The 137,431-nt window shown below is 40.4% G+C and overlaps 1 protein-coding gene and 1 pseudogene across 1 annotated transcript; both read right to left on the bottom strand.

The window, feature by feature from the left end:
* Nucleotides 1-24,198: 24,198 nt before the first annotated feature.
* Nucleotides 24,199-26,719, bottom strand: LOC132538906 (6-pyruvoyl tetrahydrobiopterin synthase-like; annotated as a pseudogene).
* A 4,194-nt stretch (nucleotides 26,720-30,913) lies between these two features.
* On the bottom strand, nucleotides 30,914-101,203 carry EGLN1 (egl-9 family hypoxia inducible factor 1). The gene is made up of 5 exons (XM_007538362.3): nucleotides 99,904-101,203; nucleotides 43,218-43,337; nucleotides 39,737-39,873; nucleotides 34,045-34,112; nucleotides 30,914-32,671 (listed from the first exon to the last, which is right to left on the bottom strand). The coding sequence occupies exons 1-5, from the start codon at nucleotides 100,942-100,944 to the stop codon at nucleotides 32,610-32,612; spliced, it is 1,428 nt and encodes a 475-aa protein (XP_007538424.2). The 5' UTR covers nucleotides 100,945-101,203; the 3' UTR covers nucleotides 30,914-32,609.
* Nucleotides 101,204-137,431: the final 36,228 nt, after the last annotated feature.

Genomic DNA, 137,431 nt, shown 5'->3' with positions numbered 1-137,431 from the left:
GGACTCCACTATATTAAGGCATTTCCCATCTATTCCCATTTTTTGTAGTGTATTGAATATGAATGGGTGTTGGATTTAAACATTTTTTCCCTTTTGTTGCCCTTGTTCTTTTATTGTTGTAGTTATTGTTGTTGTTATTGATGGGGTCATTGTTATATAGGACAGAGAGAAATGGAGAGAGAAGGGGAAGACAGAGAAAGAGACACCTGCAGACCTGCTTCAGTGCCTGTGAAGCGACTCCCCTGCAGGTGGGGAACTGGGGGCTAGAACCAGGATTCTTTTTTTTTTCCTCCAGGGTTATTTCTGGGTTCGTGCCTGCACCATGAATCCACCGCTCCTGGAGGCCATTTTTTTCCCTTTTGTTGCTCTTATTGTTGTAGCCTCTTTGTGGTTATTATTATTGCCATTGTTGGTGTTGTTCGTTGTTGGATAGGACAGAGAGAAATGGAGAGAGGAGGGGAAGAAAGGGGGAGAGAAAGATAGACACCTGCAGACCTGCTTCACCACCTGTGAAGCGACCCCCCTCCAGGTGGGGAGCCAGGGGCTCGAACCAGGATCCTTACGCCGGTCCTTGCACTTTGTGCCACATGCGCTTAATCCACTGCGCCACTACCCGACCCCCTGGAACCAGAATTCTTTTTTTTTTTTTTTAATGTTCTACCCTTTTTATTCATTTTTTTTTTTTTTAATTTTTTATTTAAGAAAGGATTAGTGAACAAAAGCATAAGGTAGGAGGGGTACAACTCCACACAATTCCCAACACCCAATCCCCATAACCCACCCCCTCCCATGATAGCTTTCCCATTCTCTATCCCTCTGGGAGCATGGACCCAGGGTCGTTGAGGGTTGCAGAAGGTAGAAGGTCTGGCTTCTGTAATTGCTTCCCCGCTGAACATGGGCGTTGACTGGTCGGTCCATACCCCCAGTCTGCCTCTCTCTTTCCCTAGTAGGGTGTGACTCTGGGGAAGCTGAGCTCCAGGGCACATTGGTGGGGTCTTCAATCCAGGGAAGCCTAGCCAGCATCCTGGTGGCATCTGGAACCTGGTGATTGAAAAGAGAGTTAACATATGAAGCCAAACAATTTGTTGAGCAATCATGGATCCCAAGCTTGGAATAGTGGAGAGGAAGTGTTAGGGAGGTACTCACTGTAAACTCTAGTGTAGTCCTGCTTTCAGGTATATATTTTGCAGTAGTTTATGGATACGTGTGCACATAAGCTCTCTCTCACAGAAACTGGTGTATATCTAGGTTATGGGACTTTGTTAGAAAGTGAACTACCTGAGATGAAATTAGAGTGTACTATTAAAGGAAAGGTCTCACCCGAGTAATGAAGCTGAAGGGTTGTCATTCCACACGTGAAGTCTCTGGATACATTCTGAGGTGAAGCATGTTGAGGTAGCAATCGTTGCTTTGGTTAGGTTGTGATCGGCAGATGCAATGTTATTTGGTTTGGATTGGGAGATGCATACGGGAAAGTGGGCCCTATGCAAGGGTGGAACCAGAATTCTTATGCCCGTCTTCACACTTTGCGCTACGTGCACTTAACCCGCTGTGCTACCACCTGACTCCCAAGGGTGTTGGATTTTTTTCAAACATTTTCTCTTCATCTACTGAAATAATCATGTGCTTTGTTGTTGGATAGGACAGAGAGAAATGGAGAGAGGAGGGGAAGACAGAGAGAGAGGGGAGAGAAAGATAGACACCTGCAGACCTGCTTCACCGCCTGTGAGGTGACTCCCCTGCAGGTGGGGAGCTGGGGGCTCGAACCGGGATTCTTACACCGGTCCCTGCGCATTGCATCACGTGCGCTTAACCCACTGCGCCACCGCCTGGCCCCCGGGAAGATTCTTAATAACTGTTTCAATTTCTTTGTGGTTTGGTGCATTTAGGTTATGTAGTTCTTCCTGGTTCAATTTTGGAAGGCTATATGTTTCTAGGAATTCTTCCATTTCTTTCAGATTCTCTAGCTTAGTGACATACAGTTCTTCGAAAAAGTTTTACATGATTGTGGATTTCTGTTGTGTCCATTGTGATATCTCTATTGTTTACAATTCTATTTGTATGAATCTTCTCCCCCTCCCCTTTTTTAAAATTGAGTCTGACTAGGGGTTTGTCAATTTTGTTTAATTTTTCAAAGAACCAACATTTGGCTTCATTGTTCTTTTGTATGGTTCTATTATTTTTTATATTGTTTATTTCTGCTCTAATTTTAGTGATTTCCATCTGTCTGGTTCCTTTATTCCTTTGATTTTCTTCCTCTAAGTCCTTAAGGTGTGCAGTAAGGTCGTTTATTTGAGCTTTTTATTGTTCTCTAATGTGTGCTTGTATGACTATGAGTTTCCCTCTCAGTACTGCTTTAGCTGTGTCCCAAATATTTTGATAGCTTGTATCTTCATTTTCATTTGTTTCCAGGAACATTTGAATTTTTTTTTTTTGCTTGAGTGCCTCTTTGACCCCCGGTTATTAAGCAGCATGTTGTTGAGTTTCCAAATTATGTGACTTCCAGTAATTTTCTGATTTTTTTTTCTTTTACCAAAGCACTGCTCAGCTCTGTCTTATGATGCTACAGGGGATTGAACCTTGGACTTTGGAGCCTCAAGCATGAGAGTCTCTTTGCATAACCATTATACTATCTACCTCTGCATAAGATACTTTTTAAAAATGTATTCACACAATATAATGAGTGAGAAAGAGAGACATAGAGAGAACTAGAACATCATTCTGGCACATGGGATGCTGGGGACTGAACCCAGGACCTCATGCTCCTAAGTTCAGTGCCCAGCTCTCACTGCACCACCTCCCTAAATATTTATTTATTTATTCCCTTTTGTTGCCTTTGTTGTTTTATTGTTGTCATCATTGTTGGATAGGAAAGAGAGAAATGGAGAGAGGAGGGGAAGACAGAGGGGGAGAGAAAGACAGACACCTGCAGACCTGCTTCACCGCCTGTGAAGTGACTCCCCTGCAGGTGGGGAACTGGGTGCTCAAACCTGGATCCTTATGCTGGTCCTTGTGCTTTGCGCCACCTGCACTTAACAGGCTGCGCTACCACCCGACTCCCGTAATTTTCTGTTTGTTGTTGAATGTTAGCTTTACTCCACTATGGTCTGAGAAGATACTTGGGATGATTTCAATGTTCTTAAATTTGTTGATACTGTCCTTGTGGCCTAACATGTGGCCTATCCTTGAGGATGTGCTGCGTGGATTTAAAAAGAATATGTATTTCAGTTTTTTTGGGTGAAGAACTCTGAAAATGTTCAGTAGGTCTAGTCTGTTCATCTCTTCATTTAATTCTGTTTCTTTGTTGATTCTCTGCTTAGTTGATCTAAGTGTGAGAGTGGGGTACTGAAGTCCCCCACTATTATTGTATTACTATTGATGTATTTTTGTAGTTCTTTCAGTAGTTGTTTGATGTATTTAGATGGGCCCTCATTGGGTGCATAGATATTAATAATTGTTAAATCTTCTTAGTTGATTATCCTCTAATAACTATGTAATGACCTTGCTTATCTTCTACTACTTTATTTAATTTAAAGTCTATTGTGTCAGAGATGAGAATGGCTATTCCTGCTTTTGTGGTCCATTAGCCTGCATGATAGTTTTCCGTCCTTTCACTTTGAGCCTGTGTTTGTCTTGTCAGGTCAGATGGGATTCTTGGAAACAGCATATGGTTGGGATGTGTTTTCTGATCAATCCTCCCACTCTGTGTCTTTTAATGGGTGAATTTAAGCTATTGACATTTATTGATATTATGGATTTAATGTATTGCAGTACCATTATTCAAGTTTTTTATTTGCCCTAATATATGGCAAGTATTATGGTGATGTTGTTTATAAGAGGTTCCTTTAGAACCTCTTTCAGAGAAGGCTTGGTGATTGTTGCTTCCTTTGATCCCTCCATCTAGTTTGAATGAAAGTCTAGCAGGATATATTATCCTTGGTTGAAACCCTTTTTCACTGAGGGCTCAGTAGATATCTTACCATTCTCTTCTGGCTTTTAGAGTTTGAGTGGAAAAGTCTGCTGATAGTCTTATGGGTTTTCCCCTGTATGTAACTTTTTGATTTTCTCTTGCAGCCTTTAGGATCCTTTATCCTTGCTTCTTTTCTTTGTAACTATGATGTGTGTTGGTGTCTTCAGGTCTGGGTTGATTCTGTTTAGGACTCCCTGGGCCTCTTGAATCTTAATGTCCTTTTGTCATTTAGGTCTGGGAAATTTTCTTCTATTATTTCCTCTTGTATGTTTACTTCCCCCTCCTCTCTCTCTTTTTTTTAAATTTTTTATTTAAGAAAGGACTAATGAACAAAAACATAAGGTAGGAGGGTTACAACTCCACACAATTCCCACCACCCAATCTCCATAACCCACCCCCTCCCATGATAGCTTTTCCATTCTCTAGCCCTCTGGGAGCATGGACCCAGGGTCGTTGAGGGTTGCAGAAGGTAGAAGGTCTGGCTTCTGTAATTGCTTCCCCGCTGAACATGGGCATTGACTGGTCGGTCCATACTCCCAGTCTGCCTCTCTCTTTCCCTAGTAAGTCTCTGGGGAAGCTGAGCTCCAGGACACATTGGTAGGGTCTTCAATCCAGGGAAGCCTGGCCAGCATCCTGGTGGCATCTGGAACCTGGTGGTTGAAAAGAGATTTAACATATGAAGCCAAACAATTTGTTGTGCAATCATGGATCCCAAGCTTGGAATAGTGGAGAGGAAGTGTTAGGGAGGTACTTACTGCAAACTCTAATGTACTTCTGCTTTCAGGTATATATTTTGCAGTAGTTTATGGGTACGTGTGAACATAAGCTCTTTCTCACAGAAACTGGTGTATATCTAGGTTATGGGACTTTGTTAGAAAGTGAACTACCTGAGATGAAATTAGAGTGTACTATTAAAGGAAAGGTCTCACCCGAGTAATGAAGCTGAAGGGTTGTCATTCCACACGTGAAGTCTCTGGACACAGTCTGAGGTGAAGCATGTTGTGGTGGCAATCGTTAACATTGGTTAGGCTGTGATCGGCGGATGCAATATTATTTGGTTTGGATTGGGAGATGCATACGGGAAAGTGGGCCCTATCCAAGGGTTCCAGGACTGGGGGAAGTAGGGGCTCTACAGTGGAGATGTGAGGTTCCTGCTGTCTTAGAGTTCCAAAAGACAATCGATAGTTAATGTTATCATCACATTATTTGGTAATTGGGTTAACTTTGAAAAGTCCTTTTGTTAGGGTTTGCTGTACAGTATCCAGTATCTTGTATATAGCTGTGCTATTGGATGCTTCTAATCTACTTGGTCTAGGCTTTTGAGAGAGTCCGCATATCAAATACGCAGCCTATATATTAAAAAGATTCAGTTTGTGTTTTGAGAAACTTTGAGACATACAATTGATTTTCCCCCTCTCATATTAATTAACTACTGATTTATATGTCTACAATTTGCTAGGAGTGTACATAAACACCATTCCCACCACCAAAGGTCTGTGACCCATCCCTCCCGCCCACTCCCACCCCCCACTGGCCCAGGAAGCGGCATGTCTACCCCTCACCACAGGGTTTTTACTTTGGTGCCCTACTTACAATTTGATCAGGTCCTGCTTTTAGTTTCCCTTTCAGATCTTCTTACTCAACTTCTGTTGATGAGTGGGATCATCCCATACTCATCTTTATCTTTCTGACTTAGTTCACTTAACATAATCCCTTCTAGCTCTGTCCAAGATGGGTCAGAGAAGGTGGGTTCATTGTTCTTGATAGCTGCATATTCCATTGTGTATATATACCACAGCTTTCTCATCCACTCATCTGTTGTTGGGCACCTGGGTTGCTTCCAGGTTTTAGCTATTATGAATTGTGCTGCTATGAACATAGGAGTACACACCTCTTTTTGGTTGGGTGTTATGGAGTCCTTGGGGTATAAGCCCAGGAGAAGAATTACTGGATCATACGGAAGGTCCATGTCTAGCCTTCTGAGAGTTTTCCAGACTGCTCTCCACAGAGGCTGTACCAATTTACATTCCCACCAGCAATGTAAAAGGGTTCCTCTGTCCCCACAACCTCTCCAGCATTTGTTGCTGCTGTCCTTTTTGATGTATGCTATTCTTACAGGAGTGAGGTGGTATATTAGTGTTGTCTTAATTTGTATTTCTCTGACAATCAGTGACCTAGAACAGTTTTTCATATGTTTGTTAACCTTTTGGATCTCCTCTGAGGTGAATGTTTTGTTCATATCCTCTGCCTATTTTTGGATGGGGTCATTTGCTTTTTTGGTGCTAGGTTTGCTGAGCTCTTAATATATTTTGGTGATTAGTTTCTTGTCTGATGTCTGGCATGTGAAGATCTTCTCCCATTCTGTGAGGGGTCTCTCTGTTTCTTTAATAGTTTCTTTGGATGTGTAGAAGCTTTTCAATTTGATGTAGTCCCATTGGTTTGTTTCTGCTTTAGTCTTCCTTGCGATTGGGTTTGATTCATCAAAGATGTCCTTGAGGTGTAGGTGGAAAAGTGTTTTACCAATGTTTTCCTCTAAGTATTTGATTGTTTCTGGTCTGACATCTAGGTCTTTAATCCATTTGGAGTTGATTTTTGTTTCTGGTGAGATAAAATGGTTCAATTTCATTCTTCTGCATGTTTCAGCCCAGTTTTCCCAGAACCATTTATTGAAGAGAGCCTCCATTTTCCATTTAATCCTTTGGGCCCCCTTATCAAAGATTAGATGCCCATAGTTGTTGGGATTTACTTCTGGGCTTTCAATTCTGTTCCACTGGTCTGTGTGCCTATTTTTGTTCCAGTACCATGCTGTTTTGATGATGATGGCTTTATAATATAGTTTAAGGTCTGGGAGTGTGATGCCTCCATTTCTGTTTCTTTTCCTTAAGATGGTTTTGGCAATTCTAGGTGTTTTCAGGTTCCAGATAAATGATTGTAGTGTTTGTTCTATTCTCTTAAAGAAGCTTGGTGGAACTTTGATGGGTATTGCATTAAATTTGTATATGGCTCTGGGGAGAATATTCATTTTGATGATATTTATTCTTCCAATCCATGAGCATGGGATATCTTTCCATTTCTTGGTATCAGTTTCTATTTCCTTGAGTAGTGACTCATAGTTTTCAGCATACAAGTCTTTCACTTCTTTGGTCAACTTTATTCCTAGGTATTTGATTGATTTTGCTGAAACAGTAAATGGGAGTGATTTCTGGATGTCTTCTTCTTCAGATTTAGTGTTTGCATAAAGAAATGCCACTGATTTTTGTACATTGATTTTGTAGCCTGATACCTTGCTATATTGCCTAATAAGTTCCAGTAATTTTCTGCTGGATTCTTTAGGTCTTTCTATGTATACTATCATAACATCTGCAAATAGTGAGAGCTTGACTTCTTCCCTTCCAATCTGTATTCCTTTGATTTCTTTCTCTTGCCTGATTGCTATGGCAAGAACTTCCAATACTATGTTGAAGAGTAACGGTGACAGTGGACAGCCCTGTCTAGTCCCTGATCTGAGGGGGAATGCTTTCAGCTTCTGTCCATTGAGTATGATGTTGGCTGTAGGTTTGCTATATAGACTCCACTATCTTGAGGAATTTGCCATCTATTCCCATTTTTTGTAGAGTTTTGAGCATGAACGGGTGTTGGATTTTGTCAAAGGCTTTCTCTGCATCTATTGAGATAATCATGTGGTTTTTGGCTTTGCTTTTATTGATGTGGTGAATGACATTGATTGACTTACGGATGTTGAACCAGCCTTGCATTCCTGGGATGAATCCCACTTGGTCATGATGAACAATCTTTTTGATGTGTTGCTGTATCTGGTTGGCCAAGATCTTGTTTAATATTTTGGCATCTATGTTCATCAGAGATATTGGTCTGTAATTTTCCTTTTTTGTTCTGTCCCTATCAGCTTTTGGTATCAGGGTGATGTTGGCTTCATAAAAGGTGGAAGGGGGTATTCCTGTTTCTTCAATATTATGGAATAGCTTAAGAAGTATGGGTATTAACTGTTTCCTGAAAGTTTTGTAGAATTCGTTTGTGAAGCCATCTGGTCCAGGACTTTTGTTGTTGGGGAGATTCTTAATAACGGTTTCAATTTCTTTGTCTGTGATTGGTGCATTTAGATTTTGTAGTTCTTCTTGGTTCAGTTTTGGAAGTGCATAGGTTTCTAGGAATTGTTCCATTTCTTCCAGATTCTCTAGCTTGGTGGCATATAGTTCTTTATAGAAGTTTCGCAGGATTCTCTGGATTTCTGTGGTGTCAGTTGTGATATCTCCTGCATTGTTTACAATTCTATTAATTTGAGTCTTCTCTCTTTTTTGTTTGGTGAGTCTGGCTAGGGGTTTGTCAATTTTGTTTAATATTTCAAAGAACCAGTATTTGGCTTCATTGATCTTTTGTATGGTTCTTTTGTTTTCTATGTTGTTTATTTCTTCTCAAACTTTAGTGATTTCTGACCTTCTGGTTGCTTTAGGGTTCCTTTGTTCCTCTTCCTCTAAGTCCTTGAGGTGTGCAGTAAAGTCATTCATTTGAGCTTCTTCTTGGTGTTTAATATGTGATTGTATGGCTATAAGTTTCCCTCTCAGTACTGCTTTAGTTGTGTCCCAAATATTTTGATAGGTTGTGTCTTCATTTTCATTAGTTTCCAGGAACATTTGCATTTCCTGTTTGAGTGAGTCTCTGACCCAGTGGTTCTTAAGGAGTATGTTGTTTAGTTTCCAAATTCTGTGTCTTTTAATAATTTTCCGTTTGTTGTTAAATGTTAATTTTACTCCACTGTGGTCTGAGAAGATACTTGGGATGATTTCAATGCTCTCTAATTTATTGATGCTGTCTTTGTGGCCTAACATGTGGTCTATCCTTGAGTATGTGTTATGTGGATTTGAAAAGAAGGTGTTTTTTGGGGTGGAGGAGTCTGAAAATGTCCTAGAGGTCTAGTCTCTTCATTCAATTCTCTTGTATCTTTATTGGTTCTCTGCTTTGTTGTTCTGTCTAAGTGTGAGAGTGGGGTATTGAAGTCTCCCACTATTATTGTATTACTATTGATGTATTTTTGAAATTCTTTCAGTAGGTGTTTAATGTATTTAGATGGTCCCTCAGGTGCATAGATGTTAATAATTGTTAAGTCTTCTTGGCTGATTGATCCTCTAATCATTATGCAATGTCCTTGCCTATCTTTTATTACTTTATTTAATTTAAAATCTATCGTGTCTGAGATGAGAATGGCTGTTCCTGCCCTTTTTTGTGGTCCGTTAGCCTGTATGATAGTTTTCCATCCTTTCACTTTAAGTCTGTGTTTATCTTGTTGTGACAGATGGGATTCTTGCAAGCAGCATATGGTTGGGTTATGTTTTCTGATCCATCCCCCCACCCTGTGCCTTTTGATGGGTGAGTTTAAGCCATTGACATTTATTGATATTATGGATTTAATGTATTGTAGTGCCATTGTTCTAAAAAAATTTGTTTGCTCTGATATATTGCAAGTATTATAGTGATGTTCTTGTTTATAAGAGGTCTTTTAGAACCTCTTTCAGGGCCAGCTTGGTGATGGTTGCCTCGTTTAACTGTTGTTTATCTAAGAATGTTTTGATCCCTCCATCTAGTTGAATGAAAGTCTAGCAGGGTATATTATCCTTGGTTGAAACCCTTTTTCATTCAGGGCTTGATAGATATCTTGCTACTCCCTTCTGGCTTTTAGAGTTTGAGTGGAGAAGTCTGCAGATAATCTTATGGGTTTTCCCTTGTATGTGACTTTTTGTTTCTCTCTTGCAGCCTTTAGGATCCTTTCTTTATCCTTACTTCTTCTCATTGTGACTATGATGTGTCTTGCTGTCTTCAGGTCTGGGTTGATTCTGTTTGGTACTCTCTGGGCCTCTTGAACCTTGATATCCTTTCTGTTATTCAGGTCTGGGAAGTTTTATTGTATTATTTCCTCTAGAATGTTTGCTTCCCCTTCCTCTCTTTCTTCCTCTGGCAGGCCAATTATATGAATGTTACTTCTTTTGAGATCATCCCATATGTCTCTTGTTGTTTTCAGTGTCTCTCAATCTCTTTTTAAGCTTTCACCTCTTTCTTAGTTTTTTCTAACTCATCCTCTGTCTGACTAATTCTGTTTTCTGCTTCTGTTAGTCTGCTTTCCCTTGCTTCAGCTTCTTTCTTCATTGCAGATATTTCAGCTCTAATTGCCTCAAGATAATCAGTATTTTCCTTGGGGGTCTCAACTGTTGTTTCCCTAATACTGCCATTCCTTTCCTCCAATGTTGTTTTCATTTCTCTGATTAATAAGTTTATTATTGCTTGCATACTTTTCTTATCTATGGTTACTTCTGGCTGATTTGTAGTTTCTTCTGGGCTCCTGTCTTCATTCATTGGAGTAGCAGTTTTATTTGTTTTTGATCTACCCATTTTTTTATTTATGTGTTTCTTTTTTTTTTATGCTCTGTTGTTCCTCAGTTGTTGTGTCTTGAGTACAAGTAACACTGTACTAAATACCTTTATGACAATTGCACTCATCAACCTCTGGATTTACAGTAGCAACTGAAGTATTGATGTAGTTTAATCATTACCAGTTAGACAAACAATTTCTCCAGTAGGTGAAAAAATAGTAACCAAATCCCAGTGAAGAAAGAGAAAAGAAAGAGAGGATAGCAAGATTAGACAGTTATGCAAATCTACTATCCACTGTATATTCTAGGGGTAACAAGAGGGGAAAGGGAACTAGAGCAGAGATACACACATAGAGAGTCCACTCTGAGTCAGATATCTTCCCCAAAATAATTTACAAATTCAGAAAGGCAAAGAAGGAGGAAGAAGTGTATGACAAGATTAAAAAAAATGAGAGAGACAAGAGAGAGAAAAGGGAGAAGATAAGAAAAAGAGTTGTAATTAAAGAGCAGTGCAAGGAAATTCCCAAATGTGTATCAGTGAATTCAAAAAAGCACCCTGTTTGGTGGTGTGAGGTATCCTGCTAGGAGCTGGTCCCTAGGGACTGCTTATGGGGGGGGGGTGGAAGGAGGTATCTTGAAAATTAAAAGGAAGAAAAAAGAATTTTTTTCCCCTATTCTAATTCTTAACCCAAATTAAGTTATAGTCACCTCCTTGGTGTCACCGCTATGGCCCCTTATTGGGTGGCCTGCTAAAGGCAGAAAATCCTACTGTTTCCAGGGGATGTGTTCGGAGCTCTGTGGCTAGCAGCTTCTCAGTCCACCATCTTCCGGGAACCCCCCCCCTCCAGACTTTTTTAAAGGATTTCTCGAAAATGAAAACTAGCTCCAAGTCCTTTGATCCAATGAGAGCTATACTTAAGAAGTCTTTGGATCCGCCCTCAGGGTCGCGGTGGTCCCTGGAGACTCCCAAGAGAAAGCCCCCGAGCTATAGTGCTCCCTTTGGGTCCTCTGCCGGCCACCCAGCAGTGCTCTGCAACCGGCGGAGGAGCCACCTTCCCGGGCGGAGAACAATGCCTGGTGCACCCACCTTGCCCCCTGCCACCTGGGAAATCTGGAGCAGACCGCCTGCTAGTCCGTGCCACCTTTACTCTGATTCTTCACCCAAATTAAATTATAGTCACCTCTTTTGTGTCACCACTAGGACCCCTTCCTTATTGACTGACCTGCTAAAGGCAGAAAATCCTACCCTTTCCAGAAGATGTGATCAGAGCACACGCTGCTAGCAGCCTCTCAGTCCGCCATATTCCTGGAACTCCCTCCCCCTCCTCTCTTTCTTCCTCTGGTAGACCAATTATGTGAATGTTACTTCTTTTGAGATCATCCGATATGTCTCTGTTGTTGTTTTCAGTGTCTCTCAATCTCTTTTTTAGCTCTTTTACTTCTTAGTTTTCTATAGTTCATCCTCTGTCTGGCTGATTCTGTTTTCTGCTTCTGTTAATCTGCTTTCCCTTCCCTCAGCTTCCTTCTTCAATTCAGTTATAGCATTAGCTTGTTCTGCAAATTGGCCTTTTAGCTCAGCTTTCAGTTCTCTAATTACCTTGAGGTATCTAGTATTTTTCTTGAGGGTCTCATCTCGTTTCCCTATTTCTGATAGCCCTTTCCTCCATAGTTGTCTTCATTTCTTTATTAGGTTTACTATTGCTTGAATACTTTTTTTTTTTTATCTATGGTTACTTCTGACTGATTTAGTTTCTTCTGAGCTCCTGTCCTGATTCATTGTGGTAGCAGTTTTATTTGTTCTTGATTTGACCATTTTTTAATATTTATTTTCCCTTTTGTTGCACTTGTTTTTCACTATTGTTGTATTGTTGTTATTGATGTTGTCATTGTTAGATAGGAGAGAGAGAAATGGAGAGAGGAGGGGAAGACAGAGAGGGGGAAGAGAAAGACATCTGCAAACCTGCTTCACCGCTTATGAAGCAACTCCCCTGCAAGTGGGGAGCTGGAGGCTTGAACCGGGATCCTTAAGCCTGTCCTTATGCTTTGTACCACATGCGCTTAACCTGCTGCACTACCGCCCGACACCCAATTTAACCATTGTTTTTATTGATGTAGTTTGTATTTTTCTGTTGTGTCATTCTTCAGTTGTGTTTTGAGTACCAGCCACTCTAAAGTTTTTTCACAAATGCAGTCACAAACCTCAGAAATTACAACAATAGCAACTGAAGCAAGGATTGATGCAGTTTAACCAATACCAGTTAGCCAAACAATACCTCCAGTCCAAGAAAAAAAAACTAAACCAAAAGAAAAAGAGAAAGGAAAAAAGGCAGATAAAGATGAGACAATTTTGATAATCTACTATAAATTCCAGGGATAGCAAGAGGAGAAATGAAAGTAGAAAAGAGATACACACACACACACACACACACACACACACACACACACACACGCACATCACTCCAAGTCAGGTTTATTCCACAAAATAATTCGCAAATGAGTGTCAGTGAATTTAGACAGCAAAAGAAGGAAGAAGAAGGGGAAAAAAGCAGTGAAAGGAAAGAGATTTATTATTTTTTTTTAATTAGCTAGGAGGAGAGAAAAAAGAGGGTTGAGGGAAGAGGGAGAAACAAGTTCCTCCGACAATGGATAGGACACCCAGTCACCTATCAATGGAAAAAGCAACAACAGTTAATTTTGGCCAACCTGAAGAGGAGGGAAAAGGGACACACATATATAATAGTAGTAATAAAATACAGTAAAAAAAAAAACCCTAACAGTCAGTCTGCAGCTTGGACTGCTGCAGATTGGCTGCACACAGCCTGATCCTCTTTCTAAACCAAGTAAAGACAATCAATTATAAGAAGTATCAAACAAAAACAAACAAAAACTCCAGCTAGTCTTTCCCAGGCAGTGCTGAGGCCCTGATTGGTCAGGTATTCTGTCACTCAAATAAGAGTTCCATCCCCCTTCAAAAAGAAAAGGAAAAGAAATAGGCTTGGAATGACACACTGCTGAGCCAGGAATCTTGGTAAAGAAAATATCTCCACAGGAAGCCTACTAGGAGCTTCTGGCCAGCCCTTGGGGGCTGATTCTGGGGAGAGGAAGGGTTAGTTCAGAAATAGTCAAGCCACTCGGCTTCCCCAGAGACCCACCCTAATAGGGAAAGAGAGAGGCAGACTGGGAGACTGGGAGTATGGACCAACCAGTCAATGCCCATGTTCAGTGGGGAAGCAATTACAGAAGCCAGACCTTCCACCTTCTGCAACCCACAATGACCTTGGGTCCATACTCCCAGAGGGATAAAGAATGGGAAAGCTGGGCTTTGGCCAGTAGCACAGTGGGTTAAGCGCACGTGGCACAAAGCGTGAGGACCGGTGTTAAGGATCCCCACCTGCAGGGGAGTCGCTTCACAAGCGGTGAAACAGGTCTGCAGGTGTCTTTCTCTCCCCCTCTGTCTTCCCCTCCTCTCTCCATTTCTCTCTGTCCTATCCAATAGCGATGACATCAATAAAAACAACAATAATAACTACAATAAAACAACAAGGGCAACAAAAGGAAATAAATATTATTTGAAAAAAAGAATGGGAAAGCTATCAGGATATAATCTGGTGGTGGAAACTGTAAGGAGTTGTACCCCTCCTATCCTATGGTTTTGTTAATGTTTCCTTTTTTAAATAAATAAATAAATAAATAATAAAAAGAAATAGTCAAGCCAAAGATTTTCCTTTCTTTGTCCTTTTGGCCTCTGTTTGCCAGCCTAAGAGTGGGTTATAGGACTCTTTTTTGGTGTTACCCTGACCCCACCTTATTCTCCCTTTCACAGATGGCTCAGATATCCTATTCGCTCCAGAGAATCCCAGGTTGTAAGCTGCTTCTTTTTGGAGCTCACACCAGTTATTGTCTCCAAGTCACCATCTTGGCTCCACCCCCCACTTATACTTTCATAGAAGATAACTTCAATTCAATTTAACAAATTGTGTAATTTTTGAGCCAAATGAAATAAAGAAGGCAGAATTTTTTTTTTTACCTTTGGCTACCAGTTATCACTCCCAGTGGCCTTTCCCCCTTTTTTATATTTATAGGAGAGAAATTGAAAGAAAGGGAAGGAGGGAGGGAGGGAGGGACAGAGGGAGAGAGAGAGAGAAGCCTGCAGCACTGTTTTATTGCTTATGATGACTGCAGGCTTGAACCCAAGTCCTTGCATGTGGTAATGTGTGCGCTCAACTGGGCAAGCGACTGCCTGGCCCATTTAGGTCTTAAAAGATTTTTAGCCTGGTTGGGCAGTGAGATAAAAGTAGGTTAATTTCAATATAGTAAATTCTGTCAGGAGTTTCTGCTATGGGCCATGGGAACTAAAGAACAGTGCAGGTGCTTTAGGGGATATTCTTGGAGATGAAGAAATTTAGGTGAGGGGGCTGGGTAGATCCCATAATGGTTATGCAAAATACTTTTATGCCTGAGCCTCTTAAATTGCAGGTTCAATCCCCAACACCACCATAAGCAAGAACCTGCAGTTTTCTAGTGTTCTGGGGGCACCACTGTTCCCTCTCTTTCAGAAAAAAAAAAAAAGCAAAGATGTGAAAGAGATCCAATGCAGTGGAGGCCAGGCTTGAATCTGGATTTTGTACACGGCAAAGCAATGCATTATTCAAGTGAACTATTTAGCTGGGCCCCATATTACTACCTTCTGAGAATACTTGAACCATAAGAATTGTTATGGAAGGGATCCTGTGGTAGTGCAGAGGGTTAAGCTCACATGGTGCCAAGTGCAAGGACCATCGTAAGGATACTGGTTCGATCCCCGGCTCCCCACCCGCAGGGGGGGGGGGTCACTTCACAGATGCTGAAACATGTCTGCAGGTGTCTATCTTTCCCTCTCTCTGTCTCCCTTCCTCTCTCAATTTCTCTCTGTCCTATCTAACAACAGCAATGACAACAACAATAGTAATGACAACAACAAGGGCAACAAAATGGGAAAAATGGCCTAAAGGAGCAGTGGATTGATTCATAGTGCAGGCACTGAGCCCCAGCAATAACCCTGGAGGCAAAAAAAAATTGGTATGGAGCAGGGGTAGATAGCACAATGGTTATGCAAAGAGACACTCATGCCTGAGGTTCCTGAGTCCCTGGTTCAATCCCTCACATCACCATAAACAAGAGATGATCTGTGCTCTGCTAAAACACACAAAGAACAGGGGAGTCAGGCAGTAGCACAGCAGGTTAAGCGCAGGTGGCGCAAAGCGTAAGAACTTGCCTAAGAATCCCGGTTTGAGTTGGGCAGTAGTGCAGCGGGTTAAGCGCACGTGGCGCAAAGCGCAAGGACTGGCGTAAGGATCCCGGTTCAAGCCCCCGGCTACCCACCTGTAGGGGAGTCCCTTCACAGGTGGTGAAGCTGGTCTGCAGGTGTCTGTCTTTCTCTCCCCCTCTGTCTTCCCCTCCTCTCGATTTCTCTCTGTCCTATCCAACAACAACAACATCAATAATAACTACAATAAAAAAATCAAGGGCAACAAAAGGGAATAAATATATTTAAAAAATAAATAAATAAATAAATAAAAAATAAATAAAAGAATCCCGGTTCGAGCCCCCGGCTCCCCACCTGCAGGGGAGTTGCTTCACAGGCGGTGAAGCAGGTCTGCAGGTGTCTATCTTTCTCACTCCCTCTCTGTCTTCCTCTCCTCTCTCCATTTCTCTCTGTCCTGTCCAACAACAATAACATCAATAACAACTATAACAGTAAGACAACAAGGGCAACAAAAGGATAAATAAATAAATAAATAAATAAAAGAACTACTTAAAAAATAGAAAAGAAAGAACAGAATTGGAGTCATCACACTCTCTGATCTCAAATTGTATTATAGGGCCATTGTAATAAAAAACTAAATGTAATAAATGTAAGAAAATGTAATAAAAAATGCTTGGTACTAGAACATGAATAGACACACTGACCAGTGGAACAGAATTGAGAGCCCAGAAGTAAGCCACCCCAACCTACAGACATCTTTGACAAAGGTACTCAGACTATTAAATGGGGAAAGATGAGTCTATTCAACAAATGTTGGAAAAAATTGGTTGAAACAAGCAGAAGAATGAAACTGAAACACTATATTTCACCAAACACAAAAGTAAATTCTAAGTAGATCAAGGACTTGGACATTAGACCAGAAACTATCAGATACTTAGAGGAAAATATTGGCAGAACTCCTTTCCACATAAATTTTAAAGACATCTTTAATGAAACAAATCCAATTACAAAGAAGACTAAGGCAAGTATAAACCTATGGGACTACATCAAACTAAAAAGCTTCTTCACAGCAAAAGAAACCACTACCCAAACCAAAAGACCCCTCACAGAACGGGTGAAGATCTTTATATGCCATACATCAGACAAGAGGCTAATCACGAAAATATATAAAGAGCTTGCCAAACTCAACAACAAGACAACAAATAACCCCATCCAAAAATGGGGAGGACATGGACAGAATATTTACCACAGAAGAGATCCAAAAGGCTGAGAAACACATGAAAAAATGCTCCAAGTCTTAGATTGTCAGAGAAATGCAAATAAAGACAACAATGAGATACAACTTCACTCCTGTGAGAATGTAATACATCAGAAAAGGTAGCAGCAACAAATGCTGGAGAGATTGTGGGGTCAAAGGAACCCTCCTGCCTGCTGGTGGGAATATCAATTTGTCCAACCTCTGTGGAAAGCAGTCTGGAAAACTCTTGGAAGGCTAGAAATGGACCTACCCTATGATCCTGTAATTCCTGTCTTGGGGATATATCCTAAGGAACCCAACACACCCATCCAAAAATATTTGTGTATACCTATATTCTTAGCAGCACAATTTGTAATAGCCAAAACCAGGAAGCAACCCAGGTGTTGAACAACAGATGAGTGGCTGAACAAGGTGTGGCATATATACACAATGGAATACTATTCAGCTATTAAAAATAGTGATTTCACTATCTTTAGCCCATCTTGGATGGAGCTTGAAGAAATAATGTTAAGTTAAATAATTCAGAAACAGAAGGATGAATATGGGATGATCTCACTCTCAGGCAGAAGTTGAAAAACAAGATCAGAAGAGAAAACACAAGTAGAACCTGAAATGTAGTTGGTGTATTGCACCAAAGTAAAAGACTCTGGAGTGTGTGTGGGGGAGACTACAGACCCTGGAAAAGGATGACACAGGACCTAGTGGGGGTTGTACTGTTGTGTGGAAAACAGAAATGTTATGCATGTACAAACTATTATATTTACTGTCGACTGTAAAGCATTAATCCCCCAATAAAGGAATTTTTTAAAAAAGGCTAAACTGACTCAAAATGATAAAATAATTCAGATTTAATCCATAATACTGGAAAGTCTAAGAACCTCAGAGGACTGTCTTTCATATAAGGGAGAGTTAAGAGCACAGATCTTGAGGCTGAGCGATGGAGCACTGGATAGAGTGCACATATTACTTTGCACAAGGACTAGGGTTCAAGCCCTTCTGGAGGGCAGAAAGCTTCATAATAGTGTAATTCAGCAGATGTCTCTCTTTCTCTCTCCCTTTCTATCAATCCTTTCCTTCTCAGTTTCTCTCTGCCTCTATAAATAAATAAATGGAAAAATGTCCATCAATAGCAACAGATTTGCCATGCAGGAACTAAGCCCCAACAATAACTCTAATGGCAACCACACACACACACACACACACACACACACACACACACACACACACACACACACACACACACACAGTTATGGAGCCAGGAGGTGGTACACCCTGTACAGCACACATTACCATGTGTGGGGACCTGCCTTCAAACCCCTGGTCCCCACCTGTATGGGGAAGCTTCATGAGTAGTAGATCAAGCTGCAGGTGTTCCTCTCTGTTTCTATTATTAAAAAAAGGGGGGTTCTGGTGGTAGTGCAGCGGGTTAAGTGCAGGCAGCACAAAGTGCAGGGACCTGGAGAAGTATCCCGTTTGAGCCCCCGGCTTCCCACCTGCAGGGAAGTCACTTCACAGGTGGTGAAGCTGGTCTGCAGGTGTCTTTCTCTTCCCTTCTCTGACTTCCCCTCCTCTTTCCATTTCTCTCTGTGCTATCCAACAACAATGACAACAATAATAACTACAACAATAAAAAACAAGGGCAACAAAAGGAAAATAAATAAATATAAAAAAGTTTTTTTAAAAAGGAAATTACCAATGGTTGCGAAGTTCTACAAGCACAAAGCCCCAGTGATAATCCTGTGTGTATGGGGTGGGGTGGGGTGGAGAGGAAATGTTACAAACCTGAGTCAATAGGATACAAAGAATTAATTTTAGGCTTTCCTTTTTTTTAAAAAAAAAAATCTTTATATTTTTTTTACCCTTTTGTTGCCCTTGCCATTTATTGTCATTATTGTTGTATTGCTGTCATTGTTTTAGATATGACAGAGAGAAATCGAGAGAGGAGAGCAAGACAGAGAAGGAGTGAGAAAGATAGACACCTGCAGATCTGCTTCACTGCCTGTGAAGCCTCCCCTGCAGGCGGGGAGCCGGGAGCTTGAACTGTGATCCTGATACTGGTCTGTGCGCTTTCTGCTATGTGAGCTTAATCCGCTGCCCCACTGCCCAGTTCCCAGGCTTTCCTTTTCTAAAAGCAAAGCTTTTTCTCTCACTTAAAAAAAAATTAATTAATTTATAAAACAGAAACACAAGACCATAGGATAAGAGGGGTACAATTCCCATCAGGAGAACTCCGTATCCCCTTCCCTCCCCTGATAGCTCTCCTATTCTTTAACCCTCCGGCAGTATGGACCCAAGGTCATTATGGGGTGCAGAAGGTGGAAGGTCTGGGTTCTGTAATTGCTTCCCTACTGAATGTGGACGTTGACAGGTCGATCCATACTCCTAGCCTATCTCTTTCCCTAGTGGGGTAGAGCTCTGGGGAAGCGGGGCTCCAGGAAATATTAATGGGGTTGTCTGTCCAGGGAAATCTGGTGTGCATCATGTTAGCATCTGGAACCTGGTGGCTGAAAAAAGAGTTAACATATAGAGCCAAACAAATTGTTCACTAATCATGAACCTAAAGTTTTGTGAGTGGTTAAGCATTGTTGCAGATGTCTTGTCTCCCTCTCTGTCACCCCTACCCTCTTGATTTCTGACTGTCTTTAATTAATAGAAATTGTAAAAAAAATTTTAAAGTATGAGGTTTTGAATTCAATGCTACTCTAGCCTCTCTCTTGTGTAGCTCATAAGATAAAAACCTTTTTAAGAAGTGAGAGAAATGCAACCATGACATAATGAGGTAAGGGTTGGACTTGAACCTGGATCAAACACATGACCAAGTATCCCACTATTAATGTGAGCTATTTTGCTGCACCATCTTTATCTCACACCTCTTTATCTCAAGCTTCCAAGAGACATCTCTCCCAGGGATACTACCTTCCTCGGTCAGCTTAAATCTTTCAAATGTTATTATTTATCTTCCTTACCCATCTTTTCTCTGTGGAGCCAGTGTCTTGTAGATATGTGATTCCCCCATTCCTAAGCTTATTTTTTTCATCCAACAGAGATGTTACAGCACCAAAAGTTCCTCCAGTGCCTTGGTACTCACATATAGAGCTGAGGTTTGCAACTGGGCCATGGGCAAAGTACACTATCTGAACTATCTTTGGGCCTCAAACAAACATCTTGTTCTTAATTTTTCAAATGGTCAATGCATTGGTGTATTTTAAAAAAAAACATTTTTAAGATTTATTTATGAGATAGGAGGAGGGAGAGAAAGAACCAGATTATCACTCTGGTACATGTGCTGCCAGGGAGTAAACTCACGACCTCATGCTTGAGAGTCTAATGCTATATCCACTGTGCCACCAATGTATCACTGGGTCTCAGTGCTTGCATGATGAATCCACTGCTCCTAGTAGCCTTTTCTTTTCTCTCTCTTTTTTTATTTATAAAAGGGAAGCACTGGGGGTCGGGCGGTGGCGCAGTGGGTTAAGCGCATGTGGCGCAAAGCGCAGGGACCGGCGTAAGGATCCTGGTTCGAGCCCCCGGCTCCCCACCTGCAGGGGAGTTGCTTCACAGGCGGTGAAGCAGGTCTGCAGGTGTCTATCTTTCTCCCCTTCTCTGTCTTCCCCTCCTCTCTCCATTTCTCTCTGTCCTATCCAACAACGAATTGCGTCAACAAGGGCAATAATAATAACCACAACGAAGCTACAACAAGGGCAACAAAAGGGGGGAAAATGGCCTCCAGGAGCGGTGGATTCATGGTGCAGGCACCGAGCCCAGCAATAACCCTGGAGGGGGGAAAAAAAAGGGTTTATAGTCAACATATAGCTCCACTTCCCCAGAGCCCCACTCTACTAGGGAAAGAGAGAGGCAGGCTGGGAATATGCATAGACCTGCCAACACCCATGTTCAGCAGGGAGGCAATTACAGAAGCCAGACCTTCCACCTTCTGCATCCCACAATGACCTTGGGTCCATATTCCTAGAGGGTTAAAGAATAGGAAAGCTATCAGAGGCGGGGATAGGATATGGAAATCTGGTGGTGGGAATTGTGTGGAACAGAAAGCTGGATCAGGGAAGAGAGTAGCTCCCTAATATGGGGAAGGGGTATAAATATTGTTGACTATAAACCCCATCGATTTGATTTGGTCTGGGGCCCATATTCAGCTTAGGAGCCTATGTGACCTCTGTATCCCTGTAGATCTGAGCTCACATTCTGTGGTCATGAGTAGGAATGTTCCAAGCTGCCCCAATTTTGGAACCCATCTTTCTCAGGTGGAATATAGAGTATGTTGTCCAGCCTCCATTTGGAGAATGGAACATTCTCTACCGTTGTTGATCCAAGTTGAGAGCAAGGTCCTATGGGGGTCCACAAAGGGGTCTATTGTGCTGTTCCTGGTAGAGGTGACTTGAAATAACTTTAAAGGAGTTATCAATTAGTAAGACATAATAGTCTCAGAAATTTTATCATCTATATACTTTTTCATAGAAAGTACTGGAGGATCTGCTCCATCAGAATGAGGAAATAAACCAGTAAAGAGGAAGTTATGAGATACAGAGCAGATGATCTAACAGAGTGGTGAAGGGACTTTCCAGAATAATAGTGAAATATCTCAGGAAGACAGCTGTGTACAATGCACAGAGGGGAACCCTTTTAGGTAACTGCAGGTTAGAAGCCACTGGGAAATATGAAAAGTCTAAGACATCAAGGAAAAAGTAAACTGAGGAAGAAAACTGTTTACTCTGTGTTTCAGCTTTGAAAATCACAAGTAATCATTACAAGTGCTATAACTACAGCCTGGCAGGTGAGAAGTGAGCATGGGGTTTTGAGTTGTTTTTTTTTTTTGAAGTCACCTGCATTTTATTTTATTTATTTTTTTAAAATTTTTTGTTATTTATTTATTTAAGAAAGGATAAATTAACAAAACCATAGGGTAGGAGGGGTACAACTCCACACAATTCCCACCACCCAATCTCCATATCCCACCCCCTCCCCTGATAGCTTCCCCACTCTCTATCCCTCTGGAAGCATGGACCCAGGGTCATTGTGGGTAGTAGAAGGTGGAAGGTCTGGCTTCTGTAATTGCTTCCCCGCTTCTTCTTCTTCTAGCGTTTGCCCGCTGAACATGGGCGTTGACTGCTTGGTCCATACTCCCAGTCTGCCTCTCTCTTTCCCTAGTAGGGTGGGTCTCTGGGGAAGCGGAGCTCCAGGACACACTGGTGGGGTCTTCAGTCCAGGGAAGCCTGGCCGGCATCCTGATGACATCTGGAATCTGGTGACTGAAAAGAGAGTTAACATACAAAGCCAAACAAATTGTTGAGCAATCATGGACCCAAAGCTTGGAATAGTGGAGAGGAAGTGTTAGGGGGATACTCACTGCAAACTCTAATGTACTTCTGCTTTCAGGTATATATTTTGCAGTAGTTTACGGATACGTGTGAACATATGCTCTCTCTCACAGAAACTGGTGTATATCTAGGTTTTGGGACTTTGTTAGAAAGTAAACCACCTGAGATGGAATTAGAGTATACTATGAAAGGAAAGGTCTTACCCGAGTAATGAAGCTGAAGGGTTGTCATTCCACACGTTAAGTCTCTGGACACAGTCTGAAGTGAAGCAGGTTGAGGTGGCAATTGTTGTGTTGATTAGATTGCGATTGGCAGATGCAATATTATTTGATATGGATTGGGAGAGGCATGTGGGAAAGTGGGCCCTATCCAAAGGTTTCAGGACTGGGGGAAGTAGAGGCTCTATAGTGGAGATGTGAGGTTCCTGCTGTCTTAGGGTTCAAAAAGACAATCGATAGTTAATGTTATCATCACATTTTTTGGTAATTGGGTTAACTTTGAAAAGTCCTTTTGTTATGGTTTGCTGTACAGTACCCAGTATCTTGTATATAGCTGTGCTATTGGTTGCTTCTGATCTACTTGGTCTAGGCTTTTGAGAGAGTCCGCATATCAAATACACAGCCTATATATTAAAAAGACTCAGTCTGTGTTTTAAAAAACTTCGAGACATACAATTAATTTTCCCCCTCATATTAATTAACTAGTGATTTATATGACTACATTTTACTAGGAGTGTACATAAACACCATTCCCACCACCAAGACTGTGACCCATCCCTCCCACCCACTCCCACCCCCCACTGGCCCAGGAAGCTGCATGTCTACCCCTCACCACAGGGTTTTTACTTTGGTGCCCTACTTACAGTTTGGTCAGGTCCTGCTTTTAGTTTCCCTTTCAGATCTTCTTACTCAACTTCTGTTGATGAGTGGGATCATCCCATACTCATCTTTATCTTTCTGACTTAGCTCACTTAACATAATTCCTTCTAGCTCTGTCCAAGATGGGTCAGAGAAGGTGGGTTCATTGTTCTTGATAGCTGCATAGTATTCCATTGTGTATATATACCACAGCTTTCTCAGCCACTCATCTGTTGTTGGGCACCTGGGTTGCTTCCAGGTTTTAGCTATTATGAATTGTGCTGCTATGAACATAGGAGTACACACCTCTTTTTGGTTGGGTGTTATGGAGTCCTTGGGGTATCAGCCCAGGAGAGGAATTACTGGATCATATGGAAGGTCCATGTCTAGCCTTCTGAGAGTTTTCCAGACTGCTCTCCACAGAGGCTGGACCAATTTACATTCCCACCAGCAATGCAAAAGGGTTCCTCTGTCCCCACAACCTCTCCAGCATTTGTTGCTGCTGTCCTTTTTGATGTATGCCATTCTTACAGGAGTGAGGTGGTATCTTAGTGTTGTCTTAATTTGCATTTCTCTGATAATCAGTGACCTAGAGCAGTTTTTCATACGTTTGTTAGCCTTTTGGATTTCCTCTGAGGTGAATGTTTTGTTCATATCCTCTGCCCATTTTTGGATGGGGTCATTTGCTTTTTTGGTGGTAAGTTTGTTGAGCTTGCATTTTATTTTTTATAAGACTCACACTGTGAGGTCTTATAAACATTTCTGACATTTATATTATACCAGGAACAATAAATACTAAAAATTATCATTGGAAAAACAACATAAATAGGATTTCTCTTACTTCAAATAATTTCATAAATCTCTTAGATGAAAAATGAGATGAGATCTTTAATCTATAGATAAAAGGCTTTCTATGATACTCTGGACACATTACAAACTTGATTTTGAAACAGGAAAGAATTTGTCATTGACTCACAATGACTTCAATAAGCAAGGCCCTCCAGAACAAAACATGAAGGTACAACAATGATGGGAGGACTTCTTAAAAATCCAAGAGGTTAAACACTTTCAAATGTGGAAAGAAACTACCTTCCTGTAGTATTAACCATTATTATTATTATTATTAATATTATTATTATCACTATGAGTGTATATATTATTAATCCCTAAAGGAACTATTCTCCTTTATAGGTTACAATGTTATTGTTAGTTTCATATACTTTTACTTTATAAAGAACTCCCACAGGAAGGAATTTCTGAAGATTTTCCCAGATAAATACAGCAATGTTTTCTGCCATGCTTACAACTTCTGCAAAATATGGCATGTCCAGATCCAGATTCTTATGGTCAAGTGGCTTCATAATTGCCTCCTCCATGCACTCTTTGAGGTCAGTCAAATTCATAACCATTCCTGTTCCAGGATCAATCTTGCCATGTACTGTTACCACAACTTTATAATTGTGCCCATGGCCATTTGGATTGTTGCATTTCCTAGTTTCAAATTTTCTTCATCACTCAGAAATTTGCTGTGGAGCTGGTGGCTCACACTGAAGGAGACGAGGTGGGACACCCGCGCACAGTGGTGCCCCGGGTCCGATGTGCTCATGCCCCTCCTGCAAGGCCATTCGCCCGGCCCTGCCTGGGGGCTGATGGACCAGGGTTTTGAGTTTTATTCCTAGCATTATATGGGCCACAGTGATTCTTCTTTCATTAATGAATAATAAATTAAATTAAAAAACATGGAAAAGGACTACGCTCTAAAGTACAGTTACAGTAAAATTACATAAGGAAATTAGAAGATGTGTAAGTGTGCTTGCATATGTGTGGTAGAGATGGTGGAGGAGGATTGGAAAGAAACTCCTGCTCTTATTTCCCATATGGGAAAATTAGTAATGTTTTAACACTGAAAAATCAAGGTGCAGTGATGTTATTTAGAACTGGACAGGACTGGCGGAATAGCTCACTTGGATAGTACATTACTTTGCCATGTACTATCCTTTGCCTGGCTACACTGAAAAAGGCTTTGGTGGTGTGGTCTCTTCCTTGCTCTAAAAATGAACAAAACAAACACAGGACAAGTACCCAAAAACTTGAGAGGTGAAATTTATTCTTACAGGAAGAATATGAGGGACTATTATTTTCCTCAGTTGACTTATGCACATATGCAAAACTTTGCTCAAAAAAATCAAGTGTTTCCTTTCGCTACCACTACCATCACCAAAACTACAATATACATGGAAAAACCAGCATAGAAACAAACTTGAAGTTCAGCTAAACTAACAACAGAAGCCAAAAATTCAGGCAATAAAGATAACACATTCACATCATAAATAAAAGATTACTTCGTATCACAGTCCACACTACGAAGTCAGTCATAGGCCAATGCAGTCACACACCTTACTGTAATCTCAGCACTATAGTCCACCTAGCCCAGTTGGTTGCTTTTGCTGCTGCTGCATGCCCCAGCAGGACTTCTGTTACTATTGTCCACTTACATCTCCCCATTCCCACTGGCACTGCCACCTCCACTGCAGCCAGACCTTTGGTGCCTACCCACATCTATTACAACACTGTGTCCACAGCTTTGACAGCAAGAGAACAAAAAGAAACAACAGCTATAAAATGTGAGAATTGCAGACAGTTCAAAGTAGCTGTTGCAGTACTCAGTACTCACAGCAAGTCCTTGGGTGTAGGGGAATGACAGAGAAGCAGACTGAAAAGAGTCTTCCCACTAGTTTGTGATACAACTGTTAATTTCAAACTTCTGCTTTGGCAGAACCTTGGCAATATAGCATTAGCCAGGTACTTGTGACTGTGACAAAGTTCCACTTCAGTTATTCAAACCACCATAAGCCAGAGCTGAGCAGTGCTCCGGGGTGTCTCCCTCTCCCCTTAAAATAATTAAAAATTATTATTTTTTGAAATATAATATTTTTAATTGATTTAGCTTTTGTTTACAATATAAAAATGTGGGTGATTTGATGTCTTTTTAAATTTTATTTATAAAAAGGAAACACTAACAAACCATAGGATAAGAGGGGTACAACTTCACACAGTTCCCACCACCAGAACTCCATATCCTGTCCCCTCCCTTGATAGCTTTTCTATTCCTTAACCCTCTGGGAGTATGGACCCAAGGTCATTGTAGGATGCAGAAGGTGGAAGGTCTGGCTTCTGTAATTGCTTTCCCACTGAACATGGGTATTGACAGGTTGATGCATACTCCCAGCTTGCCTCTCTCTTTCCAGGCCCTTTGGAATATAACTAAAATATACCTACTAGCTATCTACAAAGTGGAGACCCCTCCCCCAACTCTTCATCTGCACTATTCCAGCCTTTAGGTTCATGATTAGTCAACAATTTGTTTGGCTTTATATGTTAACTCTCTTTTCAGCTACCAGGTTCCAGATCCCAGAATGATGCTAACCAGACTTCCCTGGACAGACAACCCCACTAACATTTCCTGGAGCTCCAATTCCCCAAAATATTTTATTTTAATGAGAGATACAGAGGCACAGTGAGAAAGACCAGAGCACTGCTCAGCTCTGGTTTATGATGGTGTTAAGGACTGAAGCTGATAGCATAGAGCCTTAGGCACCGAGGTCTTCTGCATTACCATTATGCTGTCTCCCCAGCCCTTAAAATAATTAAAAAAAATTTTTTTAAATATTTATTTTCCCTTTTGCTGCCTTTTTTTTTTTTTTTTTATTGCTGTTGTAGTTACTGATGTCGTCACTGTTAGATAGGACAGAGAGAAATGCAGAGGAGGGGAAGACGGGGGGGATAGAAAGACCTGCAGACCTGCTTCACCGCTTATGAAGCAACTCCCCTGCAGGTGGGGAGCTGGGCGCTCGAACTGGGATCCTTACGTGGTCCCGCTGCGCTACTGACTGACTCCCAATAATTTTTTATATTTATTTATTTATTCCCTTTTGTTGCCCTTGTTTTATTGTTGCAGTTATTATTGTTGACAGACTGACAGGGATACAAAGGGTACACAGGCTCCTGTGCTAAATATTGATATGGGCCCTAGGTCAGATGGAAGGAGTTTATAGTTAATGGTATTTATATAGTTTCCTCATATTTGGGAAATACTCTCTGCCCTGACTCAGATTTCTAGTCCTATTTCTCAACTCTGACATCATCTTCCCAGACAATACTTTTAACCCACTTGCATGTTAGCTATCAGCATAAATTACTAAAGTCATGGGCCCCTTGGAATATACCTAAAATAGACTCCTTAGCTTTTTCCCACACCAAACCCCCACATCTCATCTGCTCATATTCTTCCCTATAGGTTCCTGATTATTTAATAATTTGTCCTGCTTTATATCTAAATGCTTTTCAGCCACCAAACTGCAGATACTACCATGACACCATCCTGACTTCTCTGGCCAGGTGACCTCACCAGTGTGTCCTGGAACCTCACCTCCCCAGAGTCCTACCCCACCAGGGAAAGACAGAAACAGGCTGGGGTTATGGATTGACCTCCCAATGTCCATAACCAGCAAAGAAGTATTACAGAAGCCAGACCTTCCACCTACTGCATCCTGAAAGAATTTTGGTCCATATTCCAAGAGGGATAAAGAATAGGGAAGGGGGCTGGGTGGTGGCGCACCTGGTTGAGTGCACATGTTGCAATGCTCAAGGACATGGGTTCGAGTCCCTGGTCCCCACCTGCAGGGAGAAAGCTCTGCAAGTGGTGATGCAGTGCTGCAGGTGTCTCTCTGTCTCTTTCCCTCTCTGTCTCCCCTTTCCTCTCAACTCCTGGCTATCTCTATTCAATAAATAAAGAAAATTTAAAAAATTAAGAATAGGGAAGCTTCCAAAAGAGGGGATGAGATAAGGAACCCTGATGGAATTGTACTCCTCTTATTCTACAATCTTTTAAATCATTATTAAACCACTTTAAAAGAAAAGAATAGTGAACTTTCCAATGGAGGGGGATGGGTTATAGAACTCTGGTGGTGGAAATTATATGGAATTGTACCCCTCTTATCCTACAACCTTGTTAATCATTATTAAATCACTAATATTAATAAAAATAGCTGAGAATTCCCCCAAATTAAAGGAGATAGACCCCAGATCCTGGAAACTTGAAGAACTTCACACAAAATGAATCTAGACCTAACTTTACCATCATAATTAAAATGGCAAAGATCAAAGGCTTGAAGAAGACTACTAGAGAAAATCAAAGAGTCACCTGCAGGGAAATTTCATAGGACTATCAGATGGTATCTTTATAGGAACTCAAAAGTCTAGAAAGGTATGCCTAGTTGCTTACCTGATTGAGCACACACATTACCAAATGCAGGTGCCTGAGTTCAAGCTCCCAGTCCCCACTTACAGGGGGGAAGATTTTACGAGTAGTGAAACAAAGCTGCAGGTATCTCTCTCTCTCTATCTCCCCATCTCCTCTCACTTTTTCTTTGGCCTACTAAATAAAAAATAAAACTAATTAAAAAAATGGGAAAATGGGGGTCGGGCGGTGGCGCAGTGGGTTAAGCGCATGTGGCGCAAAGCGCAGGGACAGGCATAAGGATCCCGGTTCGAGCCCCTGGCTCCCCACCTGCAGGGGAGTTGCTTCACAGGCGGTGAAGCAGGTCTGCAGGTGTCTATCTTTCTCTCTCCCTCTCTGTCTTCCCCTCCTCTCTCCGTTTCTCTCTGTCCTATCCAACAACGAACAACATCAACAATAGCAATAATAATAACTACAATGAGGCTACAACAAGGGCAACAAAAAGGGGGAAAAATGGCCTCCAGAAGTGGTGAATTCATGGTGCAGGCACCGAGCCCAGCAATAGCCCTGGAGGGAAAAAAAAATTTAAAAAGAAGGGAAAATAAAATAAATGAAGTAATTAAAATAAAATAAAAAAGGCCTAGACCCATGGATAATTTATCTCGTCTGGTTATAAATGAGGTCTGAAGGAGGAACAAAGAGCTAAAGGAATTAATTATCACTAAATTAGACTTATAAGAAATATTAAGGGGGCTTAAAGAAAATGAAAATATAGGCTGATCTTACCCATATGAGGTAAACAAGAAAAACAAGTAAAGCCCAAGAATGACTAAGGACTAAAACTGTAGAGCTGAAGTTAACAAAGGGAATTGGGGGAAAGGTTCAATGGATTTTGGTAGAGGCATTGGTACTTTGGTGGGGGTGAGGTGGAGATGAGAAATTGTATGTAGGTTACTTCAAAAACAAATACCTTTATTAGAAAGGGTTGAAGCAGTAAAGGGAAGTCTATGTTCAAGTCTTGGTGTACTACTAGTTATGGATACACTTCAATGAATAGTTACAATGTTAAGAGTAATTTAAAAAATCTGAACAATCTATTCAAAGGCTAATAAGTCAAGTATTGAGACTCCAGAGAAATCATGGATCCTGTCACGGACATTTTCAGTTTCAGGGTGCTTCTAAAACTGTGGATTCCTATGTTGATTGTTCTCTTTCCGTTGGTTATGTTTATAAAAAAGTACTGTGAAACATTCTTGATGGAGGTTGGGGAGATAGCTTAACTGATACAGCTTCAAACTTTTCTGCCTGAGTTCCCCAGATTGATCACTGGTACCTATGTACCTGTGTAGTGCTCTGAATTCTCTCTCTTTCCTCTCTGTCTCATGTGACACTCACTGCTCTTTTTCTCTGTGATAAGTCATATATATAAAGCACTCTGGACTAAGCCAGTGATATATGATACATTATCTGACAGCAGGGTCCACTAAGGAAGTCAGTGTATCATAAAGGATGAAAAAACCAAAACAGCCTAAGGGACATTGGAAAGAATGATTTTCTCAAGAACATTTATCTTTTAAATTATCTAACTTTATAAGTAAATTATCTAATTAACTTTATAAGTAACTTGAGAATTCTCTCCATAATGAAATACCTTTTCAAATTACATGACTTGATAGTCTATCTGTTTAAGAATCCTAAAGTGTATTGCACCAGAGTAAAGGACTCTGGGGTTTGGGGGATTGTTCAGGTCCTGGAATATGATGACAGAGGAGGATTTAGGTGGGGGATTAGTGTTATGTGAAAAACTGAGAAATGTTAATTATACATGTATCAACTAATGAATTTTACTGTCAATTGTAAACCATTAATCCCCCAATAAATAAAAATAAAAAATAAAATTTTCTGCAAAAAAGAATCAAAGTTTTTTGTAGTTAGTAGTAATAATAAAGGTGTGTGGTTTTACAGGTGGTTAACGTGTTGAAAAATATTATGAAGCTTTAGTTTTAGATAGATTTCAACACAGATAGGCCATAAATAATTTTAAATTTTGTTTTAAAAAGAATCCTGCTTATTAACAAGTTAGAAATCTCCTAACATTAACAGATTTTAAATGAATATTAAAATGACTATTTTGATTTCCTGATCCATTCACAACTGTCTTCTCCAAAAATTGTATCATCTTTCCCTAGGAATACAAACTATGAGACCTGTCTGGCAAGCATAACCCATGGACAGTATAAATTGAAAATTGATATTTTGCAAGTGAAACCACACAATAATAAACACACATTTCTGAATGATATAGGGGCTCCCAGATTAAAAGCTGTTGCTGGGCTAGGGAGACAGCATCATGGTTATGCAAAAGGCTTCATGCCTAGAGTTTTGCCATTCCAGGTTCAATCTCCTGTCCCACCATAAGCCAGAGCTGAGCAGTGCTCTGTATGTGTGTGTGTATAAATAACAAAATACTTATTTAAAAAATCTGCTGCTGTACACCTTGACAATTAAAATGAATCAATTCACTATGATTTCTACTAGCTCTAAAAATGTTAAGTCCTTTTGAGTGATGGCCCAAATAAACCAAATGGCAAAAGACAACCTATACTCTCCCAGGTATGCTGGCAGAGGCACTTATTGTAGAGATGTTATGTTTTATTATTTTGAACAAGGAGAGGGATGGAACAAAACTTAACATGGGCAAGAATAACAAACTGTAATTTTCTCCTGCAAATTCTCCTAAGCGAGACCACAATACTAAATATTTCATCCCACCTTAAGTTCATACTGTCAGTTCCACTAACACAATTTTTTTCATGTTTTACATGAACAATAACAATCTTTTAATAAAAATTACTGAGCTTTCCATAGAAAAGGTCTCTAATTGAATACAAGCTATACAGATGCTAAAATGTTCATTAAGTTAAAATATACAGAAATATTTCTGTACACTCACATTATTTTGGCGAAGAAGATCAAGAACAGAGCTGGAAAAATGAAGTGGGCAAGGTCTTACACCCATCATTCAAACCTAAGGAGCCTAGTAAACTGAAGTCTATGACATCCATTATAATTCATACATGAAACAGCAGAAATTTGGGGAGTTTTGCATGATTCTATAATATTTCCTCTTTTCTGAAAAGTAAAAAAAGAAAATTAACAAACAAAAATACACTTGTTTCTTTTTTTTTTCCCCAGGCAAAATGTATCTTTCACTACTGATAAAAGAGGGCAACATCATATTGCCTCCCTCAGCCAAGTCTGAAGAGTCACTAAAATATTAAATCTGTAGTAACTATATCAGTCTCCTCTTGTTACTATTCAACAGAAACAGGTTCTGATCTGCAGATCACATAGGTCATAGGAGTAGGAAAAGAACAACAGTATAACTGGAAATACAATCAACTTGAAAGGAAACAAAAGTTAAAGTCTTAAAGACAGGCCATTATCTTCTAAATCTATAGGATACACCTGAAAAGTATAAGAAAGCCCTTTGTGTTTGGAACTTGATGATGAGAATAACCTCAAGTTCATTTAGTGCCAGTCACTATTTTTTTAAATTAACTTAAAAAATACAAAACTTTACTATATAGTTTTTTTCTTATAAAACACAAACTAAAGGTTATTGGTAGTAAATTATGATGGTTTTATGGTTACGTTTCATTATTAACAATGTAAAAAAACAGCAGCAGCAATCTCTAAGAGTTCAAATTAGTGTGAGGCAGGACTATAAAATAATCTGATTCTTCTAATTGATAATTAAAGTGCTCACTTTTTTATTCTACGTTAAAAGAAAATTAGTCAGTCACTGGCAACAATCATTACAAGATGTCTTTCAGGGCAAAATTTAATAGTATGAAGAAGTTTACAAAAATAGATTGATGCTATTTAGGGGAATAATACTGTAATTTTTCTCAATTCAGTTTTGATAAATTGTACCTGATTATACAAAAATTATTTCAAATTCAAACTTGACTATATAAAAAAGGGAAAGATGAAGTGAACTCAGCTAGATGACAGTTTTGATAAAATATAAAAGAATGAAACAATTCTACCCTACAGCATTTATTTTATGTCCAGACATAAATACCATTTTCATTTGATAGCTTATATTCTTCCCATAAGCAATCACAAGTTTGTAGTCAATCATGCAGTACAAAGCCACACAGTCAAGTCTTCTGTTTGATGCAACACAAAAAGGTTGTTTCTGTTTCCTTAGTATGTCAACTGGTGGTCTATTTTTCTTTATCCAATTAATTCATATTCACAAGTTTACAAATAGGATCAACAATAATTGTAGGTGAAGTAGGGTATTGCTGGGTCAGAGGTTCTACAAAATGTCTTTACTGATTGAATCAGGTTTATTGAGTTCAACCCTCACACCTTTTTCACCTGCAAGGTAAAAGAAAAAAAATCATTCAACAAAGACCAGTTCTTATTAACATTTTCCACTTAGTTTCTCATAGTGTGCAGCTTCAACTTTGAAAACATCATCTGAAAACTATTACATTTGTATTTCATTTGTTTGTCTTGTTTTTAGGTAGAGAAAGGAGGGGGAAAGAGGGAGGGGAGGGAGAGAGACTGAAAGAGACATGGCTTCATTCAATGCTGTATGTGGCAAAGGAGTACATGTGCTTTTCTTTCTTTTTTCCAGAGCTCTGCTCAGTTCTGGCTTATGGTGGTGCCACGGACTGAACGTGGAACCTTGGAGCCTCAGATAATTTGTGTGTGTACACTCCATCCTCCTGAGCATTCTGTTTTATAACAGTTTCACAAGAACATAAAACAACCTTGAAACTGGGGTTGGGAGGCAGCACAGCAGGTTAAGTGCACATGGCACCAAGTGCCAAGACTGGGTAAGGATCCCAGTTTGAGCCCCTGGCTCCCCACCTGCAGGGGTGTCGCTTCACAAGCAGTGAAGCAGGTCTTCAGGTATCTGTCTTTCTCTCCCCCTTTCTGTCTTCCCCTCCTCTCTCGATTTGTCTCTGTCCTATCCAACAACAACAACATCAGTAACAACAGCAATAATAACCACAACAATGATAAAACAACAAGGGCAACAAAAAGGAAAAAAGTACCCACCAGGAGCAGTCTTTTTGCATAACCATTATGCTCTCTTTCCTGCCCTACATTACATTATTAATCTACTGTCAGTGTTATATTATAATATAACCTTAACTCTGGACCATAGCCTTCAAAGGGAAAAAAAAAAAACATTTTTTACATAGATATAATAAAGGAAAGGATATTTAAGGGAGAGAATGAGAGAACACTACCAAGAGCTCAGTAGCATGTCATTGAAAAGGATAATCACACACACACACACACACACACACACACACACACACACGGATAATCACAGAAAAAACCCAGCTTGTGTTTGTACTTTTCTCAGACTTCTATGCTTCTAACTTTTTTTAAACAACTTCATCCATTTAAGATAATAATGAATATGACTTAAGTTTTTTATTACTAGTAATTTAATGCTTTACAGTATTATAAAGTTATAGGGGTAAAGTTCCATATCATACTCACAACCAAAATTCTCTTCCTGCCTTCCAAGTTAACTTCCATAGTTCTCACAAAGTCTTAGTTTAGCTAGAATCAGAATTCTCTTTCTTAAATAAGAGAATTAAGGAACTGAACAAATACAAGGAGCAAGTCTTCATGGTGTTAACTAAGACTGTGTCTATGCTCACTGATAGCATCTCCTAACTATTAAAGCACTTTCCTTCTGGTATACCCTTGTCCCAAATAATGTTTACCTGTTAGATACTTTACTTTAGCTCGTGCTCTCTCATCTGCATCAAAATACCAAACAGTTATTGCGTACCTAAAAGAAAATTTAGAATAGGGTTAGAATGATCATATTAGGGGAAAGACATAGTGGTCTATTAAAACCTGTAATACTTAAAATGTAATGACATCAGAGGATTAATGAGTGCAGTAACAACCCATTCATTTAATAAGCTTAATATCAAGAGTACAGCAGAGATCCAGAGCTGCTCAACTTGATGCTACAAAGTTAATATACATTTATTGTAACTTCCTAATATTTTACTGTAAATCAGTATTAAATCACTAATAAAACATTTAAAATATGTTATTTATTTATTGGACAGAGAAAGAGAAATCCAGATGGGAGAAAGTGAGGCAACTGCAGCACTGCTTCACCACTTCTGGAATTTTCCTCCTGCAGGTGGGAACTGGGAGCTTGAGCCCAGATCATTATGAATGGAAATGTGTACATTCAACCTGGTGTGCTACTGCCCAACCCCTTATTACAATCTTCTTTTCCCGTCTCTCCATTCCTCTTATTTGTAGGTTTAAAAATATCTATATACAGGCTATATGCTTATGATTTGGGTTGTGAGTGAACTACAGCTTTGAGTTGGAAAGAAGTCACAGGGTAAAAACCTTTTGGTTTTTTTTAAACAAAAAGCCCGAACCAGTGAGGATTAAACCAATGTCCTGGAGGCAAGGGGGTGCTCAGTCAACAGTGGCTATGCAAATAGAATATAGTGTTAAGCAGGGGGGATCAAACCAATGAAACAGAAGGGGTCTTAGAAGCAGAATCCAGAAGCATACCAACACCTCCCCCCACCCAACTTTCTTAATACTTGACATCTATTTTGCAAGGCCACCATAGATCGAAAACAGGTAACAGGAAGGTGAGAACATAGCTGTTTTAGTAAAAACACAGTTAGTAGCTTAAGTATTAAAGAAAGTAATGAAAGGGAAGACTAGTATCTCAAATAGTGCGAGAGTGAACCCAATGCCTCATGTGTACAGCATTACCATGTCAATGCAGAATAAAATTAGGAAGTTCAGACAACTGGAGAACTAAGACTCTTTGATCACTCAGCTGTTGTGTGACAATGCTCTGCACATACTCTGGCCTCCTGATATTCAGATTTAGCTCTTTCCAGAGCTTCAGTGCCTATCTTTTTCTTTTTGCCACCATGGTTATAGCTGGGATTTGGTGCTCCCAGCAGTTTTTTTTTTCCTTCGAGGTGGGGGAAGAAAGAGAGACTACTTTAGCCCTTGTGAAGCTTTTTCCCTGCAGGTGGGACTAGGGCCTTGAACCCAGATATTTGAACATGGTAGCATGTGCATTCAAGCAGGTATACCACTGCTTGGTCCAATATTGTTTTTTAAAAACATGCATTTTTTCCCCTAATATTTTCTTGTTTATTTATTTAGGATAGACACAGAAAGAAATCAAGAAGGATGGAGTCTCGGGCAGGGGCTGGTAGTGACTGAATACCTTACTAGGTGCAGGGACTCAAGTTTGAGCCCCTACTCCCCACCTGTAGGTGTTTCTCTTTCCTTCTCTATCTCCTTTCCTTCTCTATCCCCTTTCAATTTCTCTCTGTCTTGTCAAATAAAAATAGAAAGGGTGGAAGGGAAGGAGGGAGAAAGTAAGGAAGGGAGGAAAATAGGAAGGAAGGAAGGAAGGAGGAAAGAAAAGGAGGGAGCAAGGGAAGGAGGGAAGGGGAAAAATGGCTGCCAGTAGCAGTGGATTCATAATGTGGGCATGAAGCCCTAGTGACAACCCTGTCAGCAATTTAAAAAATAATGAGAGAGAGGGCGCAAGGGTGGGGAACACTGCAGCATGGTTTCACTGAAGCTTCCTACCCTGGGGAAGAACTGGTCCTTCTGCTTGGTAATGGGTATTCTACAGAGTATCACTGTCCAGCCCAAGGTCTGTTGTTTGCTGGTCAGATTTTTTTTTGTTTTGTTAACAAATCTTCAAATACATTTATTTAAAAAATAATAAAATGAAGTGGTGGCAAGCGCAAGAACCGGCATAAGGACCCCGGTTCAAGCCCCTGGCTCCCCACCTGCAGGGGAGTCGCTTCACAGGCAGTGAAGCAGGTCTGCAGGTGTCTGTCTTTCTCTCCCCCTCTCTGTCTTCCTCATCTCTCTTGATTTCTCTCTGTCCTAACAACAATGACATCAATAACAACAACAATAACTACAACAATAAAACAAGGGCAATAAAAGGGAATAAATAAATATTCAAGAAAATAATAAAATGTCACAGATTTAGCAATGGTTTACAATCAGATAAAGTTTTTTTTAAAAAAGCAGCAAGGGCAGAGATAGGCACTCAGATGATAGAGGAGATCTGGGATTCAGAAGGGCTTATTATGTAATATGACAAGATTTTCCTTAGTAACTCATTATCTTAATATTCAAATTAAGGGGGGGTGATGATACATTTGGTTGAGTACACACGTTACCATGTACAAGGAGCCAGGCTCAAGCTCCCACTTCCCACCTGCATAGGAGAAGCTTTATGAGTGGTGAAGCAGTACTATAGGTCTCTCCCCTCTCAATTTTTCTCTTTTCAAAAAAACATTTGTTTATATTTAATTTGTATAGAGACAGAGAGAAATTGAAAGGGGGATATGGAGAGAGAAACACTTGTAGCACTGTCTCACTCTTGTGAAGCTTGCAATCTATAGAGCTTGCATATAGATCTATGAGAGCTTGAACCAGGGTCCTTGAACAATGTTAATTTGTGCACTCTACCAGGTATACCTGATTTATCTCTGTCCTATCAAATAAAAAATAATATAATAATACTCAAAGTAAAATTATATAAAAATAAGTATTCACTGGTCTGGGAGTTAACACAGTGGATAAAGCATTGAACTTTCAAGTGTAAAGTCCCAAATTTGACCCCTGGCATCACATATGTCAGAGTGATATTCTGGTTATTTTTCTTTGATAATAATAATAATAATAGTTGTTGCTATTATTATTATTTACAAATAGCCCCCCCCACAAATATTTATTTTTCTAACAATGCCTATAAATTAGAGCATTACTTATTTCTGGCTTATAATGGTACTAGGGATTGAACCTGGGAACTTTGGTTTTCTCAGGCATGAAAAGTCTTCTTATATTACCATTATACTATCTCCCAGGTCAACCAGATATTCCATTTTAACAGTCTTAGCATGTCAATTGTTAAAAAGGAATATTCTAACATGCCTTGTAGAAAGAATGTAATGCACATTGAGTATAACACAGAAATAGCATAAGCCCAAATTATCAAATATTAAATAGTTAAAATATAAGAATTTAAAGCTAAAGTGTTATTTTTCCAACCTTAACTGCAATAATCATTTTTCTCTTTTTTTCCATTCACTTTTCCTATTTATTTTTCTACTTTCTTATCGACTTCTCTTATTTTTCTAATCTGTACCTATTTTTTATCATCTCTCTTTTCCATTTTTTTTTTTTTTTTGCCATCAGTTATTGTGTGTGTAGGTGGAGGGTCCGTGCTCCTGGTGACTATGATTTTTGTTTATTGGTAGATAAGAGACAGACATAGCACCAATCTACTTATAAAGGAAAGCTCAGGGGAGGGGATGGGATATGGAGTTCTGGTGGTGGGAATTGTGTGGAGTTGTCCTCCTCTCTTTTTTTTTTTCCTCCAGGATTATTGCTGGGCTCGGTGCCTGCACCATGAATTCACCGCTCCTGTAGGCTACTTTTCCCCCTTTTGTTGCCCTTGTTGTTGTAGCCTCGCTGTGGTCATTATTATTAACATTTTTGATGTTGTTCGTTGATGGAGAGAGGAGGGGAAGACAGAGAGGGGGAAAGAAAGATAGACACCTGCAGACCTGCTTCACCACCTGTGAAGCAACTCCCTTGCAGGTGGGGAGCCGGGGGCTCGAACCGGGATCCCTACGCTGGTCCATGCGCTTTGCGCCATGTGCGCTTAACCCACTGTGCTACTGCCAGACCCCGAGTTGTCCCCCTCTTATCCTATGGTTTTTGTCAGTGTTTCCTTTTTATAAATCAAAAAAAAAAAAAAAGGCTTTGTTTGTGCAAGTACTCCTATGTGATGAATAGGCAAGGGCTCAAACTCACTCTGGTCCTTAAGCATAGTAAAGCTCTACCTGCTGAGTTAACTCCTGGTCACCACTTCAAAAGCTTCCCTTTTTCTTCGGTTATTTAACTTTCTACTCCTCCACTTCCATGTGAATACCCTCACAAAAGCAGAATGGTTTTGTGTTTAAGAGATACACAAAACATGACGATGGGACTGGAAAGAGGAAAGGGTCTTTCTTTCCACTTTTCATCCCAACAAGGAGTGGCTGTACAAAGAAAGTAAAATTTAGTACTAAATGCAAATAAACGCTACAGAGTTATTCAAATTTAAACAGTTATGGCTGAAACATTATGATAAAGGAAGTACCAAAAAAACATTTAAAAAAAAAAAAAAACTCAAAAGTATAGCCATAGGTTTTATTTCAGAACAGTTTTTCTGGATGGTGAAGTACTATTTACTCCACTTATCATGTTATTTTCACATGAAAACCTTTCAATGACTACTTCTAAAATTACACTCATCCATTGCTAAAAAAAAATTAAGCTATATGGTGCTCTGAAATATAAAATTATAGTCTTGTGTGGTATCAACCAAAGCTTATATGAATATGTTTAAGTGATAAACAACTTGCTATTTGGGATTTATGTCACAAATGGTATTGTATACACTTATATTAGACTAATAAAAGTCAAAAATGGGAAAAATTAGCAGAAAAATCAAGCTTTTTTTGCTTGATTTTTCTTGCATACTTCCTCCCATCCTATAATAATCTTTACCATTTTTTCTTAACAGGACTATTACCAGGTGGCTGGGTGGTGGCACATCTGGTTAAGTGCATGTTACCAATGCACAAGGTTCAAGCTTTTTTAAAAATTTATTTTTATTATTTATTTTCGCTTCTGTTGCCCTTGTTGTTTTATTGTTGTTGTAGTTATTGTTGTTGTTGGATAGGACAGAGAGAAATGGAGAGAGGAGGGGAAGACAGAAAGGGGGAGAGAAAGATAGATACCTGCAGGCCTGCTTCACCGCCTGTGAAGTGACTCCCCTACAGGTGGGGAACCAGGGGCTGGAACCGGGATCCTTAAGCAGGTCCTTGTGCTTCGTGCCACATGCGCTTAATCCACTGTGCTACCGCCTGACTCCCTATAAAATCCGTTTTTAAAATTTTTATTTAACCAGAGTACTGCTCAGCTCTGGCTTATGGTGTTGCGGGGGATTGAACCTGGAGTTTTGGAGCCTCAGGCACGAGAGTCTCTCTACATAACCATTATGCTATCTACCCCCATGGTTCAAGCTTTTTTTGCTTGATTTTTCTTGCATACTTCCTCCTATTCTATAATACTCTTTACCATTTTTTCTTAAAAGAACTATTATCAGGTGGCTGGGTGGTGGCACATCTGGTTAAGTGCATGTTACAATGCACCCAGGTTTAAGCTCCTGTCCCCACCTGTAAGGGGAAAGTTTCACAAGTAGTGAAGCAGTGCTGCAGGTGTCTCTCCGACTCTCCCTCTCTAACCTCCTCCCCCCTCAATTTCTCTCTGTCCTATCAAATTAAATAAATTAAAAAAAAACAGAATCCACCTTTAAAAAATAAAAGGAAATATTACCTTGTAGCGTAAGCTGGTTGTACTTCATGTGGATTACGGCGGTCAGACCAGAAAAACAGCAGTCTATCAAATTTGGGTTCAATATCAGCAAACTGGGCCTTGCCTTCTGGAAAAATTCGAAGTATGCCGCCACTTACCTAGGAAAAGAACCAAATATGTAAGTATGGGTAATCAGGAATGTTATAAGACTCAAAATTCTTGACTGGACTAGTCACAAATAGATCTGAATGAAAAAGTATGAGGGTAAGCTGAGATCCTAAGAATTATTCATTCATATATGAAAAATGCCTTTCTTGTTTTATAAATTTCTGTAAATATCTGAAACAGATGAACATAATCTGAACTGAAAGTCTTAATATGACATTTAAAAGCTAATAAAACTAGTAAACTTATTTATAAACTAATGATTTTTTTCATTTTCAAAATGTAATGCCACAACAGTTCTGAAGAGTCAGATATCAACAATTTTCTCATAGTTACACATTCTTTTGGTCATTACTGAACACAAACTCAATGGACAATTTGTTTTCAATATAACCCATGTCTGCTGCTAAAAGTGTAGTCAAGTTCGTTCCCATCTATCCCATCCATCCATCTGTCCATCCTTTTCTTTGTTCTCCTTTCTTCCTTTCCTTTTTCTTTAGTACTGATGTTTTATTGGAAGGTGCAAATCCAAGAAGAAAATCTAAGGCAATATAGAGTCCTATTTTACCATAAACCTTGAAGAAATTGTATCTGTAGGCTACCTGGGAGGTCTCCCCAGTGCTTTGCCAAAATTCAAGGAGGAGGAAGGAACTATAAGTCTAATAAGCTCCCGCCTCCCTTCAGTCACATTTGACCTAGATGTCCTGAATGTGCATTCCTTTTGATGAACACTCTGACTCCATTCTGAGTATTTTCTTTTTCTTTTTTTTTTCTTGCCTCCAGGGTTATTGCTGGGGCTGAGTGCCTGCACCATGAATCCACTGCTCCTAGAAGACATTTTCCCCCCTTTTTGTTGCCCTTGCTGTTGTAGCCTTGTTGTGGTTATTATTGTTGTTGATGTCGCTCCTTGTTGGATAGGACAGAGAGAAATGGAGAGAGGAGAGGAAGACAGAGAGGGGGAAAGAAATAAAGACACCGCAGAACTGCTTCACCGCCTGTGAAGTATCTCCCCTGCAGGTGGGGAGTTGGGGGGCTTGAACCGGGATCCTTAAGCTGGTCCTTGCGCTTTGCGTCACGTGCGCTTAACCCGCTGCATTACCGCCCTACCCCCCCATTCTGAGTATTTTCTTCATCAGATCTCCTTTTGTCTACCTGAGTGCAAAAAGGCCATCTTGTGGTTTAAGAAGTTGTGTAATATGTCAAGCTTTCGGACTTGCATGTGCATGAGATCCTGAGTTGAATCCCTCAGTATTAGGCATACAAGAGAATTTTTTTTTTTTTTTGCCACCAGGGCTATTGCTGGGGCTTGGTGCCTGAAAAATGAACCCACTGCTCCTGGCCATCCATACCTCCCCCCTCCCGCCTTTTCCTTTTCTTTTTTGGATAGAGAAATTTCACCTGACATTGATAACTATTTGCTTGTAAAATTGGATTCCTTTCATAAAGGATTATTATTATCTATTTAAATGTATATATTTAAATATTTATATTTGGCTTTGAAAAGACTCACTTATTTCAATATTGTTCTGGCACCTGTGGTGGGCCCTCAGTACAAAGTGGAAAATAATGCAAACAGACCTCGCTATTGGAGTATGTATAATTAAGGGAATTAAAGAAAGGCAAATCTACCGAACTTAGGAGCTCTTCCCCATTGAAAAACTAAATTGCAGAGTGGATGGTGGCACATCTAGTAGAGCAAACATGATACCATATACCAGGACCTGTGTTCAAGCCCCCAGTTCCCACATGCAGGGGGGAAGCTTCCTGAGTGGTAAAGTAGTGCTGCAGGTATCTTACACCTTCCCTTTCCCCTCTCAATTTCTCTGTCTCTTTTTAATTTTTTTATTACATAGAGACAGAGAGAAACTGAGAGGGGAGAAGGATATAGAGAGGGAAAGAGACACTGAGACACCTGCAGTCCTACTTTACCATTTGAAAAGTTTTCCCCCTGCAGGTTGGGACAAGGGTCTTGAACCCTGGTCCTTGCACATCTTTTTTTTTTAATATTTTATTTATTTTCCTTTTTGTTGCCCTTGTTTTTACTGTTGTTTGGTTATTATTATTGTTGTTTCTGATGTCATCATTGCTGGATAGGACAGAGAGAAATGGAGAGAGGGGAAAACAGAGGGGGATAGAAAAATAGACACCTGTAGACCTGCTTCACCGCCCGTGATCCGAACCCCCCTGCAGGTGGGGAGCCAGGGACTCCAACCAGGATCCTTACAGCGGCCCTTTTGCTTTGCACCATGTGTGCTTAACTTGCTGCACTACTGCCCAGCTCCCACAGATAGACAAGAGAAACTGAGAGGGGTGAGGGAGATAGAGAGGGACAGAGACAGATACCTGCAGCCCTGCTTTACTACTTGTGAACCTTTCCCCCTGCAGGTGGGGACCAGGGGCTTGAACCTGGGTCCTTGTACACTAATGTGTGCGCTTAACCAGGTGTGCCACCACCTGGCCCAATACTTTTAAATTGAAAGAAAATTTTATACTTGGTCAAGACATTGCTGGGAGGGGGGTGGGAAGAGAGCATAATGGTTATGCAAACAGAACCTCAGGTTCAATACCTGGTACTACCACAAGCCAGAACTGAACAATGGTCCGGTAAAAAACAAAAACAAAACGTCATAGAAGTTGAGCCTTTTTTCTAGAATCCATAGTTAGAGAAACTGTTTATCAGTCTTATCCTATTCAAGTTAAATTCAAACAACTTGGTACCTGTGCCTGCCTTCTAATGCTAGCCAGGTTTTCCCCAAAACACTACATCTAAATAACCTCTAGGCTATAACTGAGAACATTTCTTTCCCTTAGATTGGAATCACTGTAATAACACAGGTGATTATCTGACTATGATTAAAAAGGGAAGGGTGCTGAAGCTTCCAATCTCCCTCTGGGAAACCTCTAACCTCTGATGTATGTCATTACTACTTAAGCTATGTAAACTTGCTTCATTTTACAAAGCTCGACTCCTAAAAACTGAGACTGAAATTAACTTGAGAGGGGGTTAGGTAGCAGCACACTCGTTTAAATGCACAGAGTACTATGTGCAAGGAGCCAGGGAAGGACCCAAATTCTAGCCCCCAACCCCCCACCTACAGTGGGGATGTTTTATGAATGGTGAAGCTGGTCTGCAGGTCTCTATCTCCCTATCTCTCTCTTTCCTCTCAATTTCTTTCTGTCCTATCAAATAAAATGGGGGGAGGGGAACTAATGTGGGAGAAAATTTTAATTGTTCCACATATTAAAATAATTTTACACAGAAAGAACATGAATCTTAAGACTTTTGAGAAAAAAAAAATACCTGCAAAAAAGACACACTCAAATTAAATTGCATTACCTTGGCATCCCAGTCTTTATTAAGATAATATATACATGTCACACATCTTCCGTCTCCATTTGGATTATCAACATGACGTACGTAACCTGTTCCATTGCCTGGATAACAAGCAACCATGGCCTGTAATAACAATAATAATTTTTAAAGTTCATGCAAGAATAAAAAGAAAACAGCTTATAAAAGAAATTTCTTATGTCTGGCTACTCTGACACTTAAACTTTTCTAAATCTTTTTTTATCTTATCTTATTATTAGATAGAAACAGAGAGAAATTGAGGGGGGTGGAGATAGAGAGGGAAAGACACAGAGAGACAGCTGCAGCCCTGCTTCACCACTCATGAAGCTTTTCCTCTGCAGGTAGGGACCAGGGACTTGAACCAGGGTCCTTGTGCACTGTAATGTGTGCACTTAGCCAGCTGTGCCACCAACTGGCCCCAATTTAAACTTTTCTAATAAAAACAATATTTTCTGGATAATAATAAGATACATCTATATTTTTAATGTGGCACTAGAGAATGAATTAAGCAACTTGCACAGACATTATGCAGCTAAGTAGGCTCCTCAGTCCAATTTTTAAAATTGCATATCCTTAGAAAGACAGAAAACTAGGAAGAGATACCAACGTACTCTTGGTGCTGTCAAACCCAGGGCCCTACACATAGTAAGGTTGAGCTATCTCACAGCCCTAGTAAAGACATGTTCACATTTAAAAAGAATGCAAGGGCAGGTCTGTGAACAACTCAAGGTCCGATTTGCAATAGTACTGGAAAGAGCTGACATGGGAGGATCAGAGAATAATACTGCTATAAATATTTGGCTGCTATGAACACCAAAAGTCAACTGTTCCTATAAAACCCCAAGGGGGGGAGTTGGGCGGTAGCACAGTAGGTTAAACGCATGTGGCGCAAAGCGCAAGGATCAGTGTAAGGATCCAGGTTTGAGCCCCTGGATCCCCACTTGCAGGGGGGTCGCTTCAGAGGAGGTGAAGCAGGTATGCCGGTGTCTATCTTTCTCTCTCCCTCTCTGTCTTCCCCTCCTCTCTCGATTTCTCTCTGTCCTAACAATGACAACATCATCAACAACAATAATAACTACAATAATAAAAAACCAAGGGCAACAAAAGGGAAAATAAATAATAATAATAGTAATAATAAAAAACCCAAGGGGGGGCAGGCAATAAATAAGACTGCATGTAGAACACGCAGACTTGAGCTTCCAATATATCATATGAGAAAGCCTGAGTGCTGTGGTGTCTCTCTCTCTTCCTCTTTTAGTGTCTCTCTTTTAAAAAGTCTTAAAGATTTTTTATAACATTTTGTTAAAAATAATTTTGCCACTAGGGTTATTACTGAGGTTCTCACTTTTGTATTATCTGAAAAAAGTTGATCCAGCGTGGCTGAAACTCTAGCAACAATAAAAATATCCAATAATAAAAATATCCCATGTAGTCTAGGAGCTGGCACAGCTGATGAAGTCTTGGACTCTCAGGAACGAGGTCCTGAGTTCAATTCCTGGCACCAAAAGTGCCAGAGTAGTGTTCTAGTTCTCCCTTCCTCTCTCATAAATTTTTTGAAAAATATTTTTTGGGGGTGGGGGGCATTAGGGTCAGGTGGTATGATGCACAAGATGTTGTGCAATGATTCTAATTCGAGCTCCCACTACCCACCTACAGGGGCGTTGGGGGCTCACTTCACAAGTGGTAAAACAGGTCTACAGATGTCTTTCTCTCTCCCCTCTATATCCCCCCCCCAATTTCTCTCTGTCCTATCCAATAAAATGGAAAAAAAAAAAAGGCCTTCAGAGCAGTGGATTCAAAGTGCTGGCCCTGAGCCCCAGTTAAGTGAAAACATTACCAAGTACAAGGACCTGGGTTTGAGCCCTTGCTCCCCACCTGCAAGGCGGTAAGCTTCAGGAGCGGTGAGCAGGTCTGCAGGTATCTCTTTCTCTCTGTCTCTATCTTCCCCTACCTGTCTCTCAATTTCTATCTCTCCTATCAAAGAAAATAAAAAGAATAATAATAAGGAGAAGAATGAGGTGAAGAAGGAGGAGAAGGTACAGGGGGATGGCCGCCAGGAGCTGTGAATTCATTGTACAGCCACCAAGCTCCAGCAATAACCCTGGTGACAAAATAAATAAATAAATAAATAAATAAATATCTTGAAACAAACTCCAAAGGTCAGAAGAATTTCAGATTCCAATTTCAAAACCTTTCTTGGTACTGATAATCAAGGTCTAAATGTTTTTTTGTCCTTGTCCTGCTCCATGGGAAAACTCTATTCTCAAGCTCACCTCAGTATACCCTCTTTACCAACTGATGCTATCTCTGAATTTTGATAGGTAAATTTAGGTCAGTTTCAAACACTAACTCATACGGAATCATTTATTTATTTATTTTAAACTAGGTAGTGGAAAATTAGCTTCTCATAAGATGTGGAAGAAAATTAAGTTGAATAAGGATTATAGAGAATGACAAGATGTAGGTAAAGAGAGGACTACAAAAGTTAGATGGGGGTGAGACTGGCTCACTTAATAATGGCCTTTTTGGTTACTATCACACCAGCCCATCATCTGGGGCCCTAGTAAAGGAATCCTTGAATTTCAACACAAACATGATGGGCCTAGACCTCTTAATGGATCCCTCTCTCCACTATCATTGGTCACTTCCATAAGGCCTTCCCAGGATGTTATCTTCACCATAAAGCAGCAATAGTAGGGGTTGCCCCAATCTCTGAAAGGATGCTGGATCACCCCGCCCTACCACTTGAGGAAGACTAGTCCTGAAACTGAGAGCAGTCTGCAATGTTCCCAGCTGTGATCACGAGCTCAGATCAATAGGGACTCAAGACAGGCTCTTGTGCTAAATAATATATATATATAGGCCCTGGGTCAGGTGGATGGGGGTAAATAGTTAATTTTACTCATAGATTTCCCCCCCCCAAGAATGGGAGCTATTCTCTGCCCTAATCCAACTTTATAGCCCCTTTTTCTACTCTGTCACCGTCTTCTCCGATCATATTTTTGTCCAACTCCATGTAAACTATCAAACTCAAGCAAAAAACTATAGTAGTCGTGGGCTCCTAGGAACATGCCTAAAATGTACTTCCTATCTTCCTTCCCCCCTAAGCTACCTATTCTCATTTGCTCTGTTCCTACTTTTTGTTATCTTGTTCATTAACCATTTTGTCCTGTTTTATATCTTACTGCCTTTCAGTCACAAAGTTGCAGATGCTACCCTGATTCCATTTTAACTTCTCTGGGCAGACAACCTTACCAATGTGTCTTGGAACGTGAGCTCTCCAGAGCCCTACCACAGCAGGGAAAGATAAGAAACAGGTTGGGGAGAAAAGGCCTAACTTTCTCGGGAGGTGTGGCTATGGATTAACAGTGAGCAGCAAAGACTCTCCCTCAAAACAACAAATAGTGACAACTATCAAATCCACAAACCTCACTAGATTGCAGCTGGGACATCTACAGACACTGAGGCCTCAGGTGGGTGCTCCTGTGTATGGACAAGGTGAGAGTGGGCACAGGACTGGAGCCAAGCATCTGGAGGCTGTAAGCTCCAGCAACAAATGGCACCATTTTCCTCAGCAACAGCAGCCAAAGCTGTGTACAGTACTGAGTGTGAAAGAGGTAACCTCTGAGCTTAGGCCCATGACCTGAGGGGTGAAAATGCTGAAACAGTGTTGGGGCCACACCACAATGGCAGGGGATTTGTCAGACCACTTTGGCCTGCCTTTCCAAACTATGGCAGACATTCAGAAGGTGATTTGTGGCAGCTGGCAGCTATAAAGCAATAGGCAGCCAGCTGACTGCCAGATAGTAAACTGAACCCTGCTTCTTCAAACATAATTGCCACCTAGAAGCAAACCCCCATAGCTTGAATTCAGACTGAAATTTTACAGAGAAACCAAATATACACTCTACATAGAGATTAAAACAGCTCAAAAGGATAATAAAAAACATACCTCTAGCTCCCCTCCCCCAACCATTTAATCACATCTAATGTGTTGGCTTCACAACAACCAACACAAAAAATATCCAAACAACAGAAAAATAGCAAAATAAATTACACCAAAAGAAAAACAGAAGGACTCCAGGAAATTTCAAATACAGAGGGACTATCAGAGGAAGACTATAGGAAATTCATTATGACGTCCAAGAGTTTGAGCACAGTATTGAAAAATATACTCAAGAATTAAAAGAATATTTTATTAAAAAATTAGGAAACACAAAGAATGAGCTCCAAACAGTCTGGAACCAACTAAAAACCATGAAAGAAGAACTTCAAACAGAATTGCAGGGTGTGAAAGTCATTTTGAGCACAGTACAAACTCAAGTATCAGGCTTCAGAGGTAGATTCACTCAGGAGAGGAAAGAATATCTACACTAGAAGATATAATTAGCCCACTCTTTCAATTTAAAGATGATGGAAAGGTTTAAATACAATGAAGTAACCCTCTGTGAAATAGTAGATTCCATAGAAAGGTTTAATATAAAGGTGATAGGGGTTCCTGAAGAAGAGGACAGAGTGAAGGGAACAGAGGCTATATTCGGAGAAATTAGATCTGAGAATTTTCCTCATTTAGGCAATTCTCAGAACAGATACTTCCTAGAAGCAGAGTGCACACTCAGGTATCTTAATACAAAGAGACCAACACCAAGACATATCATAGTAAAATTAAAACTCAAGGACAAGGAAAGAATTTTGCAGACTGCTAGGGAAAGGAAAGAAGTGACAAAGATAAAGTTATCAAGCTCTTATATTTCTCTTCACAAATCTTAAAGGCAAAGAGAGAGTGGAATAACATATTTAAAATATTAAAAGACAAGAAATGATAGCCACAAATTCTCTCTTTTTAAAATTTAATTATCTATATTTATTTATCGGATAGAGACAGCCATAAATCAAGAGTGAAAGGGAGATAGGGAGAGAAACACCTGCAGCAGTGCTTCACCACTTGCAAAGCTTTCCCCCTGCAGGTGGTCGGGACTGGGAACTCAAACCTGGGTTGTTATGCACTGTAATAACAGTGCATAACACTGTTATGCACTGTTATTACAGTGGGCTCAACCAGGTGCACCACCACCTGGCCCCCACCACAAATTCTCTATCCTGCAAAGTTGTCCTTAAAATACGAGGGAGAAATAAAGGCCTCTTCAGATATTCAAAAGATAAAGGAATTTGTCACCATCAATCTCATCTTGCAGGAATTGCTGAAAGGAGTCCTAACGGAAAGGAAGAAACAAAGGATATCACATTCTAAATGAGGTGAACAGTAGTAGAACAGAACTAAGGATACAACAGAAATGAGAAAGAAAAAAAAAAGAAATGAGAAAGAACAACAAAACAGGAAAGGGATTTAATGGAAAGAACAGTACTAACAAATACTAGTCTAAGACTTAAAAGTTACAAGTTAGTGGGAGTCGGGCGATTGTGAAGTGGGTTAAGTGCAGGTAGCACAGAGTGCAAGGACCCGCCTAAGGCTCCCGGTTCAAGCCCCCGGCTCCTCACCTGCAGGGGGAGTCACTTCACAGGTAGTGAAGCAGGTCTGCAGATGTCTGTCTTTCTCTTCCCCTCCTCTCTCCATTTCTCTCTGTCCTACCCAACAACAATGACATCAATAACAACAGCAATAATAACTACAACAATAAAAAAACCAAGGGCAACAAGAGGGAAAATTTTAAAAAAAGAAAAAAGTTACAAGTTAGTTATTACACTTATGATAACCACAACACAAAACAGAACAGACAGTAAAAGTAAAGTTAGTGAGGAAACCACCATAGAAACCCATCAACACAAAATGACAAATAGAAACAAATGGGAAAAGAATCAACGATCTAAAACAACCTTAAAACAAAAAGCACAATGTATGCAATTAAACAACATATACTAATAATTACCCTAAGTGTGGATGATCTAAATTCACCTGTCGAAAGACTCAGAGTAGCTAAATGAATTAAAGAATATGATCCAATAAACACACATTCAAAGTAAAGATAAATAGAAAAATTTTTAAAGATTTTATTTATTTATTAATGAGAAAGATAGGAGGAGAAAGAACCAGACATCACTCTGGCACATGTGCTGCTGGGGATCGAACTCAGGACCTCATGCGTGACAGTCCAAAGCCTTATCACTGCGCCACCTCCTGGACCACAATAAATAGAAATTTAAGGTAAGAGAATAGAGTAAGATGTTCCAAGGCAATAATGCAGAAAAAAGGACAGGATCAGCAATTCTGTTCTCGGATAAAATACACTTTCAGATAAAGAAAGTAAATAAAGATAAGTGTGTATGTGGGGATATTACATACTTGTCAAAGGATCAGTCCAACAAGAAGACATAACCATAATAAATATATATGCTCCAACCTTAAGTGCACCCAAATATATACAATTACTTCCTGAACTTAAGAAAGAAATTGACAGAAACATAATAATTGTAGATCTTAACATACCATTCACAGCAAAAGATCATCATCTGGTCAAACAACCAACAGGGAAATAGTGGTTTTAAGTGAAACTATAGACAAAATAAACCTAACAGATATATATATATACAGAACTTCCCATCCCAAAAAAATTTAATATACATTCTTCTCAGGCACACACAATCATTCACAAAGATTGACCATATGTTGGGCCATAAAGACAGCCTAAACAAAAATGTGAGTGTAAATATTAAAATTACAAAATGTATCTTCTCAGATCATGATGGTATGAAGCTAGAAATAAACCACAAAAAGAAAAGAAATTCCCTCAAAGTCTGGAGACTAAACAACATGCTTTTGAATAATACATGGGTCACTGAAGAAAGCAAAACACTTAAGAGGAGAAATAAACTAATAAACCATCTAATAACCCAATTGAACCAATTAGAAACAGCAATAAGGAGATCCAAAGGTGGGGGCTGGGTGGTAGTGCAGCAGGTTAAGCGCACAAGGCATGGAATCGCAAGGACTGGCATAGGGATCCCGGTTCGAGGCATCCCCCCCCCCCCCGCAAGGGGGGGGGGTCGCTTCACAAGTGGTGAAGCAAGTCTGCAGATGTCTTTCTCTCCCTCTCTCAATTTCTTTCTGTCCTATACAACTAAATGGCAGCAATGGGAACAACAACAACAAGGGCAACAATGAGGACAACACAAGGGGGAAAATAGGCTCCAGGAGCGGTGGATTTGAGCCCCAGTGATAACCCTGGAGGAAAAAAAAAAATCCAAAGGTTAGCAGGAGACAGGAAATAATTAAAACCAGAGCAGAAATCAACAACATAGAAAACAAGAAGATTAATGAAACCAAGGGCTGGGTCTTTGAAAGGATAAATAAAGTTGATAAACCACTAGCTATACTCATTAAGAGAAAAAGAAAGCTTTAGTAAAATCACTCTGAAATGAAAGACACCTGCAGACTTAATTCACCACCTGTGAAGCGACTCCCCTGCAGGTGGGGAGACCGGGGCTAGAACCGGGATCCTTACTGTGCTTTGCACCACCTGGGCTTAACCCGCTACACTACTGCCCGACTCCCGCTCCTCCGTTTCTTTCTTGATTTTCTGCCTGGATTTTCTGTCAAGTTGAGAGTGGGGTGTTTAAGTCCCCTACTCTACCGTGTTGCTGTTAATATAGTGCTGTAGCTCTTTCAGCAGATGTTTGATGTATTTAGATGTCCTCTTCTTGGGTGCACAGATGTTGATAATCAATAAGAAGACTCCAAATCTTATCTGCTATATTCTTACCTTTAGGTTCCTGATTATTAACTTTTTCTGCTTTATATCTTAATGCTTTTCAGCCACCAAGTTGCAGATGCTACCATGACACCAACCTGACTTTCCTGGACAGACAACCTCACCAATGTGTCCTGGAACCTTATTGCCCTAGAGCCCTACCACACTAGGGAAAGACAGAAACAGGCTGGAGATATGGATCAACCTGCCAACTCTGATTATAAAAGCCAGACCTCCCATCTTCTGCACTCCATAAAGATCTTTGGTCCATACTACCAGAGGGATAAAGAATAGGGAAGCTTTCAATGGAGGGGATGGGATATGGAACTCTGGTGGTGGGCATTGTATGGAATTGTACCACTCTTTTCCCACAATCTTGTTGAACATTATTAAATCTCAAAAAAAAAGTTCCCTAAGTATAAACAGGAAACTCAGCAAAATAGGAAATAGAAAAACAGGAAAATATATTTGCACACAACACTTCTGACAAGCAGTTAATATCAAAGGTCTGGGAATTTCATTATTATTTTATGTGGTACCAGGGTTTCTCCCACATGTAATACACTACCCAGAGTAAATTTTCTCTTTCTTGAATAGTGAGAGGGGGTGGGGGGTGGGAGGGAGGAGGAGAGGAGGAGGAAGAGGGAGAAGGAGAAAAAGAGGTGAGACACCATAACATTTCTTCACCATCTATGGAGTGCTTCTCTGGAGTCACCTATGGTGTTCCTATGTGATTCTGGGGCTCAAATCCAGGGTCTTGTGCATAAAGTGAGTTATCTCAGCCCATGAGACTTATTTATTTTTATATACATTTATTGTCACCAGGATTGGTGGCTGAGGCTCTATTCCTTTACATGGTCTCCCCTGAGACCCCCCTTTTTTTTTTTTGGCTACAGGGTGAGAGACAGATGTAGAGAGACAAAGAAGAGACGAGATATCTGAAGGACTACACTGCTCATGCTCAAGAAACCTCTAAAACGGGGACTGGGCGGTAGTGCAGCGGGTTAAGTACACATGGGGCAAAGCGCACTGACTGGAGGAAGGTTCCCAGTTCGAGCCCCCAGCTCCCCACCTGCAGGGTGGTCACTTCACAAGTGGTGAAGCAGGTGTGCAGGTATCTGTCTTTCTCTCCCCCCTCTCTCGGGTTCTCTCTGTCCTATCCAACAACAATAATAATAACCACAACAACAATAAACAACAAGAGCAACAAAAGGGGAAAAATAGCCTCCAGGAGCAGTGGATTTGTAGTGCAGGCACCAAGCTCCAGCAATAACCCTGGAGGCAAAAAAATAAATAAATAAATAAAGAGGGAGTCGGGAGGTAGCACAGTGGATTGAGCACAGGGGGCGCAAAGCTCAAGGATCGGCGTAAGGATCCGGGTTTGAGCCCCCAGCTCCCCACCAGCAGGGGAGTCGTTTCACAAGCGGTGAAGCAGGCCTGCAGGTGTCTGTCTTTCCCCCTGTCTGTCTTCCCCTCCTATCTCCATTTCTCTCTGTCCTATCCAACAACAACGACATCAACAACAACAATAACTACAAAAATAAAATAACAAGGGCAACAAAAGGGGATAAATATTTAAAAAAATTTTTTTAAAAAAAGAAACCTCTAAAACTCCCACGTATTTAGCAAGTATTTCACAAGATTCTAATTATCAAAGGGCCAAAATTCATGTTTCAGTTTTATAAGTATTATTTGGTGGAGGGATAAAGCAGAAATATGGAGTGACAAATTACTGATACAAAAGAGACAGCCTAAATTAATAGCAACAAAACGGATGAGTACGAGATAGTTAAAGCATAAATGAAAAAGTGGATTTGTGGTGTGTGAAAAAGGATGAGCTTGCTAAAATAAATAAATAAATACCTTAAGAATACACACTTAAGACTTCTGGAGGTGGAGCCAAGGCAATGTAGCCACTAGGAACATGTTCTCCCTTGACAACAACAAAAAAGACAACAAGAATCCATATGAACTTCACCATAATTTAGGAGAGACTCCATGAAGATCTATCAGTCTCTGAAAGTCAGTTAAAGTGCAAATGGGTGTAGAAGGAAGGTATTGAGAGAACATTTTGTAATTAAGGCACAGTGCCTGCCCAGCCACCATTGCTTTAAGGGGGAGATTAACAATTTGGGGATGAAAAAGAGCCAACCTTAGGCACCCATGCATGAAGTGATCTCTAGGAGTTTAGTTGCTCCAAACCCCTAACCTAAGTCCTGAGTATCAGTGGAGAAGAAATGGGTACCCCCATCATCAGCTTTACAAGTGACTGTGGATATTAGGATGTACTAGAGCCTTGTCTCTGCACAGGACATGCCTCTCCTTTCCCTCAATCATAACTTTTTTCCTTAACATAAATTTCATTAAAAAATTATTTTCTTTGCAAGGACAGAGAAACTGAGAAGAAAAGGGATATAGAGAGGGAGAATCAGAGAGACACCTACAGCATCACTTCACCACTTGTGGAGTTTTTCCCCTGTAAGTGGGAACTGGGGACTTGAACTCACAAGTGAACTTCACCGGATCTGTCACCCCCTCAACCACTTCTAAGAATTTCATTGCTAGAACAAGAGCACCACCTGCTGGAAGGTAACAAAAGCTATCCTAAATGAGTAAAAACATCAAAAAAAGTTATCATTTGGAGGCCAAGTGGATGGCACACTTGGACAGTGCTTCATGAGTGGTGAAGTATGTTTGCAGGTGTCTTTCTTTCACCCTCTCTATCTCCCCTACCTTCTCAACTTCTCTCTGTTCTAGCCAGTAAAATAAATAAATAATAAATAAAAGTGAAAAAATGGCCAGCACAAACAGTGGATTCAAAGTGCCAGACAACACCCCAGAAATAACCCTGGTGGCAGAAAAAAAAAAAAGAGATAGATTGTAAGATATCCACCCAACAGAACTGGAGAGCTTATCAGAGAAATAACTTAGTATTATCATAAGGAAAGTTAAAGAGATGAGATGAGATGATATGAGACAGAAGGGGTGGGGGAGGATGTCAGAGAGACTGAGAATTTAAAAGAAAAATTTCAAACTGAGATACAAAGTGTGAAGAACTCAATGAATGAAATCCATGCAGCTTGGAAAGCATGAACATGTGGAAGTAGAATATCAACAAAAAATATCCTTCAAATGGTGGAAGAGATTTAAAAAAAAAGTTAGGAAAAAGGAAACAACATTATGAGAAACACCAAACTCCACTAGAAGAGTCAATATTAGGACTGTGGGAGAATATGGGGGGGGGGGGGAGCAAGGGAGGAGGGAACAGAGATCCTAAGGAAATAATAGGTTAAAAATTCCCAAATTTGGTGAATGAGGTCAAAGAAGCAGAAAGAACACTAAGATTCCTAAATCCAAAGCAACATAGACCAATGTACAACATTGTTATCAAAACTCAGACAAAGAAAAAAAAATGTAGGATATTAAAAAAAAGGATGTCACTATGCAAATAAATTAGACAACTAAATTGTGCCACCTGCTGAACTTAACCCAAGAGAAAGCAGACCACTTAAACAGACCAATCTCTAATAAAAAAAATTGAATCAGTAATCAAAAATCCCCCCCCAGCAACAAAAGTCCAGATGGTTTTACTAATGAATTCTATAAGACTTTCACAGAAAAAATGACACCAACTCTCCTTAATCTTTTCCAGCAAATCAAAGAGGGGAACCACTTCCAAACATATTCTATGAGACTAATATAACATTAATCCCTAAAACAGGAAAAGACTCTACAAAAAAAAGAAAATTATAGACTTAGTCCTTGATAAACACTGATGCAAAGATTCTAAACAAAAATTTGGCAACTCAAACTCAACAACATATCAAGAAAACAATTCACCAAGACCAAGTGGTATTTACCGCTGGGAAACAGGGTTCAATATTTGGAAATAAGTCAATAGGATTCACCATATTAAAAAAAAAAAGAATTATAAAAATCACAAGATCATGTCAATTGATGCAGAAAAGCTATCTGACAAGATACTATTTGTGGTAAACACACCCCAGAAATAAAAACAGGAGAACAATTTCTTAACATAAAAAAGTCCATATATAGTTGGTGTATTGCTCCAAAGTAAAAGACTGGGGTGGGGGTTGGGGTTCAGGCCCTGAAACAGGATGGAGAAGGAGGACCTAGAGAGGGTTGAACTATGTGGAAAACTGAGAGGTGTTACAAATGTACAAACTACTGTATTTTACTGCTGGCTGTAAACCACTAATCACCCTAATAAAAAAAAAACATAATTAAAAGTCCATATATAATAAACTCACAGCTAACATCAATGGAGGAAAAACTGAAAGCTTCCCCATTAAAACCTGGAACAAGGGGGTTGGGCGGTAAACACCCCAGGTTAAGCACACATAGTACAAAGAGCAAGGAGCCTGGTTCAATCCCCCAGTTCCCCACCTGCAGGGGTGTCTCTGCACAAGCAGTGAAGCAGATCTGTAGGTGTCTTTCTCTACCCATCCTCTCTCAATTTCTCTCTGTCCTATCTTATAAAAAAAAAAAAAGAAAGAAAGAAAGAAAAAAGACAAAATGTCCTCCAGGAACAGTGGATTTGTAGTGCTGGCATCAAGCCTCAGTGATAACCCTGGAGGCAAAATAAATTACTAAATAAATATCTGAAACCAGACAAGGATGTATACTGTCAGCATTATTATTCAACATAATCCTGGAGGCTACTGCATTGCAATCAAGCAAGAAAGAGTTAGCAAAGGTATACATAATGGAAAGGAAGAAATCAAGCTATCATTAAATTTAAAATAATAAAAGACCTCAGAGTGAACCTTAGAAAGGAGGTGAAGGACCTTTACAAGGAAAACTACAGAATACTGTTACAAGAAATAGAGAAGGACAGGGGCTGGGTGGTGGCACACCTAGTTGAGTGCACACACTAGAGTGTGCAAGGACCCGGGTTCAAGCCCCTGGTCCCCAACTGCAGGGGGAAAGCTTCACAAGTGGTGAAGCAGGGCTGCAGGTGTCTCCCTGTCTCTCTCCCTGTCTCCCCTTCCTCTCAATTTCTGGCTATCTCTATCTATTTTGTGTGGAACCACAAAGAACTATGAATAGCTAAAGCACTTTCAACAATTAGATCAAAATAGGTCAAAGATCTAGATAATTAGACCAGAAACTTTAAAATGTATATAAAATAATATCAGTGAAACATTACAGGATCTTCATATCAAAGACATAATTGGAGGTTGGAGTCTGTGGGCATGTTAAATGAAGACAATAGTAAATAAATGGAACTATACAAACTAAAAATCCTTTAATCATCAAAACAAACTACCTAAGAATAACAGGGCAACTCAGTAACTGGGAGAAGATATTTACACATCACACTTCAGATAAGTGATTGATATCAAACACTACAAAGAACTGGTACAGCTTAACAAAAAGAAAATAAAAAACAATAACTAAATTAAAAAGTGTGCCAGGGAGTCGGGCTGTAGCGCAGCGGGTTAAGCACACATGGCGCTAAGCACAAGGACCAGCATAAGGATCCCGGTTCGAACCCCGGCTCCCCACCTGCAGGGGAATCGCTTCACAGGCAGTGAAGCAGGTCTGCAGGTGTCTATCTTTCTCTCCTCCTCTGTCTTCCCCTCCTCTCTCCATTTCTCTCTGTCCTATCCAACAACAACAACAATAATAACTACAACAATAAAAAAAAACAACAAGGGCAACAAAAGGGAATAAATAAAATAAATATAAAAAAAAATTAAAAAAAAAGTGTGCCAAAGAACTGAACAGGCAGTTCTCTCAGGAATAGATACACATGGCCTATAAACACATGAAGAAATGCTCCACCTCTTCATTTCCTAAGAAAGCTTCAAAACCTAGATATAGACCAGGTTCCATGAGATAGGGCATATGTACACATGTATCCATAAATTAGGGCAAAATATATACATGAAAGCAAAAGTGTACAAGAGTCTGCAGTGAGTCAATATATACAGCAAGCAAGTAGAAAGACCTAAAAAGACCATAAAGTGCTCAATGAAATACTCTCTACGGGGTCGGGCGGTGGCGCAGTGGGTTAAGCGCATGTGGCGCAAAGCGCAGGAACTGGCGTAAGGATCCCGGTTCGAGCCCCTGGCTCCCCACCTGCAGGGGAGTCGCTTCACAGGCGGTGAAGCAGGTGTCTATCTTTCTCTCCCCTTCTCTGTCTTCCCCTCCTCTCTCCATTTCTCTCTGTCCTATCCAACAACGAATTGCGTCAACAAGGGCAATAATAATAACCACAACGAAGCTACAACAAGGGCAACAAAACGGGGGGAAAATGGCCTCCAGGAGCGGTGGATTCATGGTGCAGGCACCGAGCCCAGCAATAACCCTGGAGGAGGAAAAAAAAATACTCTCTACTTAGACTTAGATACCCTCATCACCTACTAGACTTAGATACGCTCATCACCTACATCCTATTATACTTCCCTCACTCACTCCAAAGCTAACCTTATCAAAGTAAGGACTGCAAAAGCTGAATAAGGGCAAGAGACTGGAATACTTTAATCTTCTTCTTCTAGCGTTTGCCCTTCTTCCGTAGCCAGTCAACAGCATCAGGTTGAGCCTGATGTAAAGTTTCGAGACCTCCTTTGAATCTGGAGAGGTGGCAGTCGTTGACTATGTGGGTCATAGTCTGTCTGTAGCTGCAGGGGCAGTTCGGGTCGTCTCTGGCTCCCCAGCAATGGAACATAGCGGCGCACCAGCCATGGCCTGTTCGATAGCGATTGAGGAGGGCCCAATCATAACGTGCTAGGTCAAAGCCGGGTTGACGCTTGCAGGGGTCTGTGATGAGGTGTTTGTTCTTTACCTCAGCTGACTGCCAGCTCTGTTTCCAAGAGTCTGGAACAGAGAAGTTCAGTGTAGGCGTAGGGGACCAGATTGGGTGACGAGACGTCAAGCGTTGGACAGGGTGGGTGAAAATATCTGCGTATATTGGCAGGTCCGGTCGAGCGTAGACGTGGGAAATGAACTTAGATGATGCCGCATCCCAACGAATATCTGGCGGGGCGATGTTGCTAAGAACTGGCAACCATGGAACCGGGGTGGAACGGATGGTTCCAGAAATTATCCTCATGGAGGAATATAATTTGGAATCGACCAAGTGGACCTGGGGGCTACGGAACCATACTGGGGCACAGTATTCTGCAGTGGAATAGCATAATGCCAGAGATGATGATTGTAGTGTGGAAGCGCTTGCGCCCCATGAGGAGCTGGCCAATCTTGCAATGATGTTATTCCTCGCGCCCACCTTTGCTGCAGTTTTTATGAGATGTTTGTGAAATGACAGAGTGCGATCGAGAGTAATGCCAAGATAGACCGGCTAGGCTTCATGCCGGATTCTCGTATCGCCAAGCTGCACATTAAGCTCACGCGAGGCTGAGGCATGGTGTAGATGGAAAACAGATGATACCGTTTTTGCAGTGCTAGGGATTAGTCGCCATTTTTTACAGTAATCAGATATCAGAGACATGTCTTTCATGAGTGTTTCCTCAAGGATGTCGAACTTTGATGCCTGAGTTGCACATACTTTAATGATGACTCTTTAGTCACTATCAGGCCACCCCATGAGCTGGGGCCCTAGATGGGGAGTCCTGGGATTCCCATACAGAGATGACAGGTCTAGACCTTGAATAGATCCCTCTCTCTATTGTTACTGGTCATCTCCGTCAGGAACAACATAATGGACCCCTCTGTGGGCCCCCAAAGAACCTTAACCTCAATGTGGATCAACAATGGTAGACTGTTTCACCTTCCAAAGGGAGGTTGGATATCATACTACCACCTGAGGAAGATGGGTACTGAAATTGGTGCAACTTGGAATGTTCCTATCCATGACCACAGAATGTGAGCTCAGACCTACAGGGATGCAGAGGTTACATAGGCTCCTAAGCTGAATATGGCACTCAGATCAGATCAAATCAATGGAGTTTACAGTCAGCAATATTTATATACTTTTCCCATACTTGGGAATACTCTCTCCCCTGATCCAGCTCTCTGGTCCTTTTTCCAGCCATGACATCATCTCCCCAGACAATAACTTGGGTCCACCTGCATATCAAATATCAGGCTCAGGCAAAAACTAGTCAAGTCATGGGCCCCTTGAAATATACTTTTCCAAAACGGAAACCCCAAATCTTCATCTGTAATATTCCAGCCTTCAGGTTCATGATTAGCCAACAATTTGTTTGGCTTTATATGTTAACTCTTCAGCCACCAGGTTCCAGATGCTACCACTGGACTTCCCTGGGCAGATGACCTTACCCTGGAGCTACATTTCCCCAGAGCTCTGCCCCAACAGGGAAAGAGAGAGACAGGCTGGGAGTATGGATCGACCTGGTAATGGCCATGGGAAGCAATTACAGAAGCCAGACAGACCTTCCATCTTCTGCACCCCATAATGATCCTAGATCTATACTCCCAGAGGGTTAAAGAATAGGAAAGCTATCAGGGGAGGGGTGTTGTATGCTTTACATTGGGTTCTAGTTCTCCCCCGCAAAGAGAATTAGATCAGTCCAGTTAGTTTTGCGGGCCTGCTTGGCCCCGCCCCGAAGGAACCCCGCGAGAGTTGGAGAGTTTCAGAGTGCCAGAGTTGGAGAGTTCCTGAGTTGCAGAGTTCGAGGGAGTGCCTGTGCCGCCGCAAAGAGACAGCAGAGTTCTGTTTGATAATCAGTTTGTCTTAGTTTATGAATCGTTGTTCCTGAATAAAGAAATACAGCTTCCCTGCCCAGCCGTTGTCTCCGCGTCTCTGTTACCCGCTCGTGAAGCTAGCCCGGCTGGCTGGAGCCACTGAAATTTTAACAACAAATGTCGCCCACGTGGACCTGACCTGCACATCTCTCAGATAAGTGAAGACAATTTGGCTACCTATGTACTATGGCCTTCTCTTCTGCTTGTGAAGAGATCTCCAAAGGCCTCTGCTCTTTCTTCACGAGACTGTTTTGCTGTTTCTGGAACATTTATCTCTGGACCACTCTGTGGTTTCCACTCGCTCGGGCGAACTCAGAACAGCCAGCGGGAATAGCCAGCGGGCGGGAGGCGAGGCGCAGAGCTGCTGTTTCCACCTGGTTAAACAGCCAGCTAGCCGGCTGCACCCAGACAACCCCGCGCACCGCGCCCGCAGCCCCGCAGCCCGCAGGAGGCTGACGCCAACATGCTGGAGCCCGATGCCAACACGCTAGAGCCCGATGCCAACACGCAAGAGCCCGAGGCCAGCCCACAGGAGCCGGCTCTCCACCGCGTGGCGCAGGGCACTGGACGTGTGATCCCTCCACGCTGGTTGGCCACTGCGAGCAGGGCAGCAGACATGGCAGGGCCATGGGGCAGGGCCGTGGTGGCCTATCATGGCCGCCACGCCTGGGCACCTAGGCCCACGCCTTCTACAAAACTGGCCCGCCTGCCCTCTTGCTATGAATTCTGGAACGATCCCGGGCCTCCCGGACCCCCCGGCTCCCTGCCGAAACTGGGCACACGAGATCTCCAGCTGCCGGTCCGGTCTGAAGGCAGACAAGCTGGAGTACGCAGAGATTTGTGCAGAGATCGCAACCTGCAATTCCTAGAAGTGAAGCTGCGTGAGAAGCCACCTCCGGATGGTGAAACCCCCCCTCCCCAATAACTAAGACAGTACAGATTTAAATTTGTGTTTAAAATGACATGTCTTCATAACAAAGGTTTTTCTCCTTGTGTATTAATGACCATGTTTATGTGTATGTTTAAAGTTTGGTAAACATTAACTTTAAGGCTAAATTCTTACTAGTCAAAGTTAAATGAAAAAGGTTTTCAACGTAATTCTTATAAAGATAAAATTAACTTACATTTAAAGTCTGAGGTAAAAATTAGTTAACAATCAATATATTTAACTAAGTTGGTCCAAACAAAAGGTTAAATAGACTTGTTGATATGTAAAACTCTCCATTACCTTCTCTATTAGAAATGGTAGATCGCACAATGGCTATGCTAATTATTCTCATGCCTGAGGTTTCCTTTCCTGACTCCATCTTGAATAGGTGTAACAAAAGGTTAAAAAGACGTTGTTGCTATGTAAAAGTCTCAAATTCCTTCTCTATTAGAAATATGCTAATAACAAGTTTTGTTTCATAGTAAGTAAATTGCAGCCAGCTGCCTTTGGGACTCTAGGCCATTCCCCGCCCCCATGCAAATGACCATCGAGGCAAGCAGCCCCCCAGAGGCAAGAAATGTTTTTTTTTAAGCTGATAAAGTTTAGCCCACAGAGGCAGATATGGCCCCCTCAGGCCTTCCCTTAGCAACACACTGGTTCTTGTTACTTGCTTACATGTTTCTCCATGTTTGTGCCAGTTTCTTTTTTTAAAAATGCCTGTATGATACATGTTTCTGTTCACCCCACACCCTTGATACTGTAGTCATTTAGTTAAAAAGAAAAGGGGGAATTGTTGTATGCTTTACATTGGGTTCTAGTTCTCCCCCGCAAAGAGAATTAGATCAGTCCAGTTAGTTTCGCGGGCCTGCTTGGCCCCGCCCCGAAGGAACCCCGCGAGAGTTGGAGAGTTTCAGAGTGCCAGAGTTGGAGAGTTCCTGAGTTGCAGAGTTCGAGGGAGTGCTTGTGCCGCCGCAAAGAGACAGCAGAGTTCTGTTTGGTAATTAGTTTGTCTTAGTTTATGAATCATTGTTCCTGAATAAAGAAATACAGCTTCCCTGCCCAGCCGTTGTCTCCGCGTCTCTGTTACCCGCCCGTGAAGCTAGCCCGGCCGGCTGGAGCCACCGAATTTTTAACAACAGAAGGGATGGGATATGGAGTTCTGGTACTGGGAGTTGTGTGGAATTGTACCCCCTTATCCTATGCTCTTGTCTGTGTTTCCATTTTATAAATAAAAATTTTTAAAAAAGAAAGAAATGCTCCACCTCACCATTAGAGAAATGCAAGTCAAAACTATACTGAGATTCCATCTTATAGCTGTGAGAATGGGTCTACATCAACAAAACAGGAAATGACAGGTGCTTGTAAGGTAGTGGAGAAAAAAGAACTCTTCTACACTGCTGGTGGGAATGCAAACTGGAAGACAGTATGGAGAGTCCTTACACAAATAAAAATGAAATTACTGCCCCCACAGAGTGGGAGAAGATCTTTACATGCCATACATCAGACAAGAGGCTAATAACCAAAATATATAAAGAGCACACCAAACTCAGCAACAAGAAAACAAATGACTCCATGAAAAAATGGAAAAAGGACATGAACAGAATATTCATCAAAGAAGAGATCTAAAAGGCCAATAAACATATGAAACAAAGCATAAAGCCACTGTCAGAGAAATGCAAATAAAGACTACAATGAGATACCACTTTATTCCTGTGAGAATGTCAGACATCAGAAAGGTAGCAACAAATGCTAGAGAGGTTGTGGGGGACAAAGGAATCCTCCTGCACTGCTGGTGGGAATGTCAATTGGTCCAACCCCTGTGGAGAGCAGTCTGGAAACTCTCAGAAGGCCAGAAGTGGACATACTCTATGACTCCCCAACTCTTCCCCTGGAGACATACCTAAGGAACCAAACAACCATCCAAAAAGATTTGTGTATACCCATGTTCATAGCAGCACAATTTGTAATAGGCAAAACCTGGAAGCAACTCGGGTATCCAACAACAGATGAGTGACTAAGTAAGCTGTGATATATATACAAAATGGAATAGAATACTACTCAGCTATTAAAAATGATGATTTCACTGTTTTCAGCCCACCTTGGATGGAGCCTGAAGAAATCATGTTGAGCATGTTGAGTGAGATAAGTCAGAAACAGAAGGATGAATATGGGATGATCTCACTCATAAACAGAAGTTGAAAAACAAGATCAGAAGGGAAAACACTAAGAAGAACTTGGACTTTAGTTGGTGTATTGCACCAAAGTAAAGGGGGTGGGGGTGAGGGTTCACGACTTGAAACATTATGGCAGAGGAGAACCTAGTGGGGACTGTATTGTTATGTGGAAAACTGGGAAATGTTACACATGTACAAACTATTGTATTTTGCTGTCAACTGTAAACCATTAATCCTCAAATAAAGAAGTTAAAAAAAAAGAAATTATCATATGATCCAGCAACACCACTCTTAAGACATTTACTCAAAAGACACATAAACACTTATCCACAGGGATATATGTACCCATATTCATAGCTGCATTATTCACAGAGGCCAAAGAGTAGAAGCGGCCTAACTGCCCATAGATAGATGACTGGCTAAAGAAGCTATGGGATATATCTTCCATGGAATATTACTCAGAAATAAAGAGGAGATTTGTGTTCCTTGGAAAAAAATGGATACAGCAGGCAGTGATTATGCTTAGCAAAGTAATACAACTATCAGATGGTTTCATTCATGTGGAATCTAGAGAATTGATACACATAAACTTGGAACACACACACACACACACACACACACACACACACACACACACACTCAAAAGAAAGCAGACTGTATCTAAGACTTGTGAAAACCATGGTGATTATCTTTGGGAGGTGGGAGGGCAGGAACACGGAACTTTGGTGATGGGTGTGGTGTGGTAACTATACACTATAATCCTATAATCTTGTAACCCATTATAACCACACACAGCAAAAAGAAAAAAAAAGACATGAAAATACTCAAGGGACATATGCACCCCCATGCCCCAACCTTAAATTAATTAGTTAATTAATTTAATTAAATAAAGGAGAAAATTAAAATACAAAGGCAGTATTAGATTTTCATCAGATTTCTCTATAGCAACCTCAGAGGCCAGAAGAGAATGGCATGACATATTCAAAGTACTGAAAGGCAAGAATCACCAGCTACAAATACTTTACTATGAAAAATTAATACTTAAACTTGAGGGAGAAATAAAGATTTTCTTAAACATACAGAAATGAATAAAGTTTACTATCACTAATACAGGCTTACAGGAACTGATGAAAGGAATCACACAAAGGAGGAAACAGGAATGCAAAACCCTGAATGAGGTGACAAACAACAAAACAGTAAAAAATCATAAATAGTAGTAATATGATACAATACATCATAAAAGGTAGAAAGAAATGGCCAGTAGTAATACAATCAAATGACAATGTGTTGAAACCAATGTAAAAAAAATACAAAAAGCTGCTATAGATGTTAAGTCAAATGAAACCTTCATGACAATACCAACACAACATATGAAATAGTTACAGAAAAAAAGAAATGAAGTAATTGAGAGAATCACATGGATAATCACTCACAAACAGTGGCAGACAGAGTAAATAGGAAACGGAACAAGAAACATCTCAATCATCTCAATCAGAAAATAGAATGGTAGTAAACCACACATACCTTAAATATGAATCACCTGGACTCACAAAGTGATATGGGAAAACCAATCATCTAACAAACTAAAAATCCACCTACTCTATGTATATAAGAATCCCACACTTGACACAAAGAAACAAATTGAGTGTTAAGTTAGAGCAAGCTTCTTTAATACTCAGCACCACCATAACCCAGAAGTGAGCATGTTCTGGTCTCTCTCCCACTATACATATATATATATATTTGCCTTCAGGGCTATTGCTGGGACTCAATGCCTGCACTACGAATCCACTGCTCCTGGAGGCTATTTTTTCCCTTTTGTTGCCCTTGTTGTTTATTGTTGTTGTTGTTATTGGATAGGACAGAGAGAAATTGAGAGAGGAGGGGAAGACAGAGAAGGTGAGAGAAAGACAGATACCTGCAGACCTGCTTTACTGCTTGTGAAGTGACCCCCTCCTGCAGATGGGAAGCCAGGGACTTGAACCAGGATCCTTACTCCAGTCCTTGCATGTACTTAACCTGTTATGCCACCGCCCAGCCCCGTATTTTTTAAAATGAAACAGATGAGGTGCACTTAAGAGCAAGCTATAAAGACTCTTTCATACACACACACACACACACACACACACACACCTTCTCAAGTGTACATTCTTGAGTATAAAGCATATGCTGGAGCACACAAACAGTACTAGTAAATACGTGAAGATTGAAGGACTGAAATAATAAAAGCCTAATTTTCATTTGATCTTAGTTAGCTAAAAGGCTAGGAAGTGATAACAAGGCATATTTTTAAGTCATGATGAAAGAAGTCAATCAAGAAAAAAAAATAGAAAGGGAGGAAAACCTCAAACGTGTAAACTAAAGAAACAATTTGCATCTAAGTAACATTTGGATCACTGAAGAAATCAATAACTGGGGGAGGGGTGGGCTGGTACACCTGGTTGAGTACATGTATTACCATGCTCAAGGAGCCAGGTTTGAACTTCCCACTTCCCATCTGTAGAGAGAACACTTCTGGAGTAGTGAAGCAGATGTCTATCTTTCTTGCTCTCTCTGTCCTCTCAATTTCTCTCTGTCCTATGAAATAGAAAAAAGGAAAAAATGGCTGCCAGGAGCAGTAGATTCAAAGTGCAGGCACTGAGCCCCAGTGGTAACCCTAGTAGCGGAAGGAAGGAAGGAAGGAAGGACTATCTGGAAAACAACAAAAAGAGGAAATGAGCTACTAAATCCTGTGGGATAAAGCAAAAGTAATTTTAAGAGGGAAATTCACTGTAATACAGGGCCACACTAGTAGAGAAGAAAATTTCAATCTATTGTTGCATCTGAAGAAATTAGAAAAGAAGCAACAAACATATCCACCTGTCAATCGAAAGACTGAAAAAATAAAAATCAGAGCAGAAAAAAATGAAATTGAGAACAGAAAGATTACAGAAAAGATTAATGAAACTAAGAACTGGTTCTTTGAAGGGATAAATAAAATAGACAAACCCTTTACTAACTTAACTGAGAAAAAAGGGGACAAAGTCATGATGAAAAGATGGTGGTGGATTAGCAGCTTTTGTCTGTCAATGCCATCAATACAACAAAACAACATATATGGAAAATCCAGTTTAGAAATGAATTTAGGGGCCAGATGAACCAGCAACAAAGAAGGAAAACCAGAATCCAGGAGTTGAGGACAGGGGGACTCACAACCAAGGTAAAAATTTGATCCCTGCCTGGTTCCTCATCACTGGACTCTCAACACTGCCAGTTCTGGCTGTTTCCGTTGCTGAGACCAGTGCAGGCACATTCTGCCACGACTACCAATTACTGCAGGTCAACCACATAGGTGGTTGTTGAGTTCTTTCTGCCTCTGTTCTAGCCCTCTCACCCCTAACTTCCAGAGCATCTACCTTGCAGCCTGGCCCTCTTTTATTGGTTTCAAGTAGTGCCCAGCTCAGTTTTTGTCTGGTTAAAATTGCCTAGTTCTAGCTAATCCCTGTTTCTATTGGCTATCATACAGTTCCAGTTAGGTCCTGGCATCCACTGTCTCAGTCATCTTTGTGGAGAATCAAACATATTGCTAAGACAATGCAATTCACTTCTAACAGTGGACCAAGACAACAGTTCAAAGAAAACACCAAATTTAACAGAACTATATAAACATCCTGGTGAAGACTTGAAGCTGTGGTCCTAGAAATGTTCACTAAGTTGAGAAAAAGTATGGAGGGCCATAACAAACTTAGAGAAATAATGAGAAAGAACTTCCAGGAGGGGTGTCCATGGAATAACAGAGCACAGATCAGACCTCCCCCCAACAACACATACAGGTCTTAACAAAATCTGCCAACTAAAGCTGAGACATCCGCAGCTGGGTATTGACAAATGGCTGGAGGCAGGCACTTAAGTCAAACACAAGAATTTAGTGCTCTGGGCTGCAGTGTGGCACCATTTTGCCTCTATGTGTACTAAGCAGTGAAGGCAACACACAATGCTGGCAGTGAGAGAAGGGAGCTTATGATCTTTCAATCTTTGACTCAGGTTTTAGCCTTCTGAATTTCAGGCCAGGACACACCAAAAAAGCATTTACAATCATAAGGAAACTCAACTCCAGCCCCTACTCCCTCTACCATGAAACATAAAGTGAAGCCTAGAGATCACAACAGTAGCACTCACTACCTGCTCGTCAGCAATAACCAGAACAATAAATGCTTAAGCAGAAACATAGGAACAAACAACTAAGCCACATCAGTCAGATATTATAAGTGAAGCAGACAGACTCCAAGAATTTACAGATATTGAGAGACTATCAGAGACAAACTACAGAAAGTTCTTTATGAGGACTCCCCAAGAATTTAAGCATAGTATGGAGAAACTCAGGACTTGAAAGACCATTTTACTATGAAATTAGAAAACACAAAAGAAGAACTCAGAATAGACTTCACTAAAATGGAGGAGGAGGACAGGGCCAAAGGTCCAGAGTACATTTTCAGAATAATTTTAGCTGAGAATTTCCCTTACTTAAACAACCTGCAGAACTCAAGAGGGAGACTGATGACCCATATTTTTAAATTTTTATTTTTGGAAATGCAAAATGACCAATACCAAGGCACATTACTGTGAAAGTATCAGAACTTGGGCCAATCAGTGGCACACCTGGTTAAGTACACATATTACAGTGTGTAAGGATCCATATTCAAGCCCTTGGTCCCCACCTGCTGGGGGAAAGATTCATGAGTGGTGAAGTAGGGCTGCAGCTGTCTCCTGTCTCTCCCCTTCTCTACCTCCCTGCTCTAGTCTCAATTTCTCTCTGTCTCTACCCAAATAAATAAATAAACTATTCAAAAAAAGTATCAAAACTCAATGTCAAAGAAAAATTTTTGCAGGCTTCTAGGAAAAGGAAAGAAATTACATACAAAGGCAAAACTATCAGGCTTTCATCAGATTTCTCTTCACAAACTCTAGAGGTAAGGAGAGAGTGGAACAACATATTCAAACTATCAAGGACAGGGAATTCCAGCCACAAATTTTGTATCCTGCAAAATTATCCTTCAAATATAAGGGAGAGATAAAGGTTTCATAAAATATCCAAAAACTAAGGGAATTTGCCACTACCAACCCCACCTTACAAGAATTACTGAACTAAGTCCCACATAAAAGGAGAAACGAAAGGAATACACATTTTAAGTGAGGTAAATAGCAGTAGACTAGAACTAAGAACACAATAAAAATAGAAAAGAACAACAAAGCAAATAGGCAAGAGAATTAAAGGAAAAAGCAGTTCTATTACATGTTTGTTAATCAAGATGAGCTTAAAAAAGACTTTTCTAGATACACAATGCTAGTTATTATACTAGTGGTAACCACAAAACAAAACAAGGAACAGAGATTTATGGAAAGTACAAGAAAAATTAGTGAGGAACTCACTACAGAAACTCATCCACACAAAAGATCAGATAGAAACAAATGGGCAAAGATTCAACAATTTAAAATAAACTCAAAATCAGAATGGACATAAGTAAACCACATATATCAATAATTACCCTAAATGTGAATGGACTAAAGTTACCTGTCAAAAAACTCCGAGTAGGTAAGTGGATTAAAGAACAGGATCTTTACAGTCAACAATATTTATACACTTTCCCCATATTTGGGAGCTACTGCCTTCCCTGATTCAGCTTTCTGGTCCTTTTTCCATCCATGATATCATCTCCCCAGACAATAACTTGGATCCACCTGCATATCAGATGCCAGGCTCAGGGAAAAAAAAAACTAGCATATGCATGGGCCCTTTGGAATATAACTAAAATAGGACTACTGGCTATCTACAAAATGGAGGACCCCCCCCCCCCAACTCTTCATATGAATTATTTCAGCCTTTAGGTTCATGATTAGTCAACAATTTGTTTGGCTTTATATGTTAACTCTTTCTTCAGCCACCAGGTTCCAGATGCTAGCATGATGCTAACCAGACTTCATGGGCAGATGACTCCACCAATGTGTCCTGTAGCCCTGCTTCCCCAGAGCCCTGTCCCACTAGGGAAAGAGAGAGGCAGGCTGAGAGTATGGATCAATCTGCCAACGCCCATGTTCAGCTGGGAAGCAATTACAGAATCCAGACCTTCCACCTTCTGTACCCCATTATGACCCTGGATCCATACTCCCAGGGGGATAAAGAGCAGGAAAGCTATCAGGGGAAGGGATGGGATATGGAGTTCTGGTGTTGGGAGTTGTGTGGAACTATACCCCCTTATCCTATGATCACGTGGATGGGAGTTAATTTTAATAGTTAATTTTATTCATAGATTTTTCTCAAGAATGGGAGCTAATCTCTGCCCTAATCCAACTTTGTTTCTACTCTGGTCCTTGTTTCTACTCTGACACCATCTTCTCAGATCATATTTGTGTCCAACTCCATGTAAGTTATCAAACTCAAGCAGAAAACAATAGCTGTGGGCCCCAAGGAATATACCCAAAATGTACTTCCTAGCTTCCTTCCACTCTAAGATCCCTATTCTCATCTGCTTTGTTCCTGCTTTTTGTTTCCTGCTCATTAGCCATTTTGTCCTGCTTTATATCTTGCAGCCTTTCAGCCAAGTTGCAGACACTACCATGATTCCATGCTGACTCCTCTGGGCAGAACTCATCAATGTGTCCTAGAACCTTGCCTCTGTAGAGCTCTACCCCCACTAGGGAAAGATAGAAACAGGCTGGAGGTATGGACTGACCTGCAAACATCCAAATCCAGCAGAGAAGCAATTATAGAAGCCAAAACTCCTACCTTCTGCACCCCCAAAATAATTTTGATCCATATTCCTAGTGGGGGAGAAGTGATAGGAGGAAGAGGATAAGAGGGTTCTGAACTCTAGTTCTATCAGGACCCACAGAGAGAGGAGGAACAAGGGAGGAATATTTGATGCATTAACAGGGTCATGAGTGGCTTGGATAGAAAGAGACCTGGAAGAAAAAGAGGAAACTGGGGCTGAGTGGTGGTGCACTTGGTGGAGTACACACATTACAGTGCACAAGGACCCAGGTTTGAGTCACCAGTCCCCACCTGTAGGGGGAAAGCTTCATGAAAAGTGAAGCAGGGCTGTAGGTGTCTTTCTGTCTCTCTCCCTCTCTACTTCCCCTCCCCCCTTGATTTCTAACTTTCTCTATCCAATAAAGATAATAATTAAAAAGAAAAAGGAAATTATATACAAATCTAGACAGACAGTTGTACAGATCATAGTTAACCTGTGTCTGCAACCTTAGGAGAGCTGCAGTGGTGCAATGGATAGACTGGGGATTCAGAACTCTGCTGGTGGGAGCCGTGTGGAATTATACCTCTATTGACATGTCATTTTGTAAACCAGTATTAACTCACTAAAAATAAGAGCAAAGAGGAAAACTATTACGTAGCAGTGAAAACTACTTAACTTTTTGCACACAATAACCTGACACTAAAGGAAAACAACTGAAACTTTATATTGGTACAGTGCCAATAGGCTAGGTGTCAGTTAGCAAACTAGAATCTGTAATCCATATCTGTTTACTACCTGTTTTTGTAAATAAAATTTCATCTGAACAGTCAATTCATTTATCTATTGCATGTAAGTTTTTAAATTGCAATAGCAGAACTTAGTAGTTGCAACACAGCCCATATAGCTGACAAAGGTTCAAACATTTATTAATATTATCTGGTTCTTTAAAGAAGTCTACCTATCAGTGTATTACACTATAGGAGTTTTTCAGGCCAGAAATGTATTTTACTTGTTCTTATACCACAAACACAGGTCTAGAGAAAGCACTAAAAATATTTAACTTAAAAGAATTCGGATGCTTCCAGGAAGATTTCCAAGTGCTAATAAAGGATGTAGTGAGAGAGTTAATATAGAATGTCCTATTGGGAACTACAATCTTAGCAAAATGCTTATTTCTTCTTTTTAAGTGTGTCTACTTTTTCTTTTCTAATGGTTTTATTGAAGAAGTAATGTTTTACAAGAGAGCTGTATATTGGGTACAGTCTCTCATTTCCCTATGATAGGAGCCTACACACCACTCTTAACACCCATCAAATCCTTCTTCACTATTGTGTACTGGATACCCAATATCCTCCCCACTCCCCTGCTGCCATGTTTCCTTAGTACATTGTTGGAGAATGGGCCCATTGTCCTGGAAAGTCCAGGCCATTGTTTCCATGAGATCTGAGTGAGTTGACCCCCAACTCTCCCTTCAGGTCCAGACAAGGGCTGGTTCCCCAGGTCTCTGGAATTTATGATGGCTGGGCACCTTTCTACACATGCCATCTCCCTGCCTTTCCTTCTTTAATTAAAAGCCATGGATTACTGTGTTAACTTTAAAACTGCCAGCAAACATCCTAATCGCCAGCAAACATCCTGATCGCTCAAGCTGTCTCCCTTTTCCTATCTCCTGCTGCTCTAAAGTGCCTGCAATTCACCTCCAGAGAAATGTACATTGTAAAGCTTATGATCAAACAGACTGTTGGTCAAAATGTAACTATGCACTGTCTTGTTCTGTGTTTGGGTTAATGGATACCCCTGAGTTATGGCCTGTATTTACCTGCTTTTTCTTTTAATAAACAAATTGTCTTACTGAGGCTTTCCCAGGGCTGACTGCTTGTCTCCCTGCACACTTTGCCCTGGGCACACGGAGTTACCCTAGGACTCCCTGGAGAGCCACTCTGACCCTCATCCCTTGTGAGCAGGGGGGTGGGGAACCCAGAGTGGACCACAGTACTTTACTTTGCTGCAAAATAATGCACCCAGTCTAAGCTTCATCCTCTTTCCTTTTCCTTACCTTGCTTCTTAAGAACCACTTGTGAGATCATTAGGTATCTATCCTGCCCTATCTCATTTAACACAGTCCCTTCAAATTCAACCCAAGATACTGAAAGATAATATTTCATTTCTTATAGCTGAGTAGTATTCCATTGCATCATACCACAACTTTCTTAACCACTCCAGTCATTAGACATTTGGGTAGCTTCCAGGTTTAGACTGTTACAAACTATGCAACATATTATGATGTAGGTCTACCCAGATCTCTTCAGACAGTTTTTTTTTAGACTAGAACCCTAGAACTGCCAGATCATAGTGTTATGGGGGATGAGACCAATGTGTCTTTCCCCTATGTCTGATTCACCATGGATTTTCCACAAAGAAGTGGGATACTATGGTTTCAGGCATTATAAACTTTCCCTAGGAAATTGAAAGTATGTACATAGAGATACATGTATCATTTAGGCAAAATGGCAGAGTTGATGAAGGTGGGGCCCCTTTTATACACTTTCTAAGGTCCCTACCTTCTCTAAGGACTCCAACATTTATTAATACTTTGGGTGCTTTTATTTTTTCTCCCCTTGAAGTAAGAGAAACAAAGGGCCTAATTTACTCATGTATTTTCCAAATTCTCCTCCCTCTTAGTGATGGAGCCAAGAACAAAGATTCCTGGTCACCAAAGTTCTGGGTCCTAATATTCCCCTAATTATAGAGTAGTTTCATTTTTAGTGTCCTGAGGAACCTTCAGACTATTTTCCACAGAGGCAAAACCAATTTATATTCCCAGCAGCAGTGTAGAGGTGTTCCTCTTTCCCCACATCCTTGCAAATATATGTTTCTGTCCTTTCCATGTGTAACATTCTCACTGATGTAAAGTGGTATTTCAATGTTAGTCTTTATTTGCATTTCTTTGTTATTCAGTAACTTTCAGCATTTTTTCATGTCTTTGGCCATCGATATATTCTTTAGTAAAAATTCCATTGGGTTAAACACATGTAGTACAAAGTGCAAGGACCAGACTTCCAGAGGCGGGGCTACGAGCAGCAGCAGATCTCTTCCTCTCCTCTCCTCTCCTCTCCCAGATCAACTAGGAATACCAAAGGAGACCACCTGGGACTGAAACAAGACAGGAGTAGAACGACTACAGGAAACCACCAAATCACTGGTGAGTGCAAACACGTGTGGCTGGTGACAGAGAGGAGCCTAGGGAGAGATTAAGTGGCTGATAACAGTCCAGCAGTTTATCAGTTGAGACACCACCTCCAGTCTGCTCCACCAACAAGAAGACAGCTGAAGGGAGGAGAGGACTCCCCAGAGACTCACCAAGTGCAACTGAGTCTCCATTGCTACTGCCCTCAGAATATGGAGCAGCGGCAGGGAGGGACACCAGGGGACAGAGATCTAACCAGGAAACTCAGGAGAGGACCTATAACTCGGTGGCATAGCTGAGGGGCTGTGAAAGTCTCTTTAGATAGCCACTGGATTATCTCTGCCACACCCTGCTTTGTCTCTTGGTCAAGAGTCAGTGATTAAGCTAAGAAGCCTACTTATAGTTTAAAAGCCCTCAGGCTCCCATAGCCTACAGGGAAGAAAAAAAAAAGAGGCTTTTAAACCACCGAGCTCCAACTCAGGGATTAAAATACTATTGAAACAACTGTTAACTTCCACCACTGTCAACTCTTTAATTAACTTACTTAGACACAAGTCAATCCAGAAAATAGTGATCAGTAATTTGAAAAGTACTAAAATCATAACATAATATATAAAAATGGTTAAACCGGGGGTCGGGCAGTGGCGCAGTGGGTTAAGTGCATGTGGCGCAAAGCGCAGGGACCGGCATAAGGATCCCGGTTCGAGCCCCCAACTCTCCACCTGCAGGGGAGTTACTTCACAGGCGGTGAAGCAGGTCTGCAGGTGTCTATCTTTCTCTCTCCTTCTCTGTCTTCCCCTCCTCTCTCCATTTCTCTCTGTCCTATCCAACAACGAATTGCGTCAACAAGGGCAATAATAATAACCACAACGAAGCTACAACAAGGGCAACAAAAGGGGGAAAAAAATGGCCTCAAGGAGCGGTGGATTCATGGTGCAGGCACCGAGCCCAGCAATAACCCTGGAGGAGGAAAAAAAAAAATGGTTAAACCAACAAGAAGAAATATTGGAGAAAAGAACCAGGACAAGAGTCCAGCTAAAAGCCCCACCAAAGGGTGAAGCACAAAATAACGAATTCAACATCCAAACACTAGCTAAGGAAATAATCACAGAAGTGAGTAAAGAATCTGAAAGAATTATAATCAGAAATACAGGAACAACAAATGAGACTCTGGAAGAAAACACTAATTAGCTCAAGGTTATCAGAGCTGAAAGCTGAAATAGCTGAGCCAAGAACACAACTAGCTGAACAAGCTAAAACAGTATCAGAGCAGGGAAACAAAATAGATGAATTCCAGAAAACAGTAGAGGGCAGAGAGAATAGAATCAATGAGGCTGAAGACAGAATTAGCAAGATCGAGGATGAATTAGAGACAACTAAGAAAGAAGTAAGAGATCTCAAAAAGAGATTAAGAGATGCTGAAAACAACAAGAGAGTCCTATGGGATGACTTCAAAAGAAACAATATACGCATTATTGACTTATCAGAGGAAGAAAGAGAGGGAAAAGGAGAAAGCATTTTTCAGTCCATAATAGCGGAAAACATCTCTAGTCTAGACAACATCAAAGACATAAAGATTCAAGAAGCCCAGAGGGTCTCAAACAGAATTAACCCAGACTTAAAGACACCAAGACATATCATACTTAGAATGGAAAGGAATAAGGATAAAGAAAGGATCCTGAAGGCTGCAAGAGGAAAAAAAGTCACCTACAGAAGAAAACCCATAAGATTAGCAGCAGACATCTCCACACAAACACTACAGGCCAGAAGAGAATGGCAAGGTATCTATCGAGTGCTCAGTGAGAAAGGCTTTCAGCCAAGAATACTATATCTTGCTAGACTGTCATTCAGACTAGATGGAGGCATCAAAACCTTCTCAGACAAGCAACAGTTGAAGGAATCAATTATCACCAAGCCTGTCCTGAAAGAAATTCTGAAAGCTCTTCTATAAACAGTCAGACCATCATAAATAGGACATATATCAGAACACTCTAAAACTCTACAAGAATGGCATTACAATATCTTCAATCTTTGATATCAATAAATGTCAGTGGCCTGAATTCACCTATTAAAAGACACAGAGTAGGAAGATGGATCAGAAAATACAACCCAGCAATATGCTGTCTACAGAAAACCCACCTAACTCAACAAGACAAACACAGACTTAAACTGAAAGGATGGAAAACTGTCATACAAGCCAATGGTCCACAAAAATGGGAAGGAACAGCTATTCTCATATCTGACACGATAGACTTTAAAATAGATAAGATTAAAAAAGATAGGAATGGACACTACTTAAAGCTCAGAGCATCAGTCAATCAAAAGTACTTAACAATTATTAACATCTATGCACCCAATGAGAAGCCATCTAAATACATCAAACATCTACTGAAAGAGCTACAGCAATATATTAACAGCAACACAATCATAGTAGAGGACTTCAACACCCCACTCTCTCAACTTGACAGATTATCCAGGCAGAAAATCAATAAAGACATAAGGGAGCTAAATGAAGAGATAAACTAGAACTATTGGACATTTTCAGAGTCATTCATCCCAAGAAACTGGAGTACACATTCTACTAAAGTCCACATGGGTCATTCTCAAGGATAGACCATATGTTAGGCCACAAAAACAGCATCAGCCAATTCAAGAGCATTGAAATCATCCCAAGCAACTTCTCAGACCACAGTGGAAGTAAACTAACACTTAACAATCAACAAAAGATTAGTAACAGTCCCAAAATGTGGAAGCTCAACAGTACACTCCTTAACAACTACTGAGTCAAAGAGGAAATTAAGGAAGAAATCAAATGTTTTGAGAGTTCAATGAAAATGAAGACACAAGCTATCAAAATATTTGGCACACAGCTAAGGCAGTACTGAGCGGGAAGTTCATAGCTATACAAGCGCACATTAGGAAACAAGAAAAAGCACAAATAAACAGCCTGATTGTACATTTTAAAGACTTAGAAGAAGAACAACAAAGGAATCCTAAAGCAACCAGAAGGACAGAAATCATTAAAGTTAGGGCAGAAATAAATAACATAGAGAATAAGAAAACCATACAAAAGATCAACGAAAGTAAATGTTGGTTCTTGAAAGAGTGAACAAAATCGATAAACCTTTAGCCAGACTCACAAAACAAAAAAGGGAAAAGACCCAGATAAATCAGATACTAAATGAAAGAGGAGATATCACAACAGACACTGCAGATATTCGACATATCATGCGAGGCTTCTATGAACAACTTTATGCCACCAAGCTAGAGAACCTGGAAGAAATGGACAACTTCTTAGATACCTACCAACTTGCAAAACTAAGTAAAGAGGAAGTAGATAAGATGAACAGGCCCATAGCAGGTAATGAAATTGAAACAGTTATCAAAAATCTCCCTAAAAATAAAAGTCCTGGACCAGATGGTTTTACAAATGAATTCTACAAAACCTTCAAAGAAGACTAATACCTCTACTTTTAAAAATCTTCGAGAAGATTGATAGGAATACTCCCTGCCAGCTTCTATGAAGCCAACATCACTCTGATACCCAAAGCAAACAGGGACACAACCAAAAAAGAAAACTATAGAACAATATCTCTGATGCACATAGATGCTAAAATACTGAACAAAATTCTACCCAACCGGATACAGCAGTATATTAAAAAGATTGTTCATCATGACCAAGTGGGGTTTATCCCAGGCATGCAAGGTTTGTTTAATATACATAAATCAATCAATGTGATCCACCACATCAACAAAAGCAAGACCAAAAACCACATGGTCATATAAATAGATGCAAAAAAAGCCTTTGACAAAATCCAACATCCCTTTATGATCAAAACACTACAAAAAATGGGAATAGATGGAAAATTCCTCAAGATAGTGGAGGCTATATATAGCAAACCTAAAGCCAATATCATACTCAATTTCGAAAAACTGGAAGCATTCCCACTCAGATCAGGTACTAGACAGGGATGCCCACTATCACCATTACTATTCAACATAGTGTTAGAAGTTCTTGCCATAGCAATCAGGCAGGAGCAAGGCATTAAAGGGACACAGATGGGAAGAGAAGAAGTCAAACTCTCCCTATTTGCAGATGACATGATAGTACACACAGAAAAACCTAAGGAATCCAGCAAGAAGCTTTTGGAAACAATCAGGCAATACAGTAAGGTGTCAGGCTACAAAATTAACATTCAAAAGTCAGTGGCATTCCTCTATGCAAACACTAAGCTAGAAGAAATTGAAATCCAGAAATCCATTCCTTTTACTATAGCAACAAAAACAAAATATCTAGGAGTAAACCTAACCAAAGAAGTGAAAGACTTGTATACTGAAAATTATGAATCACTACTCAAGCAAATTGAAAAAGACACAAAGAAGTAGAAAGATATTCCATGTTCATGGGCTGGAAGAATTAACATCATCAAAATGAATATACTACCCAGAGCCATCTACAAATTTAATGCAATCCCCATCAAAATCCCAAGCACATTTTTTAGAATAGAACAAATGCTACAAATGTTTATCTGGAACCAGAAAAGACCTAGAATTGCCAAAACGACATTGAGAAAAATGAACAGAACTGGAGGCATCATACTCCCAGATCTCAAATTGTATTAAAAGGTCATTGTCATCAAAACTGCTTGGTACTGGAAAATGAATAGACACACTGACCAGTGGAATAGAATTGGGAGCCCAAAAATGAGTCTCCACACCTATGGAGATCTTGCTTTGATAAAGGGGCCCACACTATTACATGGGGAAATCAGAGTCTCTTCAACAAATGGTGTTGGAAACAGTGGGTTGAAACATGTAGAAGAATGAAACTGAACCACTGTATTTCACCAAATACAAAAGTAAATTCCAAGTGGATCAAGGACTTAGATGTTAGACCACAAACTATCAGATACTTAGAGGAAAATATTGGCAGAACTCTTTTCCGCATAAATTTTAAAGACATCTTCAATGAAATGAATCCAATTACAAAGAAGACTAAGGCAAGTATAAACCTATGGGACTACATCAAATTAAAAAGCTTCTGCACAGCAAAATAAACCACTACCAAAACCAAGAGACCCCTCACAGAATGGGAGAGGATCTCTTTACATGTCATACATCAGACAAGAGTTTAATAACCAACATATATAAAGAGCTTGCCAAACTCAACAACAACAAATAACCCCATCCAAAAATGGGGAGAGGACATGGACAGAATATTCACCACAGAAGAGATCCAAAAGGCTGAGAAACACATGAAAAAATGCTCCAAGTCTCTGATTGTCAGAGAAATGCAAATCAAGACAACAATGAGATACCACTGCACTCCTGTGAGAATGTCATACATCAGAAAAGGCTGGAGAATGTCATACATCAGAAAAGGTAACAGCAGCAAAAAAACCACTCCTACACTGCTGGTGAGAATGTCAATTGGTCCAACCTCTGTGGAGAACAGTCTGGAGAACTCTCAGAAAGCTAGAAATGGACCTACCCTATGACCCTGCAATTCCTCTCCTGGGGATATATTCCAAGGAACCCAACACATTCAACCAAAAAGATCTGTGTACACATATGTTCTTGGCAGCACAATTTGTAATAGCCAAAACCTGGAAGCAACCCAGGTGTTCAACAACAGATGAGTGGCTGAGCAAGTTGTGGTATATATACACAATGGAATACTACTCAGCTGTAAAAAATGGTGACTTCACTGTTTTCAGCCGATCTTGGATGGACCTTGAAAAATTCATGGTAAGTGAAGTAAGTCAGAAACAGAAGGATGAATATGGGATGATCTCACTCTCAGTCAGATGTTGAAAAACAAGATCAGAAGAAAAAAAAAAAAAACACAAGTAGAACCTGAAATGGAATTGGCGTATCGCACCAAAGTAAAAGACTCTGGAGTGGGTGGGTGGGGAGAATACAGGTCCAGGCAGGATTCAGAGGACCTAGTGGGGGTTGTATTGTTATATGGGAAACTGGGGAATGTTATGCACATAACTATTGTACTTACTGTTGAATGTAAAACATTAATTACCCAATTAAAAAAAAATTAAAAATTAAATTAAAAAAAAAGAAACACTGGACATGAATTTCCAAAGAAGCTGAACCAGTATATATCCCCCATGGCAATGTATGAGGATTTTTAGTGATGTGGGGTATTCAATAAATGAAGTTTCTTATCCTCTCAGTTCAGAAATACCAAGAAACATCATTAGCCCCTAGGGATACAATGATAAAAATATTTGAGTGACCAGAGAAGTATGTGGCATAACTGATATATGGAACTTTCATTTCTGAGATTTGCAGTCTAATCTCTATATGTACTGGAATAGTGCTCTGGCTTCTCAGATTTTGCAGATGTTGAAAAACAAGATCAGAAAAGAAAACAGAAGTAGAACCTGAAATGGAATTGGCATACTGCACCAAAGTAAAAGACTCTGGGGTGGGTGGGTGGAGAGAATACAGGTCCAAGAAGGATGACAGAGGACCGGTGGGGGTTATATGGGAAACTGGGGAATGTTATGCATGTACATGTATGTATTTACTGTTGAATGTAAAACATTAATTCCCCAATAAAGAAACTAAAAAAAAAAGAAAAAAGTGCAAGGACCTGCGCAAGGATACTGGTTTGAACCCCCAACTCCCCATCTGCAGGGGGATGCTTTATAACCAGTGCGGGTCTGCAAGTAGCTATCTTTCTATCTCCCTATCTTCCCTTCCCCTCTCAATTTCTCTATCCTATCCAAAAAAACTGAAAAAATGGTTACAGGAGCAGCAGATTCATAGTGCAGGCAATGAGCCCTAGTGATACCTGTGAAAGCAAAATGAATTAATAAATAAATATTCTATTTTAAAAAATAGGAATGTGCCTGGGTAATGGCACATCTAGTTGAGTGCATATATTACAATGCGCAAGGACCTGAGTTCGAGCCCCTGGTCTCCACCTGCAAAGAGAAAGCTTTGCAAGTGGTGAAGCAGTGCTGCAGGTATATCTCTTTCTTTTTAAATTTTATATTTATTTATTTTCCCTTTTCTTGCCCTGTTCTTTCTTATTGTTGTTTTAGTTATTATTGATGCCGTCATTGTTAGATAGGACAGAGGGAAATGGGGGGGACAGAGAGAGAGGGAGAGAAAGATAGACACCTACAGACCTGCTTCACTGCCTGTGAAACAACTTCCCTTCAGATGGGGGAGCCAGTGGCTTGAACCCAGATCCTTCTGCCAGTCCTTGTGCTTTGTGCCACATGCACTTAACCTGCTGTGCTACTACCCGACTCCTGGTATATCTCTTTCTATCTCCCCCTAACCTCTTGACTTCTGGCTGTCTCTATCCAATAAATAAGATAATAAATTTTTTTTTAAAAAATTGAGGACCAGGAGATAGAGTACTGGGTTGAACACAAACATTGCCATGTGCATGGTCCTGGGTTCAAGGCCCCAGCCACCACCTGCCAGTGGCAAGCTGGTGATGAAGCAGTGCTGCAGGTATCTCTCTCTTTCCTTCTCTATTTCCCTTTTCCCTCTTAGTTTTTCTCTATCTCTATCCAATAAATGAATGAATAAAGAAGGAAAGAAAGAAAAAAAGAAAGAGATAAGGGAGGAAAATTCTATCCATGGAAAAGGGAAATAGCATAGTGATAAAGCAAAAAGATTTTCATGCCTGATGCACCAAAGTTCCCAAATTCAGTCCCTAGCTGCTGGGCTAGCTTCGTGGGCAGGAGACAGACGACCAGGGACTCATGGCTGAGTGGTACGCAGTTCAGTCTTTATTCATGTGGAATGCAGCGCAATCTAAACTATCTCTAATCAAAATCTTGTCCTTATATATCCTGAGGCGGAAGAGTCAGGTCCGAAGAGGATGTACATAGGATAGGGGGTGGGGAGAAGGAAAAAGCGTGCAAAACAGTGAGGATTAAACCAATGCCTTGGAGGCAGGGTAAGTGCTTAGTTAACAGTGGTTATGTAAATAGAATACAGTGTTAAGCAGGGGGGATTAAACCAATGAAACAGAAGGGATCTTAGAAGCAGAATTTAGAAGCATACCAACATTTCCCCCCTTTTTTTTAACTAATGGCCATAGTATCAGGAGTGTGGGGTGAACAGAAACCTATATCGTATAGGCATTTTCAAAAGAACTGGCAGATGACATGGAGGAACAAGTAAGAGAGCAGCAAGAACTAGTGTGATGCCAAGGGGAGGCCTGAGGGGGCGTTTCTTGACTCAAAGGGCAAGGCCTATCAGGCGAAAGGGCATTTCTTGCCTCTGGGGCATCTCTTTCCTCTGGGGGTGTTTCACGCCTCAAAGGGCGTTTCTTGCCTCTGTGGGCATCTCTTGCCTCTAGGTGCATTTCATGCTTCAAAGGGCGTTTCCTACCTCTGTGGGCAGAGCATACAGGCGAGGGGAGCATGGCCTATAGAGTCCATAGCTTTGGCTGTTTTAAAGTCCATGCACTGCTGCAGTCAGTCTTTGAGAAACCCAGCAGCATAAAAGGAAAATGCTGTAAAATTGTGTAAAGTGTCCAAGAGTTGTGCCAGTAAGTTCGATAGAAGTGTCAGTCCAAAGCAGATGACCATGGATGAAATGGCAGGGGATGAAACGCTGCACGTCTGTCTCGATGGGGAAGGTCAACCACTGTAATTCTGCTTTTCTGTTGAGAGTGAGCTTTGGAGTTTGTGAATCAGTTTCTTCAGGTCATGCCAGGCACATCATTGGTTTCAAGGGGGCTGCTACAGTCATGCCATCTTGTGGGCAATGTCAGAGAACAGGGATCCAAATGGATTTCCGGGGGTTCCATTTGAGCAGATGTTTTTTCATGTGAAGACGACAACTGTAATTCATTCACTTGTGAAACAAAACTTTTTAAGGTTATTTAAACATAAGCTCAATAGAAGAACCATGGTTAGAAGCCTCAGACATGAGAATTATTAGCATAACCATTATTTATACAGTTTTCAGGATTAAACATTTCACATTTATGCCAAGATGTAAAAAAAGTCAAAAGTGAAAAAAAAACACCCAATTTTTGGATTGTTTTGGGATGTCTCTAGAAATCATGGCTGCATTCAGGATTTTTTTTTTTGTAAAGTCAATGTCATACAAAAATTTAGTCATTCAAATCACTCTCTTATGAAATGCAACTGAAAGCAGACAGCAAACTTAAGATATTCAAAGAGAACAATGAGGGGGAAATCGAGAGAAAAGCCGTAGGCAGCTTTTGCTTCACCTTGAACCAGATCTCACCATGTAGCATCATAAGTCCCTGGAGGGTGTCCTAGTCCAAAAAGCTCTTTGAAATTCCATTTAGGGTGCTTCTGATGGTTCCTGCTGGATGGCTGCAGGCATCCATTTTTAAAAACGTCTTCCCATTGAAGAAAGAATCAAATCAGGAGGGTAGAACTAACCACGTGTCTCCATTTTTGGGGACTGCCAGGGTACTGGAGAATGCTCTTCAAGTTAGAGTAGTCCTTCTCTGTGGGAAACATGGGAGAGGAAGTCCAGAAAGTCCCAGGAGAAATCTCCAAGCATCTCCCAAGCTCTATGATCACGGTCATAAGGAACCAAATTTCCTGGTCAGGGAACCAAAGTGTGGCCCAGAGAAAAATGTTCCATAGACAGAGAAACTGTCTCATGAAGAAGGAGCAGAGGCCCTAGGAAACCTCTTCATAAGTAGAAAGGCAGCCCATGGCAGATGGGTAGCCAAGTTTACTTATCTGGGGGATGGGCGGGTTAGGTCCCACGCTGGTGCCAGTCCCTGTTCGGGCGCCATTATGCCAGGCTAGCTTTGCAGGCGGGAGACAGATGACCAGGGACTCATGGCTGAGTGGTATGCAGTTCAGTCTTTATTCATGTGGAATGCAGCGCAATCTAAACTATCTCTAATCAAAATCTTGTCCTTATATATCCTGAGGCGGAAGAGTCAGGTCCGAAGAGGATGTACATAGGATAGGGGGTGGGGAGAAGGAAAAAGCATGCAAAACAATGAGGATTAAACCAATGCCCTGGAGGCAGGGCAGTGCTTAGTTAACAGTGGTTATGTAAATAGAATACAGTGTTAAGCAGGGGGGATTAAACCAATGAAACAGAAGGGGTCTTAGAAGCAGAATTTAGAAGCATACCAAAACCTAGCACTGCCATAAGGCAGAGTTGAACAGTGCTTTAGGGGAAAAAAAAGTTAGTCATGCCTTCTTTTTTCCAATGGGATTGTTTTGTTTATCACTGATTTTTGTGGGTCTTTATATATTTTGGTTATTAGCTCTTCATCTGACATATGGCATCATGCAAAAAGACTTTCTCCTTTCATAGGGAGTCTCTATTTTGGTGGTGGCTCCTTTTGCTGTACAGAAGGATTTCAGTTTGATGTAGTTTCACCTATTTATTGAATATCATTTGTTTTTGTCTTCCTTGCCATTGGATTTTATTCTTCAAAGACATTACTGAATCATTGTTCTGTCACTGCTTTCTTCTAAGTATTGGGTTGTCAGAAAAGTCATGATGTATTTTCTCTTTTTGTTTATTTATTTTTTTCTTTCTATTTTTGTTGTCACTGGGGACTCAGTGCCAGCACTATGAATCTATCACTCCCAGAGGCCATTTCTTTCTATATATTTTTTAGTTGGATATGACAGAGTGAAATTGAGAAGAGCAAGGAGACAGAGGGAAAAAAGGAAAGTCACCTGCAGATCTACTTCACTGCTCATGAAGTGTCCCTGCTGCAGGTGGTGAGCAGGGGCCTGAATGCCGGTCCTCACACCTGATAATATATGCACTTAACCAGGTATGCCACCATCCGGCCCCCACCATGACATATTTTTCTATGCAAAAATGTGTCATGACTTTTCCAACAATCCAATATTTGATGCATTTTGGTCTAAGGTCCAAGTCTATGATACATATGGTCTTTTATATATAATGTTAAGTGGTGATTCTGTTTCACTCTTCTGCATATGTCAACCCAATTTTCCCAATGTTGACAACTTTCCTTTCTCCATTTAATGTTTTAAAGATACATGTTAAAAATTGTAGGTATGGTGGTCTGGGAGGTGGTGCAGTGGTAAAGCTTTGGACTCTCAATCATGAGGTCTCGAGTTCGATCCCCAGCAGCACATGTGCCAGAGTAATGTCTGTTTTTTTTTTCTCTCTCCTCCTATCTTTCTCATAAATAAGTTAAAAAAAAATCTTGTTTTTTTTAAAAAAAATTGTAGGTATGGAAGATTATTGTTATGCTCTCTATTCTATTCCACTGATATGTGTGTTTATTTTTATTCCAGTACCAGGCAGTTTATAATAGCCCTACAGTATAATTTGAGATCAGAGTTTGACATCTCCATTCTCATTCTTTCTTCTCAGGATTGCTTTGGAAATTCTGAGTATTTTCCACTACGAGAAAAACTTGTATAGGTTTTGCTCTATTCCTTTTAGAAATTTGGTGGAGAGGCTGGAATGTTAGGCAGATGCATCTCTGGTTCAGCACACTTATTACAATGTATAAGGATCAGGTTCAAGCTCCTGGTCCCCACCTGCAAGGGGTAAGCTTCATAAGTGGTGAAGCAGTGCTGCAGGTGTCTCCCTCCACAAAGCCTCACTAGCATTTGTTTCTGTCCTTTTTAAAATATATGACATTCTCACCTTACACCTGTGAGAATATCATATATTTAAAAAAGGAAAGAAACAAATGCTAGTGAGGCTTTGTGGAGATAGGAATCCTTCTACATGGATGGTGGGAATATAAATGGGTTTTGCCTTTGCAGACAACAGTGTGAAAATCCCTCAGAAAATTAGAAAGGTACTTACCATACAATCTGCCAATTCCTCTTGGTCATCTAGCCAAAGAATAAAAAGAGACATAACCAAAGAAATCTATGCAAATCTATATGTACAGTAGCACTAATTTTTAATAGCTCAACAATGGAAACAACCCAGATAATCAAGAACAGATGAGTGGTGAAGAAAGCTGGGGTAAGGGGTGTTCTAGTCCCTGGCCCCCACCTGCAGGAGGTCCGCTTCATGAGCAGTGAAGCAGGTCTGCTAATGTCTACCTTTCTCTATCACTTATCTCCCCAGTCTCTCTCAATTTCTCTCTATCCTATCTAATAAAATCTAGAAAGAAAAAAAAAAACTATGGCTGCTGGGAGTGGTGGATTCATAGTGCTGGCACTGAGCCCCAGTGAGAAACCTAGTAGCAATAAAAGAAAGGAAAGCTGAGGTCTATGAATAATGGAACAGTACTCAGCTTTTGTAAGAAATGATAATGCAAAATGATCCAAAGGGAAAAAAAAACAAAAAATGATACAAAGGAATCAAATATATCCTTCCAAAGAGATTTATGTAATCCTACGTTCATAGCAGCACAATTTGTAATAGCCCAAACTTGGAAGGAACCCAGGTGCCTAACAACAGATGAGTGGCTGAGAAAGTTGAGGTATATGAACACAATGGAATACTATCAATACCAAGCTGTTAAAAATGAAGAAATCAGCACAATTTGTAATAGCCAAAACCTGGAAGCAACCCAAGTGTCCAACAACAGATGAGTGGCTGAGCAAGTTGTGCTATATATACACAATGGTATACTACTCAGCTATTAAAAACGGTGACTTCACCATTTTTCAGCCGATCTTGGATGGACCTTGAAAAATTCATGTTAAATGAAATAAGTCAGAAACAGAAGGATGAATATGGGATTATCTCACTCTCAGAAGTTGAAATATCAGAAGAGAAAACACAAGTAGAACCTCCACTGGAATTGGTGTATTGCACCAAAGTAAAAGACTCTGGCGGGGGGGGGGGGGAGGGGAATACAGGTCCAAGAAGGATGACAGAGGTCCTAGTGGGGGTTGTATTGTTATATGAAAAACTGAGAGATGGTGTGCATGTACTAACTTTTGTATCTACTGTTGAATGTAAAACATTAATTCCCCAATAAAGAAATTTAAAAAAAAAGATGAAATCATCTCCTTTGCCTAATCTTGGATTGAGCTTGAAGGGAATCAGGTTAAGTGAAATAAGCCACAAAGATAAGAATGAATACTGGATGATCTCACTCATATGTAGAATTAAAAGAAACAAGGACAGAAAGGGAAAACACAATGTAAAACTGGGACTGGGTGTGGTGTATTGCACCGAAACAAAGTACTCTGAGGAAGGTCATGGAGGGGGTGGGGATTTTGGAACATGACGGTGGAAAAGGACCTAAACTAGGGGTGACAGTGTTCTGCAGACACCTATCACAGGAAGATAAATTGTACCCATGTGTCAACTACAGTACTGTAAATGATTAGCTTCCCAATAAAACAATAATGGAAAAAAGCAAATGATGAGACCTCTTTTCCATTGCTAACTCTTAGATGGGATTTGAAGGAATCATATTAAGTGAAAGAAGGACATATACTGGATGACCACACTCAAAGATATGATTTAAGAAACAAAGAAAGAAAATATAGGATGAAACTTAACTAGCTGTAGTCTACTGCATCTGTGCCAAGGACACTAAAAGATGGAAGTATAAAGGGGCTGAGAGGACATCATACATGACAACAGATTCCAGCTGGCAGTGTATGTGTTGTATGGAGATAGAAACTGTACTCATATGACAACTGTCTTGTAATTGATTAGTCCCCCCAACAAAGTTACTTTGAAAAAAAAAAACATTCCTTTTTGCTCCTGATTTATTTTCCTTTGCACATCAAATTTTTTCAGAACTTTTAAGTAACAGCATGCACACTGGAAGACATGTGGACAGAAAGTGAGAGAACCCAATGGTGACAGACAATAATTTTGTTATCAATGTTGAGTTTGGTGTCAGCTATCTAGCTACAGGATTCTCTCTTCTAGGTCATGTAAGAGAGTACATGATGTTACTTTGTTTTGAAATGTTATATATTCTTTGGGTTCTCCTACCTTTGGTGGGGTTAGGAAGGTCCTTTTTTTTTTGAGGCTCAAGGTTGTGCAGAGTTCTACCATAATCTTTAACCTGGTCAGCTGACTTTGGGTTCAGGCAATGGCATGATACTTCACTTCACCTTCACAGCAAACCTTTCTCCTAGTGCTTGGAGTTAAAAATAGCTCAGGCCATGTGGCCTGGGTTATTTTTTATTCAGAAACTAGGAACTAGAAACAGCAAACTAAGCTTAAAAGGTTGATCATAGTAGGATGACAATCTTCAGACTTTCAGAAGTTTTAGAAACTCGATGGGAAAGATCAAGAGCAGAGGTGAAGTACAAGGCATCAGGTAGGTTGAGGGCAATTCACCAAGTGTTACTATATGAATAATAAATTTCATAGCATAACATAAAAGTAGTTCCCACCTCCTTATAACTTGCTGAATAAATGGCATACAGCTTTTGGTAATTGATTCACAGTCCATAGAGTTATCTGGGAATGGAACTTAAGCAAGATCCTAAAGAAAGAATTATGATATGGACCATGACAGCCTAGAAGGCAGAGCAGTAGATAAAGCATGAGGATATAGGTTAGAACCATGACACTACACGTGCCAACGTGATGCTCTAGTTCTCTTTCTCCCATTATTGTTTTATTGTTGTAGTTATCATTATTGTCATCGCTGTTGGATAGGACAGAGAGAAATGGAGAGAGGGGAAGACAGAGGGGAAGAGAAAGACAGACACCTGCAGACCTGCTTTACTGCCTATGAAGCAACACCCATGCAGGTGGGGAGCTGGGGGCTCAAACTAGGATCCTTATACCAGTCCCACTGTGCTACCACCAGACTACTGAAAGTGAATTAATTTTAAAGGAAAAATTTCCTTGAAAATTTCTAAGTCCTTTCCAGCCATGACATCATCTTCCCAGACAATAACTTGGATCCACCTGCATATCAGATTTCAGACTTGCGGAAAAAAAAACAAAACAAAAAACTACTAGTATAGACACAGGCCCTTTGGAATATAACTAAAATAGGAGTACTAGCTATCTACAAAAGGAAGACTCCCCCCACCAACTCTTCATCTGCACTATTCCAGCCTTTAGGTTCATGATTAGTCAACAATTTGTTTGGCTATATATGTTAACTCTCTTTTCAGCCACCAGGTTCCAGATGCTACCATGATGCTGACCAGACTTCCCTGGACAGACAACCCTACCAATGTGTCCTAGAGCTCCACTTCCCCAGAGCCCTTCTCCACTAGGGAAAGAGAGAGACAGGCTGTGAGTATGGATCGACCTATCAATGCCCATGTTCAGCCGGGAAGCAATTACAGAAGCCAGACCTTCAATCTTCTGCATCCCACAATGACCTTGGGTTCATACTCCAAAAGGGTTAAAGAATAGGAAAGCTATCAAGGGAGGGGATGGGATACGGAGTTCTGCTGGTGGGAACTGTGTGGAATTGTACCCCTTATCCTATGGTTTTGTCAGCATTTCCTTTTTATAAATAAAATTAAAAAAAAAAAGGTTCCAAGTCCAAGAAGGGCATGACATGCTTTCTTTCACCAGTATACATTTTACTTATTTAATAATAATTTTCAGGGCAGAGGGTAGACAGCATAATGGTTATGCAGAGACTCTCATGCCTGAGGCTCCAAAATCCCAGGTTCAATTCCCCACACCACCATAAGCCAGAACTAAGCAGTGCTCTGGTTAAAATAATAATAATAACAATTTTCAATCTGTCTCTTGTTCTTCATTCCATTTTGGTCATTTTGATTGAAACTTATCTTTATCTCTGTTCTAAGTTATTATAGAAATCTTTTTTCTCTCCTTCTTTTGTATCTTTCCAGTTCATTTTGTTCAGTGCCCTAAGTGTTGCTTTACAAAATGCAGATCACATTACTCTCCTGTTTGAAAATATGGTGCCCATAAAGTCTTGGTATGCTAAACTTTATTATTTGTGCATTTTTAGGTGGTACTAAGACTGAGTGCAGGGTTCTTTGCATGTGCTCTACCACTGAGCTGCTTTCTCTTTTAAAAAATTTTTTTTAAATTATCTTTATTTATTTGATAGAGATAACCAGAAATCAGGAGGAATGGGGAGATAGAAAGGGAGAGAGACAGAGAGACACCTATAGAACTGCTTCCCACTCGTAACATTTTCCTCCTGCAGGTGGGGACTGGGGGCTTGAACCTAGGTCCTTTGAGCTTTGTAATAAGTGCACTCCACCAGGTGTGCCACCACCCAGTTCCCTCTGCTCAATTTTTATTTTAAGATGTATTTATATTTTCATTTGTTCCTCGACTTTATTAGTTGGGTGTTAACGGTTTACTGTACAGCTGCAACTTAAAGGCATCAGGTTGCGTGAAATATGTCAGAAAGATAGATTTATTTTTATGAGAAAGAGAAACCAAAGTACTGCTCAGCTCTGGAATTTATTTATACTAGGGATACAACCTGGGCCCTTATGCATACAAATCTTATGCTCTAACATACTGAGATATCCCCGAATCTATGCAATTTTTGTATGAGAAATAAAAACGTGGAATGTCTGAATTTGGGATGTCTGATGCCTCAGGCTTTAAAGTCTGTTATGCTACAGATGTTGCTGTCTCTGCAGCACCTACCCCCCCAACAGTTTTTTGAAAAAACTTTTGTTTGATATCACAGATTTTTCTTTTCTTTGTTAAATTTTATTTATCATTTTTTATTTCCACCAGAGTTATTACTAGGGCTCTGTGCTGGCACTACCAATCCACCATGCTCAGTAACCATTATTTTCTTCTTTTTCTTTATCTGGTAGGACAGAGAGACACTGAGAGAGGAAGGTGAGATAGAAAAGGAGGGAGACAGAGAAACACCTGCAGACCTGCTTCACCACTTATGAAGCATCACCCCTGCAGGTGGGGGAGTGGGAGCTCAAACATGGGTTCTCATGCATTAACTGGGTACACTACCTCTCTGCCCACTACATCATAGATTTTCTGCTCCAGCTGCAGGAATGTACTTACAAATTCACACTCAGTTTCTTTTTTTAATTATTATTTATTTCCTTTTGCTGCCTTATTGTTGTAGTTACTGATGTAGTTGTTGGATAGGACAGAGAGAAATGGAGAGAGGAGGGGAAATGGACCTACACACCAACACACCTACCCCAAAAGATCTGTGTATACATATGTTCTTAGCAGCACAATTTGTAATAGGAACAAAAGTTTGGATATAAGCAAACTAACAAGAGTTTGTGTTTCTAAGAGCAGATGACTGGCGTAGAGGTGGGGGGAGCAAAAAGAAAGCAAACAAAAACCTTAACATTTAAAGGATGGACACTGTAAATGAAAAAGCAATTTAAGAAATGAACTGACAAGACAGCTCACTTGGATAATGTGCTTGCTTTGTCAGGGATACTATCCAGGTTCAAGCCTGGCCCCCTCTGTAGGAAGCTTCAGTGATGTGGGGTCTTTCTCTCTGTTATAGGCTTGGAATGGGAAAACCCCAGTGACAAAAAAAAAAGGGTAAAGGAAAAAGAAATGCTACTAACATTCTTGTATAACTCCTTTCCTTTGTAAGAATAAATCTAGTGGCTTGCTTCCACCCCAAAGAATATAACAGTTGTTGGGACGACTATTTCCTTGCTTATGTTACAAAGACTGGAGCTTTGTTACAAAGACTGGGGAGAATGCTGTGCTAGCATTCTTCACCACCTTCTTGACTTGCATACTTCAATGAAGCAAGCTACTATTTGGAAGAGGTCCACATGGCAAGTAACTGAATTCTATGGTTTAATAACCCAAGAAAAAATGAACGTTGCCAATAACCATGGAATTCAAGCCTTCAGAGTAGGCCAGACACTGAGCAACATCCCAATTAGAGCACTTTGAGAGAAAGTGAAGCAAAGAGAGCTATAGAAACTGTGAAATAATAATTGTGCTTTGTCTGAGTCAATTAAAAGTTATGGGGTAATTTGATAGACAGCAATAGAAAATTAGCTTAAGAAAAGCCTAGAAACATATATGTATCAAATTCTCCCTAAACTTGTCTTCTGACAGTGGTAAGCAAAGGAACCAAGGTTCAGGAAAAAACAAAAACAAAGCTTCAAGTTAAAAGTAATTTTCAAGGTATCTACTCCAAAGCAAAACTAACTAAAGTCAATTTGAGAAAAAAACAGAAGATAAAAAAAATGTCAAGAGATAGAATAGAGACTATCTGATAAAACCATACAGAATAGGGGGCTGGGTGGTGGTTCCTCAGTAGAGTACAGATGTTCTATTGCTCAAGGACCTGAGTTCAAGCTCCTGGTTCCGTTCTGAAGCTTCATGAGTGGTGCAGGTGTTTATCAACCTACCTCTCTCTCTCTCTCCAAAGTAAATAAATAAAAAAAACAGAAACAAACCACATAAAATCAGAACTCCCAGCTATCACTTATAGATGTGAGATGAGTGAAAATCCCAATACATGATCAATCTTTTATTATTCCAAACACTTGACCAGGCCTCTTTATTTAGCTGGCAAGACTTGATATTTTCCATTTAGATTTTATTATAGAAAAATTGATCTTTTTTCTTTAAAAATTTATTTTATTTATTGGGGCATTAATAATATATACATGAACCCACCTTCTCTGACCCATCTTGGACAGAGCTAGAAGGAATTATGCTAAGTGAACTAAGTCAGAAAGATAAAGATGAGTATGGGATGATCCCACTCATCAACAGAAGTTGAGTAAGACGATCTGAAAGGGAAACTAAAAGCAGGACCTGATCAAATTGTAAGTAGGGCACCAAAGTAAAAACCCTGTGGTGAGAGGTAGACATGTAGCTTCCTGGGCCAGTGGGGGGGGGGGGTGGGAGTGGGTGGGAGGGATGGGTCACAGTCTTTTGGTGGTGGGAATGGTGTTTATGTACACTCCTAGCAAAATGTAGACATATAAATCAGTAGTTAATTAATATGAGGGGGAAAATCAGTTGTATGTCTCAAAGTTTCTCAAAACACAAACTGAATCTTTTTAACATATAGGCTGTGTATTTGATATGCGGACTCTCTCAAAAGCCTAGACCAAGTAGATTAGAAGCATCCAATAGCACAGCTATATACAAGATACTGGATACTGTACAGCAAACCATAACAAAAGGACTTTTCAAAGTTAACCCAATTACCAATTAATGTGATGATAACATTAACTATCGATTGTCTTTTTGAACCCTAAGACAGCAGGAACCTCACATCGCCACTATAGAGCCCCTACTTCCCCCAGTCCTGGAACCCTTGGATAGGGCCCACTTTCCCGTATGCGTCTCCCTATCCCTACCAAATAATATTGCATCTGCCGATCACAACCTAACCAACACAACGATTGCCACCTCAACATGCTTCACCTCAGACTGTGTCCAGAGACTTCACGTGAGGAATGACAACCCTTCAGATTCATTACTCGGGTGAGACCTTTCCTTTTATAGTACACTCTAATTTCATCTCAGGTGGTTCACTTTCTAACAAAGTCCCATAACCTAGATATACACCAGTTTCTGTGAGAGAGAGCTTATGTTCACACGTATCCATAAACTACTGCAAAATATATACCTGAAAGCAGAAGTACACTAGAGTTTGCAGTGAGTACCTCCCTAACACTTCCTCTCCACTATTCCAAGCTTGGGATCCATGATTGCTCAACAATTTGTTTGGCTTCGTATGTTAACTCTCTTTTCAATCACCAGGTTCCAGATGCCACCAGGATGCTGGCCAGGCTTCCCTGGATTGAAGACCCCACCAATGTGTCCTGGAGCTCAGCTTCCCCAGAGACACACCTTACTAGGGAAAGAGAGAGGCAGACTGGGAGTATGGACCGACCAGTCAACGCCCATGTTCAGCGGGGAAGCAATTACAGAAGCCAGACCTTCTACCTTCTGCAACCCTCAATGACCCTGGGTCCATGCTCCCAGAGGGCTAGAGAATGGGAAAGCTATCATGGGAGGGGGTGGGTTATGGAGATTGGGTGGTGGGAATTGTATGGAGTTGTACCCCTCCTACCTTATGGTTTTGTTCATTAATCCTTTCTTAAATAAAAAATTTTAAAAAATAATATATACATAATCAATCTTATTTTTTTTATTGTTGTCGTAGTTATTATTGATGTTGTCATTGTTAGATAGGACAGAGAGAAATGGAGAGAGGAGAGGAAGACAGAGGGGGGAGAGAAAGACAGACATACCTGCAGACCTGCCTTACTGCCTGTGAAGTGACTCCCCTGCAGGTGGGAAGCCGGGCTCGAACCTGGCTCCTTATGCTGGTCCTTGCACTTTGTGCCATGTGTGCTTAACCCTCTGTGCTCCCATATAACCCAGCTCCCATATAATCAATCTTAAATATAAGTTGTATGAGTTAAATTGAGATATTAAATTCCTGGACTCTATAATTCATATTTCACTTTCAGTTTCTAATTTTTTAAATCTAACTATTTTTTTAACTACTGAAATAACTTTATTGGGGGAATAATGATTTAAAAGACAGTTGCTGTCATATGAGTATAGTTCCTTATCTCTCCATGATAAGAGTATATATTATGGCCATCACCAACTTAAATCTTATTTCAGATTCTGGAGAGAGAGGAAGAGAGATAAACACCTCCAGTAGTGGCTGACCACTCATATGAAACTTCCCTCATCTCTATCCAAAATAAATAAATAAAATCAAGTTCTTCAGAATTTGACATCAGATTTGGATGTCACAATTCACTTGGATCTAAACAAGTGTGATAAATCCAAAACATTCCAATAAAAGTGGCAGAACAGGAATTGGACCAGACAATCCAAGTGGGGTTAGCACTGCATCTATCAGCTTTTGTTGTTGCCACTAGGCTTCACTGCTCCAGGCCAACTTTTTCAAATAGAATCAGAGGGAAAGAGACATGAAGGGGGGGATACAACAGCACCCAAGTGGGAACAACGCAGACATGCTATCCAGGTAGGCTATTGGGTTGTTGGAAAAGTCATGTTTTTTTTTTAATTTTTTAAAATTTATTTATTCCCTTTTGTTGCCCTTGTTTTTTATTGTTGTAGTTATTATTATTATTGTTATTGATGTCGTTGTTGGAGAGGACAGAGAGAAATGGAAAGAGGAGGGGATGACAGAGATGGGGAGAGAAAGACACCTGCAGACCTGCTTCACCGCTTGTGAAGCGACTCCCCCTGCAGGTGGGGAGCCAGGGGCTTGAACCGCAATCCTTAATGCTGGTTCTTGCACTTTGTGCCAAGTGCGCCTAACCATCTGTGCTAACCCTCTGTGCCAACTCCTGGAAAAGTCATGTTTTAGATGTTTTTCTATGCAAAAATGTGTCATGACTTTTCCAACAACACAATCAATATATTGTTAGCCCTCTTTTGCTTTGTTCTTAAAAACAATTCAAGGAATCGGGTGTCTGTCTTGCCATGCATAGGGCCTGGGTTTGAGCTTTGGCAAACCCAGGAGTGTCAAAGCACAGAATGAAGCTTCTCTCTCTGAAAATAAAGTATGAAAATACTGAACTGGGAATGGTGAAATCAACACACGCAGGGCCTACCAGAGGAAGAAATTAAAGAAAAGAAAAAAGAAAGAAAGAAAGGAAGGACGAAAGAAAGAAAGAAGAGAAAAGAAAAGAAAGGACTCAAACTCTAGGTCAGACCCAGAATATGGCTCAATAATGATAAGGATATAAAACCGTAGTAACAATGTTTCAAGTGCAAAAACAAAGGCACAGTGGAAAAGGGGATAAAATATCAGCACAGTGTAAAATGCATCTTCAAAAATTATCAAAGAACATGCTCAAATGTAAAGGAGACTAAAACAAATGGCCTTAAGGATCTAATGGGAAAACTGAATCTTAGCTGATCACATCCCAAAGATATATCAGAAAGGTGCTGGTTGTGGAAAAGCATATGAATATGAACTAAGGTAGATTTCAAATTTGATAGGTAAAAACAGGGAAAGAAAAACAAAACTAACTTCTAAGTCAGGAATACAGAGTAGAAATAAAGTTTCCACTAAGCTAATGATAAAATGCTTCAGGAAAATAGCTTTAATGTCTAAAGAGTGCCAAAGGAAATCATCTTTTCCAACCCTAATTAGGAGAGGGAATTCCTAAACAAGGAAGATTTAAGCTACAATGTCTGATGTATGGAGTAATAGGAGTAAGAAAGAGAAGGATATAGTAACTGCTCATATTTTACATATTCTCAAAAATGATGTAAAATATACCAAAATCAGTTAAATATAATTCCTTTCTATTAGATGTAGCATAAAGTTAAAGATATAAGAATGAAATTAATTATATCAGCTTTACTACTAACCAGTCTTATGACAAGTTAATTAACCTCCCTGGGACTTAAGTTTCCATGTTTAAAGAAATTTATGTGTTTTGTGTATGGGGTCTGTGCAAAATTTAGGTCAAAAGTAAGTGACAGTTCTTTTTCTACCAGAGGAAGAAAAGGAAAGCACTAAACTCTTAAAGAGCATGAAGATTAGAAAAATTAATAAGAAAGGATAATACATTAAATGCAGTTTTACTCAGTATTTTACAATATAAAATGTTTTCATATGCATGATTATATGTAATCTTCACTGCAAATCTGAGAAGCAGGATAGACAAGTATCATTTAGTATCACTTTAAAATGTAGTAAATAAAGCTCAGAATGATTAAGCAACTGGGTCAGATTATAGAAACAGCAGTAAAATTCTATTTTCAGCCTAATTTAGATGTTCTTTTCCTGTGTGACTAAGATTTGTAGGGTATTTTTGTGGTTTTATTAGGTAGTTGGTAGATGAAGGATTATAAGCATGTAAAAAGAGAGAGAAGCCCATAAGCCTTGTAATTTAAAATAATCCTCTAGAATTAAAGGAGTTACCTTACATCTAAACAACATGTAAACGAATCTATTCTATAGACTATTTCCCTACAAAATGAACTTGATTTGGTCATAAACGATTTAACATGACAGTCCATAAGTATCTCTTTCCAACTGTAGAGCACTATGAAAAGTGTTACTAAAGCTGCATTATTTTCAGCCTTTATGCATATAGAATAAATGACTTAAGCCTTGAATTCTGATACAGCTATTAAAACACTGAAAGAGTTTCTTCAAGAAATATCTTGAATACCACAAGTATAGAGAAAGTGGCAGAAGCAGATTAAGAAGGAAGTTTTATTTTAACATCTAAAAGGACTGTCACCAAATCTCTATAATAAAGCAACAGAATTTTACTCATCCTATTCTTTGCTGTAAAAGTCATAATCAGCCAGGGCTGAGTTACAGTAATGGTAAAAATACATGCATAGGAATATAATATAAAGGAATGTAATCTGCTGTTCATTTGGTTTCAATTTTACTACAACTTTCCTTTATAAACATTTTAACTGAACAGATTACATTCTAAAAATATATACATTAGTATTTTAATTTTGATGGGCTTATTTTCCCCCCCATTAGAGATTATGAAAATCCACTTCAGCAGTTTAACATTTTCTCATGACTCTTACTTTCTTCATTCCTCTTCTTCTACTACCCTGAATAAAGGCACCTATGACTTCTTATAGCCCACACAGTATTCTTCACAAATAAGCAGACCTGAATTCCTTCCTGTTAGGCACCACTGCAAATTTCTTAATGGGAGGATGAGTGTGAGAAAGGATAACGGGATAAAAGGGCAATTTAAGAAGGGGGTAGGAACAGCACCAGAGGAAGTGGAAAGTGGCTATAATTGTGTTCCCATTTTTTCTTCTGTATTACTTAATCCTTCTCCTGTAGTTCTTCTTTTAAAGTAGTACAAATAGTGGTCAGATAAGCAAGTTTGAAATAGAAACCTAGGGGAAATCAAAGCCTACCCTGCATGAGCCATAGCCAGCAAAACATTATCTGATTATCAGACCCTGAGACATATGCAAACACCATATAAGAGAGAATATATAAATGAAAAAGAATATCATATTTTTTATCAGAAAATGCTAAGAGATTCTCATGCCTGAGGCTCCAAAGTCCCAGGTTCAGTCCTCTGCACCACCATAAGCTAGAGCTGAGCAGTGCTCTGGTGTTTCTCTCTGTGTCTTTCTCTCTCTGCATCTCTCTCAATGATAATAATTAAATAAATAAAATAATTTAAAAGAAAAAGAAAAACACTACAGATTTGAGGCAAGTAAATTTTCAAATCTCTACAGTGTAGTAATGAATAATAAGACTAACTCAAGAGGCCACGAGGTGGCACACCTAATAGAGTGTACACATTACACTGCACAAGGATCTGGGTTCAAGCTCCTAGTTCCCACCTACAGGGAGGAAGCTACACAAGTGGTGAAACAGTGTTGAAGGTGTTTTTCTCTCTCTTCCTATTTTCCCTTTTCCTCTTAATTTTTCTGTCTCTATCATAAATATATAAGGTGTTAGAAGAAAAAAAAGAAACTGAGGACTCTCTTTGCAATCAGGTACAGTGCTCATCTTCTGATATAATGAAATGGCTTTTTAGTCATTATTTGAATTATATATATATATATATATATATATATATATATATCTTTTTTTTACATAGGCCAATCATAAAGTACCACTATTCACATATAAGGCTAGTCCTTATGATAACAACAAAATATGCATATCAGATTTTAGTTTAGGTAGTGTGCTAAGTAACCTAATCTCAGCTAACATATATATAGTATATATAGTCTATATAGTAGAGAAAAGGCATGGAATTTGAAATCTGGATGAGCACTTTTTTTTTAATTGGAGGGTTAATGGCTTACAGAATAGGTTTTAACACAGGCACAACCTCTCATTTCCCTATACCATATTCTGTTCAAGTTTTCACCTTTTGTTTTCCCTTAATGTCATTTAGTCTTAAGTTCCACCTATAAGTGAGATCATTCAATACTGGTCTTTCTCTTTCTGGTTTGTCTCATTCAACATGATGCTTTTGAGTTCTTGAGATGATTCTGCAAAGGAGATGACCACATTCGTTTTTAACAGCTGCATAGTACTCCATTGTGTATATGTACCACAATGTCCTTAGCCATTCATCTGTCATTGAGCATCTGCGTTGCTTCCAAGTTTGAGCTATTACAAACTGTGCTACACTGAATATTGGTGTGCATAGGTTTTTCTCAGATAGGTGTTTTAATCCTCCATGGATTCCCCTAGGAGAGGAACTACTGGATCATAAGGTAGGTCCATTTCTAGAATTGTAATGCATCTTCAGACTATTTTCCATATAGGTTGGACCAAGGAGTAAGCAAAATTTGAAGCTTAACCAAGTAGCTCTTGGCCAAGTCTGAGCTGAAATGTCCTTAAGTGTAAATTAGGAATAATACTGCCTACTTCTTTAGTTTAAGATTATTGTAATCATGTTAGTATTTCGATCATGTTAGCCTGGTGCTTAGTACAGTGTGGCTGCTCAGTATGCTGTGGCTGGTATTTTAATTGCCTTGCCATTCCCCAAAGCAAGTGTGCTCATGTGCCTTTTCAAGAAAACATAAAATAGAGGAACTGAGGAGATAGCATAATGGTTATATAAAGAGATTCTGTGCTTGAGTTTCAAGTTCCAATACTCAATCTTCTGTACCACCATAAATCAGAACTGAACAATGTTCTGGCAAAAAAAAAAAAAAAAAAAAAAAAGGAAAACTTAAGTTAGATGATCAAAGAAAATTACCAACAATTCTTTCAGTACAATGATGAAAATAATTCCCCAAGGCCATTCATAAACCCTAAATATTATGTCTTTAAAATGAATACAAGCATAAGATCAAATCCAGAGTTAAAAGCCCTATCCTTCCTTAGTTTATAATCACATGATTTTTATAGTCAAAGACCTCAACTACTATTCTTATCAGTCACTGAGGAAGGATAAATCTTTTTTTAAAGCCATCCAATGAGAAATAACTGCTCTAAAAGTAGATGATTGCTGTATCTTCCCTGAGAATAGCAGATGAAAATAGGAAGATAGGAAAAAATGTAGCTTAACTTGGAAAGCTAAATTAGCTAAGGAAAAGAGATCAAAGAAGTGTTGGAACATTATCTTAAGCTTTTGTCTATGCATGTTTGGTCAGACTCCATATATTCAAATCTGATCTGTGGCAAATGTAAAAAATATATAAATGAAAATATCATTAATGGCACCCAGCTTTTATCCCTTCCCAGCTTAATTCTAAGCAGTTGGTCACTTTTTTGTACTAAAACAGAAATTACACTTCATACTATTTGTCCCAACAAAATTTTTATGTTTAGAACTTCCCTCATTGCATATGCTTCCTCAGCCTTCACAGGGCGTGTGAGTCACACATAATGACTATTAAAATAAATTATCTGCCATACACAAAAGAACTTCTGGGAAAGGTTATTGTGTGTGTACAGACACGCACGTGCGATGATCTCCCTAAAACAACCTCCCCAAACTCAACATCAGGCAGACTGAAGATGGAGAAGGCTGGAGAAGGGTGGTCTGGAGTGGAGCTGGATACAAAGAAGAGATTTAAGAGTTGGGGAGTAAAATGAAAAAGAACTGCAAGAGTATTATGGAGAATGGAGTCCACTGTTTACTACACAAGGAGGAAAAATGGAATTAGATTAGGTAAGAACTGAAGACTCTGCTGAGGCAGAGTAACAATACTAGAAAAAGAGATTTCACCAAATTGAGACATTATAATGAGTCAATTCCAGGGTTTTTGATCCTGCGCTCCATACCACCGCTACCCGCCCCTCCAGCTACAAAAACCAGTTTTTCTCCAACGGACGGGTTATATTAAAGCAAATAAAGGAAACCTATGCTAAAAATGTAACCTACCTAAACTGAGAGGTCTGAAAACGGAAATACTTCTCCCTCGGGTTTGTAGTGGGTTTCAAAACAGCAGGCAGGGAAAGAAGAGTTCTGGACAAGCGCTGCATTTAAGAGGGGGAGGGGAGCAGTCAAGCCGTTCCAGAACGAGTCTTTCGTCTAAACACTTATTTTCAATTTACTTTTCCTAGCTGTCACATTCTTAACTAAACACAGCATTGAACTCCGTAAGTCAGAAGGTGAGTACAGAGAATCTGAGAGAGCATGCAAACGCAAAACCAGTCCTTGGGTTAGGTCGTACTCCATCCCTCCGGCCCCCTCCACGGTTGGTTTGAACGGAAGAGAGAACACAGCTAAAGTGAACGGGAGAGTCTCAAGTTTAGCCAGAAAACCAGGCAGTAAGTGGGAAGAAGTGGGGGCTGAGAAAGGAGCTATACACTTATCTACTCTTGTAACTGCAAAAGATCACCTATGTACAGAGAAACAATATTCCTCGCCCCAGGCAATTCGTGTCCCGCGACAGGAGGCTGCCCGCCAGTAGAGGATGTCTGTCCGGCGCGAACCCTCAGCACGACACACACTTACTTTCGTCCGGCCATTGATTCTGTAGTTGCCCAGCTTTCCATTACAGTGGCGGATCAGGTCGTCCATGCTACTCATGAGCAGCCCGATGGTTTCACAGCCGGGCTCCTTGCCCTCGATCCAGGTGATCTTATCGCCTCGGATGTCCTTGGACGAGTCGCTCTTCTGGCTAACCAGCTGCCCGTCAGTGAACTTGCCGGTGTCGTGCAGGGCGCGCACCTCGTCGCCGATCTGCTGCCCAGTCTCCTTGCCCAGGAAGTCGTCCACCACACAGATGCCGTGCTTGTTCATGCAGGGCACGATGTACTCCAGCGCTAGCTTCAGCGCCGGCAGTGGCTTCGTCTGCCCGTTGGACCGCAGGCCGCCGCCGTGGCTCAGTCCCTCACCCATCGTGCTGCTCGGTGGGTACAACAAGTTCGCCTTCTGGCAGAGCGGCGAGCGGGCCAGCGGCTCCTCCTTCGTGGGCTCGGGCTCCACCGCCGTGGCCAGGCCCTGGGCGCCGGGAACCGCGCGCGGCGGGGACGCGACCGGCGCGGGCTCCGCCGCCGGCTTGGCCTTGGCTTTCGCCTTTGCCTTAGAGGCGTCTCCGGCGGCCGACGAGCCCGCAGAATCGGCGGCGGCACTGTCCGGGCGCCGCGGCCCCTTCCTGACTTCCCTGCCCCCAGCCCTACCACCCCTGGGCTGAGGAGCGGTCGGCGACGGCGCGGAGCCCGGCTGCTGGTGCTGGCTCGCTCCGTGGCCCGGGGTTCCCTCGTTGCCCTGGCACACGAGCTTGTGCTTCTTCCAGTCCTGGCGCTGGTGCTCTTTGCTGCAATAGAAGGAACTGCGGCAGCGGCTGCAGCGCAGCAGGTTTTCCATCTTCCCGCAGAGCTCGCAGTACTGCCTATCTCGCTCGCTCGGGCTTGGCCCGCCCGGCCCGCCGCTGTCATTAGCCATGGCGGCGGCGGCGGCAGCGGCGGTCGAGCGGTCGGGGTGGAGGCCTGGCGGCCTCGCCCAAAGCCGGGGAGCCGGCGGAGCAGCAGGAGCCGTCACTGCGCCATGCATACGTCGGCCCTGGCCTTAGAGAGGCCAGCGCCCCAGCGCGGTCGCTTCCTAGTCCTCCCGGTCCGGCTATGCCACTACGCCGGCAGCCTCGGTCTTTCAATGCCGCCGCGACTCAGGGAGCGCGGCCTGCACAGCAGACCTCAAGACCCAATCTGGCGTGGGGCCTGTGCACGCCAGACCAGCCCTCTCGGCCGCCACGGCAGCTTTGGCGTCCTGGGCGGCCCAGCCCGGCCCGGCCCGGCCCGGCCCGGCTTGTGGAGGAGCGTAAAGCTTGCGGGCGCCACTTGCTCTGCGCGGTCGGCACGTACACCACGGCCCCACCGCGACCCTGGCGGGCGGCGCGCGAGGGGAAAAGGGGCGGGGGGAGAGCCGAGGGGGCGGGGGCGCGCACACGGCAAGCACTAGAGGCGCCCGGGACACCTCCCCTTCTCTAGGCTGGGCCGGGCTTCCCCGCCGGATCCCCGGCGTTCTCCCTCCTCCCGCGCGGCCAACTCCGCCCTAGGAGGGTGGGGGATGTAGAGAGGCCGGCGCGCGGTTACCTCCCAGAGAGTCTTGAGCGGCGACGCCTACGGCCTGGCCGTGAACAGCGGAAGGGCGGGGGCTCTCTGGGCTGCAGCCTGGCTTGATGACCGTACTGGGCCGGACCGGACCGACACCTGCCGGCGAAAACGCTGGCCCGGGAATGTCTCCGAGCTGGGGGGGTCACGCTGCAAATACTATTTGTCTAGGAAAAACGTTTCTAAGAGCGCGGTAGACGAGGTTGCAAGGTGAGAAGTACTTTGCCTAAAACACAGAGCTGAGTTTGAATTCAGACATCACATTAGGTCAGATTCCGTAGCTGTTTTTTCCGTTACACCGATACAGTGTTGTTCAAAAAGACCTCAAGTGGTCAAGAACAGAAATACTGCATGTTAATTCTCTGTCCCTTTGGGCCAGATTTAAAGATGCTGAAGGTAGATTTAAAAAAAAATTTAAAGACTTGGTGAAATCTCGTTGAATTAAGAACTTAGTGAAGGGGAGTCGGGCTGTAGTGCAGCGGGTTAAGTGCAGGTGGCGCAAAGCACAAGGACCGGCATAAGGATCCCGGTTCCAACCCGGCTCTCCACCTGCAGGGGAGTCGCTTCACAGGCGGTGAAGCAGGTCTGCAGGTGTCTATCTTTCTCTCCTCCTCTCTGTCTTCCCCTCCTCTCTCCATTTCTCTCTGTCCTATCCAACAACGACAACAACAATAATAACTACAACAATAAAACAAGGGCAAAAAAAGGGAATAAATAAATAAAATAAATATTTTTTTAAAAAAAGAACTTAGTGAAGAAATTTCTGATTACCAGTTAAATAAAGTAATAGGTGTTGGTGGTTCCAATAACTCATCTTCAGAGAACTGAATTAAATTCAAGATGATAGAACTACATCTGGGAACTGGATTTTGGTGACAAATGAGAATTACTACAAAAGGGACTTTCAATTAAAGAAATGTCTTGTTTATACCGATAAGCGTGGTTGGTGAACAATTCTTTTTAAACTATAGGACATGGTGTTTCTGTCTGCCATTTGTTTTAAGAATTTTTCAAAATACTGTGATTTAGATTATTACAGTCTTTACTGTACATCTGCTAACATGAAAGTTGCTGTACTGGTTTTGGAATAGACTGCAAATAACTATGCGAGCCCTGAAAATGAAAGCTTTCCAGATCAACAAGAGCTGAAATCTGTGTGTCAAAGGCAGAAGAATATAGGGAATTGTTACAAAACACTTTTTAGGAAAAAACAAAAAACCAAAAAACAACAAAACAAACCAGCCCAAATCAAAAAACAAAAGCTATTCATCAACTGCATGCAACTTAAAGCTGTCTTTCTGCTCTATCAACAGTTTCCTATAGATCCAATTCAATGAAAGAGAACTTCATTCCAATTGACTTGATTTGTCCTTTGGGATACTAAGCTTCAAATACCAAACCAACATTCTACCTTTCTGTAATCAATGTGTGGCCAGTCTTCTCAGAACTTAGTTAAATACAGTGAAATGCCACTGCTTTAGATGGTACTATAATTACAATTGTTCAGAAAATGTATTGAAAGTATGTTGGTGCCTTTCTGTTCTTGGCACACAAATTACTTAGACTACTTAAGCGCAGAAGGTGTGTAGGTGGACATATAAACAAATAAAGACAACTTAAGAGTTCAGAGTAATTTCATAAGAGAATGTTGGGCAGGATAAGATGACAGCAAAGAAAAGGGAAAGTGCTAGTTTTGTCCTTTCCATCAGTTGAGATCCAAGCAAATTAATTTATAGATTATTTTCTTTCTTTTTTTTTCAGAATGGTAAAATACTTTTACTATTATTATTTTTCTAATCAAAGCACTTCTCACCTTTTGTCTTTGTCTGATGATAATGCAAAGGACTGAACCTGAGGCTTCTGAGTCTCAGTCATAAAAAACTCTTTGCTGGGAGTTGGGTGGTAGCACAGTAGGTTAAGCACATATGGCACAAAGCGCAAGAACCAGCATAAGGATCCTGGTTTGAGCCCCCAGCTCCCTACCTGCAGAGTAGTCACTTCACATGCGGTGAAGCAAGTCTACAGGTGTCTGTCTTTCTCTCCCCCTCTGTCTTCCCCTCCTCTCTCAATTTCTGTCTGTCCTAACAATGATGACATCAACAACAACAATAATAACTACAACAATAAAAAAACAAGGGCAACAAAAGGGAATAAATAAATGTTTTTTAAAAATCTCTTTGCTTCATGTGCACATGTATCCATAAATTAGGGGAAAATATATACCTTAAACAATAGTTTTCAGTGACCCAAAAAGTACAGCAAACAAGTAGAAAGACCTAAAAAAGACAACATAGTTTCTAATATATATGGGGTTGGGTGATGGCGCAGTGGGTTAAGCATGTGGTGCAAAGTGCAAGGACCGGAGTAAGGATCCTGGTTCCAGCCCCCGGCTCCCCACCTGCAAGGGAGTCGCTTCACAGGTGGTGAAGCAGGTCTGCAGGTGTCTATCTTTCTCTCCCCCTCACTATCTTCCCCTCCTCTGTCCATTTCTCTCTGTCCTATCCAACAACGAACAACATCAACTATGACAATAATAATAACCACAAAGAGGCTACAACAACAAGGGCAACAAAAGGGGGAAAAATGTCCTCCAGGAGCGGTGGATTCATGGTGCAAGCACCAAGCCCAGCAATAACCCTGGAGAAAAAAAAAAAAAGAAATATAGAGATATATACTTTCCTCATCTACTTCCTATTTCACTTCCCTCAGTCACTCCCAGGTTAACTTTGACACACAAAGTAAGGACTACAAAATCTGGATAAGGGCAAGAGACAAGCATACTTTAATGATTGCTTTTTTGGTTACTACAAGGACATCTCAACTTTCGGAGCCCTAGTTAGGGAATCCTTGGATCCCCCACGTGATGGGCCTATACCTCTAACAGATTCCTGTCTCCACTGTCACTGGTCATCTCCATCAGGAACAATATAGTGAACCCCTTTATGGGTCCTTATAGGATCTTGCCCTCAATGTGGATTAACAATGGTAGGGACTGCCCCATTTTCTGAAGGGAGGTTGGACCAAAATACCACTTGAGGAAGATGGATCTGGCAATGAGTGCAGTCTTGAATGCTCCTAGCTATAACCATAGAATGTGAATTCAAATGTACATGGATGTAAATGTTACATATGCTCCTGCACAGAATATAGGCCCCAGGTCAAATCAATGGGGTTAACAGTTAATGATACTTACATACTTCTCCCATATTTGAGAGCTACTCTCTTCCCTGATACAGCTTTCTAGTCCTATTTCCAATTCTGATAACATCTCCTCAGACAATACCTTTAGCCCACCTGCATGTCAGCTGTCAGCCTCAGGCAAAAATTAGTAAAGTCATGGGCCTTGGAATATACCTAAAATAGACCTACTAGCCTTTTCCAAAATGGAGACCCCAAACCTCATCTGTTATATTCTTGCCTTTAGGTTCCTGATTATTAAACAATTTGTTCTTTATATCTAAATGCTCCTTCAGACACCAAGTTGCAGATACTACCATGATTCCAACCTGACTTCCCCCAGCAGATGACCTCACCAGTGTACTCTTGAGTCCCACCTCTCTAGAGCCCTCTCCCACTAGGGAAAGCTAGACAGGCTAGGAATATGGATCGACCTGCCAATGCCCATGTTCAGCAGAGAAGCAATTACAGAAGCCAGACCTTCTACCTTCTGCACCCCATAGTGGTCCTGGGTTCATGCTCCCAGAGAGACAAAGAATAGGAAAGCTTTCAAGGGAGGGCATCGATATGGAACTCTGTTAGTGGAAATTATGTGGAATTGTTCCCCTCTATGGTCTTGTCAATATATTTTATTTTATAAATAAAAAAATCTCTTTGCTTATTCAGTTGTCTTAGAGAAGAGCCATGCTATCATGCAAGAATTTATCTTATGAGCACTTATGTGGCAGTCACTATTATGTACCAATCTCAGTTCTAAGCATTTTACAAATATTAACTCATTTAATCCTCACAGCAGCACTAGGAAGTGGGGACTATTTTGTACTCATACAAAGAAGGTGAAACAAGTATAAAGCAATGCACCTTCCAATTCTTTTTTTTTTTTTAAGTTGGAGAGATCTTTTAAATTTATTTTTCAGGGAGTGAAAGACTGAGATAGGCCAAAACAGACCCAGATAGAGAGGCTGGAACATCTCTCTGGTATGTGTTGCTCTGGAAATGGAACTCAGGACCTCATACTTGAAAGTTTAACACTTGGCCTCATGCAAAACTTTCCAGGCCACCCTTCCAAATACTTAAGATTATATGATTAGCAGCACTTGATGGATTAACTAATACTTGAGGTGCATAAAGACTTGTGTCTCCATGGTCTGGGAGATGGCACAGTGGATAAAATGTTGGACTCTTAAGCATGAGGTCCTAAATTCAGTCCCTGCCAGCCAGAGTGATGTCTGGTTCTTTCTCTCTCCTCCTATCCCTCTCATGAATAAATAAAATATTAAGAAAAAAAGACATGTCTCCTAAAGCCAGGAGTTACTTTTTTTTTTTTTTTTCTGTCCCACACTAAACAAGATCAACTTCTAGTAACTGAAGGCCAAATTAAAAGTGTTTTATGGGCAGTAGCGCAGCAGGTTAAGCACATGTGGCGCAAAACGCAAGGACCAGCATAAGGATACGGGTTCCAGATCCCGGCTCCCCACCTACAAGTGTGAAGCAGGTCTGCAGGTGTCTGTCTTTTTCTCCCCCTCTCTTTCTTCCCCTCCTCTCTCCATTTCTCTCTGTCCTATCCAACAAAGAACAACATCAACAATAACCACACCAAGGCTACAACAATAAGGGCAACAAAAGGGGAAAAGTGGCCTCCAGGAGCAGTGGAATTATGGTGCAGGCACTGAATCCCAGCAATAACCCTGGAGGCAAAAAAAATTGCTTTATTTCCCTATTAAATCAACATGAACATCAGTGAATTGACCACATATATGGTTTCCCTTTGCTATTCTGGTAATGTTTACATAATTTATAAAGTGTTAAACACAACCAAATGACCTTAGATTTACTAAAAGATAGACCAAGTGGAAAGGACAAATTAAAAGAGAGAATAGATTTAGAAATTACTGTCAGGACTGGGCGTATGGATCAACCAGTCAACGCCCATGTTCAGCGGGGAAGCAATTACAGAAGCCAGACCTTCTACCCTCTGCAACCCACAACGACCCTGGATCCATACTCCCAGAGAGACAGAGAATGGGAAGGCTATCAGGGGTGGGATGTGGAGATCGGGTTATGGGAATTGTGCGGAATTGTACCCCTCTTATTCTATGGTTTTCTTAATGTCTCCTTTCTTAAATAAATAAAAAAAATTACTGTCAGTCCTTGAAGAGAGTCAAATGAACAGAATTTACATTTAAAGGACTAATCCTATCACTCCTTTAAAAATATGTTATAACCAAAACAATTGTGTTTTAACATGTTACAAAAAACAGGAAAAAAAAGATGTCCACGAAGATAAACAGGAAGATGATTTTTTTTTCAAATTTATTTCTTTATTGGGGAATTAATGTTTTACATTCAACAGTAAATACAATAGTTTGTACATGCATAACATTCCCCAGTTTCCCATTTAACAATACAACCTCCACTATGTCATTTATCATCCTTCATGGACCTGTGTTCTCTCCACCCACCCACCCCAGAGTCTTTTACTTGGGTGCAATACTCAAATTCCATTTCAGGTTCTACTTGTGTTTTCTTTTCTGGTCTTGTTTTTCAACTTCTGCCTGAGAGTGAGATCATCCCATATTCATCCTTCTGTTTCTTTTTAAAATTATTATTATTATTTTATTTGTTTATTTTGACCTCCAGGGTTATTGCTGGGGTTTGGTGCCTGCACTACAAATCCACTGCTCCTGGAGGGCATTTTTTTCCATGTTGTTTTTATTGTTGGATAGGACAGAGAGGAATTGAGAGAGGAGGGAAAGACAGAGGGGGAGGGAAAGAGACACCTGCAGACCTGCTCCACCGCTTGTGAAGGGATTCCCTTGCTGGTGGGGAACCAGGGGCTTGAACTGGGATCCTTGTGTCTGTCCCTGTACTTCACACAATGTATGCTTAACCCTGTGCGTGACCGCCCGCCCCCATGTTAAGTTTATTTTTAATGAGAGATACAGAGATAAAGACCAGAACATTGCTCACTTCTGGCATATGGTGGTGCTGGAGAATGAACCTGGGATTTCAGAGGCTCAGATATGCAAGTTTTTTGTATAACCACTATGCTGTCTCCCCAGCTCCAATATCGTGTTCTTTAAATTTTAAGTTCTCTCTATCTTATAACATATTTTTGCTGATTATTACTATTTTATAAACCTGCAAACTTTTTTTTGAAACTCTGCTTTTCTTTATTCTGTTTCCAGAGATAGTAAAAAATCTTTGTTAACTTGTTAGCCTTGTTTGTGTGATCAGAAAGATTGTGTGTGTGTGTTTGTTTTTTTTAAATTTATTTCTTTATTCGGGAATTAATGTTTTACATTCAACAGTAAATACAATAGTTTGTACATGCATAACATTCCCCAGTTTCCCATTTAACAATACAACCCCCACTATGTCATTTATCATCCTTCATGGACCTGTATTCTCCCCACCAACCCACCCCAGAGTCTTTTACTTTGGTGCAATACACCAATTCCATTTCAGGTTCTACTTGTTTCTTTTCTGATCTTGTTTTTCAACTTCTGCCTGAGAGTGAGATCATCCCATATTCATTCTTCTATTTCTGACTTATTTCACTCAACATGATTTTTTCAAGGTCCATCCAAGATCGGCTGAAAATGGTGAAGTCACCATTTTTTACAGCTGAGTAGTATTCCATTGTGTATATATACCACAACTTGTTCAGCCACTCATCTGTTGTTGGACACCTGGGTTGCTTCCAGGTTTTGGCTATTACAAATTGTGCTGCCAAGAACATATGTGTACACAGATCTTTTTGGATGGATGTGTTGAGTTCCTTAGGATATATCCCCAAGAGAGGAATTGCAGGGTCATAGGGTAGGTCCATTTCTAGCCTTCTGAGAGTTCTCCAGACTGTTCTCCACAGAGGTTGGACCAATTGACATTCCCACCAGCAGTGCAGGAGGGTTCCATTGACACCACACCCTCTCCAGCATTTGCTGCTGTTACCTTTTCTGATGTATGACATTCTCACAGGAGTGAAGTGGTATCTCATTGTTGTCTTGATTTGCATTTCTCTGACAATCAGAGACTTGGAGCATTTTTTCATGTGTTTCTCAGCCTTTTGGATCTCTTCTGTGGTGAATATTCTGTCCAAGTCCTCCCCCCATTTTTGGATGGGGTTATTTGTTGTCTTGTTGTTGAGTCTGGCAAGCTCTTTATATATGTTGGTTATTAAACTCTTATCTGATGTATGACATGTAAAGATCTTCTTCCATTCTGTGAGGGGTCTCTTGGTTTGGGTAGTGGTTTCTTTTGCTGTGAAGAAGCTTTTTAATTTGATGTAGTCCCATAGGTTTATACTTGCCTTAGTCTTCTTTGTAATTGGATTCGTTTCATTGAAAATGTCTTTAAAATTTATGCAGAAAAGAGTTCTGCCAATATTTTCCTCTAAGTATTTGATAGTTTGTGGTCTAACATCCAAGTCCTTGATCCACTTGAAATTTACTTTTGTATTCAGTGAAATACAGTGATTCAGTTTCATTCTTCTGCATGTTTCAATCCATTGTTTCCAACACCATTTGTTAAAGAGACTCTGCTTTCCCCATGTAATAGTCTGGGCCCCTTTGTCAAAGATTAAATGTTCATAGGTGTGTGGCCTCATTTCTGGGCTCTCAATTCTATTCCACTGGTCAGTGTGTCTATTCATGTTCCAGTACCAAGCAGTTTTGATGACAATGGCCCTATAATACAGTTTGAGATCTGGGAGTGTGATGCCTCCAGTTCTGTTCTTTTTTTCCTCAAGATTGTTTTGGCAATTCTAGGTCTTTTCTGGTTCCAGATAAACATTTGTAGCATTTTTTCTATTCTCCTAAAAAATGTGCTTGGGATCTTGATGGGGATAGCATTAAATTTGTAGATGGCTCTGGGTAATATATTCATTTTGATGATGTTAATTCTTCCAACCCATGAACATGGAATATCTTTCCACTTTTTTGTGTCTTTTTCAATTTCTTTGAGTAGTGACTCATAATTTTCAGTATAGAAGTCTTTCACTTCTTTGGTTAGGTTTACTCCTAGATATTTTATTGTTTTTGTTGCTATAGTAAAAGGAATTGATTTCTGGATTTCAATTTCTTCTAGCTTAGTGTTTGCATAGAGGAATGCCACTGACTTTTGAATGTTAATTTTGTAGCCTGACACCTTACTGTATTGCCTGATGATTTCCAAAAACTTCTTGCTGGATTCCTTAGGTTTTTCCATGTATACTATCATGTCATCTGCAAATAGGAAGAGTTTGACTTGTTCTCTTCCAATCTGTATCCCTTTAATGCCTTGCTCCTGCCTGATTGCTATGGCAAGAATTTCCAACACTGTGTTGAATAGTAATGGTGATAGTGGGCATCCCTGTCTAGTACCTGATCTGAGTGGGAATGCTTCCAGTTTTTCACCATTGAGTATGATGTTGGCTGTAGGTTTGCTATATATAGACTCCACTATCTTGAGGAATTTTCCATCTATTCCCATTTTTTGTAGTGTTTTGATCATTAAGGGATATTGTATTTTGTCAAAGGCTTTCTCTGCATCTATTTATATGACCATGTGGTTTTTGGTCTTGCTTTTGTTGATGTGGTGGATCACATTGATTGATTTATGTATATTAAACCAACCTTGCATGCCTGGGATAAACCCCACTTGGTCATGATGAACAATCTTTTTGATATACTGCTGTATCTGGTTGGCTAGAATTTTGTTCAATATTTTCACATTTATGTTCATCAGAGATATTGGTCTGTAGTTTTCTTTTTTGGCTGTGTCCCTGTCTGCTTTTGGTATCAGGGTGATGTTGGCTTCATAGAAGCTGGCAGGGAGTATTCCAGTGTCTTCAATCTTCTGGAAGACTTTTAAAAGTAGAGGTATTAGTTCTTCTTTGAAAGTTTTGTAGAATTCATTTGTAAAACCATCTGGTCCAAACTTTTATTTTTGGGGAGATTTTTGATAACTGTTTCAATTTCATTAGCTGTGAAGGGCCTGTTCATGTTATCCACTTCCTCTTTACTTAGTTTTGGAAGTTGGTAGGTATCTAGGAAATCGTCCATTTCTTCCAGGTTCTCTAGCTTGGTGGCATATAGTTGTTCATAGAATCCTCGCATGATATGTTGAATTTCTGCGATGTCTGTTGTGATATCTCCTCTTTCATTTACTATCCGATTTATTTGGGTCTTCTCCCTTTTTTGTTTTGTGAGTCTGGCTAAAGCTTTGTCGATTTTGTTTACTCTTTCGAAGAACCAACATTTACTTTCGTTGGTCTTTTGTATGGTTTTCTTATTCTCAATGTTATTTATTTCTGCCCTAACTTTAGTTATTTCTGTCCTTCTGGTTGCTTTAGGGTTCCTTTGTTGTTCTTCTTCTAGGTCTTTAAGTTGTGCAACCAGACTGTTTATTTGTGCTTTTTCTTGTTTCCTAATGTGTGCTTGTATAGCTATGAACTTCCCTCTTAGGACTGCTTTAGCTGTGTCCCAAATATTTTGATAGCTTGTGTCTTCATTTTCATTGAAGTCTCAAAACATTTTGATTTCTTCCTTGATTTTCTCTTTGACCCAGAAGTTGTTAAGAAGTGTACTGTTGAGCTTCCACATTTTGGCACTGTTACCAATCTTTTGTTGATTGTTAAGTGTTAGTTTAATTCCACTGTGGTCTGAGAAGATGCTTGGGATGATTTCAATGCTCTTGAAATTGAAATTGAAATTGAATTGGCTGATGCTGTCTTTGTGGCCTAATATATGGTCTATCCTTGAGAATGACCCATGTGGATTTGAGTAAAATGTGTATTCCAGTTTCTTGGGATGAATGACTCTGAAAATGTCCAATAGTTCTAGTTTATCTGTCTCTTCATTTAGCTCCCTTATGTCTTTATTGATTTTCTGCCTGGATGATCTGTCAAGTTGAGAGAGTGGGGTGTTGAAGTCCCCTACTATGATTGTGTTGCTGTTACTATATTGCTGTAGCTCTTTCAGTAGAAGTTTGATGTATTTAGATAGCTTCTCATTGGGTGCATAGATGTTAATAATTGTTAAGTCGTCTAGATTGACTGATCCTCTGAGCATTAAGTAGTGTCCATTCCTATCTTTTTTAATCTTATCTATTTTAAAGTCTATCATTCAGATATGAGAATAGCTGTTCCTGCCCTTTTTTGTGGGCCATTGGCTTGTATGATAGTTTTCCATCCTTTCACTTTAAGTCTGTGTTTGTCTTGTTGAGTTAGGTGGGTTTTCTGTAGACAGCATTTTGTTGAGTTGTGTTTTCTGATCCATCTTCCTACTCTGTGTCTTTTAATAGGTGAATTCAGGCCACTGACATTTATTGATATCGAAGATTGAAGATATTTTAACGCCATTCTTGTGGAGTTTTAGAGTGTTTTGATATATGTCCTATTTGTGGTGGTCTGGTTGTTTATTGGAGACCTTTCAGAACTTCTTTCAGGGCAGGCTTGGTGATGGTTGCTTCCTTCAACTGTTACTTGTCTGAGAAGGTTTTGATGCTTCCATCTAGTCTGAATGACAGTCTAGCAGGATATAGTATTCTTGGCTGAAAGCCTTTCTCATTGAGCACTCGATAGATATCTTGCCATTCTCTTCTGGCCTGTAGTGTTTGTATGGAGAAGTCTGCTGCTAATCTTATGGGTTTTCCTTTGTAGGTGACTCTTTGTTTTCTCTTGCAGCCTTCAGGATCCTTTCTTTATCCTTATTCCTTTCCATTCTAAGTATGATATGTCTTGGTTTCTTAGATCTGGGTTAATTCTGTTTGGGACCCTCTGGGCTTCTTGAATTTTTATGTCTTTGATGTTGTCTAGACTAGAGAAGTTTTCAGCTACTATGGCCTGGAAAATGCTTTCTTCCTCTGCTTCTCTTTCTTCCTCTGGTATGCCAATAATGCGTATATTATTTCTTTTGAAGTCATCCCATAGGACTCTGTTGCTGTTTTCAGCATCTCTTAATCTCTTTTTGAGATCTCTTACTTCTTTTTTAGTTGTCTCTAATTCATCCTCAATCTTGCTAATTCTGTCTTCAGCCTCATAGATTCTATTCTCTTTGCCCTCTACTGTTTTCTGGAGTTCATCTATTTTGTTTCCCTGCTCTGATACTGTTTTAGCTTGTTCAGCTAGTTGCCTTCTTAGCTCAGCGATTTCAGCTTTCAGCTCTCTAATAACCATGAGATAATTAGTATTTTCTTCCATAGTCTCATATGTTGTTCCTGTATTTCTGATTACAATTTTTTCAAATTCTTTACTCACTTCTGTTTTATTTCCTTAGCTAATGTTTGGATGTTGAACTCGTTATTTTGTGCTTCACCCTCTGGAGGACGTTTAGCTGGACTCTTGTCCTGGTTCGATTCTCCAATATTTTTTCTTGTTGTTTTAACCATTTTATATATTATGCTATGAGTTCCCTTTATCAGTACTTTTCAAATTATTGATCACTATTGCCTGGATTGACTTGTGTCTAAGTAAGTTAATTAAAGGGTTCACAGTGGTGGAAGTTAACAGTTATTTCAATCCCTGAGTTGGAGCTCAGTGGCTTAAAAGCTTCTTTCTTTTTTTTTTTCCTTCCCTGTAGGCTATGGGAGCCTGAGGGCTTTTAAACTATCAATAGGCTTCTTAGCTTAATCACTGACTCCTGACCAAGAGATAAAGCAGGGTGTGGCAGAGATAATCCAGTGGTTATGCAAAGAGACTTTCACAGCCCCTCAGCTATGCCACCGAGGTATAGGTCTTCTCCTGAGATTCCTGGTTAGATCTCTGTCCCCTGGTGTCCCTTCCTGTCGCTGCTCCAGATTCTGAGGGTAGTAGCAATGGAGACTCAGAGTTGCACTTGGTGAGTCTCTGGGGAGTCCTCTCCTCCCTTAAGCTGTCCCCTTGTTGGTGGAGCAGACTGGAGGTGGTGTCTCAACTGATAAACTGCTGAACTGTTAGCAGTCACTTAATCTCTCCTTAGGCTCCTCTCTCCTCTCTGTCACCAGCCACACGTGTTTGTACTCACGGGTGATTTACTGGGTTTCTGTGGTCATCTAGTCCTGTCTTGTTTCGGTCCCGGGTGGTCTCCTTTGGTATTCCTAGTTGATCCGGGAGAGGAGAGGAGAGGAGAGAAAGTGATCTGCTGCTCGTAGCTCCGCCTCCGGAACTTTTTTTTCTTGGAAGATGATCTTTGAGTTCTGGGAAGAGCAACTAACATTTTCTAACCATAGCATTAAGACATGCACACAGAAATGTAAATCAAGACAACAATGAGATACCACTTCACTCCTGTGAGAATGTCATACATCAGAAAAGGTAACAGCAGCAAATGCTGGAGAGGGTGTGGGGTCAATGGAACCCTCCTACACTGCTGGTGGGAATGTCAATTGGTCCAACCTCTGTGGAGAACAGTTTGGAGAACTCTCAGAAGGCTAGAAATGGACCTACCCTATGACCCTGCAATTCCTCTCTTGGGGATATTTCCTAAGGAACCCAACATATCCATCCAAAAAGATCTGTGTACACATATGTTCTTGGCAGCACAATTTGTAATAGCCAAAACCTGGAAGCAACCCAGGTGTCCAACAACAGATGAGTGGCTGAGCAAGTTGTATATATACACAATGGAATACTACTCAGTTGTAAAAAATGGTGACTTCACCGTTTTCAGCCGATCTTGGATGGACCTTGAAAAATTCATGTTGAGTGAAATAAGTCATAAACAGAAGGATGAATATGGATGGGATGATCTCACTCTCAGGCAGAGGTTGAAAAACAAGATCAGAAAAGAAAACAGAAGTAGAACCTGAAATGGAATTGGCGTATTGCACCAAATTAAAAGACTCTGGGGTGGAGGTGGGTGGGTGGGGAGAAATCAGGTCCAAGAAGAATGTCAGAGGACCTAGTGGGGGTTGTATTGTTATATGGGAAACTGGGCAATGTTATGCATGTACAAACTATTGTACTTACTGTTGAATGTAAAGCATTAATTCCCCAATTAAAAAAAATCAGAGTAAAAAAAAAGAGACAAAGATGTCATTGGGAAACAACACCTACTCTTCTCTGTACTGGGGGTTCTGCCAGTTGCTCACATGAAATATGTACTTCTCTCTATATATGAAGCCAGTGTTTCTGTCTAGCATGATTATTTCCTTATGAAGAAATACTTAGGTGGACTTAATGTATTCCAGAAAACTTGCCTGTCACTCAAATTTGTCAACTTAACGATTTAACTTTAACTACCAAACCCTATTAAAAAATTGCTCATCTCATCCCAAGAAATGTAACATAAAAGTTTACAACCGGGAGTCGGTTGGTAGCGCAGCAGGTTAAGCATACCTGGTGCAACACTCAAGGACGAGTGTAAGGATCCCGGTTTAAGCCCCCGGGTTCCCACCTGCAGGGTGTCGCTTCACAGGCGGTGAAGCAGGTTTGCAGGTGTCTGTCTTTTTCTACCCCTCTGTCTTCCCCTCCTCTCTCCATTTCTCTCTGTCCTATCCAACAATGACGACAACAATAATAACTATAATAATCAAACAACAAGGGCAATAAAAGGGAATGAATAAATATTTTTAAAAAGTTTACAACCATTTCTCATTATAGTGATTTTTCTTATTATTCACACACATGGGTTACTATATACATTCATGTAATTATAAGATAAAAATTACCTTAACATTGAACTGACTTTCAGTGTAGTCCCAGTCAGTAACTTATACCAATACAGGTTGGAATCAGTTAATATTTTCTGTGGGGGAAAAAGTAAACATTCTTCTAAAAATAATAATAGTATAATCAACCTCAACCATGATTAGTTCAACAGATCTCATATTAAATATTAGCAACACTTCTGCACTTTTGTCGCTCCAGATTGATATATTGTTAAATGATTACCTTAACTTTAGTTAATATCTATCTTCTAATATAGTTACAATTTTTTTCTTGTGATGGAAGTATCTAAGAGCTACTCAATAACTTTCAAGTCTGCAAAACAGTAGAGATAAATATAGTCATCAGACATTTAAAAAAATATTTCCTTATTTATTCCCTTTTGTTGCCCTTGTGTTTTATTATTGTAGTTATTGTTGTTGTTGTTATTGCTGTCGCCATTGTTGGATAGGACAGAGAGAAATGGAGAGAGGAAGGGAAGACAGAGAGGGGGAGAGAAAGACAGACACCTGCAGATCTAATTCACCACCTGTGAAGCGACTCCCTTGCAGGTGGGAAGCCGGGGCTCGAACTGTGATTCTTATGCTGGTCCTTGCATGCGCTTAGCCTGCTGCACTACCGCCGGACTCCCTAATCATCAGATTTTATGAGTCTTCTTTGTTTTGTGCATGGAAGTACCTTTTGACTATCTTCACCGATTTGCCCTCTCCCCAAGCATCAATCTGTTATTGGCACCAATCTGTTATTGTTCGTGATGATGGGGCCTTGTACATGTTTTACCAGGATCAATTACACTTCTTAAATATATTTTTTATTTATTCTCTTTTGTTGCCCTTGTTGTTTTATTGTTGTAGTTATCATTGTTGTTGTTATTGATGTCATTGTTGGATAGGACAGCGAGAAATGGAGAGAGAAGGGGAAGACAGAGTGGGGTTGAGAAAGACAGACACCTGCAGACGTGCTTCACTGCTTGTGAAGCGACTCCCCTGCAGGTGGGGAGCCCGGGCTCAAACTGGGATCCTTATGCCCATCCTTGCACTTTGCACCACGTGTGCTTAACCCACTGCGGTACCGCCAAACTCCCATCACTTACATTTTTAAAAAAAATTATATATATTTTTTATTTCAGAGAGGAATGAGAGACACAACAGCTCTACTCCACCATGGGATTTCCCCAATTTTTGTTGTACTCAATGTGATTCTCAATCATGAACTGGAGCTTCTTAAATAGTAGTACATGCACTTTAAGGCAACCTATCTCTCAATTCTACTTGTTTTATCTGTGAGTTCAGGGTTTTAAAAATGTCCACATCTCAGTCATATCATATAGTATTTTTTCTTTTTTCTTTCTTTTTTAAAAATATTTATTCTTTCCTTTTTGTTGTCCTTGTTCTTTTTAATGTTGTAGTAGTCGTATTGTTGTTGTTATTGATGTCGTCGTTGCTGGATAGGATAGAGAGAAATGGAGAGATGAGGGGAAGACAGAAAGGGGAGAGAAAGACACCTGTGGACATGTTTCACTGCCTGTGAAGCCATTTCCCTGCAGGTGGGGAGCCGGAGGCTTGAACCGGGATCCTCACGCTGGTTCTCGCGCTTTGCGCCACATGCGTTTAACCCGTTGCACTACCACGTGACTCCCATTCGTTTTTTTTATTATTATTATTATAAAATGGAAGTATATGCTTATCATCAGATTATTAGGTAAAGAAGGAAGAAGGTATGGGATACATATTCCATGAAATGCTACACTGTATTAAAAAAGATGATATTGTGTCCTTTGGGACAAAATAGATAGAACTGGAGGTGATTATATGTAGCAAAAATAAAGAGGTGAAAGACAACTACCAAATTGTTTCACTCACATGTGACATCTAGAGAATTGAAACACATGAACTTGCAAAAAAGAAAAGAGAAAAGAGAAGAGAGAGAGAAAAGCAAACTGCCATTAAGTCATTGTGAGAACTCAGTGTCTATCTTTGCGAGGGGACACAAAACTGTGAAAAAATACCACTGTCATGGATAATATAAGGACTTCATCCTCTGTTTTATTCCAAAAGTTTTAAATTTTCAGGCTTTCTATTCAAGTTGTCAACCTATTTTGACTTGGCTTTTGTGCTATATGTGTCTAATTTTCCCAGCACCAAAGAGATTTTTTTTCTTACAGAGTTATTGCTGGGGCTTGTTGCCTGTGCTATGAATGCACTACTCCTGGAGGCCATTTTTTCCCATTTTGTTGCCCTTGTTGTTGTCGATATTGTTATTATTGCCACTGATGTTGTTGTTGTTGTTGGATAGGACAGAGAGAAATCTAGAAAGGAGGGGATACAGAGAGGGGGAGGGAAAGATAGACACCTGCAGACCTGCTTCACCGCCTGTGAAGCGACCCCCCTGCAGGTAGGGAGCCTGGGGCTCAAACCCAGAACCTCACTCAGGGTTCTTGCACTTTGTGCCATGTGCACTTAACCAGCTGCGTTACCACCTGACCCCCCAAAGAGATTTTTAAAAATTATTTTTATTATCTTTATTTACTAGATAGAGACAGCCAGATTATCAACAGTGGAGAGGAAGATAGAGAGAAAAGAACTAGAAGCTTGCACATTGCAAGGAAATTTTTCCCCCCTCATTGTATAATCTTAGCTCCTTCTTCATATATTACTTCACCATATATATGTGGGTTATTTCTGGGTTTCTTGCATTTTTATACCAATGACACACCATTGGCATTACTATTGCTCTGTAATACAGTTTGAAATCAGGAAGTTGATATCTCCATTTATTTTTATCAAATTAGGAAAAAATTGATGATTATTTCTTTAAATATTTTCTTTCATAACTTCTGAGATTCAAATTCATAAGCATTAGACAATCTGTTGCCTCACAGATCACTAAGGTGTTTTTTGTCACTAGCATTCTTTTTATCATCCAGTCTTTTCTTCTTCTCTGTGTTTTCATTTTATTTTATTGTTGCCAGGAGTTTTTGCACTTGTAAGATTTAAGAATTCACAGTGAAATCTCTTTTTTTTTCTTTTCTATATCAAATAGAGAGAGACAGAAAGGGAGAGAGACAAAGAGAAAGATATTCATTGGTCACTTCTGTACTTGTCCTCCCTATAAAGTAGTAATGGTAGGGAATACCCCACTCTCTGAAGGTACCCCACTGTCTGAAGGGAGGCTACCCTGTCACTCAAGGAAAACTGGTCCTGAAATGAATGCAATCTAGAATGTCCCCAGCTGTGATTATTAATTGTGAGTCCAGACTGACAGGACTCGGAATTACACAGGCTCCTGTGCTAAATATGAAAACATATGGGCCCTGGGTCTGGTTGATGGGGTAAAGTTAATTGTTTTATATTTATTTCCCCTTTTGTTGCCCTTGTTGTCTTTTATTGTTGTGGTAGTTGTTGTTGTTCTTGATGTCATTGTTGTTAGATAGGGAAGAGAGAAATGGAGAGAGGAGGGAAAGACAGAGAGGGGGAGAGAAAGATAGACACCTGCAGACCTGCTTCACCACCTGTGAAGCGACTCCCCTGCAGCTGGAGAGCTGGGGGCTTGAACCTGGATCCTTACGCTGGTCCTTGTGCTTCTTCGTGCCATGTGTGTTTAAGCTGCTGTGCTACTGCCTGACTCCCTAAAGTTAATTTTTATTCATAGATTTTCTTCAAGTTTGGAACCTACTCTGCCATTATACAGCTTTATTTTATTTATTTATTTATTTATTGCAAGATAATTAGTGAGCTGAAAGCTGAAATAGCTGAGCTAAGAGTACAACTAGATAAACCAGCTAAAACAGTATCAGAACAGGGTAAGAAAATAACTGAGCTACAGAAAACAACAGAGAACAGAGAAAATAGAATAAGTGAAGCAGAAAATAGAATTAGCAAGATTGAGGATGAACTAGAGAAAACTAAGAAAGAAGTAAGAGATCTCAGGTGGAGGTATAGAATAATGGTTATGCAAAGAGACTTTCATGCCTGAGGCTCTCAAATCCCAGGTTCAATTCCCCACACCGCCATAAGCCAGTGCTCTGGTAAAGAAAAAAAAAAAAGTAAGAGATCTTAAAAAGAGATTAAGAGATTCTGAAAACAACAACAGAGACATATGGGATAACTTCAAAAGAAGTAATATATGCATTATTGGCTTTCCAGAGGAAGAAAGAGAGGGAGGGGAAGAAAGCGTTCTACAGGACAAGATCCAAATACTAGTTGAGACATTAGTCACAAGAGTGAGGAAAGAGTTTGAAAGTAATATCAGAAATGGGGAAACAGCAAATGAGACTCTGAAAGGAAATACTTTCCTAGTCTAGACAACATAAAAGACATAAAGCTTCAAGAAGCTCAGAAGTTCCCATACAGAATTAACCCAGACCTAAAGAAATCAAGAAACATCAAATTTAGAATAAAAAGGAATAAGGATAAAGAGAAAGGGTCCTTAAGACTGCAAGAGGAAAAACAGAGTCACCTACAGAGGAAAACCCATAAGATTAGCAGCAGATTTCTCCACACAAACACTAAAGGCCAGAAGAGAATAGCAAGATATCTATCGAGTGCTCAATGAGAAAGGCTACTGTATCCTGACAGGCTGTCATTCAAACTAGATGGAGGCATGAAAACCTTATCAGACAAGCAACAGTTGAAGGAATCAACTATCAACAAGCCTGCCCTAAAAGAAATTCTGAAGGGTCTCCTATAAACAATCTGATCACCATAAACATGACATATAACAGAACACTCTAAAAATCTACAGTAATGGTGTTAAAATATCTGTAATATATCGTGTCAATAAATGTCAGTAGCCTGCATTCACCTATTAAAAGGCACAGAGTAGGAAGATGAATCAGAAAACAACACAACCATATTTTGTCTGCAGGAATCCCACCTAACTCAACAAGACACACACAGACTCAGTGAAACAATGGAAAACTACCATATAAGCCAATGGACCACAAAAAAGGCAAGAACAACTATTCTCAATCTGACATGATAGAACTTAAAATAAAATAAAATTTAGAAAAAGATAGGGATGGACATTACTTAATGCTCAGAGGATCAGTCAACCAAGAGGACTTAACAATTAACACCCATACACCCAAGGAGAGGCCATCTAAACACATCAAACATCTACTTAAAGAGCTATAACACTATATTAACTGCAACAAAGTAATATTAGGGGATTTTAACACCCCTTGGACGTTAGACCAGAAACTATCAAATACTTAGAGGAAAATATTGGCAGAACTCTTATCCATTTAAATTTTAAAGGCATCTTCAATGAAACAAATCCAATTACAGGAAAACAAATCCAATTACAAAAGAAAAAGTTGAACAATAAACAAAAAGGAGAACTTGGACTGGGTCTGGTGTATTGCACCAAAGTAAAGGACTCTGGGGTAAGGGAGGAGGGTTCATTTCAGGTCCTGGAACATGATGGCAGAGGAGGACCTACGATGGGGTGGGGGGGGTGGGGTTTGAATTGTTATGTGAAAAACTGAGAAATGTGAACAAGGGTAGATAGCATAATAGTTATGCAAAGAGACTGTTTCTTATTCCTGAGGCTCCAAAGTCTAAGGTCATGGTGAATTCATCTTAGATGGAGCTAGAAGGAATCATGTTAAGTGAGATAAGTCAGAAAGAAAAGGATGAATATTGGATGATCTCACTCATAGAAAGAAGTTGAAAAACAAGATCAGAAGGGAAAACTCTAAGTAGATCTTGGACTGGAGTTGGTGTATTGCACCAAAGTGAAAGACTGGGTGTGGGGAGGGTTTGGGTCCTGAAACATGATGGCAGGGGAGAACCTACTTGGGACTGTATTGTTATGTGGAAATTTTATGCAAGTACAAACTATTGTATTTTACTGTTGACTGTAAACCATTAATCCCCCAATAAAGAAGTAAAAAAAAAAAACTCAAGAAAAAACTATGATAGTAATGGGTCCCTAAAATAGACTTCCCAGATTTTTTCACCGTAAGATCCTTATTCTCATCTGTTCTATTTCTACTTTTTGGCTTCTGATCATTAATCATTTTGTCCTTCTTTGTATCTTACTGCCTTTAAGCCTTCCCTAGGCAGATGACCTTACCAATATGTCTTGAAATTTCACCTCTCCAGAGCCCTACCCAACTAGGGAAAGGTAGAAATAGGCTGGGTGTATGGATTGACTTGCCAATGTCCATGTCTAGTATAGAAGCACTTAAAGAAGCCAGAACTCCCACTTTCTGCACCCCAAAAAGAATTTTGGTCTGTATTCCAGAATATTAGAAGAAGATAACCAGCCTGCCTTGAATTCCAACTCCATCAGCACCTAGGGAGAGAAGAGGAAATAAGGAAAGACATTTGGAAATAGTAGTAAGTGTGTGACTTAGGAAGAGAAGGCTGGACCATAAGAAAAAAAGGGCAACTATATACAAATATAGACAGATAGTTATAGTTATAGTTATAGTTATAGAAATAATAGCCAACCCATCTCTACAACCTGAGAGACCTACTATAGATTCCATATAAGTACTGAGCACTAGCCAATTTCACAGCTGGATCTTCATACTATAGCTTCCAGTGGAGGGAATGGTGACATAGAACTCTGGTGGTGGTAGCAGTGAGGAATTATACCTTTGTTATATATTTCTTAATTTTTAAATTTTAATTGAAATTTAAACATTTTTATTATCTTTATTTATTTGATAGAGCTAGCCAGAAATTGAAAGGAAGGGGGAGATATAGAGGGAGAGAGATGTAGAGACACCTGCAACACTGATTCACCACTTGTGAAGCTTCCCCCTGGGGGTTGGGACTGGGGGGTTGAACCTGGGTTCTTGCGCATTGTAACATGTGCATTCAACCAGATGCGCCACCACCTGGCCCCTTATCTTATAATTTTGTAAATCAGTATTAAGTCACTTCTTCTTCTTCTAGCGTTTGCCCTTCTTCCGTAGCCAGTCAACAGCATCAGGTTGAGCCTGATGTAAAGTTTCGAGACCTCCTTTGAATCTGGAGAGGTGGCAGTCGTTGACTATGTGGGTCATAGTCTGTCTGGAGCTGCAGGGGCAGTTCGGGTCATCTCTGGCTCCCCAGTGATGGAACATAGCGGCACACCGGCCATGGCCTGTTCGATAGTGATTGAGGAGGGCCCAATCATAACGTGCTAGGTCAAAGCCGGGTTGACGCTTGCAGGGGTCTGTGATGAGATGTTTGTTCTTTACCTCAGCTGACTGCCAGCTCTGTTTCCAAGAGACTGGAACAGAGAAGTTCAGTGAAGGCGTAGGGGACCAGATTGGGTGACGAGATGTCAAGCGTTGAACAGGGTGGGCGAAGATATCCGCATATATTGGCAGGTCCGGTCGAGCGTAGACGTGGGAAATGAACTTAGATGATGCCGCATCCCAACGAATATCTGGCGGGGCGATGTTGCTAAGAACTGGCAACCATGGAACCGGGGTGGAACGGATGGTTCCAGAAATTATCCTCATGGAGGAATATAATTTGGAATCGACCAAGTGGACATGGGGGCTACGGAACCATACTGGGGCACATTATTCTGCAGTGGTTTAGCATAATGCCAGCGATGATGATCGTAGTGTGGAAGCGCTTGCGCCCCATGAGGAGCTGGCCAGTCTTGCAATGATGTTATTCCTCGCGCCCACCTTTGCTGCAGTTTTTATGAGATGTTTGTGAAATGACAGAGTGCGATCGAGAGTAACGCCAAGATAGACTGGCTGGGCTTCATGCCAGATTCTCGTATCGCCAAGCTGCACATTAAGCTCACGCGAGGCCGAGGCATGGTGTAGATGGAAAACAGATGATACCGTTTTAGCAGTGCTAGGAATTAGTCGCCATTTTTTATAGTAATCAGATATCAGAGACATGTCTTTCGTGAGTGTTTCCTCGAGGATGTCGAACTTGGATGCCTGAGTTGCACAGCAGATGTCATCGGCGTAGATGAACTTCCTTGAAGAAGTTTCTGGGAGGTCATTGATGTAAATATTAAATAGCGTAGGAGCCAGAACAGAGCCCTGGGGGAGGCCACTTGAGACAAGTCTCCATCTGCTAGACTTGTCACCCAGATGTACCCGGAATCTTCTGTTTTGGAGAAGAAATGATATAGTGTTGGCCACCCATGGAGGCAGGCATCTTGAGATCTTGACCAGGAGACCACGGTGCCAGACCGTGTCATAGGCTGCTGTGAGATCAACAAAGACAGCACCCGTCTTTAAATTCTTCTGGAATCCATTTTCAATGTAAGTTGAGAGGGCCAGGGCTTGTTCGCAGGTAGATCTTCCTGGGCGGAAACCAGCCTGGGTGGATGATAGGAATTTCTCTGTAAGATGAGAAATACGTGATAGAAGCAGCCTCTCAAGGAGTTTGTAACACACGGAGAGGAGAGAAATTGGTCTATAGCTGGCAGCCAGTGTTGGGTCTTTCTTTGGTTTCAAAACCGCTATGATCTTCGCACGACGCCAAACTTTGGGCATAGACTCAGATTCCAAGATGTGGGACAGGAATGAAGCGAGCCACTTCTTTGCCGCGGGGCCCAGGTTAAGAATGAGTTCTGGGGTGATGTTATCATAGCCAGCAGCTGTTCCCGGTTTAACCCTCTTCAAAGCATCTTCCAGTTCAGACAGTGTAAAGGGAGAGAGTTTTGGAGATGGGCAAGATAACCGGAAGTGGGATGACCACTCATGGGAAATTTCTCTTTTCCAGACTGGGTCGATCTTAGCACGTCCAACTTGAGTTAGGTGACTGGCCACTGAGTTTGGAGATACGGGAGGATGGGAGACGGGAGGGGGTTGGCTACTGGCACCCAGTCTGTGAAGAAGCTTCCAGGCCTTCCTACTTGAGTGGGTGAAGTTCAGACTTTCCGTGAGTTGTTGCCAGCGGGCTTGGTGTGCTGCATCCAGGGAGATAATGAGATGGTCAGCCACATCTGGGTCGCCCGACTCATCATACTGCTTTAGTAGTTGCTCGCATTCAGCATCAAGACAAGGCGTATAGTTAGCACGTCTCCCATGAGGAATGGCTTGGGAAGCTGCTTTGAAGATGGCTTGGCGGAAGCGCCTGTAGGAATCTTCAGAGGGGATAGAGTTAATTGGAATTACAGGAATAGATTTGTTGGTAAGATCACTGAACAGACGCCAGTTTGCTAAGTCACTAATAAAACAAGAGAGGGGAAGAGAGAAAGGGAGACCGAGAAGAAGATATATATATATATATATATATATATATATATATATATATATATATATATATATATATATATATGGAGAGAGAGAGAGAGAGAGAGAGAGAGAGAGAGGTGTGGAACTTCCCCTGTGCACCTCACATCCACGTGATCCTGAGGCTTGTGCATGATGTACTCTACTCATGGTGAGCTATCTCCTGGCCCAAGTATGCTTCCATTTAAAGCATTTCAATGATTGTATCTTTAAGTATGTTGGCTTTTCCCCCACTTTGGCAATGACTTCTGATTATTCTGATAATAATGAAAATAAATAATTTTTTTATTCCAGTTACTGCACTTTTAAGCTTTAGAATTCCCATTTGACATTTTCTTTCTTTGAAAAAAATTATGAGAGACTAAAGCATTGTTTGCTGGTTTTTCCTTCTAATCCAGTATCTTTCTAATCTCATTCCAACCATATTTTCCATTACATATTTGAGTATACCTATAAAGAGTGGTTTAGGGACCAGGCAATGACATACCAGTAGAGCTCACACATTAACATGCTTATTATGCAGGAGTACCTGGTTCAAGCCCCAGTCCCCACCTGTAGGGTGGGGAGAATATTCATGAACAATGAATAGTGCTGCAGGTATCATTTTTTTTAACCCCCTCTCTATCTCTCTCTGTCTCTATCAGAAAAAAAGATGTGGCTTCCAGAAGTGATGGAATTGTCAAACAAGCATATAACACCAGCAATAACTCTGATGGCAAAAAAAATAATAAAAGTTTTTTTTAAAGTTCACAAAAGCATATAGTAATAAAAATGGTAAAGATTAAAGAGAAAGAGAAAAAATTATTATTGATTTTTAAATGTATGTTTCATAATTTTTTAAAAGATTTTTTAATATTTATTTCCTTTTTGTTGCCCTTGTTTTTATTGTTGTTATAGTTATTATTGTTGTTGATGTTGTCATTGTTGGATAGGATAGAGAGAAATGGAGAGAGGAGGGGAAGACAGAGAGGGGGAGAGAAAGATAGATACCTGCAGACCTGCTTCACTGCCTGTGAAGCCACTCTCCTGCAGGTGGGGAGCTGGTGGCTTGAACCGGGATCCTTAGGGGGGTCCTTTTGCTTTGTGCCACCTGCGCTTAACCCGCTGCGCTACCACCAGACTCCCTATTATTGATTTAATAATGATCAACAAGACCATAGGATAAGAGAGGTACATTTCCACACAGTTTCCACCACCAGAGTTCCATATCCCAGTTCCTTTATTGGAAGCTTTCCTATTCATTAACCCTTTGGGAGCATGAGCCCAGAATCATTATGGGATGCAGAAGGTGGAAAGTCTGGCTTCTGTAATTCCTTCTCCACTGGACATGGACATTGGCAGATTGATAAATACTTTCAGCCTGTTTCTGTCTTTCCTTAGTGGGATAGGACTTTGGAAAAGTGGGGTTCCAGGGTACATGGGTGGGGTCATTTGCCCAGGGATGTCAAGTTGGCATCATGGTAGCATCTCCAACTTAGTGTCTGAAAAAGCATTAAGATATAAAGCAGAACAAATTGTTTAGTAATCAGGAAACTAACGGCAAGAATATAGCAGATGAGATTTGGGGTCTCTATTTTGGAAAAAACTAGGAAGTCTATTTTAGGTATATTCCAAGGGGCCCATGACTTTACTGATTATTCTTGAGCCCAGCAGTTAATATGCAGGTGGGCTAAAGACATGAAAATTGGGAAGGGTCCTGCTGTCTTAGAGTTTAAGAAGGTAATGGATATTGTTATAACTTAGTTATTTGGAAGTTTGATTTTCTTTGAAAATCCCATGGTTAGGATTTATTGTACCATACAAGACCTTACCATGACTTATATCATTCAATGTTATTTACAAATAATGTATCCTATACATTGACAAGACCAGTTGCTTCTGGTCTCCCTGATCTAAGATTATAAGTGAGTTAATATTTCATAGAAAAAGTCATTACTGGAAATATATTAGTAATTTAAGCCCACTGTTAAAATTCAATCACGATACCAATTTGAAATCTTAAGTGCTTAGATTGAAGGAATATATACTCAGAATGGAGGGGGTCTGTGTATCAAAAAGTTCGAGACATTCCAAACTTTTTAAAGCACAGACTCTGAGTCTTTTTAATACATAGGCTGAGTCTTTGATATGTTGACTCCCTTAAAAGCCTAGACAAGGAAAAAGAGAAGCAACTGGTAGCACAGCTATATACAATTAATGTCAAAGGACATAAATTATGGTGATGTTGTGTATGATACAGCAAATCCTAAGAAAGGGTTATTTCAAAGTTAACCCAACTGCCAAATAATGTGATTATAGTAATAACTATCTATTGCCTTCGTAAACCCTAAGACAGCAGGATACTCACGCTTCCTATTTAGAGCCTATATTTCCCCCAGTCCTAGAACCTCTATGGTGGGGTTCACTTTCCTGCATGCTTCTCTCAATTCATACCAAATGATATTCCATCTGCAGATCCCAGCCTAATCAATGCAAGGAATATTACCTCAACATGCTTCACTTCAGACTGTGTCCAGAGATGTCAGGCATAGAATGTCAACCCTTATTACTCAGGTGAGACCTTTCCTTTCATAGTATTCTCTAATTCTATTCCAGGAAGTTCACTTCCTAACAAAATCCCAAAACCTAGATATAGACTAGGTCCCGTAAGATAGAGCATATATTCACATGCATCCATAAATTAGGGCAAAAATATATACCTGAAAGCAAAAATACACAATAGTCTGTAGTGAGTCAGTATAAAGATCATAATGAAATAGTGTCTACTTAGACTTAAATACCCTCCTCACCTACTTCCTATTACACATCCCTCACTCACTCCAAAGCTAACCTCATCTAAGCAAGGAGCGCAAAAGCTAAATAAGGGTAAAAGACTGGCATAATTTAATGATGACTCTTCAGTCACTATCAGGCCACCCCGTCATCTGGGGCCCGAATCGGGTAGTCTTGAGATTCCCAAACAGACATGATGGGCCTAGACCTCAAATAAACCCCTCTCTCCATTGTTTTTTTTTTTTTTTTTTAATTTAAGAAAGGATTAATTAACAAAACCATAGGGTAGGAGGAGTACAATTCCACACAGTTCCACCCAATCTCCATATCCCACCCCCTCCCCTGATAGCTTTCCCATTCTCTATCCCTCTGGGAGCATGGACCCAGGGTCATTGTGGGTTACAGAAAGTAGAAGGTCTGGCTTCTGTAATTGCTTCCCCGCTGAACATGGGCATTGACTGGTCGGTCCATACTCCCAGTCTGCCTCTCTCTTTCCCTAGTAGGGTGGGTCTCTGGGGAAGCGGAGCTCCAAGACACATTGGTGGGGTCTTCGGTCCAGGGAAGTCTGGCTGGCATCCTGCTGACATCTGGAACCTGGTGACAGAAAAGAGAGTTAACATACAAAGCCAAACAAATTGTTGAGCAATCATGGGCCCAAAGCTTGGAATAGTGGAGAGGAAGTGTTAGGGAGGTACTCACTGCAAACTCTAGTGTACTTCTGCTTTCAGGTATATATTTTGCAGTAGTTTATGGATACGTGTGAACATATGCTCTTTCTCACAGAAACTAGTGTATATCTAGGTTTTGGAACTTTGTTAGAAAGTGAACCACCTGAGATGGAATTAGAGTATCCTATGAAAGGAAAGGTCTCACCTGAGTAATGAAGCTGAAGGGTTGTCATTCCACATGTGAAGTCTCTGGACACAGTCTGAAGTGAAGCATGTTGAGGTGACAATCGTTGTGTTGATTAGATTGAGATCGGCAGATGCAATATTATTTGATATGGATTGGGAGAGGCATGTGGGAAAGTGGGCCCTATCCAAGGGTTCCAGAACTGGGGGGAAGTAGAGGCTCTATAGTGGAGATGTGAGGTTCCTGCTGTCTTAAGGTTCAAAAAGACAATCAATAGTTAATGTTATCATCACATTATTTGGTAATTGGGTTAACTTTGAAAAGTCCTTTAGTTAGGGTTTGCTGTACAGTACCCAGTATCTTGTATATAGCTGTGCTATTGGGTGCTTCTGATCTACTTGGTCTAGGCTTTTGAGAGAGTCCGCATATCAAATGCACAGCCTATATATTAAAAAGACTCAGTCTGTGTTTTGTAAAACTTCGAGACATACAATTAATTTTACCCCTCTCATATTAATTAACTAGTGATTTATATGACTACATTTTACTATGAGTGTACATAAACACCATTCCCACCACCAAAAGACTGTGACCCATCCCTCCCACCCACTTCCACCCCCAACGGCCCAGGAAGCTGCATGTCTACCCCTCACCACAGGGTTTTTACTTCGGTGCCCTACTTACAGTTTGGTCAGGTCCTGCTTTTAGTTTCTTCTTACTCAACTTCTGTTGATGAGTGGGATCATCCCATACTCATTTTTATCTTTCTGACTTAGCTCACTTAACATAATTCCTTCTAGCTCTGTCCAAGATGGGTCAGAGAAGGTGGGTTCATTGTTCTTGATAGCTGCATAGTATTCCATTGTGTATATATACCACAGCTTTTTCATCCACTCATCTGTTGTTGGGCACCTGGGTTGCTTCCAGGTTTTAGCTATTATGAATTGTGCTGCTATGAACATAGGAGTACACACCTCTTTTTGGTTGGGTGTTATGGAGTCCTTGGGGTATCAGCCCAGGAGAGGAATACTAGATCATATGGAAGGTCCATGTCTAGCCTTCTGAGAGTTTTCCAGACTGCTCTCCACAGAGGCTGTACCAATTTACATTCCCACCAGCAATGTAAAAGGGTTCCACTGTCCCCACATCCTCTCCAGCATTTGTTGCTGCTGTCCTTTTTGATGTATGCCATTCTTACAAGAGTGAGGTGGTATCTTAGTGTTGTCTTAATTTGCATTTCTGACAATTAGTGACCTAGAGCAGTTTTTCATATGTTTGTTAGCCTTTTGGATCTCCTCTGTAGTGAATGTTTTGTTCATATCCTCTGCCCATTTTTGGATGGGGTTATTTGCTTTTTTGGTGCTAAGTGTGCTGAGCTCTTTATATATTTTGGTGATTAGTCTATTGTCTGACGTATGGCAAGTGAAGATCTTCTCCCATTCTGTGAGGGGTCTCTTTGTTTATTTAATAGTTACTTTGGATGTGCAGAAGCTTTTCAATTTGATGTAGTCCCATTGGTTTGTTTCTGCTTTAGTCTTCCATGCAATTGGGTTTTATTCATCAAAGATGTCCTTGAGGTATAGGTGGGAAAGTGTTTTACCAATGTTTCCCTCTAAGTATTTGATTGTTTCTGGTCTGACATCTAGGTCTTTGATCCATTTGGTGTTGATTTTTGTTTCTGGTGAGATAAAGTGGTTCAATTTCATTCTTCTGCATGTTACAACCCAGTTTGTCAGCACCATTTATTGAAGAGAGCCTCCTTTTTCCATTTAATCCTTTGGGCCCCTTATCAAAGATTAGATGTTCATAGGTGTGGGGATTTATTTCTGGGCTTTCAATTCTGTTCCACTGGTCTGTGTGCCTATTTTTGTTCCAGTACCATGCTGTTGTGATGATGATGGATTTATAATATAGTTTAAGGTCTGGGAGTGTGATGTCTCCATTTCTGTTTCTTTTCCTTAAGATGGTTTTGGCAATTCTAGGTGTTTTCATGTTCCAGATAAATGATTGTAGTGTTTGTTCTATTCTCTTAAAGAAGCTTGGTAAACTTTGATGGGAATTGCATTAAATTTGTATATGGCTCTGGGGAGAATATTCATTTTGATGATATTTATTCTTCCAATCCATGAGCATGGGATATCTTTCCATTTCTTGGTATCAGTTTCTATTTCCTTGCGTAGTGACTCATAGTTTTCAGCATACAAGTCTTTCTCTTCTTTGGTCAACTTTATTCCTAGGTATTTGATTGATTTTGCTGAAATAGTAAATGGGAGTGATTTCTGGATGTCTTCTTCTTCAGATTTAGTGTTTGCATAAAGAAATACCACTGATTTTTGTACATTGATTTTGTAGCCTGATACCTTGCTATATTGCCTAATAACTTCCAGTAGTTTTCTGCTGGATTCTTTAGGTTTTTCTATGTATACTATCATATCATCTGCAAATACTGAGAGCTTGACTTCTTCCCTTCCAATCTGTATTCCTTTGATTTCTTTCTCTTGCCTGATTGCTATGGCAAGAACTTCCAATACTATGTTGAAGAGTAACAGTGACAGTGGACAGCCCTGTCTAGTCCCTGATCTGAGGGGGAATGCTTTCAGCTTCTGTCCATTGAGTATGATGTTGGCTGTAGGTTTACTATATATAGACTCCACTATCTTGAGGAATTTCCCATCTATTCCCATTTTTTGTAGAGTTTTGATCATGAATGGGTGTTGGATTTTGTCAAAGGCATTCTCTGCATCTATTGAGATAATCATGTGGTTTTTGGCTTTGATTTTATTGATGTGGTGAATGACATTTATTGACTTATGGATGTTGAACCAGCCTTGCATTCCTGGGATGAATTCCACTTGGTCGTGATGAACAATCTTTTTGATATGTTGCTGTATCCGGTTGGCCAAGATTTGTTTAATATTTTGGCATCTATGTTCATCAGAGATATTGGTCTGTAGTTTTCCTTTTTTGTTCTGTCCCTATCAGCTTTTGGTATCAGGGTGATGTTGGCTTCCTAGAAGCTGGAAGGGAGTATTCCTGTGTCTTCAATCTTATGGAAAAGCTTCAGAAGTATGGGTACTAACTGTTTCCTGAAAGTTTTGTAGAATTTGTTTGTGAAGCCATCTGGTCCAGGACTTTTGTTGTTGGGGAGATTCTTAATAACGGTTTCAATTTCTTTGTCTGTGATTGGTGCATTTAGATTTTGTAGTTCTTCTTGGTTCAGTTTTCGAAGGACATATGCTTCTAGGAATTGTTCCATTTTTTCCAGATTCTCTAGCATGGTGGCGTATAGTTCTTTATAGAAGTTTCACAGGATTCTCTGGATTTCTGTGTTGTCAGTTGTGGTAGCTCCTCCATAGTTTACAATTCTATTAATTTGAGTCTTCTCTCTTTTTTGTTTGGTGAGTCTGGCTAGTTGTTTGTCAATTTTGTTTAATCTTCCAAAGAACCAACATTTGGCTTCATTGATCTTTTGTATGGTTCTTTTATTTTCGATGTTGTTTATTTTTGCTCTAACTTTAGTGATTTCTGTCCTTCTGGTTGCTTTAGGGTTCCTTTGTTCCTCTTCCTTTAAGTCCTTGAGGTGTGCAGTAAGGTCGTTCATTTGAGCTTCTTCTTGGTGTTTAATATGTGATTGTATGGCTATAAGTTTCCCTCTCAGTACTGCTTTAGCTGTGTCCCAAATATTTTGATAGGTTGTGTCTTCATTTTCATTTGTTTCCAGGAACATTTGAATTTCCTGCTTGAGTGAGTCTCTGACCCAGTGGTTCTTAAGGAGTATGTTGTTTAGTTTCCAAATTCTGTGACTTTTAATAATTTTCTGTTTGTTGTTAAATGTTAGTTTTACTCCACTGTGGTCTGAGAAAATACTTGGGATGATTTCAATGTTTTTGAATTTATTGATGCTGTCTTTGTGGCCTAACATGTAGTCTATGCTTGAGTATGTGTTATGTGGATTTGAAAAGAAGGTGTATTCTAGTTTTTTGGGGTGAAGGACTCTGAAAATGTCCAAGAGGTCTAGTCTGTCAATCTCTTCATTCAATTCTCTTGTATCTTTGTTGGTTTTCTGCTTTGTTGATCTGTCTAAGTGTGAGAGTGGGGTATTGAAGCCTCCCACTATTATTGTATTACTATAGATGTATTTTTGAAATTCTTTCAGTAAGTGCTTGATGTATTTAGATGGTCCCTCATTGGATGCATAGATGTTAATAATTGTTAAGTCTTCTTGGCTGATTGATCCTCTAATCATTATGTAATGTCCTTGCCTATCTTTTATTACTTTATTTAATTTAAAATCTATTGTGTCTGAGATGAGAATGGCTGTTCCTGCCCTTTTTTGTGGTCCATTAGCCTGTATGATAGTTTCCATCCTTTCACTTTAAGTCTGTGCTTATCTTGTTGTGACAGATGGGATTCTTGCAAGCAGCATATGGTTGGGTTATGTTTTCTGATCCATCCCCCCACCCTGTGCCTTTTGATGGGTGAGTTTAAGCCATTGACATTTATTGATATTTGGATTTAATGTATTGTAGTGCCATTGTTCTAAAAAAATTGTTTGCTCTGATATATTGCAAGTATTATAGTGATGTTCTTGTTTATAAGAGGTCTTTTAGAACCTCTTTCAGGGCCGGTTTGGTGATGGTTGCCTCCTTTAACTGTTGTTTGTCTAAGAAGGTTTTGATCCCTCCATCTAGTTTGAAAGTCTAGCAGGATATATTATCCTTGGTTGAAACCCTTTTTCATTCAGGGCTCGATAGATATCTTGCCCTTCTCTTCTGGCTTTTAGAGTTTTAGTGGAGAAGTCTGCAGATAATCTTAAGGGTTTTCCCCTGTATGTGACTTTTTGTTTCTCTCTTGCAGCCTTTAGGATCCTTTCTTTATCCTTACTTCTTCTCATTGTGACTATGATGTGTCTTGGTGTCTTCAGGTCTGGGTTGATTCTGTTTGGTACTCTCTGGGCCTCTTGAATCTTGATGTCCTTTCTGTTATTCAGGTTTGAAAGTTTTCTTCTATTATTTCCTCTAGAATGTTTGCTTCTACTTCCTCTCTCTTCCTCTGGCAGGCCAATTATATGAATGTTACTTCTTTTGAGATCATCCCATATGTCTCTGTTGTTGTTTTCAGTGTCTCTCAATCTCTTTTTAAGCTCTTTCACCTCTTTCTTAGTTTTCTCTAACTCATCCTCTGTCTGAGTAATTCTGTTTTCTGCTTCTGTTAGACTGCTCTCCCTTGCCTCAGCTTCTTTCTTCATTACAGCTATTTCAGCTTTCAGTTCTCTAATTGCCTCAAGATAATCAGTATTTTCCTTGGGGGTCTCAACTGTTGTTTCCCTAATACTGCCATTCCTTTCCTCCAATGTTGTTTTCATTTCTGTGATTAATTAGTTTATTATTGCTTGCATACTTTTCTTATCTATGGTTACTTCTGGCTGATTTGTAGTTTCTTCTGGGCTCTTGTCTTCATTCATTGGAGTAGCAGTTTTATTTGTTTTTGATCTACCCACTTTTTTGATTTATGTGTTTCTTTTTTATGCTCTGTTGTTCTTCAGTTGTGTTGTCTTGAGTAAAAGCAACAGTCTACTAAATACCTTTATGACAATTGCAGTCACCAACCTCAGGAATTACAGTAGCAATTGAAGCAAGTATTGAAGCAGTTTCATCACTACTAGTTAGCCAAACAATGTCTCCAGTCCGTGAAAAAATAGTAACCAAATCCCAGTGAAGAAGAAAGAGAAAAGAAAGAAGGGATAGCAAGAATAGACAGTTATGCGAATCTACTATCCACTGTATATTCTAAGGGTAACAAGAGGGGAAATGGAAGTAGAGCAGAGATACACACATAGAGAGTCCACTCTGAGTCAGATTTCTTCCCCAAAATAATTCACAAATTCAGAAAGGCAAAGAAGAAGGATGAAGAAGTGTATGACAAGATAAAAAAAAAAAGAAAAAAGAGACAAGAGAGAGAAAAGAGAAAAGATAAGAAAAAGAGCTGTAATTAAAGAGTAGTGAAAGTTTTTTTGATTATTTTTAATTTAATTTAATTTAATTTTTTTAATTAGCTAGGAGGAGGAGGGAGGGGAGAGTCTGTAGAGGAGGTAGGAGGAGTAACGAGACAAGTTCCTCCCACAGTAGATAAGATGCCCACTACCCTAGCAATGAAAGATACCCTAAGAGTTCATTCTGATCAACCTAAAGGGGTGTGGGAGATATATGCCTTTATATAATATTAATAATAAAATAGAGCAGGGTAGAAAAAAAGCCTGTCCCAGATTACCTCAAAGCTCGTGATCAGAGGCAGCTTATTGTTAAGAAAGAGGAAAGAAACCCAAAAACCGCAGGACTAGAGAAGGATAGCTGAAATAGACAGTTATGCAAATCTACTATCCACTGTATATTCTAGGGGTAGCTAAAGGAGGAAGGGAAGTTGAGCAGAGATACTTGCAGTGAGAGTCCACTCTGAGTCAGAATTCTTCCCCAAAATAATTCCCAAATGTGTATCAGTGAATTCAAAAAAGCACACTGTTTGGTGGTGTGGGGGACAGGGCCTGTGGCTTTGGAAGCTGTAGGATTAAGGAAGAAAGCATGACAAGAATGAGAAAAAGAAAAAAAAAAGAAAGAAAGAGAGAAAAATGAAAAAGAAAAGAAAAAGTACAGTCATAAAAGAGTGGTGAAAGGAGTTTTATTTATTTATTTATTTTTAATTACTCCCTGGTGGGACAGGAATCTTGGTAAAGAAAGAAGCTCAGCAGGAGAGCCTGCTAGGAGCTGGTCCCCAGAGATGGTTATGGGGGGGTATGTGCATTTTAACCTGGTGCTCTACCACCCAGCAGCCCCCCACCACCACCGCATTGTTTTTAATAATGATTGGGGGGAAGGGGGAGGAGGTGTGCTTAATAATTTAAAAGAAATTTTTTTCCCTTTTTTTCTACATTATTTTTTTAACCCAAATTAAGTTATAGTCACCTCCTTGGTGTCACCGCTAGGACCCCTTATTGACTGGCCTACTAAAGGCAGAAAATCCTACCATTTCCAGAAGATGTGGTCAGAGCTCAAGCCACTAGCAGCTTCTCAGTCCGCCATCTTCCGGGAATCCCCCCCCCTCCATTGTTATCGATTATCTCTTTTTTTTTTTATCGATTATCTCTTATCAGGAACAACACAATAGACCATTTGTGGCTCCCATAGGACCTTGCCCTCAACTTGGATCAACAATGGTAGAGAATGTTCTATCCTCTGAAGGGAGGCTGGACAATATACTCTATGATACACCTGAGGAAGATGGGTCCTGATATTGGGGCAGCTTGGAACATTCCTACCTCTGACCATAGAATGTAAGCTCAGATCTAAAGGGATGCAGAGGTCACATAGGCTCCTAAGCTGAATATGGGACCCAGATCACATCAGATCGATGGAGTTTATAGCCAATAATATTTATACACCTTTGCCATATTTGGGTGCTACTGTCTTCCCTGATTCAGTTTTCTGGTCCTTTTTCCAGCCATGACATCATCTCTCCAGAAAATAATAAGGATCCGGACTAAAATACCTCCATCACAGCACTCTGCTGTTGGCATAGCTCAGGATGGATCCTGATCTCTCCACAAGGTGGTCTTGGGTAGCTTAGTTATGGACTTCTGACTCCTGCCAGTTCTCTTAGCTAGACTTTTCCCCTCACTTACAAGTTCACAGTGATTTTTTTTTCCCCTCCAGGGTTATTGCTGGGCTCGGTGCCTGCACCATGAATCCACAGCTCCTGGAGGCCTTTTCCCCCCCCTTTTTGTTGTCGTTGTTGTTGTAGCCTCGTTGTGGTTATTATTATTGCCATTGTTGATGTTGTTTGTTGTTGGATAGGACAGAGAGAATTGGAGAGGGGAGGGGAAGACAGAGAGGGGGAGAGAAAGATAGATACCTGCAGACCTGCTTCACCACCTGTGAAGCAACTCCCCTGCAGGTGGAGAGCCGGGGGCTGGAACTGGGATCCTTAGGCTGGTCCCTGAGCTTTGCGCCACATGCACTTAGCCCACTGTGCCACCACCCAACTTCCCACAGTGATTTTTATAAATAAGCCTCTCACTTGTCTAACCCTAAAAAAATAATAATAATAAGGATCCATCTGCATATCAGATTCAGGCAAACAAACAAACAAACACTAGTATAGCCACAGGCCCTTTGGAATATAACTAAAATAGGCCTACTAGCTATCTACAAAATGGAGGGCCCCCAACTCTTCATCTACACTATTCCAGCCTTTAGGTCCATGACTGTTCAAAAATTTGTTTGGCTTTGTATGTTAACTCTCTTTGTATGTTAACTCTCTATTCAACCACCAGGTTCCAGATGCTACCATGATGCCAACCAGACTTTCCTGGGCAGACAACCACACCAATGTGTCCTGGATCTCCACTTCCCCAGAACCCTTTCCCACCAGGGAAAGAGAAAAACAGGCTGGGAGTATGGATCGACCTGTCAATGCCTATGTTCAGCAGGGAAGCAATTACAGAAGCCAGACCTTCCATCTTATTCCATCCCCTCCCTTGGTAGCTTTCCTAGTCTTTGACCTTGGGTCCATGCTTCCAGATGGTCAAAGAAGAGGAAAGCTATCAAGGGAGGGGATGGGATACAGAGTTCTGGTGGTGGGAATTGTGTGAAGTTTTACCCCTCTTATCCTATGGTTTAGTCAAGGTTTCCTTTTTATAAATAAAAAATTAAATATAAAAAAGTTAGAGACATTCAATTTATTTTCCCCTCTCATATTGATTAGTGATTTATAAGACTGTAAGTTAATGGGAGTTTATATTAGCACCATTATCACCACCAAAGGTCTGTGTCATATATATAGTATGTCCCCAAACCCCTATAGTGGAGCTGAAAAGATACCCTCCTCCTAGAGTTTTTTACTTTTGTGCAATACTCCAAACTCCCTTTATGTTCTTTCTCAAATTCGGTTAATGAGTGGAATCATTCCATGTTTATCTTTCTCTTTCTGACTTAGCCCACTTAACATAATTCCATCTAGCTCCATGCAGGATTGGTCAAAGTAGGTGAATGCAGTATTCTTAATAGCTGAGTAGTATTCCATTGTGTTTATATATCACAACTTTCTCAAATGTTTTGCACCTGGGTTGTTTCCAGGTTTTGGCTATTATGAATTGTGTTACTATGAGCATAGGTGTACACATATCTCTTTGGATGGGTGTGTTTGACTCCTTAGGGTATATCCCTAGAAGAGGAATTATTGGGACATAAGAAAGATCCATTTCTGGTCTTGTGAGAATTCTCTAGTCTGCTCTCCACAGAGGTT

Source organism: Erinaceus europaeus, chromosome 6 (assembly GCF_950295315.1).
Source record: "Erinaceus europaeus chromosome 6, mEriEur2.1, whole genome shotgun sequence".
Classification (NCBI taxonomy): domain Eukaryota; kingdom Metazoa; phylum Chordata; class Mammalia; order Eulipotyphla; family Erinaceidae; genus Erinaceus; species Erinaceus europaeus.
Note: the sequence above shows the minus strand (reverse complement) of the source record. Positions and strands in the feature narration are given on the sequence as shown.

Excerpts from the sequence above, each read along its gene's own strand:
- EGLN1 (XM_007538362.3), bottom strand. The coding sequence starts at position 100,944 with ATGCATGGCGCAGTGACGGCTCCTGCTGCTCCGCCGGCTCCCCGGCTT. Across the intron at positions 43,338-99,903 it reads GAATCAATGGCCGGACGAAA|GCCATGGTTGCTTGTTATCC; the intron begins GTAAGTGTGTGT and ends TTGTTATTACAG. Across the intron at positions 39,874-43,217 it reads ATAAAGACTGGGATGCCAAG|GTAAGTGGCGGCATACTTCG; the intron begins GTAATGCAATTT and ends TTCTTTTCCTAG.